Genomic DNA, 144,179 nt, shown 5'->3' with positions numbered 1-144,179 from the left:
GAGAATTAATGTTTTGGGGTGACATCCATTTGTGTCACTTCTTTGCAAAAAAGGGGCAGGATCAGAGCTTGGCCTAGAACTACGCCAAAAATGGAGGATTGCTGAAAGAATAAACAACCAAAAATCATCAAAAATGTATCGTCTATGCAATGTGTGCGATTTATGATATCCAATATCTGTGTGCTGATGAGTATACCTTTTGTTTTTTATTATTTCTTATAGGGGAAAGAAGACGCCAGCAATTGGAGGAGGCAGAGAGGGCCAGACACCCGGAAAATCAAACACCTCCACATGTTGAGCAGGAGGAGGCTGGGGAAGGAAGAGAGGAGGATGTGGAAGGAGAAGAGGATGTGGAAGGAGAAGAGGATGTGGAAGGAGAAGAGGATGTGGAAGGAGAAGAGGAAGGAAGAAAGGAGGAAGGAAGAGAGGAGGAAGAAGTTATTTTGGACTTAGAATTTATATCAGATGAAGGGCAAGTGGCGGAAGAACAATTTGGCGAATTGCAAGAAGGTGGATTGATGGATGAAGGAGGAGTCGAAGATGATGGGGAGGTGGTGGAAGAAGGAGGAGTGATAGAAGATGATGGGGAGGTGGTGGAAGAAGGAGGAGTGATAGAAGATGAAGAAATTGGGGATGTGGAAATTATCAGGCCATCAGGTCAGTGTCACCCCTATATTAATAGGGCCAAACATATGCAGATAGGCTGGAAATTATTTACATATTTTGAATGCCAATTTGTTTATTTTTAGGGGATCAAGATGGAGTAGCACATTTTTCACGTGCAAGTGCTTCTATCATTGTACAGCAACTAATGGAGTGCAGCACGGAAATGGACATTATGCAGGAAAGGATGCTAGTCATGGAGCAGAATGTGCGAAATGTCATTTCAGAGTGTAGCACGGAAATGGAGAACATGCGACAAAGGATGCTAGTCATCAACCAAAATTACAAAAATATCATGGACATGATGGGCCGTGTCAAAGACTGAACCACAGAAGCCCATCCCCCGCCCATCCCCCGCCCACAAAACCCTTTTTAAATTTTGTACTTTAGAATACGCCAAAATTTCTAAATGCACACACAGTGTGCCAATATGTGCTAGCTGCCATCACAGACTATCTATTGTCTGTGCTTTGTGGGTACAAACCCCTCCTCGATCCTCAAGTAGTTGAGAGGAAGGGTTTGCTCCCACAAAACACAGACATTGATCACCCATGATGTCAGATAGCACATGTGGCCATTTGTCTGTTTAACCAATGACATTTGGCGAGTTTGCACTGAATGTGTGCATTTAGAAATTTTGGCGTGTTCCAGTGTGAAAGCACACCATCCATATGACTGACTGCTGTTATTGTTTTTAATTTTTGTTTGGTGTTGATCTTTTTTGGTTTGTAAATGTTTCCAGTTTCAGATCACAAAACGAACAATAAATCTCACCTAAAGAAAGAAGTTAACTAATTTTGGTAAAAAATTCTAAAATTTGTGTGTTGTGTTAAAATCTTGTTGAAAAAATTAGACACAAACAAATGACAAGCCCAAAAATTCTTGCGTATAGTTTTAGTGAAATTATTCTTACATTGTGTTTCGATCATTATTATTGATAATCACTGTCAATAAAGACAAAAAAATAAATAATTAAAAGCCAATATTTTGTCTCAAGAATTTGCAGGAAATGTTTTCTGCCTAAAAATACACATTTCTTGTTAAAAAATGAATAAACTAAAAAAAAAAATATGAGACATCAAAAGCAGAAAAATGAGTGGCTTCTTATTTCTAGACTGAATACCCAGTTAGTAGATGAGTGAATAATGTGCAAATGTGGTTAGTTTATACATCTGAGTAAGTAAATCTGGCACTAGAAGTGCACTATTTTTGGAGATAACCTGGAAGACAGAAAAATAGAGAAAAAGCAGTAATGACAAACAACTGTATAAAGTCCAATGGTCTAATTATTTATTAGTTGTGAGAATATTCCTTTCTTTGGGGGCCGAATTAGAAAGAAATATGATCTGGCATAGCAATGGCCCCCCGACCCATGAAGTACTCAACATATTTGTCGCGTACCTCACGAGCAGATTGGGGGGCCAAGCCAGCGCGACCAGTGTCCAGGCCAGGAATGTTCTCTGAGGGTAGTCCTGCCTCAGAGCCCATGGAGGCTAGGTACGTCTGGGAGTGCCTGCGTAGAAAATTGTGCAAAATGCAGCAGGCAAATATAATGGTGTTCAATTTATATTCCGCCAAATGTATCGATGTCAGGAACAGGCGGAACCGGTTGCTGAGGATCCCAAAGGCATTCTCGACTACCCTCCGAGCCCTGGACAACCGAAAATTAAACACACTCCTCTCTAAGGTGAGGGTCCTCTGGGGAAAAGGCCGCATTAGGTGAGGTCCAAGGCCGAAAGCCTCGTCCGCTAGGAACACAAACGGAAGTCCTTCCACATTATCTTCATCTGGTGGCAATGCCAGACCACCAGTTTGGAGACGATCATAGAAATCAGTCCGTGAGAACACTCCCCCATCTGACATCCGGCCATTCTTCCCCACGTCCACATATAGAAACTCATACTGTGCCGACACCACCGCCATCAACACGATACTATGATAACCCTTGTAATTATAATAGTAGGACCCCGAGTGGGGTGGGGGCACTATGCGGACGTGTTTCCCATCTATTGCTCCACCGCAGTTAGGAAAATCCCACCGCTCGGCAAATTGGGAAGCCACAGACTGCCATTCCTGTGGTGTGGAGGGTAGCTGTGGGGACAAACAAAAAAAGAGATTTAGTACTTTGGCACATAAACATTGCAAACATAATCATACAAGCATCCTTGTGCAACTTTCCATTTTTAAAATAGCATTTGCAAATTATGAAGGGAGAATTTCGGGGCACAAATATATAGGCCCACTTAATTAATAAGAGACTCCACAGCCCTCTGATGGGGACAAAAACACTTTGAAGGGGGGGTGGGGGGTGTTAAAACTGTTTTTAGAAAAAAAAAAAAAAAAGTGGCATGGTGGGGGTTGGCCCGAAGATAGCATGCTGGACAGGTTAATATTGGGTAAGATCAAAATATGCAGGTAGGCCAAAATAAAAAGAACATGTAAAAGCTGATATCAACATGCATAGTGAGAAAAGGGAACGTTAGTTAAACACACAGCATATCTGGGAAATAAAATAAAAAGTTAGTTTGCCACATTATTAAAGACACATTGTGAGGTTAAAATGAGGAAACTTACCTTCATATACTCCTCGTGCATAACTTTAATGATGGCAGCACACGTGTCCGGTATGATGACCCCAAGCGCCTGCGGAGAGATGCCTGTCGAGAACTTGAGGTCCTGCAGGCTCCTCCCAGTCGCCAGGTACCGCAACGTGGCAATAAGCCTCTGCTCGGCCGTGATGGCTTGGCGCATCACAGTGTCCTGCCTCGTGATATAGGGGGACAGAAGTTCCAGCAGACTGTTGAATACGGGGTCCGTCATGCGGAGAAAATTCCTATAATCATTAGGATTATTCTCCTGGATTTCCCTAAGCAGAGGCATATGTGAGAACTGGTCACGCTGGCGCAACCAATTCTTGGTCCAGAAACGCCTCCGCCCCCTGTTTCTGGCCAAAGTACTGGAATAATGAACATATCCAGCAGCCATCCCATAAACAGCACCAACTCGCGAAAATTGACGCTGCTGCTCCATCATGGCTTCAAACCGGCCGGCTGGTCAGTCAAGAACACACTCCAACAGAAAGCACAATCAAATCCAGCGGTACCTGCAAAGAACGCACGACACACAGATACGAACGCACAGTACGAATCTGCTAAGCAGAACGAACTGCACGCCTGTACCCGAATGCCAACTACGTACCCACAAGCACACGCACTGAACGAGAAAATACTACCTGCTAAAGCCTGGAGACCGAGAAGCGCGAATCAGCTCTAACCAAACCTTCACTAACACGAGCAAAGCCGTAACTAGCAAAAGCGGAACAGAGGGCGTCGCCATTGACTTTGGCCTTTCCCTTTATAGTGACGTCAAACGTGGATTACGTGCACGCGTTCAGGTCCGCACGGAAATATCGTCCGCTGGTGTGTACAAGCCAGCGGGCCAAATGAAAAAACAGCCTTGTACGCCGGAAACAGCCCGTCGGACATTTCGAACGGACATGTTTGCTCGTGAGTACTCGGCCTTAGGGTTAGCATTGCTTCTGAGAATGTGTGTTTGTACTTTGGAGTTTTGTCCGATGGACTTGAGTACACACGATCAGATAATCCGACAACCCACATTTGTTGGCGGACAATTTTAAAGCATGCTATCCCACGTTTGTTGGCGGAAAATCTGACAATTGTCCGATGGAGCATCCAAACAGTCAGATTTTCTGACAACAGCCTGTCATCACACAATTCCCGTCAGATAATCCGGTCGTGTGTATGAGGCTTTAGTGTGGTCAGAATGATTCAGGAGAAAAATGTAGATTGAAGGATCACCACTTATTGTTGCTGAAAATGAATGTTATGCAAAAAATAAAGCATATGCAAAAGATTAGTTATTGACACAAGAATATTAGAGAGGGGGGGGGGGGGGGGGTATGAGTAATAAAGTTTACATACACTTTAGGTGAATGCACACAAAATACTATGTAGGTGTAAAACGTATAGGCATTTACTGTCTCCTACAGAGCTCACAGTATTTCCTTTGTTTGTCACGTGTTCTTATTCACACAGCATGCCTAAATATAATTTTTGTAAAAGTATTTAATACGTTTTAGGTCAGTGATGGCGAACCTATGGCACACGTGCCACAGCTGTCACGCAGAGCCCTCTCTGTGGGCACACAGAAGCTCTGGGCACACAAAGTCTCCTCGCTCTTCACTAGGAGGACAAAGCGACCAGTGTCCCCGCACTACCTACATCCTCCAGATCACACACAGCATTTTGACTCAGTGGACAACTGTTTGGAGAAAGAGTTGTGGGACCGACTCACAGACTGTCAGGAAGGGTGGCCAATCACCTCCCTTGGCCTGGGAATGAACAACGCGGCCATTTGACTGGCTTGGGAGAAGTGGGCATTTGTTTGCCTGGGGGTCGCCTGCGTGCAGCCGCTTCGTTTCATTGGTCCATCGGTCCGTTTTCATCAGATGAACCGATCGTGTGTACAGGGCATCAGTCTCTCTTCATTACCATACAATTCCGAAGCCCAGCTTCAAGATCTTTAACTCTTTGTCAGACATTAATCAAATCGAGTTTAATCACTTAAGGACCAAGCCTCTTCATGTCCAACATGTCGCGCTTCAAAATTGCGCCCACTCGTGGAATGGCAACAATCTTTTACCCTTAAAAATCTCCATAGGCGATGTTTAAAAAATTCTACAGGTTGCATGATTTGAGTTACAGAGGAGCTCTAGAGCTAGAATTATTGCTCTCGCTCTAACGATTGCGGTGATGTGCGCATTTGTGGTTTGAACACTGATTTTATATACAGGCACTACTCACGTATGCGTTTGCTTCTGCACGCGAGCTCGGCGGGACAGGGAGCATTCAATATTTTTTTTCTTATTTATTTTACTTTTTATTTTTACACTGTTCTTTTAAAAAAAAAAAACACCTTTGTTTACACTTTTGTAAACATCCCTTGTAATAAAAAAAAAGCATGAGAGGACCTCTTAAATATGAGATCTGGGGTCAAAATTTTGTGTCATATTTACACTAAATTGCAAAAAAAAGTATTGGAAAAAAAAATTCCCTTTTTAAGAGCTATGGGCGGAAGTGACGTTTTGACGTTGCTTCCGTCCTGCAATGATATGGAGCTGGGTGGGGGCCATCTCAGCTCCATACCACACACAGAAAAGGACCCAATTGCCTCCGCCGGCGGCTACAGTAAGCGGCGAAGGCCACCGATAGAAGTGATCTTGTGGCGAATTCCCTGCAGAGACCTCTTTTATCTGAAACCGGACTGCTCACTGAAGAAGAGGAAACCAGGGTTATGGTAGCTAGCTGCTCCCATAACAACGATATCCCTCTTCAAAGTGCTGACGTATATCGGCGTGAGATGGTCCAGAAGTGGTTAAAACTGATAAAGAGATCTGTCAGCACAGTACACACAAAGTTAATTATGTTAAACATTTAAGCTGGCCATAGATGGTTCGAATCTCGGTCGGTTTAGCAGGGACTGTCTGAAATTTGAACTATCTATGGGCAGGCTGAATGTACCCAAGTCGATCAATCCATTCTGGTGATGCTGTTCCCCTCTATTTGTGTTTTTGGACATGTTTTTATGGACTTGCTGAAATAAAGGTGATTTTATTTTTTGCTCACTTGAATCTGTGATGGACAGGGCCAGCATGTGGTCTGTGAGTTAGTGAAGGTGGAGATGGGACACACGCATCTCGATCCATCAATGCTTTGGTACAACCAGCATGTCATATATTTGTCTTTTTACATTGCAAGGATTATAACAACCTTTGTTCCTACCTTTTGTTATTCTAAAGAAATCCCTTTTGTGTTTGTCTGTGCCTCTGTACTGAGTGGGTCTAATAGGAGTGGTTTTATAATAAACTGTCAGGTGTGCAGCTGCAGGACATTAATTAGGAGTCTGCTGGGCCTGCATCCCTTTAGACATGCTCCTATTGAAGTTATCTCTCCAAAAATGACATTTGTGTTGCAGGGGATGCCTGAAATCTGACTTGTATCTTCGGCAGACTTGTGGGAAAATTGGTGAGCCAATTACACAAATAGAAAATTATGTTTCTGGGGAGTGGTCAGTACACACTCTGGGCCAGATTCAGAAAGGAGTTACGACTGCGTATCTCCAGATACGCCGTCGTAACTCTGAGTGTGGGGCATCGTATATTGGCGCCAGAATTTGTCTAAGATACGACTGGCGTAAGTCTCTTACGCTGGCCGCTAGGGGCGCTTCTGTAGATTTACGCGTCGAACATGCACATGACCTAGATACACCGATTCCGAAACGTACGTGCGCCCGGCGCATTTATTTACGTTGTTTACGTAAGGCTTTTTCCGGCGTAACGTTACCCCTGCTCTATGAGGCATGGCCAATGTTAAGTATGGACGCCGGGACAGCGTCGAATTTTGCGTCGTTTACGCCGTTTGCGTAAGTCGTACGCGAATAGGGCTATGCGTAAGTTACGTTCACGTCTAACGCATTGACTATTTGCGGCGTAATTTGGAGCATGCGCACTGGGATACTTTCAAGGATGGCGCATGCGCACTGGGATACTTTCAAGGATGGCGCATGCGTCAAATATGTGGGGTCACGAGTAATTAGCATTACTTAATTAGCATACAGCACGCCCCCTACCAGCCTATTTTGAATTAGGCGGGCTTACGCCGGCCCATATACGCTACGCCGCCGTAACTTCGGGCGCAAATTCTTTCTGAATACGGGACTTGCCTGTCAAAGTTACGGCGGCGTAGCGTATATGAGATACGCTACGCTCGCCTAAAGATAGGCATTTCTCTCTGAATCTAGCCCTCTGTGTACAGAACACCTCCAGGTAGCCATATTGCATTCTGAGAAAATTACAGTGGCTGCAAATTGGAAAGGTTCTTTTTAATAACATTCAGCTACAATATGATTAGTGTCGCAATTATATGTGCTATATTATTTTTTCTTTACTTGCTATTTTTTTCCCCCACAAAAGTGGAGTTGCCTTTTTTTCCTCTGCATAAAAAAAAAGGGTTGTAATTGTTTACTAACCAAGATATTGCTGCATCTGAATTTCGCAGAAAGAATCAGGATTGTGATCACATAACTCCAAAGATACGGAGTTCCTCCTTCCTTATAGATGAATGAGGAGGATTTTTCCCTCGGGTGCTATAGTAAACACAAATCAGTGAATAGACAAGACTCAAGGTTTACTTAGGCCTGGGAAACACTTGCAAAGTGCTTTTGGTGATGTAACTGTTTAAAGAGTTTTGTTTTAATTAATTTCTTTTTTAGTACACTTCTTATAAATTAGTAGGACATCCACCTTTTCTTCTTCCTTTGCTCTGCTTGACATTAAAATTGCTCAGCCCTGTGTATATCAAATATAGGGATTTTTTTTTTTTTTGTTCCCGAGTCTCATTTTATAGTACCCATGGAAGCAGTTTGCCATGGATACTCTATTTTGTTTACACAGGAATGCTAACTACATGAGAGCCAGGTCATGGACCTTATTCCTCCAATCAGGGTTAGGATTGCTTTAAACTGGCCTTATTATATACTTTGGGTCTGTTTACTTAGAGAACATCTTTGTGCTGAGAGCCAAATGAGATCCTTTCAGTGAGTAGTGTGATGATTATGTTAGCTGATGTAATGCAATGTAAATGCATTCCACAAAATGGCAAATTGCCTCTTACTTCAACTGAATGGAATAACAAGCCCCCTGAGCCAACAAGGTCATAGGTATGTCTCCCAGCATCTGCTTTTCCCAGATCAGGACTACTTTCAGCCATTAGCAACAGTGGAACTAGCATTAAAATGTCTCATATTGTAGATATACCAGTCATTTATGGGAATAGGACCCTGCCCAGTTTACAACACATAGCAAATAAACATGCAAGGCCAGAAAAAGCTGCCCCTGCCCCAGTGTAGGAACGATGTACAAACACAAGAGTAAGACCCCATACACACTATTTGATTTTCTGCAGATTTTTGTCTTCAGATTTTCCAAAACCATATAATATGAGGTCAAACCCTCCATACACCCAAGACAAGAAAATGGGAGGGGTAACAAGCCCTGGGACTTTAAAGGTGTCAAAACAAATCAAAATAGATATGTTAAAAGACAAGAATTTATTGTTTTGACATATACAAAATTGTTTAAAAAATACATGAGCATAATTTGGTCCAAAGGGACGCACAAGACTCAAACGAGAGCTACCATGAAACCTGTATGATGAATGCCCAACATGTTTCGCTCGGTTAGAGCTTCATCAGGAGCACATACAGGACATACTAGAAAGATAGAAAAACAATATCGTAAGGAATAAAGCATTTAAGCACTGATTATTCATTACATATTCATTGAGATAAATACATTAATTTCATGGAAAATATGATCACATAATTATTTTAAGGGGGAGGAAAAGGAAAATTGTTGATAACAGTATTGGATACAAATACAAGCATATATGTACATTTAAGCAATACGTATACAACCGATACAAACTCTCCAGCATGAAATTAATGTATGTATCTCAATGAATATGTAATGAATAATCAGTGCTTAAATGCTTTATTCCTTACGATATTGTTTTTCTATCTTTCTAGTATGTCCTGTATGTGCTCCTGATGAAGCTCTAACCGAGCGAAACATGTTGGGCATTCATCATACAGGTTTCATGGTAGCTCTCGTTTGAGTCTTGTGCGTCCCTTTGGACCAAATTATGCTCATGTATTTTTTAAACAATTTTGTATATATCAAAACAATAAATTCTTGTCTTTTAACCACTTCCATACAGGGCACGTATACACCTTCCCGCCGAAAGCCAATTTTCAGCTTTCAGCACTGTCGCTCTTTGAATGGCAATTGCGCGGTCATGCTACACTGTACCCAAACAAAATTGGCGTCCTTTTTTCCCCACAAATAGAGCTTTCTTTTGGTGGTATTTGATCACCTCTGCGATTTTTTTTTTTTGCGCAACAATGAAAAAAAGACTGAACATTTTTAAAAAAAGATACGTTTTTATTTTTTTCTGTTAAATTTTTTGTAAATAAGTAAGTTTTCTCTTTCAATTACGGGCACTGATATGGCGGCACTGATGGGCACCGATGAGATGGCACTGATGGACATCGATGAGGTAGTACTGACGGGCACAGATGAGGTGGCACTGATTGGCGGCACTTGTATGCGGCACTGATGGGCACACATAGGCGGCACTGATGGGCACACATAGGCGGTACTGATGGGCACACATAGGCGGCACTGATGGGCACACATAGGCGGCACTGATGGGCACACATAAGTGGCACTGGGCACTCATAGGCGGCACAGATGGGCACTCATGGGCAGCACTTATGGGTGGCACTGATGGCTACTTATGGGTGGCACAGATGGGCACTGATAGGTGGGCACTGGGCATGGATGGGCACTGTGGGGTGGCACTGATGGACACTGTAGGGTGGCACTGATGGACACTGGGGCGGCACTGATTAACCTATGTTGCCAGTCAGTGCCCATTTGTGGGCACTGAGTGGCATCTTTTTTTTTTTATGCTTTTTTTTTTTACAGCCTTTTTTATTTTATTTTTAGCCTTTTTTTTTTTTGATCTGCCCTTTTTTTTTTTTTTTTTTTTTTTTTTTTAAGCATTTTTTTTAGGGGATCTGCCCTTCCCTGGTGGTCCAGGGTGGGCTTCCCTGGTGGTCCATGTGGCGATCCGAGGGGGGGCTGCGCTGATAAACAATCAGCGCGAACCCCCCCTGTCAGGAGAGCAGCCGTTCGGCTCTCCTCTACTCGCGTCTGTCAGACACGAGTGAGGAAGAGCCGTCAACGGCTCTTCCTGTTTACATCGTGATCAGCCGTGATTCGACACGGCTGATCACGTGGTAAAGAGTCTCTGTGAGAGACTCTTTACCGAGATCGGTGTTGCGGGGTGTCAGACTGACCCCCCTGCAACAACGATCGCCGCGATGCGCGCCCCCGGGGGCGCGCAGCGGCTCAGAATCCTGAGGACGTCATATGACGTCCGGTCAGGATTCTACAACCACTTTGCCGCCGTCAATCTGTCATTGGCGGGCGGCAAGTGGTTAACATATCTATTTTGATTTGTTGTGACACCTTTAAAGTCCCGGGGCTTGTTATCCCTCCCATTTTCTTGTCCATATTTTTATGGGATGTGGTGTCTTGATTTGACCTTCTGTGCCTCACAAACGTTGTTCCTCCATACACCCAGTTAACTGAACAGCCTCAGATGATACACTGAGATTAAACAAATCTCCCTACATAAGTTTTACATCCATATCTGCTGTCTTCACATTTATATACTGTTTAGAAAGTTCAGATTGTGTTAGGAAATGTTCTCTTCCTGTTTAACACAGTTTGATGTCTGGGCATACAGCCAAGATAGCTAACATTGCTGATTGGAGGAAAGGCACACACCCTCTCTCATCATAGGCAGAGACTCTCAGAGGTGTTTTGTAACATGGCCAGCTGCCTGCTAATCTATTTATAGCAACCTCCCTGGACAGAAATTTGAGATTGCTTTTATGTGATGTGTCCGAGAATTTGTCAGGAGTTATCAGGCTAATAACAGAGGAATGGGAATGGGAATAGGACTTAGCTCTTTGAAGAGAGATAACAAAATACTGCAGATATATGTGCCCGGCTCAAATTTCATGAATTGGGTTTACATCCACTTTTAGGCCCCGTACACATGAGAGGATCGATCCGCTGAAATTGATCCACGGATCGGTTTCAGCGGATAGATCCGCTGGTGTGTACGATCCAGCGGATATTTATCCGCGGATATATTTCGGGCCGACCGATTTCCAGTGGATAAAAATTTCCTAACATGCTAAGAAATCTATCCGCTGGAATCGGCTCCAGCGGATCAATCCGGTGGTCTGTACAGACTCACCGGATCGATCCGTCCGAACCCATCCCTCGCATGCGTCGTAATGATTCGACGCATGCGTGGTGTCCTTATATCACTGCGTCGCGTACGTCGCCGCGTCATCATCGCGGCGACGGCGTGACGTGTTACCGCGGACGGAATTCCGCGGGGATTTTGATCCCCTGGTTAGTACAACCAGGAGATCAAAATCCGCCAGAGGATTTATCTGCGGAAACGGTCCGGAGGACCGTTTCCGCAGATAAATCCTCTCGTGTGTACCCTGCATAAGAGTTTCAATTTGTATGCAATCGGTCAGGCTCTTGTACTACATAGTTTTGGATAAATCTGAAGACAAAATTATGTGAGTTGAGATATAGCAAATCACAAAAGCATCAGAAGATTATAGAAACAACGGTATATTTTATACAGTGGAACCTCGGATTGCGAGTGTCCCAGAAGGAGGAGGAGGAGGGGCCGGACATTGCATAGATCGTCGCATAAGATTGCGGTGATCTTTCCCCAGAAGTGGCAGCAGATACCTGGATTTGGCAGGTATCGTCTCCCCCCTCCCCTCTGAAGGCAAATGTGGTACCGGAGGGGGGGAGGAACTCGATTCACAGAAGTTCCATTTCTGGGTGGTACTCAGCTTTAAGGGCCAAATACCTGACAGGCTGGTGGCGGTTTCTTGACCTTGCCAGAATAAAATGGCTGTAATGGGCCATGATGGAAATCAGAAGTAGGCGGCCTGTCCAGCACTTATGGTAAGGACAGGCCCCTCCCCCCTTTGGAATTGTGTGCTCACAGTACAACTGTGACTGGCACTGGTTAAAAAGTGTTTACATGTTATGTTTGGTTTCAATAAAGCTGTGGCCTTGCCCTTTACAACCTAATGGTTGTAAGTGTGTTTATTTAATAGGGTGAGGGGGCAAGGGGAAAGGTTTTCTTTACATCTATGTTACAGTTAATTGTACCTGGGCTCAGGGGCGTCTTATTGAGCGGGCACCCCTGGGCACGGCCCGGGGGCCCCATCGGGGCCAGGACCGATCTAGGTGGATGCAGTACTGGCAAGTTGCGCTAGCGTCCCTATGAGGGTGTGCAGCGGCCAAGGGGGTTGGATGACACCAGGAAGAAGCTGTAGTTGCCTAGTTGGTGCTGTTCAGTGCCCCCCAATCATTGGTAAAGCGGGTTGATTTTCCTGAGAACTTATTTTGGCAGCAGCGATGTGACACAGGGGAGAGGCGGGCTGCGGGTGTATCTTACCCCCTCCGGCTTGCCCCCTCCCCTTTCTCCTGTCAGTAGAGCCCGAGTGTAGAACAGAGAGCGGCACCTTCCTGCCCATTATCCCCATTGGCCACAGCAGAGGGCCAATCAGAAGGCACTGGGGAAGCATCATGGGAAACATAGTCCCGGAAGATAGGCCCCGGGTGCCACCAGCACCCCATGCTTTCAGTGGTGAGTGCTCCCGATACCCTCATCGTCGGATCGCCTCCCCCCCTTAATGTGCTGATCGATCAGCAAAGCAGCACGCTTCCTCTCCTCTCTGCCAGACCCCCCCTCCTCTGCCAGACCCCCCCTCTCTGCCAGACCCCCTGCTCTCTGTCAAACCCCCCCTCCTCTCTGCCAGACCCCCCTCCTCTCTGCCAGGCCCCCCTCCTCTCTGTCAGAGCTCCCTCCTCTCTGCCAGACCCCCCCCTTCTCTCTGCCAGACCCCCCTCCTCTCTGCCAGACCTCCCTCCTCTCTGCCAGACCCCCCTCCTCTCTGCCAGACCTCCTTCCTCTATGCCAGACCCCCCTCTTCTGTCAGCTCCCCATCTTCTCTGTCAGCTCCCCATCTTCTCTGCCAGACCCCCCTCCCTCTCTGCCAGACCCCCCTCCTCTCTGCCAGACCCCCCTCCTCTCTGCCAGACCTCATCCTCTCTGCCAGACCTCATCCTCTCTGCCAGACCCCCCCTCCTCTCTGTCTGACCCCCTTCTTCTCTCACCCCCCCCACCATCTCTGCCTGACCCCCTCCTCTCTGCCAAACCCCCCTTCTCTCTGTCAGACCTCCCTCCTCTCTGCCAGACCCCCCTCCTCTCTGCCAGACCCCCCTCCTCTCTGTCTGACCCCCCACTTCTCTGTCAGCTCCCCATCTTCTCTGCCAGACCCCCTCTTCTCTGCCAAACCCCCCCTCTTCTCTGTCAGCTCCCCATCTTCTCTGCCAGACCCCCCTCTTCTCTGCCAGACCCCCCTCTTCTCTGCCAGACCCCCCTCTTCTCTGCCAGACCCCCCCTCCTCTCTGTCAGACCCCCCCTCCTCTCTGTCAGACCCCCCCTCCTCTCTGTCAGACCCCCCCTCCTCTCTGTCAGACCCCCCTCCTCTCTGCCAAACCTCCCTCCTCTCTGCCAGACCCTCCCTCCTTTTTGTCAGACCCTCCCTTCTTTCTGCCAAACCTCCCTCCTCTCTCTGTCAGCTCCCCATTCTCTCTGCCAGACACCCCCTCCTCTCTGCCAGACCCCCTCCTCTCTGTCAGACCCCCATTTTTTTCTGTCAGCTCCCCATGTGGCAGGTGATGTGGCAAGTGACAATCCGCAATGTGTGGCAGGTGACGTGGCAAGTGACAATCTGCATCTGGTGACAGGCGACGTGGCAAGTGACACGCTGAATATGGTGACAAGGAACCAGTGGCAAGTGACACGCTAAATCTGGTGACGGGATAGGTGACAAGTGACACGCTGAATCTGGTGACAGGGGATGGGTGGCAAGTGACACACTGAATCTGGTTGCAGGTGACAGTGGCAAGTGACATGCTGAATCTGGTGGCAGAGGACAGTAGCAAGTGACACGCTGTAAAGTAAAAATATTGTACTTTCATTCCTGAGAGTAGGTGCGTAAATTGGGGCAGGCTTGTAAGGGCCCCATAGAATTACTTTGCCCAGGGGCCCATGGTGCTATTAAGATGGCCCTGCCTGAGCTCAGTGCGCCTCAGCAGTCATGTGGATTTAAGCAATACGTATACAACCGGTACAAACTCTCCAGCAGAGGAAAAGAACAGATCTCACATGTGTGGCATTTATCAGCTCCAAAGTCAGTGTGCACAGAGGGCATTTATTGACCGATGTTACATTCTTAGCATAGTTTCTTCTTTCTGATTTTCATTTTACTACAGTTATATTCATACTGTTTTTGATATTCATTGTATATATAGTAATTTTGCTAGCATAAAGTTTTTTTTACATTTTTTTCTTTTAACAAGAATTATTTTTTTCTATTTTAATTACTTTCTTGCATTCTGCACCCTCTTAAATGTAGCCATGTGTGGTAGAACCTGACTGGAAACCAATAAAGAGCATTTTAGATGACATACAGTCAGTACGTATCTTCTGTAAGACCCCTTTCTCACTGGGGCTGCCCGTGCGTTAGTGGTAAAGCACTGCTCGTTTTAGCGGCGCTTTACCGCTGTTTAAGCTGTGCTTTTCGGCCGCTAGCGGGACAGTTTTAACCCCCAGCCGAAGAAGGGGTTAAAAATGCTTGTGTTGCGGCGCTTCCACTTTTTAGGCACGTCGAAGGCACTGCCTGTTCATTGTGATGGGTAGGTGCATTTTGGGAGTCCTGTATACAGTGCTCCCAATCTGCCACAAAGCTGCTGCTTGCAGGACATTTTCTAACGTTCCGCAAGTACACTTCCCCAGTGTGAGAGCACTCGGGCTTTCACATTCGGGCGGCATGGGAGGCAGTTTTCAGACACTTTACAGGCACTATTTCTAGCGCTAAAATACTTAAAAAACTGCCTCATTGTGAAAGAGGTCTTAGGCAGTAATTGGAGCACCAAATTAGCTCAGTTAATCAATTGTAGTCAGGGGGCTTGGCTTAGAATGGAGAGTGAGGTAAACATTGGCTCCAGCTGCTCTCGGTAGCTGCTACCCTGCTTTGCTGAACTGATTGACAGCTGTATCAGCAAGATGAGGGGGCTGCTGAGCAGTAAGAGTTCAATAGACTGAGTCAGGCAGGCACTGTGGAAACTGTAGTCCAGAGGAGACTCTACTGTAAACAATAACTTTTTAACTGCATTTCCCAAAGGGAGATTGCCAAAAGGAGTGGAAATAGCTGCATTTTCTCTGTACAGGACACAGCTTCCTCTTGCCATGAGGGAGCCTTGAAAATGTGCATCGATGTCCAGTGTGCACCACCGATGCTGCCTGGGCAGGATCAAGAGTGCTGAGTTCAGGTGTGCTGACAGCCAGAGTCACCTGGGTATAGAGCAGAGAGTGGACTAATTACTGTGTGTGAGCGGATTGTGAGCTGCAATTTTGCTGCAACTGGTGAGCTTTTGCTGTGGCGATTTACTTTCTGCTGCTAGAGAGACTGAGCCTTTTAGGAACTGACTATACAGCTACCTAGTAGCCTAATTGCTGCTTGCAGGTTTTATTGAGACTGTTCTCATATGCACCAACAGTACAACTGGTCCCCAACACTAGTCGGCTGAAGAGTTAAGACTGTCCTTTTACAGCTGCTACAGAGACCTTCACCTTTATGCTAAGTGTACCTCTCATGGGACATGGCACCATATTCTAGCCATTCTCCTAGCGTGCACGCTAAACTAGTTATAGCATTATTATTTACATTGCAGTTAATGCGTTTAGGCACTGTTTATCATCGGCTTTGCTGAATTCTGAGTTAATACCAGTCTAGTGGTACAGAACTCTATTCTAAGTTACCTTGGCATAGTGATTATACTGTCTAGCAGACTGTGTCTCAACATACATTCTGTGTGTTCATTTATACGCAAAGCACCATTTATTCTAACCTGTAGCAATACACTGAGTTCATTACCACTAAAATGTCTTGTGTCTATTTCCTGGTACTATTTTCCAGCCAAGTTAAAGGCGTCTATGTTTGTTTTTCTATAAGTGCCTGCAGTAACCTTAATTTAACCAGGTATATCAGAGGGGCTGAGGTTGTTCTTGGAATTGAGGAGCAGAACACAAATTACAAAGCGGCTCCTGCGGGGGTAGCGTTACACAGTTATCCTACCAACAGTCAATATCAGATGAGATTTTTATCATTAATAGTGGCAAAGCAGGTCTTCAGTGGTCTGCCTATGTGGTGCTTTACATTGCAAGAGTGCCATAATGATGATAAGAAGACTCCAAACTACTGGGTAAAATCATACAGCAACATAAGTAAGGCAAAATAAGAATAAAGTAACATGTTTTTCCAGTCTACAGTTCCTGACACGCCACTGTTTGCCTCATTTAAATTCCTTCAGCTTTTCTTTCATCTTATCTCAGGACATATGGCATATATTTTACATCTGATTTTCATTGTTCCTTTCTATATCTTATCAGAGTTCATTCCTCTGTCATTCAGGTCCTAACCTCTGCCCAACTGGCTTGTCAACTAACATAACTAGGAAACCAGGTAAAAATGTATAGAATAGCAGCACTAAGGCATTTTGCAAAGCACAACCATAGATGTCTGGAGCTAAATGCTGTCAGGAGAATTCAATAAAGAAGGAAAGTCACTTTTCTGTTGTTATGGCCCCTTTAACTTGGTCTGCACCAACTCATCAAAGCCCTGCCCCAGTCTTGGTACAAGTACCGAGACATGTGCAAGATTCAGGTACTTCCTACTACAACAGGTTCTAAAAGAGTTACAACCAGTTTGCAGGTGAACAGACACACTAATAAGACCAACTCAAGACAGACTGGGATAAGTGGTGGGGGGGGGGGGGGGGAGGGGGTCATGTGCTTATTATTTTATATTATTTTTATTGTATATGGAGATATATATATATATATATATATATATATATATATATATATATATATATATATATATATATATATATATATATATACATACATATATATATATATATATATATATATATATAGAATGAAGTTGCGCTGTAAAACAATAACAAAACTAGACTAACACAGTGAAATTACAGGGACCATATGTGAGTAAAGTAGCCCTTGCCACAAAGGCTACTGAGAATTTTGTCCAAAATATGTGAAGCAAAATTCAAATGTGAAATAAGTTGTGAAACAAAGTTCGATTGTGAAGCAAAGTTCAAATGGCAACAACAAGCCAAAAACCACTTGAAGTTAATTAGGCAAAACCAAATCTTGCGTGGTAAATGATGAAAACAGTCCTGATGATAGGAGGTCCTATATGTATTATAGACTGAATACCACCACCAAAATTACACCTTAAAAAGATGGAGGCTTACCAGACGGCAAGCATGACTCGCTTTTATAAACACTGCTTTTATAAACACTTTAATTTATTGAATTTTTTCACACCTGCCTAAATCTTTTGCACAGTAGTCTATGTCTATCAGTCAGACTTTTTTAGGCATCTACAGCAGTGGTGGTCAAGTTGAAAACTATAGAGGGCCACAAGTACAGCCCCCAACACTTTCAGAGGGCCACACAATTGTAACAAATTGCACACCTCAACACCCCAAAATGTTTGGTCCTGCTGCATTTTTGCAGCGAATTGCAATGCACACTGAAGAGGTGGAATACAGTAATCCTCAGCATTGGTGTCAGTGAGTGCAATAAAAATCCAAAACATTGGTGCTAGTGGACACAATATTACCCTCAACATGGGTGTCAGTGAACGTAATAATAATCCCCAGACCTCCCCATAACCCATCCCCTGCATTGATAGTCAGCAGCAGTGAATGTTCACCTCCATATTGGTAATCATGGCAGTAAAAGTTAATCCCAACCTGACCGCCCATGGTGGTCATAGCAGCGAAAGTTAACCCCCCTTTCCTGCATTGGTGGTCTTGGCAGTAAAAACGCGCTCACGTGCCACTCTCTTTCTCCCCAGGCCAGGACTGTTCTTGAACTGTGGGCCGCAATAACTCTGCCTGCAGTACGATCTCTTGTCATTGCCAAGTGCTGAAACACAGCAGTGCCTGGCACCCATCTGCCACTCTACTATCTAAATGGTTCCACTAACCCACAGGTCACATGTTGGGCACCAGGGATAAACAATATCATGCAAGCAGTCCATAGTCTATGACCTCAAAAATGATGAAAACTGCATGGATAATGCAATGTTTCTCAATTATTGTCTTCAGTAACCTCTAGGATGTTACAAATTTATGTGAAAAAAAGTAAACATTGGGGGTTATTTATGAAAGGCAAATCCACGTTGCACTTCAAGTGCAAACTACAAGTGCAAAGTGTACTTAAAATTGCACTTGGAAGTGCAGTCGCTGTAAATCTGAGGGGTAGAGCTGAAATGAGGGGAAGCTCTGCTGATCTAATCATCCAATCAGGTGCAAGCTAAAATGCAGTTTTTTTTCTTCCTTGCATGTCCCCCTCGGATCTACAGCGACTGCACTTCCAGTGCAATTTCAAGTGCACTTTGCACTTGTAGTTTTCACTTGTAGTGCAAAGTGGATTTGCCATTCGTAAATAACCCCCATTGTGTTTCTTCAGTCTTTGTTAGATATAGTCACTGTGATTATATCAGTGATGATTTTTCTAAAGGCAACTGGAAAACCTGCATAGTTGGCAGTTTATTAGCAGGGTTTTAAGATGGAGATGTACAGTAGGAGCTGCCATAACTTGCTTTTAAAGGTACAAGCTGTCGGTCTGTCATCCTTAACCCTCCCTGGTGATTCACTAATCTGGAACAAATATGTGCATGTCTGGTGCCACCTTCAAAAACAAGTCAGAAATGTCAGCTTATCTTCACAGGCTACCTCTAAGATAAATGGCACCAAATGAACATACGAACTGAGATGGATCTTACTGTCTCCCTACCACGCCATTTGATTAGGAGGAGAGCGAATCTTTTACACAACTTTTATAAAAAAAAAATAATGGTCTCTAGCTTGCATTTATTATTAAACTAATGCTTCCATTGGTGGAATTGTGTTACTTTATTTAATTTGTGAATGGATGCATGTCTTAATGCTCTTTTAGGCTGGATTCACAATTATGCAGGTTGAAATTTGCATATTCCAGGTGCATTTCGCGTTTTTCAATACATGCTTTTCATTCATTGAGGCTGGATTCACACCTATGCATTTGTAGTGCTTTTTGCATTTTGCAGATTTGCACTACAGAACGTGGTCCATAGGAAACAATGTTAAATGGACTGTAGTGCAAATCTGCAAAACGCAGAAAAGCACTAAAAATGCATAGGTGTGAATCCAGCCTAAAAGGAAAATGCCAGCATGAATTATGTGGGAGCTACCATTGCTGACCCTGGGGGTGACATTGATATCTTTCCTTCGCTATTTAGTGAGTCCATGACCTGGAAGAAGCATATTCATATCAGTTGGTATTTTTCTATCTAAGTAGCAAATTTTGTTAATTTCTTCATGCGTCCTGAGGAAGCGATAATGTGAAACACGTTGACCCATGAAGACAAGCTTGTACTAAGTTAACTGAGCTTCATTTTATAGCTTTATCAATTCATTGCAAATATGATGTAACTACCATTGATTGGTTTTAATGACCTATGGTCAATCATGGTTTTATGTAGCATTGTTGTAATAAAAGTTTATTATTTATTTAATCATTGTTTCCGAGTATTGGAGTGCAGCTGTCCAGACCTTCCCTCTTCTAATTGTGTCTGACTTTGACGCAAAAGTCTGATATAGAATTTTCTGCATATGTTTTTTGCCTGCATGCAAAACTCGGGTTCCTGCATGCAAGGGTGGCTCCATAGGAGTCACACAACTATGGTGGATTAGGAAATCAACAAGAAATGGTGAAAGTTGCAAAAGCAATTTATTACAGGAAGTTTTGTTTATTGTATCGAACTCCACCCATAGTTGTTCAGTTGTTAGGTGGAACGTCTCTTGTAGATGTATAAGGAAAGAACACAGCAATTAGCTAAGTGCAAAGGGTAAACTTAGAAATAGGACATGAGTGTGTGTCATTAAAAGTGTTTGGCATTTCTGCACAACAGTTCTTGTATCTTGACAAGATAAGCTGCTATGATGAAAGCATTATTAGGCATCCGTGTTTTGCATATTTTTTTTTTACGTTTGCGTTACCATTCGTTAACATCTGCATGGAAATACACAAAAAACACACAGCACGCTGGCATTTCTTTTCTTTTGCATCTGCATGTTCCTGAATGCGTGGCAACCCTTAAGAAAATGCACACCATGCCATGCTTTTCAAAAACGCACGGCAACCCTCATTGTGCTTGCGTTACCATTCGTTTTCATCTGCCTGTTTCCTAATGCACAGCTAGCCGCAAGAAAACGCTTGCTTTGCCATGTGTTTTGGAAACGTGTAGCAATGCGTGTCATGCTTGTGAGTTTGTCTTACAGATTGACCTAGAATCTTCGTGAGGATATATCCCCGCATTCCCAGCTTCTTCTGTGGACTCTGCTTCCTGCTTACTGTCTTTTCTGACTATTAAACTAACACGCCATAAGCTCCTGAAGAAGTATCCTTTGAATCGGCGCAACATGTAGAGCTGAGCTGCACTATGACAACACTGCCTCTTTCATTTATATGCTACCTCATCAACTTTTGGAGAGTAACCTATTGGTTCCCTCATTTTAAGTATATTACCATCTATGATACGTAGGTGGTGTGTTGTTTTTGCTTCAAGGCATATTTGTTAATAGCCAATGAATTTTAATGCAATTGTCTTGTATGTTTTTGTAATAAATACATTTTTATATTTCAATTATGTTTATTGAAAAGATTTATAGAACAATACAAAAGCATCCCAACACATTAGCAAGCGTTAGCAAACGCAATCAGGGCCGATACATCAATCACGTAATGCAATGCAGTGTTTAACAGAAATATTGAAAGAAGAAAATTGGAAAGACTCTAGGGTACAACACTAAGTGTAACCTTATATGAACAATAAAAACAATCAGTGCTTACCCTAGGAACCCCAAGTCCCACAGGCCCAGGGTCTCCGAGCATAATATCCTAAGCCCATTTTACTGCTAGTACTACAACCTAGACATGAGGACCCGTGTTTGAGAACTCTTGAGAGAAAGATAGAGGTGAGAAAGAAGGAAATAAAGAGGGAAAAGGGGGAGAAACAAAACCCATCAGATAGGACCATAACTACCCCCCCCCCCCCAGCGTCCTTAAATAAAAAAAAAAAAAAAGGCGATTTCCAAAATACTTGGAAAAAACACTGCACTAAACTAAGTAAAAGAGAACGAAAATGCTGCCAGTACCGAAAATTGTGGATACAAATTTAAAGAACGGGTTAAAATATAAAGTACAGCGCATAAACAATATATAAGTGAAAAATTGATAATGACACCAAAAAAGTTTTATATAATGAAAAAATAGGAAATAAGTGAGTTAATATCCAGAAGAACCCCAATAAGAGGTTGTATAAACTATGGAAATGCAGAAATAGTATGTGAGTACCAAAACCATAAACATGTAGAATGGAAAAGATTACTAATGAATACGTGATTCCTGTAATCCAATAATATGTGAGCTAATAAGTGAATCAAATAATACAATGGGATATATGTGGGTGAAAAAAACTCCAAAAACATCCCAAGTAAGGATGTATGAATCCCGGGTTTTCTTCTCAAAGATATAGTGACATCAAAGAACACTTCCTTCCACCAGATAAGGCACCCAAGTGATTTAAAGATGTAGGGCCAGATTCAGAAAGAAGTTACGCTGGTGTATCTATTGATACGCCGCGTAACTTCTAGGATGCTCCGGCGTATCTTTTTTCTGTATTCAGAAAACAAGATATGCCGGAATTGTGCTAAGATCCGACTGGCGTAAGTCTCTTACGCCGTCGTATCTTCGTTGCATATTTACGCTGGCCGCTAGGTGGCGCTTCCGTCGATTTACGCAAGGAATATGCAAATTAGGTAGATACGCCGATTCAGAAACATACGTCCGCCCGGCGCATTTTTTTACGTTGTTTACGTTAGGCTTTTTCCGGCGTAAAGTTACCCCTGCTATATGAGGCGTATCCTATGTTAAGTATGGACGTCGGGCCAGCATCAAATTTTCCTTCGATTACGTCGTTAGCGGAAGTCGTTCGCGAATAGGACTGTATGTAAGTTACGTTCACGTCTAAAGCATTGACGATTTGCGGCGTAATTTCGAGCATGCACACTGGGATTCTTTCACAGACGGCGCATGCGCCGTTCGTGAAAAACGTCAAATACGTGGGGTCACGATTAGTTGGCACAGAACACGCCCCCCCCCCCCCAACCAGCCTTTTTTGAATTAGGCGGGCTTACGCCGCCCGATATACGCTACGCCGCCGTAACTAAAGACGCAACTTCTTTGTGAATACAGTACTCGCCTTTCTAAGTTACGGCAGCGTAGCGTTTCTGAGATACGCTACGCCCGCCTAAAGATAGGCGCCTGTACGTGAATCTGGCCCGTAGTCTCCTTACCCGCTATTCTGACCACAAGCACGACGGTCAAACAGAGCCCAGGGTGTTTAAAGTCTCCCAGAAAGACTCGTGGCTGGAGCTGGTATTATACACTGAATCAGGTGCTGACTGATATCTCAAAGACAAAAAGAAAGAAATTCCATAGTGTAGACTGCGATGGAAAAGCTTTAATAACGGTGGTAATGAACTTACAGTGAGTAGATCAATTTGCACAGTGTACAAAATCACTCAAGCAATGTGCAGTGAATCTCGGAGTCTCCTCCTATTCCCTCTGCTACCCCGCCAGCGTCCTTAGATCGTTCGTTAGATCTACAAGCCATGGGTCCCAGACTTTATGAAACAACTTTATTTTGTCCTGGACCAGTGCAGTCAATCTTTCGTTCAACATCAACCAGGACAATTTCCTTTTAAGCTGATCGAATGGCAAGGCGGTGGATCGCCAATTTCTGGCTATTGTAATCTTTCCTGATATAAAAATAAAAGTAAGCAGCCGCTTTGGGCCTTAGAGGCTTAGAGGCTTCCGCCACCCTGTCACCCAAAAGAGCCTGTTTCGCCGATTTAACCATATTCAACTGAGTCAGTGAATAAATAAAATTATAATATACTTGTGTTATGCCTATAAAGTCCATCATCCTCAAACCCATTTCTTAAAATCTAATCTTTCAGGACGTGGCATTATACTGTATAACCAATTCTCATGTACACAGTACCACTCTGTGGTGATACGGTCCCTAATCATCTTTGTGTTACCATATAGGCTGTATTCGCATTTTCAAATGAGCGGCAACCTGCACAGAAAATGTGTGCTTTGCTGTGCATTTCGAAAACACGTGGCAACACACACCGTGCTTGGGTTACCTGGGTTTTCTGTGTGATAGTGGTGCTGGAAGTCACGTGACTTTCATGTGATGCTGTGTGCATACATCCCAACTTTCTGAGATGGGAATGAGGGACACCTATCAGCAAAAGTATGTAGGTATAGAACACACCCCTTGCCACGCTCCCTTAAAGGAGAATTGTACAAAAAAATTGATTGGTTAAACCCACAAGTGCTTTTTTACCGCTACTATTTCTTTATATTGGCTTTTGGAATTTACAAATGCAGCAATTTAGAAATCAGATGAAAGGTTTAGCACTGGGAAACAAATACTTTTTGATAGTAAAAAGTGCATTTATATACAACTTTATAGATCAGACCAAAATGAGGGACAAATGAGGAAAATGAAGGACAGAGGGACATTGCTCCAAATCAGGGACAGTCCCTCGAAATCAAGGACAGTTGGGAGGTATGGCTGTGTGTACCAGGGCTATCTATTCATACCTTCTAGCATCAAGCACAGCTAGTGTATCAATCTGAAGTTTAGGCAGGGTTGCTCCTCACAAATTTACTTGCCAGTAGTTGGTGGCTCGAAATCTATTGATCTATTGATTTCTCCCTAGGTCAAGTTATGGGTATATACTAGGGCAGGGATCTTCAGACTACGGCCCTCCAGCTGTTGTGGAACTACAAGTCCCATGAGGCATTGTAAAACTGACATTCACAGACATGACTAGGCATGATGAAAATTGTAGTTCCTGAACAACTGGAGGGCCATAGTTTGAGGACGCCTGTACTAGGGTATCTCAGCCAATGAGCAGGGATTTTCTTGAATCCCTTGGCCTGTTGGGAGAGCCTATATATTCGGGTGAGGTCAGGTGATCTATGTTCTGTGCCACCTGGTTGGCTGTTTGGGTGGACGTGTGTCTTATTGCCCAGGCTGCTAGGCCGGAGATTGGGCCTATCCTGGGCACATCTGGCTGCTAGGTTGTCTGAGGGCCTATCCAGAAGCAAGAGAGCAGTGCAGGGTTAGGATTGCAGCTTGCAGTCCAACAAAAAGTAACAGTTCTGTAAGATAAATAAAACCTCTTTTGCATCCAAGAAGTGTCTGGCGCCCAATAACTTTAACCATCTTGCACCTATAGCGCTACCCCCCTCAGGAGCCGCTGGTTAGATTTGGGATCTACTCTCACTAAGTTGTCCACCCCCTTTAAGTGGCTCGAACCCTCTCTTGGCACACCTGACAGATGTCACGGTATTGTGTCCCCTACTTGGCTGGGGCCACAATAACACACATGGATCATGCAATAACAAAACAGTGATGCCGTTACCTTCGTCAGATTTGCAGCTTCCTGGAGGAAACACACTTCAAACAAGTAATTTAGTAAAGCAAAAAGGTAACTTTATTTAATATGCAGCATAAAAGGGAAAAAAACAGGTTAAACAGCAGGTTATACACACATATATGAATAAGAATGACTCTGCAAGGGCCCTTTGCAGGAGTCGATAGAGAAAGAAAGTGAACCCAACTAACGGGGCAATGTTATTAAATGAATAGATTGCTATAGAAAGTCTAAGCTTGCGAGCTACCCCTGGTGGGTAATTCCGTCAAACGCAAGTGCAAGTGCCTGGCCAGGCCTATCTCAATTAGCTTCAAAGTGTTGCTCAAAGACAAAGTCTATGGTGAAACGTTGGTGCACTTAGGTTTATTTGTAATCCAAATAGGTAAAAGGTAAAACTCAGTCAAACGGGGGTATGAAGAAATACAAGTACTAAAGGACTGATTGTCCCGCCCGTATCTGCCAACTTTTCTAACGTAACGTGTCAGGCTTCAGGCCTTCCAGATAAGTCAGTAAACAACACGTGGCTCTGGCCTAGGGAGTCCTATACTTTATAGGCTGGGCAACAATTAAGTTTGGGCAGGTGCCCTCTTACCCGAGCGAGGCTCAGTCCCCCTGAGGCCTTCGCTAAAGACGTAACGGTAGATCGCTGCTCCGCGATACACAAGCTCCGGCATCCGGCCCTCCGCAATCGCGACCGTCCGCTGGTGAGTTCTCTCTGGTTCCTTGGAAGCAAGAACCGGAGTCACTTTGTCCTTCTCTTTCTGGGTAACCAGTACTTCAATGGGTCTAAGCCCAGGCTTTAGGCCCAATTCTTCAGCTGAAGTGCTTTCCGCAGCTCCGCAGAGGGAGAGATGCAGGTCCCAAGAGAGCGAAATCAGCTCCTCCCTGTCTTTAAGTAACCTCCTCCATAAGTCTGTGCGGAGGTGTCATGTGCTCCAATAATGCTGGGCATTGTGGGAAGTGTAATCTGTTCCTACTAAGTGTCAATGGAGTCCATATCTCCCGGTACTTCTGATCCCACAATGCATAACTTTTAAAGACATAGCAATTTTTATACACAGACGTGGCTGGAGTTCCCATGGGGATTCAGGCGATCAATAGTCCCTGATAGGATGACCCCGCTACACACCCAACTATGCCTCACAATTCACCACATACAGAAGGATGTCAGCTATCCCTGGCCCTAGAGGTTCTCATTAGACCAAAGGAAGCCTGGGACCTTGCTACACTAGCTTTCCCAGAAGGCTGTGTATATTATATGGAGGGCTTTCCTTTTTTATAATAATGCTGGGATCTGTGAAGAGGGACTTGGGAAGTTTGGACTCTTCTTGTAGGTGTGAGTGGGCAGGACTGAATGCTAATTAGGATGTATTCCATCCCACCCACCATCAGAGCTGTGAAGCAGGTAACATCATTTGCACAGTCTCAAAGACTACAGAGGGGTGTGTTTTAGGCTATAAATGGAGCAGGAGCAAATCTAACAAGCCGCCGCAGCGCCTCAAGGACTTCTGCCTAGGTGACACGGTCACTGATCGTGTTCCCTGTCATCGGGAACAGCGATCAGTGACATGTCACGGCAAGCCACACCCCCTAACAGTTACAAGCACTCCCTAGGAAACACCTAACCCCTTCAGCGCCCCTACAGGTTAACCCCTTCACTGGCAGTGTCATTTTTACAGTAATCAGTGCATTTTTATAGCACTGATCGCTGGTCCCAAAATGGTGTCAAAAGTGTCCGCCATAATGTCGCAGTCACGATAAAAATCGCTGATCACCGCCATTACTAGTAAAAAAAAATATTATTAAAAGTGCCATAAAACTATCCCCTATTTTGTAGATGCTATAACTTTTGCGCAAACCAATCAATGAACGCTTATTGTGATTTTTTTAACTAAAAATATGTAGAAGAATACGTATCGGCCTAAACTGAGGAAAACATTTTTTTTGAGGGATATTTATTATAGCAAATAGCAAAAAATATTGTGTTATTTTCAAAATGATTGCTCTATTTTTGTTTACGGAACAAATTCCCTCTGCTGCAATGCGGATAATCTATCCATTATACATAGAGGGGGGGTGGCTGGAGAGAGGGGGAAGCACCCATGCACCCTTAATGCACGGGCCACCACTTTAAGTTTTTTCTGTATTCAGCCAGCGGTTGAAAATAGACTGTGTATTTTGCAAAGTGCAGTTGCCATCTGCAACTGCAGTTGGTCCAGAGCTTAGTAAATGAGGTAAAGCTTCCCTTTGCAAAGAGTACCCAATCACATGCAAGAAAAATAAATTGCATGTTTGCTTGCACATGATTCGATGATAGAAGTCAACAGAGCTTCTGCTCATTTACTAAGCTCTGGAGAAAATGTACTTGCAGAGCGCACAATCTTTTTCCCTTTAGTAAATCAACCCCATAGTATTCTGAAAGCAATGCCCTCCACTGTCATAATACACTGATCATTGGCTGCAACCACTGAATCATGGACATTTTTCAACCATGTCCCTTCGATAAAAGTCGATCAAATAATCTATTTCTGTGGAGCGGGAAGCCCACACACTGATCGAATAAATATGGAAACATTTTTTGGATAACGTTATTAACCAAAAGATGACCATTGTAACCATCCCTGTTGGTGTTAAATGGTTTGTCTTAGTCATCAAATTGCCTCTTTTCCTGATAAAGGAAGTTGAAAAATAACAGACTTACTGGCATGTAGGCAGGTGCCTACCTTGGCATACACACTTCACGGGGTTCTACCTCTTGTTGTGTTTTTATACTGTTACTAAATAAAATGTATTTTAGTGATTTCTAGTCGGTTAGGCTGCCCGGAAACTAGGAAGGTGTAAAGACTGCCAACTCCCAGGTGTTTATGGCTCTGCCCCCTTGTGGTGGGCTATAAATACATGAGGAGGTAACCTAGCTGGGTCCTGGGTTCTTGGATGGGAAAGTACAAGGAGGACTACTACAGCCACATGTAACGGGACTCTATTCTTAGAGCTTTCCTTGGTGCGTTGGGTTCCCAGTCAGTGGACCGAAAACTGCTCATTGATCTTATTGAAGGGACTTTACATTATTCATGAGGTATGAACTGGGCAGTCTGGAATTAGGTTTCTGTATGGAAGAACTGTGAAGGACTGTTTTATACTAATGTGTATCTGTAAGAACTCTTCAATAAATGTTCTAAAAGTTCTAAAAGGGAAGTTCTGTAGAAAAGGGCTGCATGCAATGCATATAAAAGAACAGGGCTTATGATGGGGATGAAGAGGAAGTGGTGAAGAGACATTACAGAGGTTTAACAAGCAGTGGAGCCAGAGAAGGAGAGGCCATATCAGTGTTGGAGGAGGAGACGCTTTGACGTGCTGCGTCTAGGTCCCGAAGGACGGGCGTTCGTAGTAGCCGGCCGGCTCAAAACTTTTATGCTGATATTGATCGACTTTTATGTAAGTGCATTTTTTGCTTTATTAAATATTTTATCTACGGTACATCACTATGTGGATCTTCATTTTCTTTTGGTGATATACTCCGCTGTGGCTGCTTGTGAGAGTACCCTTTCTTTAGCTAGTGAATTGGAGACAATCTTTTAAAGGCCCTGGCTGGGTTTGGCCACAAGCGCTCTGTTTTCATATATCTGGTAAGAGTCCCCCCTTACTTGGTGATACCTATTGGTGGTGGCTTTCCCTTGGTGTGCCTTTATTGGATTCATTTGCGGTACATCACCATATGAGACATATTTTCTTTCATGTATCCTGGACCTTGATCCTATCTATCTATTGGAGGAATACCATCCAGATCATTGGTAGCAGCTCCGGATAAAGACCCTAGCTGGGGGTTCCAGCTGCAAGCCCTGTTTGCTTGCCCTTCTGGTAAGCGCATAATCATATTCATCTATCACACTGGTGGAGGATTTGTGTTTGCCAGTCACTCATCATTTTATTCACCTGAGTTGAACTTTCATCACGTTTTTTTTGTATGAATTTTTTGTCCGTTGGATCTTGGACAAGATTTATATCAATTATATTTATTTATTATTATTCACTTAATAACTTATTATCACATATTGTTAGCGCAACTTAATTTTTCTTTCTGTCTATTTATTGTGTGTATATCACAATTTTCGTTGCAGCTTTTTTTATTATTATTTTTTAATGTTTATCTAGTTAGGTAGCGCAGTTTCGCATTTTTTTCATATCAGTGTTGCTATTGGTAACCAAAGTTATTTTGGGTGGGAAAGCAGCCAGTCGGCATGAAGTGTGGTGACTTGGCAATGATGACATAAGGCCCTGGTTGTCAGGGGGTTGTTTGCAAGCTTCACCCTCTCCATAGCGATCAGTGCCCCACATACACAAGACTGACATCACAGCACAGGGTATCCGATGTATCAAGCCTGTAGGTCACAGGAGAGAAGAGTGCAGAAGCTCGGGTAAATGTAGAGGTTCATTGCTAATTGTTAGCGAGAAGTCTCGGCTTGTAACTGGCAGTGAGGTGACATGATGGCTGTGCTGGTTTAATACTGAATTCATATGATCATGGTCTCCATGTGCCCATGCAAGCAATGTTCACAGGGTCCACGATCCGGTGTGAAAAGCCCTGCCCATAGGCAGGATCAACAGACAATAAAACCGCATTCATAAAAACAAAGACTGTCCATGCTACAGACTGTATCATATATGTAATTTTGTATTTTGCCCATCATTTTACTTAAAAGACATGCTGGCCCCAGGTCAATGACTCCAAGTTTGGAGGGCCAGAGGAATGAAATTTTAGGGGTGATCAGCAATTCTAGAAGCCCCAAATTCTGCTCATGATGGGTTAATTTTAAGGAACAGTAGCTGTAATAAATAAGTGTGATTCATACCTTATTTGCAAAAGGATCTGCAATTTTTAAGGAAACATTACGATTGTTTTCTTTAGAGGGTGTAAAAGATAGGATTACTCATGTGTACATCATATCAAGATAGACCATTGGGCATGACAGATCTAAGTGACATAATGCCTGGCACATACCCATAGGACTTGTGTATACAAGCCCTCTGCCATTGCAGTTTTACATACACTGAGCTATGATCACACTCGGGACCTGATCAGTTAGTAACACAAAACACCACTTACACTAAACCCTGCAAAACAAGGACTGACTTAGTCAAAAGACTATGGTCAGATGTGTTGGCACATACAGTGGGGATCGAAAGTTTGGACACCCCAGGTAAAAATTTGTATTAATGTGCATAACGAAGCCAAGGAAAGATGGAAAAATCTCCAAAAAGCAATAAATTACAGATTAGGCATTCTTATAATATGTCAAAAAAAGTCAAATTTTATTTCCATCATTTGCACTTTCAAAATTACAGAAAAGAAAAAAAATGGCGTCTGCAAAAATTTGAGCACCCTGCAGAGTTAATATCTTGTACTATCCATAGATTTTCAATTATGTTGAGGTCAGGAGATTGTGAAGGCCATGGAAAAACCTTTAGTTTACGCCTCTTGATGTAATCCCCCATGGATTTTGAGGTGTGTTTAGGGTAAAAATGTCAAATCATGAAAGCCTCTTGAGGGGGGAGGGGGCGAGCAGGAGTGTCAGGACGCCCACTGACACACAACTCATTTCTCTATCTGCAAAGTAGAGAGCGTCCTGACCCTCCTGCTCGCCCCCTCAAGAGGCTTTCTCCACACCAGGGAGAAAGCCTCACATTACTGCGTGTAGTTACAGACAGAAGAACAGCAAGTGTGGATTTCTCAGAAGAAATAAGGACATTTAAAAGCAAAATCGAAGGATGAGGTAAGTGAAGGAGGACTGCACTAAGGTAAAGGAAGCTATTTAAGGGAAAAAAATATTTACCTTTACAACCCTTTTAACTAAAAAAACAAATATGTAAACTATGGCAGCTTTTAAATACTTTATTGTGATGGCTGCACTTCCTGTCTTAAGGCATCTCCACGCTGGATGGAGGAGCAGTATTAGACGCACTAGAAGGTTTAGGTTGATTTTACCAACAACTTAAAATGGACCTTCACTAGACATGTGCCCAGCAAAAATTTTCGTTTATTTCCGTTTCGTTTCTGTTCGTTTATCGTGATTCGTAACGAGTCGTAATTTCGTAAGACGTTAGTTATCGTATTCGTACTCTTTAGTATTTTCGTAACACTCTTTTTTCCGTTTCCGTTTTTTTCTGTTAGTTTATTTTTCGTTGAATCGAGATTCGTATTTTCGTTATATTTTGTATTCTGCCGCGTTCGTATTTTTAAAATGATTTTATTCGTTCCTTCGTTTTTACGTTAGTTTAATTTTCGTTGTTTTGTTATTCGTATTTACATTATATATTTTCCATCATGCCGCATTCGTATTTTCGTAAAGAAATATATTTTCGTTGCTTTATGATCATTCGTATTTTCATGTCTAATTTCCTTTGATTGTAAAAACGTACTTTTGTAGATTTTATTGCATTCGTAATTCTGTTAGAATACATTTTACGTTTATTCGACACACTACTCGTCGTAATTTTGTAATTCGGATTTTACTGTGATTGACTTGACTGTCTTAGTTAGCACACACACCCTGTCTAGAATGAAGTCTGACGTAGAAGAAAACTAAAATATGTCAGATATTACAAATACAAATCTAGAAATTAGATGCACTGCAGTCTAACACAGAAAAAGACACAATGAGCCAGGAGGTAAATAGAAAGAAGCTCATTGGGGGAAGGAACAAACCTCTTCAGAGGAAAGGGACAGCGCTCAGTGGCTATTGGTCAATGTCCAGAAATATTTCAGTACTAACGAAAGCTAATTTACATTATTTTGTATTTTCGTTGTTTTCATTTCAGTTTTCCGAAGATCCGTAATTAATTTTTCGTTAGTTTTGATTTTCGTTTTTTAGTCTTTGTTCGGCATTTCGTTTTTTTTTCGGTCTTCGAATATTAGTAAGTTTGCATTTTCGTTCATTTTGTTTTTCGTAATTTTTTTTTTTTTTTGGGTTCGGTATTTTCGTTGTTTCTATGTTTTCGTTTCTTTCTTCTTTCGTATCTTCGTTGTTTTCCATATTCGTTATTTTGAAAATATCGTTATTCGTTATTAATTGCGCTAAACCATTCGTTCATTCGTATGTTAACGAATCAACTAAAATAACGAAAAATGACGGAAAACGTATTCGTAACTTAAAAAATTGCACATGCCTAACCTTCACTAAGTTTTAAAGTGCTGTTTATTCAACTCCCTACCCCCATCCCTAACTATTCTTTTTTTTTACAGCTACTTTTTCTCACTTACCTAATTCTCACCTAGGCATGCTCTTAGCCATACCCCTGCCTGGAGCTTCCTGGGACATATAACAGATTCCTCTGTTCAGCACTGATAAACAAATCCCCCTGCAAGGCTACCGTTTTCTGTCAGTGCCTGCAGCTGATTGGATGCAGCCACAGTTTGGTGGAAAATTGTCCAGCAGGCTCCTTCAACAAGTTGATTTGACCTTTGGTGTACTCAGTGGGGCTTGCAGGGCTAGGCCACCCAATTTGTGAACTTCAGGTGTTTTTTATGCCCAACTTTAGTTGGGGGTACAGATACAGTGGTCGACTTTACCCCTCATGTTTTTCTGCTCAGATGATGGGCCCCAGAACAGGCAGATATTTCCCTATACAGTTTACTTGCAGGGATATCTGTCTAGAACTACCATAAAACACAAAGGCAATAAGCAGAGGAGGGGCATCGGTATGTAGAGGGTGACATCCCCATGCATTTTCTGACATTTTGTCTCCATCTATGCCCCTTTATCTCTTTGACAGCTCCATTCTTCTATATAGATTAATGTATTCTGTCACTGGTGAAGCCCAGCATATCCAGCTCTAACAAGTGAAGAGCAGTAAGCTCTGTTTGCAAGATGCAGCAGACTGGTAGTGCAAATGAGTGGTGTACATATACGGTGCATAACATTTACATCATGGCAATGTTTGCTAATGCATAACGCCATTTTATATTCTTGGATAGTGTGTCGAAGGTTTTGAACCAGGATGTTCTAGCTGTTGGTGCCCCTATTCGAGAAAGTTCTCCTCACTTCTTAGTTGGGTGAGCAGGAACATCCTCTATGGGGGCACAATAACATTTACAATCTCTCAGAAGGAGCCCAACAGGGACAAAGACCACATTTCCAGCCTCAAGAAGTTATAATCTTTCCCTGCTAACGAAAACTAAATAAAGAAAATGTTTTGCCCTTAGTTCGGCCTTTCTCAACCAGGTTTCCATGGAATCCCAGAGTTTCTCCAGAGGTTGCCAACGGTTCTTTGATCAGTGAGAAATTTGTACCTCTCAGATACGTCATCACTGACCCCAATGATCTTTTTTGCCATCTATAAGCCGTTCAATCTTGCCACTGAACATAAATAAAAGAAGCTCTCTTCCCACTGCCTGCTAGACTAATGTGCTGCGAGTTTTAGATATAGTAATGATTGGCAAGGGTGCCCCAAGACCCACAAAGTTATTTCAAGGGTTCAACGAGGTTTAAAAAAAGTTCAGAAAGGCTGCTGTAGTTTTTTTGGTGTCCCTTGTGCAGAGTACATGAACATACTAGCTCCCTTGGCACCTCCACTCATGCTTGCCTCTTGGGCTTCTCCCAAGCCTGTCCTATCCTATGGAATTCCCTACCTCAATCTGTCTGACTATCTCCTACTCTGTCTTCTGTTAGGTGAGCCTTGAAAAACCTTTGCTTCAAAGAAGCCTATCCTGCCTATAATAACTGTACTTTTACCATCTCCACCAGTTCATACCTTTTGTATCACTTGACCCGCTCTTCTAGATTGTAAGCTCTAAAGAGCAGGACCCTCTGATTTCACCTGTTTTGAATTGTATTGTAAAACTGTACTGTCAGCCCTCATGTTGTAAAGCGCTGCACAAACTGTTGGCGCTATCTAAATCCTGTATGATAATAATTACGATAATGAACTTCTTTGTTGTCAGTTCAGATCATTATATCAATGTTAGGTCTGCACTCACAGTGAGTAAAATATCAGTAGCTTAAAAAATGTATATCTAATGCAACAGCCCAGAACATCTAAAAACTAGGTACCATTCTACTTATCCCCACCCTTTCCATGTTAAACTGAAAAATATATATTATTTTATTTGACACAGAGCACGTATATATTATAGAGAAGTTTGTCACTGGATATACAGGGGGAACATTTTTTTTTGTTGATCCCCTGCAGATTTTGTAAGTTTGCCCACTTACAAAGAAATGAAGGGTCTATCATAGGTGCATTTTAAATAATAGGCAGAATATCAACCAAAAATACAGAAAAAACACATTATAAATGGTATATTTGCAGTTCATTGTGTAAAATAAGTATTTAATCCCCAAGCAAAACAGTAGTTGGTGGAGAAACCCTTGTTGGCAAGCACAGAGGTATGATGGTTCTTGTAGTTGGTTACCAGTTGTGCACACATCTTAGGAGGGATTTTGGACCACACTTCTTTACAGATCTTCTCTAAATCCTTAGTCACTTGGCAACTCAATGTTTCTTCTCCATCCATAAGTTTTCTATAGGATAAAAGGTCTTTGGTTTTCATCCAAGATTTTACAATACATGGCCCCATCACTGCGGCAAAGTCAGCCTGTACCTTTAGCAGAGAAACAGCCACAAAGCATATTGGTTACACCTCTGTGCTTGACTGTAGGGATGGTGTTCTTAGGGTCATAGTCAGCATTATTCTTCCTCCAAACACAGCAAGTCGAGTTAATGCCAAAAAAATTAAATAATTTGGTCTCATTTGACCACAGCACTTTCTCCTAATACTTCTCTAAATCATTTAGATGTTTATTAGCAACCTTCATTTGGGCCTGCCTTGAGATCATTCACAAGCTCCTCCTGTGTAGTTCTGGGCTGATCCCACTTTTCTCATGATCATCCTTACCCCATGAGGTGAAATCCTGCATGGCGCTCCAGACCGAGGGTGATTGATGGTTATTTTGTATTTTTTTTAATTGCGAATAATTGTTCCAACAGTTGTCTTCTTCTCACCAAGCTTCTTGCTGATGGTCCTTTAGCCTATTCTAGCCTTGTGCAGGTCTACAACCTTGTCCCGGACATCCTTTGACAGCTCTTTGATCTTGCCCACGATGGAGAGGTTTGAATGGAAGAAAGATTCTGTGGACAGGTGTCTTTTATACACATAACGAGTTGTCATTAGGTGCAACTTCCTAAATTGAAAGGACTAATTTGTGTACCATATGAGCACATACAGGAGCCAGAACTATTGTTGGTTTGTAGGGGATCAAATACTTACTCACCGAACTGCAACTCAATTTATAACATTTGTATCATGTGTTTTTTTTTTTCTGGATTTTTGGTGGATATTCTGTCTCTATCATTTAAAATGGGGTTTCTCAACCTGGGGTACATGCACCAAGGGCAGGATGGCAATCACTGCTCGGATGCCGGGTAAAATGTCTGCATTAATGTAGAGGCAGCTTGCTGTTTGCAGCCGCTGCTACACAGTTTTATAATTGCATGCAGAGCTGCCAGCAACAGAGAGGTATGAGTGTGCAGAGTGCACTCCTGCACACGGCCAGTGTTACCCACACAGAGACTTCCCTTTCAGGCGGAGTGCGCTTCCTAGGCCCCATCCGGCATATCATAATTCAGAGGCAGAGAGCGCGGGATGGAAGAGGAGGAGTGCTGTCGCTGTGAGCTGCTCGGAGCATCCACTGTCATGGACAAGTGAGTGTGAGCAGAGGCGGATAATATTGCTCACTGAACTGCTGGGTCTTACCGGTGTGCTCCTACTGATTGAGGTCCCATCGCCAGCAGCCCAATATGCATTAGTAATGGCCCAGGAAGCCAATGCCCCCCTGCGCGCCAACCAGATCCTCCTGTGGCATCTAGAACGTTTCTTCCAAAAGCTTTCACAAACAAAACTCAGTTTAATTTGACATTAACAGTGCTTAAAGGAATCTGTGGTTCCAAAAAATTATATGTACTCATCCTCTGAAGACGTGAGCCAATCACGATCTCTTTCAACACAACACTAGAACGAGCATCTACCCGAGACTCACTGGATCAGATTATCCGTTCATAAGGAACTTATGACTGAGTGAGCAGAGTGAGACTGCAAAACTCTAAAGCCTCATACACACGATAGGTTAACCAGAGGACAACGGTCTGAAGGACTGTTGTCCTAGGTTAACCTATGAAGCTGACTGATGGTCCGTCGTGCGTGCACTTAATCAGTTAAAAAAACGATCGTGTCAGAACGCGGTGACGTAAAACACAACGACGTGCTGAAAAAATCGAAGTTCAATGCTTCCAAGAATGCGTCAACTTGATTCTGAGCATGAGCAGGTTTTTAACCGATGGTTTTGCAGACTAACGGTTTTGACCTATCGGGTAGCAATCCATCGGTTACATTTTAACCCCTTAACGCCCGCTGCACGACTATTTACGTCCGCACAATGGCACGGACAGGCAGAAGGACGTATATATATATATACGTCCTTGCCTTTCCGCGGGTCGGGGGTCCGATCGGGATCCCCCCCTGCTGCGGGCGGATTCCCTCGGGGAGCGATCCGGGACGACGGTGCGGCTATTCGTTTATAGCCGCTCCGTCGCGTTCGCTCCCCGGAGCTGAAGAACGGGGAGAGCCGTACGTAAACTCGGCTTCCCCGTGCTTCGCTATGGCGGCGCATCGATCGTGTCATCCCCTTTATAGGGGAGACACAATCGATGACGTTAGACCTACAGCCACACCCCCCTACTGTTGTAAACACACACAAGGTGAAGCCTAACACGTTCAGCGCCCCGTGGTTAACTCCCAAACTGCAACTGTCATTTTCACAATAAAGAATGCAATTTAAATGCATTTTTTGCTGTGAAAATGACAATGGTCCCAAAAATGTGTCAAAATTGTCCGAAGTGTCCGCCATAATGTCGCAGTCACGAAAAAAATCGCTGATCGCCGCCATTAGTAGTAAAAAAAAAAATTATTAATAAAAATGCAATAAAACTATCCCCCATTTTGTACACGCTATAAATTTTGCGCAAACCAATCGATAAACGCTTATCGCGATTTTTTTTATCAAAAATGGGTAGAAGAATACGTATCGGCCTAAACTTTTTTTTTTATATATGTTTTTGGGGGATATTTATTACAGCAAAAAGTAAAAAATATTGCATTTTTTTCAAAATTGTCGCTCTATTTTTGTTTATAGCGCAAAAAATAAAAACCGCAGAGGTGATCAAATACCACCAAAGGAAAGCTCTATTTGTGGGGGAAAAAGGACATCAATTTTGTTTGGGAGCCACGTCGCACGAGCGCGCAATTGTCTGTTAAAGCGACGCAGTGCCGAATTGTAAAAACGCCTTTGGGCATTTCGCAGCATATTGGTACGGGGCTTAAGTGGTTAAAGCAAGTTGCCATTTTTTTAACCTAAGGTTAAATAACCTATGGGGCCTACACACGATCGGTTTGGACTGATGAAAACGGTCCTTCAGACCGTTGTCCTCTGGTTAACCTGTCGTGTGTACAAGGCCTAAGTGATATGCTGTTGAAATTTTATCTGAAGTAAGCATTACTTGTATGCAGGGGTTTTTATACCATTAAAAAGGGTTTTACACTATGTGCAACCTTTCCTTGTATGCTTACATGTTCGCACTGCTGCACTCCATCCATTGAAACTGAGCCACAACATATAGGGACTGCCAGAATTACCCAGAGAGGAGTGATCAGGCAAGACTTATTTCGGTGTTCGGTAAGTACATTACCAAGGGGAGCATATGAGGAGCAGCAGTGACGGAGTTGTTTCATATCATCAGCTGTGAACAGTTTAGATTCAGCTGGAACAGCACATGAACTGATGTGAATTATATTTAAGGAGGAAGTGAACTTTCTTTTTCACCTAAGGGGACACAACAGTTTCCGAATCAGCCCTAATTGAAGTTTTGGTACTTGGTCTTGTCATTTTACCTCTATGAATTACCTTGGAGGGGACTAATCAGGTGTCACTTTCTGTGGCTGTCGTTTTGCAGGATATGAGTACATATTTTTTGGAACCACAGATTCCTTTAAGCGCTGTTAATGTTTTTTTTTTTTAAATGAAGCATATGTGTTTTATAATTTTACTTGATCTTTTATAATAGCCGCTATTTCTGCAAGTCTAAAATTAGTGTATACCATTGTGCGTTAGGATCAGAGATTCCTTTGGGATTTTTTTCTGATATCTTGTGATACTTCAGTTTAATTTGACAAATAATTACACAAAATTTCTTAAATTGTGTCGTTTAGTAAACTAATATTGTTGTAAATAAAAAACACAATAGACCCTGTAATTGTCAGTTGAAAGATTTATTAGCAAACTATTCTGAAATATGTAAAGGTCCTTTAAATATATATATTGCCTATGTACATTGTACCTTCTAGTATACAAATTTACAATATTAAACACATTTAAATAAACTTATAGTCGGAATCGGTAGTTAAACGTACATACAAATGAGAGCACTGAAAAACTGTAAGATACCAAATAATGCTGTGCATCCTGCCCCTGAGTATCTGTTTTCATATACAGTTCATGAATGAGACCAGGACAGGAAGAAAAAACTCTGACCTGTATGTTTTACTTTAACTGGATTAAAACAAAAAAAACAACACAATAATAAGCATAGTGTATTCACCATCCTTCTCATTTAACAAACTACACAGAGGATATTTTTCTCATCACCACACTTGCAAAGCATTACACATTGCATGCTTAAGTCATTGCTTTGGCAACATATATAAAGCACTGATGATCTCAATCAAGCAACGAGAATGATCTATATTTTATGGAAAAATCTGCAGCTCTGAGCCCAATGGTTCCAGATCACATCAGTGAAGTGGAGGAGGTTATAGATACTTTGTAGCAGGGTTATACATTTTCACTATGCAAGAACCAATAAGGCTCTATGCCAACAAACATGAATCCTTGTATCACACATGCTTGAATGACCCAAATTATGTCTATTTAGTCCTATCGGGTAGGAAGAAATCTCCAAAATTGCTAATTTTGAGGTAAAGCAATAGCAATTAGCCAGGAAAATCCAACCTAGCCAATAGATTTTTCCCTTCAAGATGCATTGGCCATTGGGCTCTATAGAAGTCACAGAATATCCGGGCAAAGATAATTTTTCAATCCTACCATAACCAGTAGATTTGTGACAATGATATGAGTGCCCGAGGTCTGAAAAAAATATGACTATGTTTATCAGAACTGCATAGAAACAACTTCCTTTAACGCTTTAGACTAGCTCATCTATGCTTCAGCTGCACTTCATGTGAATGTCTAAATTTGAGTGATCGCTGTTTTTTTAGGGGACCTCCTGGCTTCATGGAGAGCAGCTGAATTCAAGTCATTTGTCATTACTCATGATTCCTTGTTACAGGTTAAAAATCTGCCTCACACCCATTTTTCTGCGCACTATAACAGTCTGTGTGAGAGTGAATGCTGGAAGTGCTTATTAACACTCTGGAGAAAGAAGATCCTTTATCTGTAATACAAAGAAAGGGGAGATCTCCTGTTACCACACAAGTCTGCCAGATGCCGATTTCATGAATTAACAGGCAAATGTTCCTGCAGTTGCGATAACACAGGTATCGCTTTCAGACCATTATATTCTATGATAGATCTGCTCGTCTGTGGGTCTAAGGGATGAATATGTCCTTTCACAATTCCAGGTAGATGCACGGGTCTAGAATTTATAATAATAATAAAAAAAAACACAACTTTATTTCACTTATAATGTTGGATCCCTGAATCAAGACCCTGTGGGCTGCATTAGAAATGCTCAACACAACGTCAAGGTAATGATTGTGTTTTCCAGTAAGTCTTTGACCTGTTTTTGTATATAAAAAAATGGCTATTTTATTACCAAAATCTATAGTCCGTAAGCAGCAATCAGACATAAGGCAACAAGAAAGTCTGAAGAGAAGAACGTCCTAATTTAGACAGTCACCCTTCTCTTCAAATAAAGCGGTGTTAAATATTTGCATTTTCTAAGAAGAAAAAAAATCTACAACCCCCAACGGAGTAACTTAATACACACTAGTGGTGTCCGTCCAGTTTTAGGAGGATGCTATAAGGCTTTACAGCCATATCAATGGCAATTTTTTTCTACTTGGACACTTCTGTTTACTAGTATCCAAGGATAAGACTCCAAATGCTTAAGTGTACCATAAGTACTTGTCAAATAAGGCAAAGCATATACAGAAGTCTGAATCAGCACCCTTACAAAAGCACCATCCTATAATCCCATAGTGGTTATAATAAGAAGATTTATGACTGGCCAAAATCTATTTCAAACATCTTCTCAACCTAGGTAAGGATTTGGTCCTTTGGACAATTCACACATTGTGCTACATAATTAACATGCCATAAAAAATATTTTAAAAAGCAATATGCAAAATTGTATGTAACCCTTTGTAACCAATTTGGAACAGTCTGAGCCATCTGTTGTGACTTCTATAATATTTAAGTACAAACTCCAGCCAAAATGGTCTTTTGTGTTTAATTTCTATTAACTATTTGAATGGGGTAGGGAAGGGTTAGAACCAGGTTTCTATTGCTGTCTGACACCACTGGAGAGATTTACTTTGGCTTTATATTCCTGTGTCAACAGGGCAAAAAAAATGCAACAGGGGTCATGGGGTCAGGTACAGATAATAAGTTAAACCTCACAGAGGTTCTGTCCTTTCACTACTACTATAAAATGGATGTGGTGTTTTTTCCTTCTGCAGAGATTTCCCCTCACTTCCTGTCCCTCTGACTCCCCGTCACTCGAACAGGAAGTAATGGAATCTCTTCCCAGCAGACATACAAACAAAGCAATACAAATTCAAGTTCCAACCCTTGAACGTGATAGAAAAAAAAATACTGTCTGAAGATAGGCTTTAAACCTGACAGGTTGCTGAGATTTGTTGGACATTCATTTGACCAACTTTGTAATTTTTTAGGTGTACTCTTTCATGGTAAACAAAGCAAACTCTGTACAGTTCTAAAAAGTAGCACTTGCTACAAAGACCTTTCATCTACAAAAGAGGAGTTATGACGTATTTGTGTAAACATTTCTAGGCTGGCTTACACTGAGTGCAGTTGCAGAATTCTAGGAGAAAATAATTATTATGCATTACACGTGATCTCCACTGTGTTTGGCCAACAGTATAAGCAATACGAAGAACAGAGAGTTCTTTTTTTTCTCCCCATATCAAAACTTACAGGACAGAAGCCTAGCAGCAGGATTCACATGTTAATAAAACAAAGAACAATCACAATGGAAACATTGAATAGTTGAAGTGCTCTCAAATAAGACTTAGCATTTAAATATAGTACAGTAACACCTTTCAAATGCAAAATAAATACATGGCACTTTTGTACACTTGTAACTAGATATCATTGTACGTGAACGCAACATTGTCGTCAATGATTCATCCTTTTGTGTGCTTCCTTGAGAGGTTGTGAAACACACCCGTGCCAGTCATTTTATCATCCAGTAAAGCAAAAGACTCCACCCAGCAGAGTCTTTGGAATATCCATGCCAGTGGCAGTATGATCAAGTATACCATTAGCTTTAAGCAGCCAACCATACAAAGTCAGTGAATAATTTGTACCTTTGGAGGTCAAACACTAACCAGAGTTCTGTTTTACAGCCGAGCAATCACCTTTGAAAGTAGAGCTTTCCAATTACTGCAACCTGTAAAAAGTATCCATCAAGTGGCGCTCCACGAATATCAGATTACATTCAGCACAAATTCCTTCATGAGGCTGTCAAATTCGTTTGCCACACAGAGTACCTGGATATACCAACAATCATGTTCTTCTTAATGTTAAAATTGCTACGACTAATGTGCGCAGCTCGTCAAAATGGGGAAGTGAAAAATGTCTTTACCAACTCTCCCAGATGGGGTTGTCATGTTAGTAATGGGAACTTTAAATTAATCATCTACTTTAGCAGAGGTTTAAGTATTTTACCAAAGGTAGCTTTGCCTGTATCTTTTAGTTTTACAGATGACTTTTCAACAATGCCCTTCTCTTTCTGAACTGTCTCAGGTGTGCCGTTTCCAACAGCAACCATCCCTTTCCCAAGTGTCCTCATACTACCAGTCCTATTAAATGTATTCACTCTTCCATTTTCCCTTGTGTTTGTATCCCTAGTTAACGGTTCAGACTTTCCTTTAGACTGACGTATTGATGACGATCTAGTTATTGTTGATGTCTTTGCTGTGGTTGGAGAGGACTGTTCTGGGTTTGCACGCCTTGAGGATGATGCAACAGTGTTTCTAGCAAAGCTTGGTGTAGAGGGCAGGGTTTTGGGGCTGGGTAAAGGTGTGGTTGGTTGTGGTTTGCTGGTTTCAGTAGAATTTGATTCTTTTGGAGATGTCCTACATATCTTGGTTTCATCGGGCTTTGGTTTAGCAATATTCCGAACTGGTTTTGCGGCTGGTTTTTTTACAGAACTTTTGCGCTGGATCTGGTCCCTTTGAAAACGTGAAGTGTTAGCTATAAAACTCGAACCTCTTTGTAACTTAGGTTCTTCAGCAGTTGTACTGGTTATTGGGGAACTCCTTGGGACATTATCATTTTTGGCTCTAAGGGAGTGCCGAAAAGTCTGTTTTAGTTCATCAGATTTCCCTTCATCTCGCACTGAGCTTCTGAGCTCTGTACGTTTTATACTTCCCGACTTGGTAGCCTTAGAAATGGGGACAACCTTCCGCATGGTCTCATGCTCAGACTCATTCAACATGCGCACAGGTTTTGTTGTAGCAGTAACTGAACGAGCTGTATTTGATTTTGAGAAGCTTGAAGTTCTTTCTTTCACAGAGTTAGGTCTTTTGTGATCTTTACTTTTTATTGTATTTTCCTTAGTACTGCCAGCATCTCCAGTGCTACAGTCCACATTTTTGTGCCGATCAGGAGATATGTTCACTTTTTCACTTTTAGTTTCCATTGCAACTGATGTGTCCCTCATTTTACAGTTTACACTTTGTGCTTCAGAATGATCCAAAGATAAGGAGTCTTCAGTAGTATCTTCAACATAGAAAATTGTTCCATGCTCTTTTTCAGAAGTACATGTATTTTTCGACACAGGAGTGCTTGTACTGTTTGAATATTCCTCAGTCATACTCATGTCCTCATCATATATACTCGATGGTGAGTCTTTGGTATTTTTGGATGGTAGAAGAATTTTGTTTGCAAGGCTAAGGGAATGAATACTTAATTCTTCAAACGTCTCCAAATCTGTTAAGCAAACATCTTCTGTATTTTCATGCACAGATCCTTGAAGATCAAATTTTTGTAACTTTCTAACCAGTTCACGTTCCTGAATACTGATTGCTAATGGGCTTAAAGGGGTCTTTTTGACTGAAGCATCTCCATAGTCTTGGCAGTTTTGTGGCTGGTTGTTGTTGCGGTCTATATTGGTCTGATTGTTCTGTTTATTTGCTATGGCAGTGTGGTCATTTCCAAAACTACTAATATGAACTGTAGGCAAAGGTGAGGAACATTGAAAGGCTTCATTTTTATTTAAGTGCATATTGTCCTCTTCATTTTTGTCTTTCATCCATGCAATTGTTGGTCTTGACTGGCGAGTGTGAGTTCTGGGAAGACTATTACATTTGTTTAACTGATCGTCCGGAGGGGCTTCCAAGTACATCAGAAGTTCTCTGTCTGCTGTTACACCTAATGAGTGACGAGAACGCCTTGTGCTAGAGTTCCTACTCAGTGGACTTTGGGGCCTCTGAAGTAAAAACTCCTCCAGTCCCTTCTTTGTCAGCAGCTCCACATCATTTTCACTGCTACTCCTTCCAAAACCTCTAGCCTCTACGCAGACCCAAGACTGACGTTTTAGCTCCAGTTCCTTCAGTCTCTGCTTCTGGCGAACGTCTTGTAATTCTCTCTCCCTATTCTCCTAAGTGAAATAAAACACAAACAAAACAGATTAGAATACATATGCAACTATGCAGGGTTTATAAAGATCACATTTAGTGGAACATTGGCAATACTCTAGACAATAAAACCCATAAGCACATATAATGGCCATAGCAGCTGAAGCACTTAGCATCAAAACCCTGTGATCTGTCTGCTCTCTATCAATAATATCGAAGCCCTGAGACCTTCACACGTCATCCAACAGCTAATTAATGTTGACCAATTCTATTAAAAGGCACAACTGATAAACGTCAATAGAATCTCCAGCTAAAATACTTATAAGGACTTAGGTAGCCAAATCCTGCCACAAAAGACAAAGCATATAACAAGGTACATAATTCAACATTACATAATCTGGAAATTATTTTTTTTCCAAATACTTGTAAAGATGAAAAATACTTGGTTTGACCTATGACAAAAGGTTTGTATAAAGTTTTATGCAAAAGGCCACAAACTTTTGAAAGATGACCCGATTAAACACAGAAATGCCTACTTCATGCACAGATGAAGGTTACTAACCTAAAATACTGCAACACATCTTTATACCTAGTCTAAAATAAAATATTCCTAAAATACAATTAATAAATTCCAAATATGTTTGAAAGACTTCTAGGAGAATATATATATATATATATATATATATATATATATATATATATATATATATATATATATATATATATATGTATATGTATATATATATATATATATATATATATATATATATATATATATATATATATATATATATATATATACAGGGAGTGCAGAATTATTAGGCAAGTTGTATTTTTGAGGATTAATTTTATTATTGAACAACAACCATGTTCTCAATGAACCCAAAAAACTTGTTAATATCAAAGCTGAATATTTTTGGAAGTAGTTTTTAGTTTGTTTTTAGTTTTAGCTATTTTAGGGGGATATCTGTGTGTGCAGGTGACTATTACTGTGCATAATTATTAGGCAACTTAACAAAAAAAAAATATATACCCATTTCAATTATTTATTTTTACCAGTGAAACCAATATAACATCTCAACATTCACAAATATACATTTCTGACATTCAAAAACAAAACAAAAACAAATCAGTGACCAATATAGCCACCTTTCTTTGCAAGGACACTCAAAAGCCTGACATCCATGGATTCTGTCAGTGTTTTGATCTGTTCACCATCAACATTGCGTGCAGCAGCAACCGCAGCCTCCCAGACACTGTTCAGAGAGGTGTACTGTTTTCCCTCCTTGTAAATCTCACATTTGATGATGGACCACAGGTTCTCAATGGGGTTCAGATCAGGTGAACAAGGAGGCCATGCCATTAGTTTTTCTTCTTTTAAACCCTTTCTTGCCAGCCACGCTGTGGAGTACTTGGACGCGTGTGATGGAGCATTGTCCTGCATGAAAATCATGTTTTTCTTGAAGGATGCAGACTTCTTCCAGTACCACTGCTTGAAGAAGGTGTCTTCCAGAAACTGGCAGTAGGACTGGGAGTTGAGCTTGACTCCATCCTCAACCCGAAAAGGCCCCACAAGCTCATCTTTGATGATACCAGCCCAAACCAGTACTACACCTCCACCTTGCTGGCGTCTGAGTAGGACTGGAGCTCTCTGCCCTTTACCAATCCAGCCACGGGCCCATCCATCTGGCCCATCAAGACTCACTCTCATTTCATCAGTCCATAAAACCTTAGAAAAATCAGTCTTGAGATATTTCTTGGCCCAGTCTTGACGTTTCAGCTTGTGTGTCTTGTTCAGTGGTGGTTGTCTTTCAGCCTTTCTTACCTTGGCCATGTCTCTGAGTATTGCACACCTTGTGCTTTTGGGCACTCCAGTGATGTTGCAGCTCTGAAATATGGCCAAACTGGTGGCAAGTGGCATCTTGGCAGCTGCACGCTTGACTTTTCTCAGTTCATGGGCAGTTATTTTGCGCCTTGGTTTTTCCACACGCTTCTTGCGACCCTGTTGACTATTTTGAATGAAACGCTTGATTGTTCGATGATCACGCTTCAGAAGCTTTGCAATTTTAAGAGTGCTGCATCCCTCTGCAAGATATCTCACTATTTTTGACTTTTCTGAGCCTGTCAAGTCCTCCTTTTGACCCATTTTGCCAAAGGAAAGGAAGTTGACTAATAATTATGCACACCTGATATAGGGTGTTGATGTCATTAGACCACACACCTTCTCATTACAGAGATGCACATCACCTAATATGCTTAATTGGTAGTAGGCTTTCGAGCCTATACAGCTTGGAGTAAGACAACATGCATAAAGAGGATGATGTGGTCAAAATACTCATTTGCCTAATAATTCTGCACTCCCTGTATATATATATATATATATATATATATATATATATATATATATATATATATATATATATATATATATATACACATACATACATACATACATACATACATATACACAAGATTACGGCCCCAAACAAAGACGACCACTGCCTTGCTAAAGAAGCTGAGGGTAAAGGTGATGGACTGGCCATGGCCAAGCATGTCTCCAGTTGTAAACTGTAGGGCATCCTCAAATGGAACGTGGAGAAGCGCAAGGTCTCTAACATCCACCAGCTCTGTGATGTCATCATGGAGGAGTGGAAGAGGACTCCAGTGGCAACCTGTGAAGCTCTGGTAAACTCCATGCCCAAGAGGGTTAAGGCAGCGCTGGAAAATAATGGTGGCCACACAAAATATTGACCCTTTGTGCCCAATTTGGACATGTGTTAAGTTATTTTTAGGGGGACAGCAAATTTACACTGCGATACAAGCTCACCAAAATATTTACAAAAATGTGGAGGGGTGCACTTTTGTGAGATACTGTACATCTGTGTCAGCTTCCACCCTACTTAAGCTCTACTCTGGAGTATAAAAGATGGTACCCTCTGTCAATTTAAATGTTGATAATGTAGTTACGGTAGTTGTCTTACTTTTACTGCTTTGTTGAACTTGTCACAGAAATCCCGGAATATCTGGAAACATTCATCAAGTTTCATGGTTTCCTTGTCTTCACAGAAGAAATCAATAAGGGTGTGACTCTCTTTCTGTAACTCCACTCTCTGTGTATCCAGTTCTTTCAGCTCCTTCACTGCAACCTGCAAGATAATGATATATTTATACCACCCAAGCACACTACTAGTCATGTGTAAAGCCTACTTTTAATGCCACCAAGGTTGTTGCTTTAAAAAGCTTGTTCTCTTAATACAAACTGCTGCAAGTGATGCTCACTTGTAAAAACAGCATTTCAATAGCCTGTATGGTTTTGCTTATAGTGGAAATGATAACATTTAGTGTTGTCATGAAAGCTAGAGATCGAAAATATGACAATGTGGAAAAATGTTCTGGTGACAACTGTGGATGGGGAACTCCCCCCTCACTTTGAAGAGATTACCTCTCACTTCTAGTTGCGTCTCCAAGAGTGCAAGTGAAAGAAAATCCCTCCTGCAGGACAAATACAGAGAAGGATGACCTTATGGAAGTTTTAACACTTCTCTTCTCTATGCAAAGCTTAAAATATTTTTTGGGGTGGCTATACATAACACTTTAAATAGCAGGGTTTCTCAAAGAGGGTTCCATGGAACTCAAAGGTTCCTCCAGAGGTTGCTAGGGGTTTCTTGAGCAATGAGACCATTGATCTATTTAGCTATAGGTAAGGGGGTAATTCTTCCCAATGACGACAAGTGTAGGAAGCATCCTTCCCACTGACCATCAAACTAATGGATCATGAGTTGTAGATATAGTCCTTTTTATCAGGGGTTCTCAGAGACCGGAAAGTTATTTCAAGGCATCCTCGGTGTTGAAAAGGTTGAGAAAGTCAGCTTTAAAGTGGATATAAACCCAATTTTTTTTATTTATTTTTTGATGTCACGATGTACAGTATAAGATTTCTTATCATCTGTGCCCAGTCTTGCCATGCAGAGTTAATCCAGCGCTGAGCAATCCTCTTTTATTGTTCAGTGAAATAAAACGGACTTACAGACAAAAACCTTAGTCCGTTCCGCCCCCTTGCTGTGAGTGACAGGTTATTTACATATCTCATGCACTAGCCTGGACACAGGCATTATTTTTTAATTCCCACCCCCACTCATTTTCTGAAGTCAGGTGGTTACTTTTCTGGATTTTAAATGGAGGTTAGTGGTCATAACAGAATTTAGTGTAAGGAATACACAGGAAAAAAAATGCATGTTGACAAGGGGAGTGTAGAGGAGGGCGGGGAGTCTACTGACATCACGACTCCACCCACCAAGCTCCGGACAATAGATCCACCCACAGAATCTGCAGTTTTTCAGTTCTTATAACAGACAGAGGGGAGACATTTGACAGGTAAGGATACATGCAGGAGGCATCTATATCCTTATAGATCAGCAATATGGCAGTAGTTTAGAAAGGATGAGAGTGGGTTTACATCCACTTTAAGGTGTTTAAAGTGGATGACCACCCAACATTGCAAAAATTAAAAGCCAGCAGCTACACATACTGCATCTGCTGGTTTTAAATAATAGGACACTTACCTGTCCTGCAGTCCAGCAATATCGGCACTGCAGCCGTTTCCATCAGCTGTTGGGTGCTGCCGCCGCCATTGCGTATAAGGGAACCCGGCAATACAGCCTTTTGGCTTTACGCCGGGAACCCTACTATGCATGTGCGAGGCTACACTCCTCTCTCCTACTGGCCCGGCAGCATAGGGAATGAGGAGGGAGGAGGAGGAAGCCCAGCGGTGACATCAACAGCCGTGGCTCCCAGAAGTGGGGACAGGATACCGGTCAACGACAGGTATCCGCTCCCCCCCCCAAAAGGTGCCAAATGTGGCACCAGAGGGGAGAGGAGACAAATGAGCGGAAGCTCCATTTTTGGGTGGTACTCTGCGTTAATGATTTATCATTGTAGCTATAAACGCTGGGGCATGTTTCTTACACTCATTTGAATGGAGCAAGCCAATTGTTATGAAACCAAAAACCACAATTTTAATATATTGCAGTCTGCCAACCATTAGATGTGTTGGCTGCATTAGTTTCCTTTTTTATGGGCTTTTTTCCATTTTGTTTGCATTGTTAGTCTGAGGGGGAGGGGGGCTGATAGTAAATTTAAATCTCGTAGTTTATCTAAAAAAATTTAAGCCAAACTGCAGCTAACACTTTATAAGCAGGTAAAGCAGACAGTAATTTATTTTATTTTGGGATAAATGTTTTACATAAATAAATCTGACCATTGTAAGCACCCATGCCAGTGTTAAAATGATTTGCCTCATCCTTTTAACTGCAAAACAGACTTACTGGCTGGATCACCAGATGAAAATAGAAGAAGCAAGCCTAAAAAAAGAAAAACGATTGCAACCAGCACATCCAAGAATTGATCAGATGCAAAATAATAAATGTTTGCTTTTGGGTTTAATTAAGCTTTAAACATTACAGTTTCAATTCCAATCAAATGCGACATCGCCCAGGCGTTAAGTGTGTGCAACCGATTACCTGCAGAAATTCTTCCATTTGTTGCACTAGTTCAGGGTCCTTTTTGATTTGGTCTTTAATGGTTTTTGTTTTTGTAGAGAGTGAATGAAATTCTGTTTCCGCATTTTCTGTAGATAACCTTAAAAAAAAAATATTTATATAAAACTTGAATTATACAGTATATGCAAAAATGATATAACAATTAAAAAGCATAGCATCCGAGACTAAATCTGTAATATTTAATTACATCACCAAACACCTGAATCTCAAAAGCAAAAGGTAAGAGGAGTTGGGTGGAAGCAAGAAACCTCGCAGAGCTTTTCCCCAACAATGCAAAACGTTCACATGACAAACCTTACAAACAGCAGAGATTAATTGGCACAAAAGCCTTACGTCATCAGATACCCAATCACCCCTGTGGCTGTACACACTGAAGAGCAATGATGTTATCTCTTTTTAACAAAAACTTTCCAAATCATTTATAGCATTATCTGTCTCCTGACCCGTCACCCGTTTCTGGAGTCAAGCGTAATGGACTGATTCAGTAAAGACACTAATTGCTTGACATATTTCCGTAACTAATAACTAGTGAAATAATGGAACAGGTCTGCTTCCTGTTAGAACTATGTTGTGTTATTGCAGACAAGAGACATCAGACGCCACTCGGCACATCTGGCTCTAGCAAATAGTAATAGATATAAATGGTGTTCTTTATGAAATATATTCTGAACATCTAACCATGATAAAGAAAGAGGGGGGAAATATCTCCAATGGCCAAGGCCTAGACAATGTGGATGCTTGTATACATACAGAACAGATGTGTGGGAGAAATGGGATTGATGCTTCTCACCATGCCATCGTACACTCCCTCGCTATTCGAAGGACTCTGGTTTGCTCACTGCCAGCGTACAAGCTGGGCTTTTGTGCATGAATCAGCCTTTTGACCTCGCTTTCTCTGTCATAGTAACAAGTAAAAGCAGCCCCCAGCAAGCAATGTGGGAAAGCCAAGTGCCTGACACCAGGAGGTTAAATTCTGCTCTTCAGTCTACAGGAAAAAACTTTACGCGGAGAAATCAAAATTGGACAACGACTCTCCGTTTCATTGCAACGCTAATAACTTCATTTCAATAAAACACAAAAAAATAAAAAAAAGCACAATATAACCACGAGGCTAGGTAGCAAAAAAAATGTAAAGAATACATTCAAATTAAACACAGATAACCTAACTTCAAGGACAATAATAAGAACAGAAAACAAATCAGCAGTATCTTTGATTTAAGTACTACTAATAATAATGCAAGTCTACTTAAGATGCATACAATGGAATTTTTTCTATTGTCCCAGCCTGATCTGGGCCAAGCACTGGATTCAGTCAGGTAGGTAGGTATTCCCATCTGATGAACACAGAGAACAATGGCAGTATTCATCTCTAGTTCAGCATATGCACACAAGACTACCATTATTCTCAGGCACATGTGCAACATTTCCGATCAGGCTGCTGCAGGGAAATTATTAATGTACAGCAGAAAGGCTGGGGAAGAAAAAAAAAAAAACTAGGAGTAATTATGTATTTGGCCCTGTAGAGTATGGAATGGAATGGCCAGAGAGGGATCACACTGACACAGTTGGCCAGCTTGAAGATGTACTGCAAATTAGGCAAGCAAGAATCCCTGTTTTTACTACATATAGTTTACTACATATATGCAAGGGTTAATATAAAATCCTCAGATGGACACTGTCCAAGATCTGTTCTCAGCATGGGTTCACACTGAGTATTAAAGCGGGAGTTCACCCGAAAATTTTTTTTTAACATTAGATTGAGGCTCATTTTGTCAAGGGGAATCGGGTGTTTTTTTTTAAAATCGAAGCAGTGCTTACCGTTTTAGAGAGCGATCTTCTCCGCTGCTTCCGGGTATGGTCTTCGGGACTGGGCATTCCTATTTGATTGACAGGCTTCCGACAGGCTTCCGACGGTCGCATACATTGCGTCACGAGTAGCCGAAAGAAGCCGAACGTCGGTGCGGCTCTATACGGCGCCTGCGCACCGACGTTCGGCTACTTTCGGAAAATCGTGACGCAATGTTTGCAACCGTCGGAAGCCTGTCAATCAAATAGGAACGCCCAGTCCCGAAGACCATACAAAATATTTCACCTCCTCACCAGTTAGACTAAGAGACTGCCAGAGAAATCTCAAAAGCTAGTTATTTAAAAGCAAGACAACTACAGACATAATTTTCTAAGTCCATGTCCTCAACATGTAATAAAATACATGCCTAGCATATGGACACAAAGTAAAATGTAATATTGTACACCAGAGCCATCCAATGCCTACAAGCACTTAAAAAAAAAAAGTTTTCTGTATATGGTAGCCATGGAATGCTCAAGGCCCAATTCCAAGACTAATCGAAAATCTGTTCTCTAGGGGTGGTAACAAGTGTTCTTGAATGTGGCAAGTGCTAAAAAATATGCATGTTACTTGCTAGGCTTATAGGTCACTTCTTTGCCGCGTACAGACGATCGGACATTCCGACAACAAAATCGTGGATACTTTTCCGACGGATGTTGGCTCAAACGTGTCTTGCATACACACGGTCACACAAATGTTGTCGGAAATTCTAAACGTCAAGAACGCAGTGACGTACAACGGCACTAGAAAAGGGAAGTTCAATACCAGTCGTGTTAGTAGAAGCTTGGTGAGAGACGATTTGCGTTTTTTCAGCCCATGCTTTTCAGTCAATTACGCGACGAATGTGCCATCTCCTTTACGAACGCTAGTTTTACCAGACCGAGCACTTACGTCTGGTACTTGATTCAGAGCATGCGTGGAATTGTGTGCGTCGGAATTGTCCACACACGATCGGAATTTACGAGAACGGATTTTGTGGTCGGAAAATTTGAGACCCAGCTCTCAAATTTTTGTTGTCGGAAATTCCGAACCAAAAGCTCCCATCGAACATTTGTTGTCAGAAATTCCGAGTGTGTGCACATGGCATTTGAATTTAGAAAAGGGAATAAAAATATAGAATCACGTGAGCAATGATTGTTATTTAAATTGTATATAGCCACCCGATATATAAAAACATAAAATGGTGCTTAGTATTCTCCAGGTTACATTTCCTAAAATACAGAAGGGTCTAAACTGCACAAACATAACCCCCACAATGGGCTTTTGTGTTGGGGTTTAATGCATGTATACACATCTGCTCATACGACCTTAAATGAATGGGAGAAGCTATGACGGCTCAGAGTTTAGTCTTAGGCAAGGTCGTGTGTACAGTATAAACAAGACATTGCCACGAAACAAACCTAGGTCTTCTTAGATGTCCAAGTCACGGGCACAATCAGCCAGTCCCCATGTGCCTGGAAAGAACTTTCTCTTGCGCACGTTTTAGCACACAAGGACTACACACTGATATTATTCCAGCTGACGCCTGTCACCACACATGGTAAAACAGGAGACTGGTATTTTGCTTTGCCATATGTACAAACAATAGAAATCTAATTTCCTCCAGGGCTATGTTGCCATGTACAGCTCCACAGGATGTATTCAGTGCATACAAAGATCACACACAGAATTTCCCTGGGACTGACATTTGGCCTGTCCTCCTTTATATGGCACAAATAGACACACCAGATATCCCAGTACAGAGTTCTCTACATCAATACAGGTTCCCAAGTTGGACCTCTAATAATACTGGGCCCTGCAAGGTCTTTCTGACTTAATACACTTTATTAATGTCATTTCAGTGTTCAGTGTACAGTGTATTACCTGGCTGCTTCATTAATATGCGGCAGCTTCTCTGAGAATGTCAACAGAGCGGCGTCTTTTTTCTGGGCTTCCTTGAATACAAAGAAAACATATTAGGAGGGCATTGTGGAATGCTCAACAGCCAAAGATGAAGTAGTTTATTAATTACCAGAAACATTAAATACATCAATATCCTATGAATGCTCACAGGTAACTCAGTGGTAACAATGGCTGCCTTGAGGAATTGGGGCTCTGGGTAGGATTCCGGACATGGTACATGTAGCAAAGCACTAGGTGCAGTTTGCATCAGCAACCAATCAGAAACCATCTTAAAGTTTATGCCCAGCCAAAACTTTTTTTTTTTTTACAATATGCATAGAGCCGGTAAATTTAAAAACCTGTCAGAGTTTTACTGATGTGTTTAGTGGTCTGTTAAAAAGCTTTGCATCTATTCATGCTGTGAAAATTAGTGCATCTCCAACAGCAACACGGACAGAAATGAAAATACAATTTTTTTGTGTTTGTATTGCCGTCTGTGTTCATTTCAAATTCTCTTAACTGCTTGCCCACCAGCGCACGACGGTATACGTCGACAGCATGGCACGGACAGGCAGAAGGACGTATATATACGTCCCCTGCCACGAGCTCCGTGAGCCCGACCGCAGGTACCAAGGACTCGATGCCCGCGATCGTCTTAGAAGCACGCCCCAGGCCACACTTAACCCCTTCAGTGCCCCTACAGGTTAACCCCGTCACTGCCAGTGTAATTTTTACAGTAATCAGTGCATTTTTATAGCACTGATCACTGTAAAAACGACAATGGTCCCAAAATGGTGTCACAACTGTACGCAATAATGTCGCAGTCACGATAAAAATCTTTAATCGCCGCCATCACTAGTAAAAAAAAAAAAATATTAATAAAAATGCCATAAAACTATCCCCTATTTTGTAGATGCTATACATTTTGCACAAACCAAATCAACACTTAATGCGATTTTGCCTAAACCTAGGGGAAAAAAAACTTTTTTTTTAGATTTTGGGGATATTCATTATAGCAAAAAGTAAAAAATATTGCATTTTCAATATTGTTGCTCCATTTTTGTTTTTAGCACAAAAAAATTAAACCGCAGAAGTGATCAATAACCACCAAAAGAAAGCTCTATTTGTGGGAAAAAAAGGACGCCAATCTTGTTTGGGAGCCACGTCGCACAAATCGCGAAAAGTGGCCTGGTCTTTAACGAGCCAAAGTGGAGAAATATATATTTGGTTAAACCCACAAGTGCTTTTTTTTTTAACCACTACTATTCCTTTATACTGGCTTTTGAAATTTACAAATGCAGCAATTTAAATAAAAGGTTTAGCACTGGGAAACACTTTTTGAAGAACAAAAAGTGCATATTCTATACAACTATATGGATCAGACCAAAATGAGGAGGAAAGATGGACTTTGTTCCAAATGAGACAGTCCCTGGAATCAGGGACAGCTAGGAGCTATGCATGAGTGCACAACAGGTTGGTAGTAGCAGCCTCCCAGCAAACCATATACAAGAGTTTAAGAAAGAAACATAAAGATGCTGTATACATACCAAAGCCACAAAATGTAACAGATTCATTCCAGGTTTATTTGCCTTTGTGTCTGCAAGCCTGAGCAACGATGACAGTTTAAAGCCAACAGCATTTCCAGCATAACCCCCCTGCAAAACAAAGAAAATGTCAAAATTCATTAAACTACATATGTAAATAGAAGAGATGTAGGGAGATGCAAGGTGCAGCAGGAGACTTCACCCTTACCGCATTCATAATGTTCCCAGCCTGCAGCACCAAGTACAAAATGGAATGCAGCTGCTCACATGACATCAGCTCTGAAAAAGAAAAAAAAAAACACAATTTACTATGGAATGTTCAGAAAAAGGTGTAAATGCAAAAATCAAATATTCCACATGTATCAAATTCTCATTTCTCTAAACACGTAAAGCACTAAAATACACCATTAAAGAACAGCACAAACACTGTAGTATTAGAAGCAGCCAACACTTCTGTACAAGCTTGTGTAATAGAATACCTCTCACTACCGTGGTAACTGTAATATATCCTCTGCTTATTATTCATGAATGAAAGAGCAATACAATGCTTTTTTTTATTTTTTAAAGGATGCTCTAAAACTCTGTTTAACAAGGTTATAGCTGCGGATGGCATTATTTTACATGTAATCGTCTCCTATCACATTTCTAATGACAGCTCTCACTCGTAAAAAACAACAAAAGAGAATAATTTCACTATTCTTTCACAAACTATAAACTTTAAGTTCATACATGCCCTTTAAGATGGACAAGTATGGATGACAATTCTTTGGCCTGCTTTGCATTGAATTTCTGTGAAGGTGGCAAATCCTATTGAGATGGGTTGGCATGCAAAAGGCAGAGTTGTGCAGCATTTTATACTTAAGGGCATGCTTAAGCAGCTCTGCACTGAAATGCGAAAGGCAGCATTCAGTAACACCCTCGTACATAAGCAAGTTTTACATGCCAACCTAAACCAGCAAGGGTCAGCATGAATGATCCCAAGCCAGGTCCTGGGCAACCCGCAGTGCCCTAAACCTCTAGTGCTACTACCGTGTTTCCCCGAAAATAAGCCCGGGTCTTATATTAATTATGCCAACAAAAGACACAGTAGGGCTTATTTTCGTGGGTAGGTCTTACCATGTAATGTGCTTTCTTCTCTCCCCCTCTCCCTCCCTGCCTGTCAGGAATCCCCAGTGTGAACTGAGTTAAAATGCTTGTAAAATCCTATAATCTACTCTATTACAGTAGTATATAATTTACAATGTGTGAGTTTCTGTAATATAATTGTGCCAAATACATTTCTGCACTTCTGTTACCCGCCGGAGCTCTCTTCCCCGCAATTATATTACAGAAACACACACATTGTACATTATATAATACTGTAATAGAGTGGATTATAGGATTTTACAAGCATTTTTAACTAGGGCTTATTTTCGGGGTAGGGCTTATATTGCAGCCCTCCTGGAAAATAACGCTAGGTCTTATTTTCAGGGTAGGTCTTATTTTTGGGGAAACATGGTATATACTTACATCCTAGGAAGATAGGGAATATCAGACCACATGTGGGCAGAAGCTTTGCCCTATCCCTTTTCATTTTTAAAGCCTCATTATTGTGCCATTACCAAGTCGGGCAGCTGCACTCGTTCATAGTGAAGATTAGGCGATGGCTAGTGGTGGGCGCCATGCTCCAAACTTATCAACCCAAGAAGCAAGTGTATATCAGAACACCCAGGAATACCTGGAACTATGAGTGCTTACATTGAGTAAGGTGCAAACAGTGCCAGATGTGTGCTGACAGAGCAGGATTAGACGAGTAGGTTACACTTCATGTTCACAAAAAAATGATTGAGTTCTTTCAACAGCAGCTGTAACTGATGAGTCCATCCCACCATTCATTTTTCTCCAGTCATCAAAATTCTTCGTGTCTTAAGCCTTTAATTTGGCTATAAAAATTCTACAACTTCACTTCTCATAATACTTATGTATGTCAGGTCAAGTTATTACTCATCAGACCAGGCGTGTAATTAATGTTTAAACCCAAAGGGAGTCCACATAGCATTTTTGGCCATAACAATTCCTAAAAGCAGAACTGTACAACTTTAACGCTCCTTGAAAATACATTTTAAAGAGAACACCAAGGCAATAATATTGTGCGACAATGTATTTAAAAAATAAATACGTTTCTTTTTTGCATTTGTCCATGTACATTGGAATCAGGATTTTCTATCCCAATAATAATAATAATAATAATAATAATAAAAAAAAAAAAATAAAAAAAAAAGAAGTATAAAAACCAGTACCCATAGATAATTTTTTCATTTTTATTCTCTTCATCCCAACTAAAAGCAGAATGTCGGGAGACATTTGTCGGTTCAAGAAAAAAAAACAACACAGCAGATATTCTGCCTGTGTGTATGACGGTCTGGCCCGATTCTGTTGGACGTGCATGCTGAAGAAACAGCATTTGACCAACTCCCAATCAGCGCTCTGGGCCAATGGCCGAGAGCACTGATTGGAGTGTTCTGGCAGGGGAGTCATCCCCCTGTCAGAACACAACAGCTCAGCGGGGAGGATCGCTGTACTAACCTTGCATGGTTAGTACGGGGTCTCCGACCTGAGCTGACAGTTTCTTTTTGTTAAAACCATGGGGTTGAATGAAAAAAGAAAAAAAAAATGGCTGCTTTTCAAAAGGTGTACATGCTCTTTGTTTGGTTCTTGAATAAAAAAAAGTTGTTTACAGAAAATCTAAATTTTTTACACACATATGTATGAGTGATCAAAATAGTGATTCATCCCTTATTGGAGGGTTTCAGTCCAAGGTTTTAATCCAATGAAAGGGTGCCTCAAAGAGGAAAGTAAGCATCTGTTCCGTGTTTTGTAACCAACTCATAGCGCTCGGGAATTATTTGTCACCTAATAAATTAAACCTTTCTACTCTACAGGTGTGCAAAGTTTGTTGTCTGGGGGACCTACGGCTGGGGAGCACAGTGAGGCATGGGCACATGGACACAGTGAGGCATGGGCACATGGACACAGTGAGGCATGGGCACATGGACACAGTGAGGCATGGGCACATGGACACAGTGAGGCATGGACACAGTGAGGCATGGGCACATGGACACAGTGAGGCATGGGCACATGGACACAGTGAGGCATGGGCACATGGACACAGTGAGGCATGGGCACATGGACACCCTAGGCTTATACTCGAGTCAATATTTTTTCCCAGTTTTTTTGTGGTAAAATGAGTTGCCTCGGCTTATATTCGGGTCAGCTTATACGCGAGTATGTACGGCAACTTACTAATGAAAGGCTACTTTACAAATGTAAATGACAAGCATGGTATACTTACCTGCTCTGTGCAATGGTTTTGCACAGAGAAGCCCTGATCCTCCTCTTTTCGTGCCGCCTGACGGAACTATTGTCTTCCCCCTGCGGAGTGCCCCTATAGCAAGCCGTTTACTATGGGGCACTCATGCATGCTTGCTCCTGAGCCCCACACTGTGTGTCCATAAGAAACAGAGCAGGGCTTTCATAACACCCCCCGCTCCCTTGTTAATAGCTGCGATTGACAGCAGCAGGAGCAAATGGCTCCCCTGCTGCTGTATCTGAGCCAATGAGAGGGCTTTGCTCTCATACGCATCACTTGGTCGAGATCAGGATAGGGCAAGTATTTAGAGGGGAGCTGCCTGCAGATAGTTTTATTTATCTTACTGAATAGAACGCAGTAAGGTAAAAAACCCTCTACCTTTAAAACCACTTTAAGTTTCTCTAGAATATTTACACACTGTATTATCAGGTTTAGAGAAAAAAAATATATGCCACTTATTTATAGCATGTAACCTATATAACAAGACGAATGATTCAGTTTTTGTCTATCCTCCCAAATTACACACCCTAGCAAAATGTGGGTCAGGCCCCTTCAATGATCCTAAATTATCCCTTCCAAAGATGATGTTGCAGCACCAGAGCTGCAATTAATGGACACCTCGTACAAAGGGTGTGCTTTAACATTTACAAATAAGAACTAGATCCTTCTGACTAGCCAGGCATTTAGAAGATGCTGTACAAAGTAAAAAAGTTAAAAATATATACTCAGGTAACAGGCACCCAAACATTAAAGCAATAATTCAGATATATAATGCTTTAAGGGACTGTGGTTATTGAAAAGGTGACAAAAAAGGGTGCAACCTCTCAAGGCTAAACTGGTGGGCTGAATCACTAGCTTCCTGGATCTCAAATTCTGGATCTCGCGACTAAAGATATAGGTTGCAGTGACATCCTGCCCTGCAGTGCTAGATTCACTATACACTAGAACCTTGGATTACGAGCATAATCCGTTCCAGGAGAATGCTCATAATCCAAAGCACTCGCATATGCCCATAGAAGTCAATGGAAACAAAAATAAATGTGTTCCGCATTGACTTCTATGGCATGCAATACCGCATGGGGCCAGAGGTGTGGGGCGCCGGAGTACCTTGGAAATACTCAGAAAGGCTAGAGAAGCTTGGCTGAACTCAGAAAACCACGGAAAGGCTTGGGAACTGAGTATTTCCGAATGGCTCCGGCGCCCCCACACCTCCGGCCAAATGCGGTACTGCACATCCCATTAGCTTGAATTCTGCTCATGGTGCGAGACAACACTCGCAATCCGAGTCATAATTTTTTCTTTTTTTTTTTAAGTTGCTTGTTATTCAAAATGCTCGTTAACCGCGTTACTCGTAAACCAAGGTTCCCCTGTATTGTAACATTGGTTAAAAAAACCCACCAATGAGTGCGATACCCAGGTATCCCAGCAGTATTATTCAGAAACTACCGTATGTATAAGAAAATGGTGATCATGTACAAGCTGGACTCCTGGCCCAAACTTGGCAGCTCAATTTTCTAACATGAGAAGGCCAGATGTGCTTGATCATTTGGCATCAAAGCCAAAGTTCAGGACTGCGAGGGGGGAATCACAAGTGGTCATATGGAAAACCACTCACATATGCAGACTAGTAGCTAGATTCAGAGACAGTTACGCCGGCGTATCAGTAGATACGCCGTTGTTACTCTGAATCTACGCCGTCGCAAATGTAAGTGTATTCTGGAAACCAGATACGCTTAAATTAGGCCAAGATACGAGCGGCGTAAGTCTCCTACGTCGTCGTATCTTAGGGTGCATATTTACGCTGGCCGCTAGGTGGCGCTTTCGTTGATTTCGGCGTAGAATATGCAAATGAGATAGATACGCCGATTCAGAAACGTACGTGCGCCCGGCGCATTTTTTTACGTCGTTTACGTAAAGGCTTTTTCCGGCGTAAAGTTAGTCGAACAAATACCTGGCCTAGCCAATGTTAAGTATGGCCGTCGTTCCCGCGTCGAAATGTGAAAATTTTACGTTGTTTGCGTAAGTCGTCCGTGAATGGGGCTGGACGTAATTTACGTTCACGTCAAAACCAATACGTCCTTGCGGCGTACTTTGGAGCAATGCACACTGGGATATGTCCATGGATGGCGCATGCGCCGTTCGTTAAAAACTTCAATCACGTCAGATCACAAATCATTTACATAAAACACACCCCCCTGTTCGACATTTGAATTAGGTGCGCTTAGGCCGGCCCATTTACGCTACGCCGCCATAACCTAGGAGGCAAGTGCTTTGTGAATACAGCACTTACCTCTCTGACTTACGGCGGCGTAGCGTATATGCAATACGCTACGCCGCCTCAAAATTAAGCCAGGCTATCTGAATCTAGCTATAGATCTTCATGTTACCAAATCAAACAATGTATTGGAAAATAGGACCTAAAAACGCCAGCATAGTCCAGTGTATGGTCATTTCCTTGCAGATTATGATCCAATGAGTTCATATACAAGAAGTAAAAGAAGTCTCTGCCAGGTTACTCATTCACTCACCTTTTGTAGCCAGCCGGATAACCATCATGTTTTTACTCAAAGAGGAATAGGAAGGTGAAAATTCTTTTTTAAGCACCATTGCTTCTATTCGCAGAGAATAACTAGGGGACAACAAAAAGAACAATAAATCACAATATGCATGACGATCAAATAGTGGTTACAAAACAAGAGCTGAAAAGCTAATTAGAAAGGAGGTGCACTAAACACAGCAGTGATATGTTCAAAAAATATGAAGTTTAAGTCGTTTTTCTACATGAGCAAATTCCTGTCGTCCTGTGTGAGGTTAGTAATAATCAATAGGAGCCCATCCTTCTGTAATTGCACTGAGTTATTTAGTTGTATGCATCTATGAGCATTATTGAAATACTCTCTCTCTCTCTTTTATGAGGATGTAGATACCTCTGCTCTGATGGAAAGCTATGGTTTCTCATACAGCACATGCTCAGAAATCTATTCAGGGTAGTAGAACATTTGTATGTCTCTTCTGCCATACAACTCCTTACCCTTTCTTCTATTTATGTTTTTTCTGTGTACACATTCATGGCAGCGTACCCAATTTAGTCAGAAGCTATGAACTTACCAGCAAGTCTTTAAAATGTGAAAAACATACAGAACATAAAGTCCATGCAGAAAGTGTCCTGGTCGGAATTTAAACAGAGGACCCCAGTGCTGCAGGGCAGAAGTGTTGTCACTAAGCCACTGTGCTGCCCTTGTAATACCAGAGGGAAGTAACATAGTTACATAGTAGGTGAGGTTGGAAAAAGTCCAACCTATGTGTGTGATTATATGTCAGTATTACATTGTATATCACTGTATGATGTGGTCGTTCAGGTGCTTATCTAATAGGTTTTTTAAACCATCGATGCCCCCCTCTGAGACCACCGCCTGTGGAAGGGAATTCCACATTCTGGCCGCTCTTACAGTGAAAAAACGCTAAGTAGTTTAAGGTTAAACCTCTTTTCCTACAATTTTAGTGAGTGGCCACGTCTCTTGTTAAATGCCCTTCTGCAAAAAAGTTTTATCCCTATTGTGGGGTCACCAGTACGGTAATCGTATCCCCTCTCAAACGTCTCTTCTCCAGAGAAAATAAGTTCTGTGCTCGCAACCTTTCCTCATAGCGAACATCCTCCAGACCTTTTATTAGCTTTGTTGCCCTTCTTTGTGCTCTCTCCATTTCATCCTTCCTGAGGACTGGTGATCAGAACTGGACAGCATACACTAGGTACGGCCGGACCAGAGTCTTGTAGAGCGGGAAAATTATCGCTTTATCGCTGCAGTCGATTCCCTTTTTAATGCATGACAATATTCTGTTTGCTTTGTTAGCAGCAGCTTGGCATTGCATGCCACAGCGGTCACTATGTCTCCCCCCCCCCCCATACTGTAGTTTTTTGCAACCCCCATCAAAGTGTTATGATGACAGAAGTCCTAATGTGCCAACACACTTTACCGTGAAACTGTAAAAGATCAGAAACACCAGCAGCCTTTAGTCCCATGGCTGGTGATGTCATGCCAAGCAGTTCCTGACAACAGTAATCACTATTTGTTTGCGGCTTTCCCAGCCAGTGCTAGCCTACTGAATTAATGAGAAGATATCTGAATGTACATTTTCTTATCTGCCCACTCTGATGTCATGGAATATAGAGCTACTGGGTATCTGAGAGACTTCAGAATGTGATCTGATTAAAAGGACTTAGGCAGACGCTGAACATCAAATATATTTGTGCTGACGCATCCATACTGCTAGTGAATTAGGATTTTAAAAGGGATTTAGTTAAATGCTCATTGTGGTAATTATCTGAAAGTAAACATATTTTATTGCTTGCTGCACCACAAACTCAGATTTGTATTTTTTTTCCTGTGCCCATAGTACGTGGAACAGAATCTATTAAAACAAAATAAAAACAGTTGCTTAATGCAGAGATAAGTACCTTTTCACCACCCATATGCAGCATGTGACCGTATGCAAAAGAGGGGGGGGGGGGGGGTTGTGACAAGGGGCAGATCTCTCAGCACCTGTGCAAGCACCATGCAATGCATGCGGGATTCAAGGGGTTGAAGAACGCAGTGAGGTAGTGATACAACTCCTCCTTGCTGTCTGTCAAATGTTCTCTGAAGAGCGATCTGCATTCAGATTGCCAACCAAAACGGTGGGAACAAACCCCAAAAAGAGGTTTCCCTTTGGATCCTGTCCGATATACGTCGTCAGAGCGGCACGGCTGGGCATAAGCACGTACATATACGTTGCCTTTAAGAGCCCGGCCGTGGGTCGCTCACGCGCCGGTCCTGAGCTCCGTGACCACAGGACCCGATCGCCCCTGGTGTCCCGCGATCGGGTCACAGAGCTGAAGAACGGGGAAAGGTAAGTGTAAACAAACCTTTCCCCATTCCTTCCTAGTGACAGTGGCAGTGATCGTCTGTTCCCCGTCAAAGTGAACGACGATCAGTGACGTGTCACGCCAGGCCATGCCCCCCTACAGTAAGAATCACACACTAGGGCACACTTAACCTCTTCCTAGTGGCAGTGATCGTCTGTTCCCCGTCATACGGAACGACGATCAGTGACGTGTCACGCCAGGCCATGCCCCCCTACAGTAAGAATCACACACTAGGGCACACTTAACCTCTTCCTACAGCGCCACCTAGTGGTTAACCCCTTCACTGCCAGTGTCATGTTCACAGTAATCAGTGCATTTGTATAGCACTGATCGTTGTAAAAATGACAATGGTCCCAAAAATGTGTCCGATGTGTCCGCCATAATGTCGCAGTCACGATAAAAATCACCTCCATTACTAGTAAAACAAAAATATTAATAAAAATGCCATAAAACTATCCCCTATTTTGTAGCCACTATAACTTTTGCGAAAAATCTGTCAAAGGTTACGTATCGGTCTAAACCGATGAAAAAAATATGTTTTTTTTACATATTTTTGGGGGATATTTATTATAGCAAAAAGTAAAAAATATTGCAAAAAAAAAAAAAAAGAAGACATACGTTTTGTAAGGCAAATTTTATACTTTGCAAACTTACTTTGGCACTTGAATCAACATGTACATAAAGGAATCTGCCAGAGACAGCTTTGTTATTTCTCCAGTAAATGTTTTTAACTTCTTTACCTGGAAATAGATGATAAAAAAATATATTATTTCACCAGAAAATACACTACCTGTGTATTTATTGACAAGTACATATTTTCCGGCATACACATGAATGAGGCGATGCAGTATTATCTGACAATACAGACATAAGTGTGAATGATGTCCAGACATTAAAGCCATCAGGCCAATGATATACCAGACGGTTTATTTTATAAAAACTGAAAGAGGATACTAGCATTGTTCATACTATGAAAGAACACTCCCAAACTGTACACTAATCCGATAATAGCTTTTCAAAATTCCCCCAAACTTTGAAAAGATTTTATTTATACTTTTTAAACAACAGCCTTGTAAGGTTATTTGTAATCTCTATTGTAGCCATCGCTGCATGTTAAAACAAGATAAATTATACAAGCTGCAACTATATATAATTGTACATAATCCCTCCCATAGTATGGAGATCACAATGGATCTCAATAATGGGATTTCTTTCACAATCTATTATTATAGAATTATCCATATAGATACATGTCATATTTGTCATGCAAACTATCTGACAAATGTATGAACAAATTTGATCTACTGCACGCAATATGCCAAAGAAAAACAGAATTAAAAAAAAGAAAGGAACGGAAATTCAAACACAAACATGCTTTCATGTAACAAAAAATACTAATAAAAAAAAAAAAAAAAAAAAAAATCACACACACTTTAGTATGAAAGGTCAAGTCAGGGACCTAGATACCATGCATTGCGTGCAGTATGAAATATGAGCTCCTTATCTACTATCTCTAATGTTTGCTTAGGAGGTTATTTACAACACTTTGATTTCTTTTTTTCCTTTTAAACCAGTCCTGCATCGATTTTACAGGCGCACTGTTCCAAAAAAGGAATTAAATGACTTGTAGAAAAAGATTTAGCTCGCTTTATCATAAAAAAGAAGTACAAAACAGGGGATAATACAATATAAATTAGTCAAATTAATCATGAATTAAAAGCAACCACTGGACCCCAAGTACTGGTAAGTACCTGATTTTTAAAAGTCAGCAGCTACAGTATTTAGTTTAGAAGCAAAATTATTAAATATTTATATGCTATGCTTTGTAATAAGAACATGTGAGAAATATAAAGTTGTTATCCCAATATGGCTGCAAAAGTGGACTTTAAAGCGGCCGTAACATCTTCATTTTTTTATTAAAATACTAAACATAAACTTACCTGCTGCATAGAGCAGCCCCAAACCGCTACTTCTGGGGTCCCCCGCTAGCACTCTGGGCTTCTCCTATTCTGTGTCTGCCCCCATAGCAAGCTGCTTGCTATGGGGGCAGGTATGTGGGCTCGCTCCTAAGCCAAATCTATAGACACACATAGCGTGGCACCACCCCACTTCCAGCTTCATCCTCACTGGTCCTGACTTACAGCAGTAGGAGCCAATAGCTCCTGCTGCTATTAGCAAAGCCTGCAGGACAAGAAAGAGAAGACTTGCAGCAGGGCACAGCACTGGATCAATACAGACCCAGGTAAGTGTTAGCGAGGAGGGGTGAAACACACAGCGCAATGTTTTTTTACCTTATTGCAGAGAATGCATTAGGGTGAAAAACCTAAAGTGTTTAGAATCAGTTTAATGCTGTTGCATTGAGCCATGTGCAGTCATCCTTCCTGTGCAGTGGTCCCACTGAATCACAACATAAAATGGTTAATGTGTCGGAACAATTGGCTGCAATAAAGTGATTGTAAAGTCCTACTTACCTGCTCTGTGAAATAGTTTTGCACAGGACAGCCAAGATCCTCCTCTTCTTGGGTCCCTGGATGGAGCTCCTGGCCCCTCCCTCCCATTGAGTGCTCCCACAGCAAGCAGATTGCTATGGGGGCACCCGAGCCGCAGCTCTGTATATCCATTCAGACATGGAGCTGCCGCTCGGCCCCATCCCCTCTCTCCTTATTGGTTAACAGAGTTTGATTGACAGCAGCGGTAGACAATGGTGCCACTGATCTCTGTCTCAGCCAGTCAGGAGGGAGAGTCCTGGGCAACTGAGGCATTTGTGGACATCGCTGGATAGAGAGGGGGCCTGCTGCACACAGAAGGCTTTTTATACTAATACATAGAATGCATTAAGATAAAAAAAAAAACTTTCTGACTTTACAACCACTTTGTTAAGTGCATCTAAACCTAAAAACAAGCATTTAAAAGCAGAGTTTCAGCCTGGGTGATAAAAAGTTAAAAGTCAGCAGCTACAAATACTGTAGCTGCTGACTTTTAATATTAGGACACTTACCTGTCCAGGAAGCCTGTGATGTCGGTAACCAAAGCCGACCTGTCCATCAGCTTCGGGTGCAGGCGCCGGGATCTTTACTAAGGGAAACAAGCAGTGAAGTCTTGTGCAGGCGTCAGCCTCCTGACTAAGGGAAACAAGCAGTGAAACCTTGTGCAGGTGCCGGAATCCTTACTAAGGGAAAAAGGCAGTGAAGCCTTGTGCAGGTGCCGGAAACCTTACTAAGGGAAACAGGCAGTGAAGCCTTGTGCAGGTGCCGGAATCCTTACTAAGGGAAACAGGCAGTGAAGCCTTGTGCAGGCGCCGGCATCCTTACTAAGGGAAACAGGCAGTAAAACCTTGTGCAGGCGTCGGCCTTCTTACTAAGGAAAACAAGCAGTAAAACCTTGTGCAGGCGTCGGCCTCCTTACTAAGGGAAACAAGCAGTAAAACCTTGTGCAGGCGTCGGCCTCCTTACTAAGGGGAAAAGGCAGTGAAGCCTTGTGCAGGCGCCGGCATCCTTACTAAGGGAAACAAGCAGTAAAACCTTGTGCAGGCGTCGGCCTCCTTACTAAGGGGAAAAGGCAGTGAAGCCTTGTGCAGGCGCCGGCATCCTTACTAAGGGAAACAGGCAGTGAAGTCTTGGGCAGGCGCCGGCATCCTTACTAAGGGAAACAGGCAGTGAAGTCTTGGGCAGGCGTCGGCCTCCTTACTAAGGGGAAAAGGCAGTGAAGCCTTGTGCAGGCGCCGGCATCCTTACTAAGGGAAACAAGCAGTAAAACCTTGTGCAGGCGTCGGCCTCCTTACTAAGGGGAAAAGGCAGTGAAGCCTTGTGCAGGCGCCGGCATCCTTACTAAGGGAAACAGGCAGTGAAGTCTTGGGCAGGCGCCGGCATCCTTACTAAGGGAAACAGGCAGTGAAGTCTTGGGCAGGCGCCGGCATCCTTACTAAGGGAAACAGGCAGTGAAGCCTTGTGCAGGCGCCGGCATCCTTACTAAGGGAAACAGGCAGTGAAGCCATGTGCAGGCGCCGGCATCCTTACTAAGGGAAACAGGCAGTGAAGCCTTGTGGTTTCACTGCCTGTTTCCTACTGCGCATGTGCGAGTCACGCAGCACTTTCTGAATGGTCCTGTTGTCTTCTGGGGGACACACACAGGTCCCAGAAGGTGACGGGGGAAGGAGGAGCGCACAAGAAAACACACTGAGAACTAGAAGTTCGTATGCTGCAGTGGATGGGGGGGGATTTGTACTTTATTCACAGATCTGTGAAAAAAATGATGCTCCGGTTTCAAAAGTGACAGGGGGTTTTTGAAAGGGCAAATATATAAACGGAGGAACCCACTCTTAAAAGCAGTATTAAATCTAAACAAAAATGTAATATATTGCAACCAACCAGTCCTTAGATGTCATGGCTGCATTAGTTTTACTTTTTCAAGCCAACAACGTTTTTAGCAAGCGCAGAAAACAACTGTTAATCTTGCAAAAAATACAGTGTCTTTGTTACTTATTTGTGAAGGTAACTGAAATCACATGTAATATAGATTGAGAGAAAAACATCCAAATCTGGAGAGCAGCCTACTGACACCTAGGGCTCTTCCATAGATACAGTGGACCAAGTGTGGGTTGTCACCCTAGGGAAGGAAGCAAGTTATTCCCAAGATTACCAGGTGAAAATAAAATGAAAAAAGCCAGTCTAAGGAACGGTAAGCTGCAATGATATATATTTTGGCCTTTGGGTTTAGATGCAGATTAATGTGTAGAATGCGTATTCTACATTATACAGTTCTTCTAGTTAGCTTGTTATTTTAGCACATTGCTTTCAGCTTAGAGAATAGAAGAGGAGATGGGATCAAAACACATAAGTGCCGTAGACAAAACATTTTCCTACAACTATTAAACTTACGCAAAGGACCAGACAGCCCAACAACTCCTAATGCAAGTCCTAAGATATTTATAACTTGTTCTAAGTAAAGCTATAGAAGCGAAGGATGGGATGGTCTCATAAATTACAAAGGTTCTCATTAAGCACTTGCTCAATTGCCCTACTTTACATATGCTGGCTAATTAAGGCTGGGGAGGATGAACACAGTCTGATGAAACCTGAAAATGATAGCAGACAAACCTTTAGGAAAATGCTGCAGCCCGAGTGTGTAGCAATATATATAAAAAGTGGAATTAATAGGCCTATAGAACACCATATAGCAGGCTGCATCATAGCCTTCATTCCATTCAGTGTGACTGTACATCTTTTACTTACCTAGAAGAACCGGGCAACTTGGAAATGTATTCCATTATGAAATATACAATCGCCACAAGAGATTTTTTATCTATTAAAATGGCTACATCTAGGTGGACACAATTCGTTCTCCCGAGTCTTCTATAGTAGCTATAGCCAGGGCTTGTTTTCTCAAGTAGGCGCAGGTCCTCCCACCCCTTGTCTCTGCCCCCTACCCACCTCTGAGCACCATTCCTGGGTTCCCCCTCTACCTACCTCCCAGTACCGTCCCTTTTAGAGAACACAAAATCAAGTTACCTTTTTTGGTGCCAAGCAATTTGTATGGAATTTGCCAATGATGAAAAAAAAGTAAAAATAGATCCCCTGTTGTCAGCAGCAATAGCACTCCCAGCAACTATATGTCTACAGATAGCTATAGCTGCAACAGACCTCCCACAACAAAATACCCCCCAGCAACAAGAATCCCCACCAAGAGCAATAGATCTTCCAGCAGTCAGCATCAATACCATCCTCAAACTACGGCCCTCCAGCTGTTGCGGAACTACACATCCCATGAGGCATTGTAAAACTCTGACATTCACAGACATGACTAGGCATGATGGGAATTGTAGTTCCTGAACAACTGGAGGGCCATAGTTTGAAGACCCATGCAATAGACCCTTCAGCAGATGATAACAATAGACCCCTCTCTCAACCGTAGATTCTTCCCAGTAACAATAGACCCTCCCTCAACACGAGATCCCTCCCCAGTGACAATAGATCTTCTAGCAGGCAGTAAGGATGAGCTCTGGCGTGTTTGCATAGAACACGTGAAGAGCCCGCCAGGAAGTGTGCACGGCGCTGTGCTAATCACAGCCAGGGAGACATTGACCCGATGCTCGGCTGCAGGGATCGTGAAATGTCTCCCTGGCTGTTATTAGCGCAGCGCCGGGCTCTTCACGTGTTCTATGCGAACACGCCAGAGCTCATCCTTAGCAGGCACCATCAAAAGACTCCCCAGCACCCCTTGCCATTACATTCATTGCTGGAGGTGACGGAACCGCTTTCTCCCTGCTGAAAAAAGCGCTGGTTATAGCATTAGACACTTCATTTTCTTTTTTGTCTATCCAAAAACCAAAAGGACCATTTTGAGAAGGTTGGTCCAGTTTCCTTTTAAAGGCAAATTCCTAGCAATTATAGTTGGTATCTTATTCTAAAATTCATAATGCAGTAATTCCGCATTGGACATCACACAACTATGAGATGTGAATTGATGTATTTCTAGTAATTGCCTTTATGTTTAATAGACTTAGATCTTGTTCACACAGGTTTACTACAGAGTACACCTGTGTGAGGATACAGAGTACACCTGTGTGAGGACAGTGTTTTCTGTCTGCGTCCGGGGCCACGCACCCGCACTAACACAGCTGTCAAACTGGGAGCAGTGGCTGTGATATGAATGGGACTGCCTGCATGGGCATGTACGGATAATTCACTGTAGTATGACCATGTAAAGGAGGCCTTAGCCTCAATCATCCTCCTGGGAAAGCCAACTACATTTGAGGAATAAGGATCCCTAGTCTACTATAACAATTGTTATAGACAATGTAAAGATGACCATTGGATATAGCAAGGTGACTTGGAGTCATATTAGGGTGATATCTCAATTGTCAACGAATGTTGGCTAGGGATTTGTGATGAAGGCATAATGACTGCATTTAGAAGTGTGATCGCAAAGGGGTTGTAAAGGTAATTTTTTCCCCCTAAATAGCTTCCTTTACCTTAGTGCAGTCCTCCTTCACTTACCTCATCCTTCTATTTTACTTTTAAATGTCCTTCTTTCTTCTGAGAAATCCTCACTTCCTTTTCTTCTGTCTAACTCCACACAGTAATGCAAGGCTTTCTCCCTGGTGTGGAGTGTCGTGCTCGCCCCCTCCCTTGGACTGCAGGAGAGTCAGGACGCTCTCTACGTTGCAGATAGAGAAAAGAGCTGTGTGTTAGTGGGTGTCCTGACTCTCCTGTAGTCCAAGGGAGGGAGCGAGCGCGACACTCCACACCAGGGAGAAAGCCTCGCATTACTGTGTGGAGTTACAGACAGAAGAACAGGAAGTGGGGATTTCTCAGAAGAAATAAGGACATTTAAAAGCAACCCTTTAAATCTCTATATATATAAAACTCAACGTGTGTGTGTGTGTGTGTGTGTGTGTGTGTGTGTGTGTGTGTGTGTGTGTGTGTGTGTGTGTGTGTGTGTATGTATGTATGTATGTATGTATGTATGTATGTATGTATGTATGTATGTTCCAGCATCACGTCCAAACGGCTAAAGATATTAACATGAAACTTGGCACACATGTTACTTATATGTCAGCAACAAACATAGGATAGGTGGTTTAACCCTTACCCACCCCCATTTGCCATGGTCGGGGTTTTCCTTTAAAGTCCCATTCAACTCTATGGGAAATACATGTTACTTCATAACTGTAGATATTTCGATAACACTTGGTCACATGTTACTTATATGTCCACTTAAACTATAGGATAGTTAATTTATCCCTTAACTACCCCCATTTGTGAGGGTCGGGGTTTTTGTTTAAAGTCCCATGCAAATCAATGGGAAATGTATGTTCCCACATAACTTCTGTACGCCTGGAGATATTTCAATAATACCTGGTACACATTACTTATATGCCAAATAAAAATATATGACAGTTAAATTAACCCTTACCTACACCCTTATATAAAAGATGGGTATATTTATATTACTATGATTTTCCTCCCCAAAAGGTTAAGATAGGAAGACCGGGCAACGCCGGGTATTCAGCTAGTGTTATTGATAAAAGTTAGTATTTTATAACCATGTAGGAAGTAATCTCTTAAAACCAGTCTATTCTCTTTTTGAGATCTATAGAGTCATATGGGATGTTGTATGCATTTTAGATCTGCAAGAGCTACAATATTATACACTATATCCCCCGCTTTCAAAAGATCTGGTACATTTGTTCATTAAATATGTCACTTCACACTGCTTGCTGTATCTGAAGCTCACTGGAGAAGAGGTAAAACCCAAGTCCCAAGATAAACACCGAGCGACAATAGTACAAAATATCACCGGCATTCTTATGGCTTTCTACTAGTAAAAATAGCATTGTGCCTCGTTAACAGACACTGGATTATTTTTATGAATTTTATTGCTTTGCTGTGACTGTCATCTGAATTATCTAGTTGGAGACAGGAAGGGTGTTGAGCAGTAAGTGGAAACACTAACATTGGAATTTAGTGACCTAACAGGATTTGCCTTTTCCAGCTTAAAATTTTGATTACAGGTTATTTGATGCTCGGACTAAGTAAATGAGCACATAACAAAAAGGGACATACAGATAACCTTGGGGGGGAAAAAAACGTGAAAAAAGTTACACGATTTGGCTCCAAAATGTTTTGGCAATTAAAAAATTTCGGCAAGGTGTCAGTGTTTGAAAATGCACCTGTGCTGGGTTAGGGTCTGAATAATACAGGTCTTCTACCAAAGAGCTCTGTAACACTACATACAAGTCACAAGTACATTGAATGAAAGGCAAAGCCACAGCACAGGGCTCACCTATCAAAGAAACAGGATTACGTCAGTAATGAGATCAGAGGCTTTATCACTAACACCTTCACTGCCAAGAACAGCAACCTTTAGGCAAAGTCATTGCACAGCTAAAGCACTAATGTAGAATGTCACCACCTCAAGGGACAGAGAGGAAAAAAACAGCAATGCACTATTATCCATTAACTCAAGGGTCTCCAAACTTGTTAGTACAAGAGCCATATTGTACGTTTTACCAATATTCACAGGCCGTGAAAAATCTGTTTTTATAAACGAATAAGTCCCTCCTTACCTCATAGTCTCCTGTAGAGTGCACCCCTTACATTAGGGTCCCCAACAAAGCCTCCCCCCTTACATTAGGCTCCCCAACAAAGCCCCCCTTACATCAGGGTCTTGAACACAGTGCTCCTTACCACTGTAGGGCTCTAGGAGCATGATGGGAGTTGTAAGGTAGAGTAGGTCTGGATGAAGGATCTTCCTAGTGGTACTAGCAACCAGTAATGGGGATGATAACACACCAAGAGAGAACCTCTACTGGAGACTGGGGGTGGTGGCCATAGGCAGCCTCTGCTGAACTGAATTCTCAATCTGTGCACATTGAGGATAAGCCACTGCCCCTAGCTGAGGGCCCATTAACAATTCTATTGGGCCATATGTGGCCCTTGGACCATAGTTTAAAGACACCTGCAATAACTGAAACAAAAAAATCTATTAGCCAATTGTCTGTCGATAGCTTCATTACGTTTCTACTTGGATTTTTCTTTTTGTACACTTTTTGCAGCATATACTACACTCTGTAAGATGTCCAGAACAGGAGTCGGGATTATGCAACGCCAGCTCACACATACAAGAGTTCCATCATCAGTGGTCACCCAATGGTCAAAGCCAGTATCAGTGGTGGAAGGAGAGCATGGAGCAATCAGAGCTGGAGGATGGCAAACTAAGAGGTACGTCTTCCATAATGTGCAGGTATGCATACAAGAATACTACTATGTTGAATAATGCATAATGTACAGTATAGAGAATGGTATTACCTCTTCTGGCTCTGGAGACAGCTTAAGAAGTTCTTGTAGTGCCTCACTGTCATATAAATCACACTGTCCCCTCCGAATATCAGCAATGATATGATCAGCGGACCTGTCAGCAGAAGCATTGAGAACACAATTCAGAACAAAATACTTTATTTCAATTGTAAAGACTTTTTTTGTGGATAGAGTGGCAAGAGGTCAGAACCCCAGCTAGTTTGATGTGACAGACTGCATCCCCAGGAAAAAAGGAGAAATCAATCGAGACATTTGTTCCGGTGACAACTTCTTGTAGTGATTTTCCTTACATTGGGCGATTGCCTCTCACTTCCTGTCTACAGGACAGGAAAAGAAGAGCAATCTCCACAATAGGACAGAGTGTCATAAAAATGACAATGTAAGTATGCATATCTCATGCTTGGGACCACTGTGGAAAGTGACAATCACTTTAGTAGTCGATGCGACTAACCGTGATCTCCACACTCTTTTGGGACCTGTGCGGAGCATCTTCACTTCTGCATAGCGACCACAGGAACCCACTTGCCCTAAACTGATGCCATTTACAGAAAGTCTTGTATTTTTCACACAAGGCATCCTTTGATTGGACGAGGTGGAGAGGAAAGGCAGGGAAGTCCCAATCTGCAGCTCGCCCAATCAGAGAATGCATTGTATTAACACAAGGCATCCTTTGATTGGATGAGATGGAGAGGAAGGGCAGTGAAGTCCCAATCTCTAGCTCGCCCAATCAGAGAATGCATTGTATTAAACACAAGGCATCCTTTGATTGGATGAGATGGAGAGTAAGGGCAGTGAAGTCCCAATCTCTAGCTCGCCCAGAGAATGTACTGTATAAATTCACAAAATGGCCTGTGTCTTTGGAGGGAGATTTCATCCTGTTCATTTGTCCCTTTTACGGTTATCACTGGAGTGAAAGAAAACCGCATAACAGGAATAACTTTCAATGGGGACACTATCTTACTCTATCCAAAAATGAAAAAAATAAATAAAAAAAACACACACAGTTTTGCCTTTAGTTGCACTTTAATGCTGCATGACAAAATATGAAAACTTCCAAAAGCTTAAAAAAAACGTTACAGAAACCATGGGGGTCAATTTACTAAAAGTGGAGAGTGCAAAATCTGGTGAAGCTCTGCATAGAAACCAATCCACTTCTAGTTTTTTTTTTTGTCAAAGCTTAAAGCGGAGTTCCACCCAAAAGTGGAACTTCCGCTTAATCCACTCCTCGCCCCCTTACATGCCACATTTGACATGCAATTTTTTTTGGGGGGAGTGGGACTTCCTGTCCCACTTCCTCCTTCCGCCGAGGGGCTGCTAAGGCAAATAGTCATATCGCCTTTTGCCAGCCCCTCCCTGTAGGCGATCGCCTGGGACACGTGAAAGGTCCCAGGCGATCGCCTGTCCACTCAGATTGCGCAGCGCCGCATGCGCAGTGGGTGCCCGATCGTGAAGCCGAAAGCTGTCACGGCCAGGTGCCCACACTTAGAATGAAAACGCAGGCCCGAGAGGGGGGCGAGAGGAGCGGAGCCCCCCGGCCGGCGCATCGCTGGAACGTGGAGCAGGTGAGTGTATGTTTATTAAAAGCCAGCAGCTACACTTTTTGTAGCTGCTGACTTTTAATAAACATCAAAAATGACTGGAACACCCCTTTAATTGAACAAGCTGAAGTTAGAAGCCGATTGGCTACCATGCACAGCTGCACCAGTTTTGGTAAATCAACCCCTATAAAGTAAAATCTTGGTTTACAAGCATAATTCGTTCCAGAAACATGCTTGTAATCCAAATCACTTGTATATAAAAAGCTTTTTTTTTTTTTTTTTACAAATTATAAAAGAGAAAGAGGCACCTCTAAGTGTAGCAATAAGTTGCTAAATGTTGCACCTTCATTAAATGTAACCATATTACTACACTTAGAGGCTCCTCTCTTCTCTTTTATACCCAGTTGTGACATGACGCTACTCTTACATCAAGACATCGCTTGCATATCAAGGCAAAATTTATTCAAACATTTTGCTCATCTTGCAAAACGCTCTCAAACCAAGTTACTCTCAAACCAAGGTTTTACTGTATATAAATTTATAACTTACTTTTTAAACTGCTTTAGAAATATTCCAATATTCATGCTTCTTTTTGCATCCAAAAGAGAAACCTGTAAAATGAAATAAAAGAACATTTAAAAAAAGTACAGCAAGTGAAAAACCACCACATCCATAAGAGAGAAAGAAAACTTGTAGTATAACAGAAATCTGATATTATGAATGTGAAGTAGGATCTATGACAGGTACAATAATGACATTTGTCATCCTGTAAGCGGATACCGATACTAAACCAGAATTCTTCTAAAAGCGAAGCATCACTACAAAGAAAAGTCTTAATCACAGGTCAGGTGCTTATCCAGGATAATAGAAGCGCAAAAGCTAGGTCTAGGCCTGTAGGTAGTGCCCATAGAGGATTCTATCTATATCCCCAATATGGATACAGACAGTCGTCACAGCAGGCAGAGCTCCGAGAAAGTGACGATGTACAGAATTAGAATGGGGGTTGTTTTCAAAGTGATCAAATCACAGCACATCAAAAAAGCAGCCATCGGTCATTTCAGCCGTCACGTCATTGTAAATTGCACCCCTCCCATATTATCTACTTCCTGCAGTGTCATCACTTTCCAGTGTGTAGACTAAGAAGAGTCCACTGAAAACATGACCTTATCTAATGTAGTGGACAGCAAGTCTGTAGCTGTAATATGTACAGTGCACAGGAAGCACCAATATATATGTACAGTGCACAGGAAGCACCGCATAATAAAAGGTCATTAGCAAGCGTAAATGCAAAAAAAGGTTTCTGAAATATATTCAGTACTAGTACTACACATCTGAAATCAGCATGGATATGTGGAGTGGGATGGTATCTGACCAAAAGTTCTTAAAGTTTATATTTTTAATTAACCAATATACAGTTTATTGTCAAAAGTATTGGGACACCCGCCTTTACATGAACTTTAATGGCATCCCAGTCTACCTCCATATAGTTCAATATTGAGTTGGCCCACCCTATGCAGCTATAACAACTTCAACTCTTCTGAGAAGGCTGTTCACAAGGTTTAGGAGTGTGTCTATGGGAACGTTTGACCATTTGTCTAAAAGCGCATTTGCAAGGCAAGTAGGGCCGAAACAACTAATCGATTATGAAATTAATCGATTACAATTTTAACCAGTTCCCGACCCCCGCATGTACATATACGTCCACAATATGGCACGTACAGGCACATGGGCGTACACGTACGTCCTCGCCTATTAGCGGGTGGGGGGTCCGATCGGGACCCCCCCCCGCTACATGCGGGGGTCGGGTCCGCTCGGGGAGCGATCCGGGACCACGGCGCGGCTATTCGTTAATAGCCGCCCCGTCGCGATCGCTCCCCGGAGCTGAAGAACGGGGAGAGCCGTGTGTAAACACGGCTTCCCCGTCCTTCACTATGGCGGCGCATCGATCGCGTCATTCCCTTTATAGGGAAGACACGATCGATGACGTCATTCCTACAGCCACACCCCCAAACAGTTGTAAACACATACTAGGTGCACCCTAACTCCTACAGCGCCACCTGTGGTTAACTCCCAAACTGCAACTGTCATTTTCACAATAAAGAATGCAATTTAAATGCATTTTTTGCTGTGAAAATGACAATGGTCCCAAAAATGTGTCAAAATTGTCCGAAGTGTCCGCCATAATGTCGCAGTCACGAAAAAAATTGCTGATCGCCGCCATTAGTAGTAAAAAAAAAATAAAAAATAAAAATGCAATAAAACTATCCCCTATTTTGTAAACACTATAAATTTTGCGCAAACCAATCGATAAACGCTTATTGCGATTTTTTTTACTAAAAATAGGTAGAAGAATACGTATCGGCCTAAACTGAGGGAAAAAAATGTTTTTATATATGTTTTTGGGGGATATTTATTACAGCAAAAAGTAAAAAATATTGCTTTTTTTTCAAAATTGTCGCTCTATTTTTGTTTATAGCGCAAAAACTAAAAACCGCAGATGTGATCAAATACCACCAAAAGAAAGCTCCATTTGTGGGGAAAAAAGGACGCCAATTTTGTTTGGGAGCCACGTCGCACGACCGCGCAATTGTCTGTTAAAGCGACGCAGTCCCGAACTGTAAAAACACCTTGGGTCTTTAGGCTGCATATTGGTCCGGGGCTTAAGTGGTTAATAATCGATTAAATCGGCCAGTAACAACTAAAATTAGCCCTTTATAGTACAAAAAAGCAAATCGCTACTGTAAACATTACTTTCACTGTCCAACAGTAAAAAAATTAACCCCTTACAGTAGCGATTTGATTTTTGTACTTTTTTTTTTATTTTTAACCCCATTATGTTACTAAACATCTCAGGCCGGGGTCACACCTCTGTTTTTTGGTGCTTTTTTGCAGAAACAAACTACAGTTCATTTACATGTTTTCCTATGGGACACGTTCATATCCATGATTTTTTTTCAGCTGCTGCGTATTTGGAAAGGGCGAGGACTTTTTAACGCAAAACGGTGCCATTTTGTTTTTTGGTTCAATATACTTCAATGGAGAAACTGCAGAAAAGCATGCAATGTGTTTTTGCGGCAATTTGTGTTTTTTAATCTGCCCAACAACAAATTGGCCCCAAAAAAATGTAAAAATTAAATTTTTTTTAAAGCTATTCGATTAATCGAAACAATAATCGGCCAACTAATCGATTATGAAAATAATTGTTAGTTGCATAAAAATTATGTGGATAAAAAGGCCTGGCTCACAGTCTTCGCTCCAATAAATCTCAAAGGTGTTCTATCGGATTGAGGTAAGGACTCTGTGTAGGCCAGTCAAGTACCTCCACCCCAAACTCGCTCATCCCTCCATCCATGCCTTTATGGACCTTGCTTTGTGCACTGGCGTGCAGTCATGTTGGAACAGGAAGGGGCCATCCCCAAACTGTTCCCACAAAGTTAGGAGCAAGAAATTGTCCAAAATGTCTTGGTATGCCGACGCCTTAAGAGTTCCCTTCACTAGAACTAAGGGGCCAAGCCCAACCCCTAAAAAACAACCCCACACGATAATTCCCTCTCAACTAAATGATTTGGTATGGTATAAGTATGTATTTTCTACCATTCCCAGCTCCATCTAGTGCCCACAATGCAGTATTTTCTCAATTCACTCTTTATAAATGAATAATGTTTAACCTGGATAGAAAATAGCCGTTAACAATGGATTTTGCTCCCACTGGCACAGAACGAACATATATGAAGTTTTCCAGGAAAAAAGAAACAGGTCTTGCAAGCAAGTACACCCTCCTCCAAGAAGCACAGAAGTAGCTATTATGATACCACAAGTCCTCTTCTTCAGTGGTTCTCAGCCCTGTCCTCAAGTACCCCTAACAGGCCATGTTTTGGGAATTTCTCTTTAGCTGTCCAACTCACCAAGCCAATGACTGGTTTTAAGCACTTGTGCAAGATAAAGAAAAACCTGCAAACATGGCCTGTTGGGGTTACTTGAGGAGAGGGTTGAGAACCACTGGTCTACTTGATGCCACATTGTCAGAGATGCATGTTTTTCTAAAATGCCATGTATACAATGTGCATGGCAATAACACTTACCACGAGTCTATAAACATTATAAAGATCATTAGCGCAAACAGCTAGATATCAACTTACATCTTAGGATTGTCAAGATCATTTCTTATTGGTTGCTATGGGTCACCATTGATTGTCATGCACTGATCTTTTCACATTAAGCAAAATGTCAAACAGAATCAAGCCAAAAATCCAAAGCCTATTGAATAAGGAGGAGCACCTTCCATGTTTTAAATCATTAAGCTCTAAAGCCAACAATTTAAAAAAATAAACACAAAATGTATTGAAAGTAAATAATAATTCTGAATAACTTTCACTTATGTTTCAGAGATAGCTCTGGGCAAACTAACACTCCATCATCAAGTCACATGGCATTGAGGGATGCCAATGATAACACCATAAACAATAAATAAACATATAAGGGAGGACAGCCATGTCCTGAAACCAGGCTCTAAAATTCCAACGCCTACCTAGGGAGAGGAACACCATGTACAGCAAGTCCCCAGCCTCCCGTATACACATTATTAAAAAGTGAACGTCATTGCCCAGAATCTTTGTTGGGCAATCAAATTCAGCTCTTAGCACAGCAATAGAAGGATAAGATGAAGACAAAGAAAGAATTACATTGTGTATCAAATTGTGTTTGTATGTTGAGATAATCCGGTGAACGCGGTGACTTTTCCCAGAGACCGTACTCAATAAGTCTTTATGTAATAGAAGATGATCTGCGTAAAGATGGCTTTTATTGTTCAATGCAAACAAGCGGCTCTCTAAAGTCATTTACAATAGTTCTGTAACCATTACCTACTATATACTCATTTCAGAGGGATTGTCAGGGTTTAAAATGTATAGCCTGGGTTTTCCTGGAATGTTCTAAAAAGTTAAACCTGCTTAAAGTAGAATTCTCAAACCACTTTAAACTTTTGTTATAGTCTCTTAGGGAACCAATTGCACGTCTATCTTTTGCCAAGAAGCATGATCTGACAATTTGTCACAATCAGCGTTCAAGTCAGGAACCCAGCGGGTGAGCGTGGGTGACGCTTGAAGAGGATTCAGTGGGTTAGCCCAGAGCGAAGCCAGGGGCCCAGCGGGTGAGCGTGGGTGACACTTGAAGATGATTCAGTGGGTTAGCCAAGAGCGAAGCCAGGGACCCAGCGGGTGAGCGTGGGTGTTGCTTGAAGATGTCTCAGCGGGTTAGCCAAGAGCGAAGCCAGGGACCCAGCGGGTGAGCGTGGGTGACGCTTGAAGATGATTCAGCGGGTTAGCCAAGAGCGAAGCCAGGGACCCAGCGGGTGAGCGTGGGTGATGCTTGAAGATGTCTCAGCAGGTTAGCTGAGAGCCAAGTCAGGGACCCAGCGGGTTAGCGTGTATGACGCTTGGAGTGTACAGTAAATTAGCGGTGGAAGAGCTCAGGGGTTCCAGCGGGCGGTCTGAAGGTCCGGTGAGAAGACTGGGAGCTCAGAGAGAAAAGCTATAGCGGGAGGCAGCGAGATTGAGGCCAGGTCCTCCATAACGGGGATAACAAGTCTGCTATGTGTACAGATCTGTGTTGAAGTCAGCCTACAAGTTCAGTTGCCATAGGAGACAGCAGTTCTACAAATACAGTGCTGCAACCAGCTTAAAGGTCCTCAACCTGTATAGCGGTCTGCCTATTCTGTCTCAGAGTCTGCCAATTGCTATTGCATCTGCCCAAGGGTGTTCAGGCCCTAACCCTCTCCCCCCCAGTTCTTGTTAAGGGACAATAAATCTCTTGTTTGCATATAAAAAGTGACTGGCACCCAGTCAGTTTATCTTGCATTACACCCAGTGACTAGTAACCCACTGTACAAAGAAGGATGTCAGCTCTCCCTAGAGGTCACCATTAGGCCTCAAGGGTCAAGGCCCTTACTACAAGAAGATGATGATTATGCTAAAGCCCAACTTCACATTTAAAGTCTCTTTAAGAGCCCTTTCACACGGAGCTGGTTTTCAGGCATTTTAGCGTTAGAAATAGGCTCTAAAAAAACACATGAAAATCGCCTCCTATTAAATTTCAGTGTGACTTTTCACACTTTGGGGTGGTTTGGGAGCGCCGTATACATCGTTCCCAAAACGCCCTGCCCATTGAAATGAATGGGCAGCACTTTCAAAGCGCCCGAAAAGCGCTTCGGAAGCACCGTAAGACAGGCATTTTAAAACCCCTTCTTTGGGGTTAAATTCGCCCCACTAGCAGCAGAAAAATTACGCTTAAACAGAGCTAAAGCGTCACTAAAACAAGTGTCGCTTTAGCGCCAACGTGTTTCAGTGTGAAAGGGAGCCAAAGATGACCCAAACAAACTATTTATTGCAGGTGTGCTTGCTGAGTGCGCTGTATGAACTCCATGTAGCCTCATGTATATACAGTGTACTGACAGGACAAGAACTTTCCGTCCCACTCCAGAAACAAATTAGAGTCTATACATAAATAGAAAGCTTCCTCTGTCTGAGGCAGAGAGGCGGGCAGATGACATTCACAATCTCCACCTCAGCCAATCGGAGGAGGCTTTGTATTCATTCATAGAATACAAAGCTTCCAGTGAATGGCTGAGCAACACAATCAAGGACAGTTGAAGACACTAGCTATGGAGCAAAATGTTGTTGGCCGACATCACAGAGCTGGTCCAGGTTCTGCAGGGATAACAACAATAATGTTGGGACCTGCCCACATGCCTGACTGGCAGCTGGCTCAGCCTCTCGGCACATTGCTGAAAGCCTAAGCCAGCCACTCCCACACCCTGCATAACATGGCACTCCATTGAGCACTTTGCTTTACCAAGTCCCCTAGACCTAAATGAGCAGTTAATCATTGCAGTGCAGAAGAAGAAGATTATTAGGTTTCCTGGAGTTCACAAGTGAATGTTCCATCCATAAAAAGAGGAAGCATCATGACTAGGAAGCACTGGAGAAAGTGACCACACACACACACACACTGCTGCAGTTTGTGACGTGTCAAAGATGAAAGGATTTTGCACAGAGTGGCTCCAATCCTCCTCTTCTGGGATCTCGCAGCGGTGCTCCTCCCTGCATCAAGTGCCCCCATGGAGGGCCGCATCCCAAGGGGACACCTGTGTGGGCACACTTCAGAGTCCTGCTGCTGCGTTCATTAACACAGACAGCAGGACTGTCACTGGATTTGATTGACAGCAGCGGGAGCCAATGGCTGCACTGCTATCAATTTGTTCAGTGAGGTCCCGAGACAGTGGCTGGAGCTGCTGTGCCCCGTCGATGGAACAATCAAGTTCAGGCAAGTAAAACGGGGGATCTGAGGGGCAGCTGCACTACAGAAGGCTTTTCACCTTAATGCATTAATGTGAAAATCCTTGAGGCTTTACAACCCCTTTAAACAAAAAAAAAACATTAAAGCGGGAGTTCACCCATTAATCTATTTTTTCAAACAATCCCCTTAGATTAATGCTCGTTTTGTCTAGGGGAATCGGCTAGTTGTTTTAAAATATGAGCTGTACTTACCCGTTTTCGAGATGCATCTTCTCCGTCGCTTCCGGGTCTTCCGAGAGGCTTCCGACGGTCGCATCCATCGCGTCACTAGTAGCCAAAAGAAGCCGAACGTCGGTGCGGCTCTATACTGCGCACCGACGTTCGGCTTCTTTCGGAAAATCGTGACGCGATGGATGCGACCATCGGAAGCCTCTCGGAAGACGGTCAATCAAAATAGGAACGCCCAGTCCCGCAGCCCATACCCGGAAGCGACGGAGAGGATGCATCTCGTAAACGGTAAGTACAGCTCATATTTTAAAACAACTAGCCGATTCCCCTAGACAAAACGAGCATCCATCTAAGGGGGAAAAAGTATATTGTACGGGTGAACCTCCGCTTTGAGGTAGCAGTACCTTGGGGGGAAAAAAATTCTCGAAGGAGACACAGCATTGCTTTTCTATCCATAGCTCCTGTTTAAAAGCTCATCATGTCTGTAACCAAGAAATATGATTTCTCTCTAGCCAGACATTATGGTTTATGGGGTCTTAATGAATCCAACAGTCATACATGAAGAACGGGGGTCAGGAACCTGTAGATCAGGGGTCAGCGACCTGTAGATTGTGATCTGAACAGGTGACCAGTGGAGCGTGGTCCCTGCTATTCCAGAACATCAGAGTGCAATGCAGAGGGACTGCTTGTAAAGTTGGTGCTGTAGTAGAGAGCAAGAGCAACATAATCCGATCCCTCCTCTGTAGTTCTGGCTCCTGTTCCATGTGGAGCGATACCAACTGCACCCCCACCTCTTATCCCTACTAGTGGTCTCCATAGTGGTGCCAGCAGCAGGAAAGAATAGATCTTCAGGTCCGTCCGAAGCAATACAATAAAAATAGAGCAGCTTTCACACCGATGAGCTGCAGTTTACTCACACCGCGGGTGCAGGTCAGTGTACCTGTGGCTTTGCTGAGCTTACTTTTATTATATGCTGCAGATTTGGTGCACTTTATGAATGCAGGGGTTTTGGTGCGCTTTAAGAAAGTTTACCACACTTGCAGGATATATTAGAAGTCTATGGCTAAATGCAGCAAACCCGCAGGACTAGCTGCAGGCACACTGCCCTGCACCGGTGATGTGGGTAAACCGCAGCACATCAGTGTGAAAGCAGCCTTCTAGGGGGCTGCGGACAGTAAGCGTTCATTTACAATTACAGTTTGGGGGGTGGTAAAACCCCATAGTTAAGAAGGGTTTTTATCCGCCAACCGCAACCCCTTTAGCTGCAGTGGCCAGGGGTGTACACATGTCATGGTTGGTGGGTGTAGCACCTACAAAGCATGAGGACACTCTGCAAGTTCCCTGTAACGTAACCTTGTGCAGTACAGCAAACAAGGGGTTAAAATAGGCAGTATTGTGTTGCTTTTTCACCACCTGCTTTAAACCCCTGAACCCCGCAGAATAATAATTCAGTTGTGGGGCATTTGCAGAGTTGCCCCATTTACTTGGGTTGCCATAACACCCACCACATACAAAAGGGGGTTTAATCCCTGCTGCGGCATGTGTACACCATTGGCTGCTGCCTCAGCAGCTAAAGGGGGTAGGGATTGGGGGAGGTAAAACCGAAACTCAAACACAGGGATATATCACCCCCCCCCCCCCCCAACTTTACGTGTGAACGAGCCCTGAGGGTGCCACTGCCAAATGCAACCAATGGCTCATTCACAAGTGCCGTAGGTACTCCTCTGAAGAGAGATCCCATAGTGTTTGGCACACGTTGCCTCCTCACCACCTGACTCTAACCTACGATTGTCATGCAATACACATGATATACGACACAATAGTACCGCAATTAGATGTTTGAGTAAGGTGCGAGGAGACAACACTGTGCCCAGTGATCTTGGACTTCTCCCATGTTGTTCAGGTAGATCTCCACCTCTTTAGGGTTGCCTACCCCTGATGTAGAAGATTTCACCTAATCCCTTCCACAAATCTTAGCAGAGCGGGTCTGAGTCAGGAAAACAAGAAATCCCATGACACCAATCAAGCAGAGACTGTGCTCCAGTCAGTAATGAGGATGCAATGATGGAAGGAGGTCACAAACATCACACCAACGACCTTAAAGCAGGAACAGACCCACCAAATCATTCTGGATTATAATTTAAAACTATTTCCATATCTGGGATTATATTGGAAGAGTCTTCCATTACAGGTGATTGTGCAAAGCACCTTGCATCTTGTAAAATGACAGAGAATTTATTTAGGTGTAAAAAGAAGAGCTGGTGTGACATTTTAATGAGGACACCTACATAGCCATGTAATAGGAACGCCGAGTCCTCCTCCTTAGCACTCATTATATTCTATACTAGACAGAGCCAACTGCACCTTCATCCATGTTTTCAATTGGCTGCTGCTTACTCCCAATATTAAAGCCTTGTTTATTTATAAAAAAAAACAAAAGAAAAAAACAAACAAACACATGTTATACCAGTGCCGCGTACACGCGATCGGAAATTCCGACAAGAAACCCGTTGATTTTTTCCCGACTGAATTCTGGCTCAAACTGTTGCATACACACGGTCACACAAAATTCCGACCTAAAGAACACAGTGACGTACAACACTACAACGAGCCGAGAAAAATTACTTTTTTTTTTACCTTTGACCTCTGGGAACCCGCCTTCTGACCTCTGACCTCTGGGGGAGGTCCCTGTTCCAATTCCTGAGTCCTAGCCATATTCTTCAATGGCAAACCCCAACCTTCACCCCAAGTTTTTTTTATGCATCGGCATTGCATACAGACGATCGTAATTTCCGACAAGAACTTTTCCCGTCTGAAAATTTGAGAACCAGCTCTCAAATTTTTGCAGTAAAAAATTCCAACAGAAAAAGTCAGATGGGGCCTACACACATTCGGAATTTCCAACCAAAAGATCACATCAAACTTTTCTTGTTGGAATTTTGGATTGTATGTACGCGGCATTACAGTACCGGCTCTGAAGTGGTTTTTCACAAAGAAACCCAGAACCTCCTCGTCTCGAGTGCCTCGTGGACGCTCCTGGCTCCTCCTGGGTGCCCCCACAGAAAGCAGCTTGCCATCGGGGCAACCAAGTAGGCCCGCTCCCAACCTGCAGCTGTGCGTGTCCATTCACACACACAGCTGTGCTGCGGTACGGCATCGCCCCCTTCATCTCCCGATTGGCTTACTGGCTGTGATTGACAGCTACGGGAGCTGAAGGCTCCCACTGTTGCCAAAAGCCAATCAGGAGTGCGAGCCCCCGTGGACATCGCTGGATCGAGAGGGAGGGTTCAGGTAAGTAATAGGGGGGATGCTGCACATGGAAAGTTTTTTACCTTCATGCATAGAATTGGCTTTTAAAAAAAAGTGTATTTCCTCTGTGCAGCCAAATTAGGAGAACACCTATTTTGTTGCATGCGATTCGGCACTGCGTCGCTTTAACTGCCAACGACATGGCTCCCAAACAAAATTTACGTCCTTTCTTCCCCACAAATAGAGCTTTCTTTTGGTGGTATTTGATCACCTCTGTTTTTTGTTTTTATTTTTTGCGCTATAAACAAAAATAGAGCGACAATTTTGAAAAAAAAATGCAATATAGCGTTATAGCGTAAGTTATAGCATCTACAAAATAGGGGATAGTTTTATGCCATTTTTTTAAATATATATTCTTTTTTACTAGTAATGGTGGCGATCACCGATTTTTATCGTGACTGCGACATTATGGTGGACACATCGGAAACCTTTGACATATTTTTGGGACCATTGTCATTTTTACAGCTCTTAGTGCTATAAAAATGCACCGATTACTGTGAAAATTACGCTGGCAGTGAAGGTGTTAACCACTAGGTGGCGCTGTAGGGGTTAAGTGTGCCCTAATGAGTGATTCTTACTGTAGGGGGGAAATGGGCTACACGTGACAAGACAGTGATCACCGCTTCCGAGGTGATCACTGTCAATGTCACTAGGCAGAGCAGGGAGATGCTTGTTTACATCAGCATCTCCCCGTTCTTCCTTACCTTGAGACGATCGCGGGTATCCCCGTGGCGATAGAGTCTGCGGGACCCACAGTCGGGCTCACGGAGCTTGCGGCAGGCGGGCGCGTGTCCACAATGCCGCGCTCTTAAAGGGAACGTATATATACACGTCCTTCTGCCTGTCCGTGCCATGCTGTCGACTTATATAGTCGTGCGCTGGTCAGCAAGCAGTTAAATTGAATTATGTGCCATGTATTTGCTATGCCCTATAAATAGGCACTGCTGTGTCACACATTTCACAGAGCCTGCCTTCTACATTACAGAGGTGATGGAGGGGTTTCAGAAGGAAGTGTCAGTACAGGTACCATGGGATATTTAGTCTTTAGAAATTGAGAGAAAACAGCAGAGGAGAAGCTGCAAAGCATACAGGGAATCCAGGAAGGTGTGGAAAGATGCGGACAGGCAGAACTCATAAGTAAGCTTATATTGGATTTTCAATACCCATTGTTTGTATTGCTTTTACAGTGCTGATAATGAAAGTGTATGCCGAGACCATAGAACTTCTTTAACCTGTAGTCTTTACTGTGTGGTCATGCATTGATGTACCCGAACAACATTTTCATATTTTTTTGGAGACAGAGCTTTCTTTTGTGGAATTTAATTAAATGCTTTTTTTATTTCTTGCTAAACAAATGAAAAAGACCAAAAATTTGGAAACAAAACTAAAAAAGTGTTTCTTAATCTTTAAAATTGTGTAAATAAGTAATTTTTCTTCTTCACTGATGAGGCTGCACTGAAAGGCAGCACTGGTGGGCACAGAAGGGCACTGACAGACATCGCTGATGGGACTGCACTGACCATCATCGCAGAAAACCCCCGTCGGGAAAGGCTCTCCTCTACTCACGCGCTGTAGAGGAATGCCTATAACTGGCACTTCCTGTTTACACAGTGATCAGCTGTGATTGGACACCGCTGATCACATGGTAAAGAGCCTACATCATAGATTACTTACTGTGATCAGAGATGCAGTGTGTTCGAGCGACACACAGATTGCCGCACTGCGTGCCCATGGGGGAACGCACAAGCAGCTTGTTCTGAAGGACGTCCTTCGTCTTGCTATAGGCCAGGGCGGGAAGGTGTTAAAGGAATAAAGTTGCAAAGCTACAAGAGTGGCACCCAGCCATCCATACTACAAGTAGAGGCCTCAACAGAAGAAAATGTTGACCAACAAAGAATTATCCTCTTAACAGTAGCTCACCACGACTGCCAATTTTTTTGTTGCCACCCAATGACTTTTGCATTGTGCAAGCCCTGACTCACTATACAGTCACTCAGCACTCCCAACACATCCCAGAAAATCAGGAGATGTGTAATAAATGAGCTATTTTAGTGCAAGTGACTGCACATACTAGAAAATGGATATCTGACAACAGGCAAAGCAGAACAAAGTGTGGAATTTGAGAAGCAGCACTGTGCCGAAACTGACAAATGATCACTTGCTGCATAAACCCACACACATTCACTGTGTTCCTGGACATGATTTACTAGGATGTGAGGGAGAATCCATTCAGGGCTTATACGTCAGCAGACATCTTTAATGAGGGCATGGTGACATTCCATTAATTTATACTATCCCCTAAAGAAAAGCTAAACTTCTTAGCGTAAATGAAACAAAAGGGATGCTACAAACAACCACAGGACTCCCAAGAAGATCCACATCCACTGCCATTTTACCCTATTTTATTGCTCTTTTATGGCACAGCAATGAACAGGGAAGTCTCATGGGGGAGGGGAGTAAACAACCAAGCCGACAGTGCATGTGTGAGGTTCCCTCATTCAATCACCTTAGTAACACTTCACAATGTAAACAGGCTCCTCAAGACAATACTATTGTAATTAACATCTCAGTAGTGTGTACAGAATTCTGTGTATCAGACCAAGATTCAATATATATTACATTGGCATTGCAATAAAAGTAGTAGAGTATTGTACCACGCTAAACATTGATGATGCAGAAAGTTTGGAGCTAAAGTGATACTCTTCATTACCTAATTTAAGTTATTGAAGATGCAAGATTTGGGGATTCCTTAGACCCATTCATACATAAAATTAATATCTATGGTTGGAGGACTCCTTACGCCCCTTTGTCAGGCTTTATATATAAATATCTATGGTTGGAGGACTCCTTACGCCCCTTTGTCGGGCTTTATTTATAAATGTCTATGGTTTGAGGATTCCTTCCGTCCCTTTGTCAGGCTTTATATAAAAATATCTATGGTTGGAGGACTCCTTACGCCCCTTTGTCAGGCTTTATATATAAATATCTATGGTTGGAGGACTCCTTACGCCCCTTTGTCGGGCTTTATTTATAAATGTCTATGGTTTGAGGATTCCTTCCGTCCCTTTGTCAGGCTTTATATAAAAATATCTATGGTTGGAGGACTCCTTACGCCCCTTTGTCAGGCTTTATATATAAATATCTATGGTTGGAGGACTCCTTACGCCCCTTTGTCAGGCTTTATTTGTAAATATCTATGGTTTGAGGACTCCTTACGCCCCTTTGTCAGGCTTTATATATAAATATCTATGGTTGGAGGACTCCTTACGCCCCTTTGTCAGGCTTTATTTATAAATGTCTATGGTTTGAGGATTCCTTCCGTCCCTTTGTCAGGCTTTATATAAAAATATCTATGGTTGGAGGACTCCTTACGCCCCTTTGTCAGGCTTTATATATAAATATCTATGGTTGGAGGACTCCTTAGGCCCCTTTGTCAGGCTTTATTTATAAATATCTATGGTTTGAGGACTCCTTACGCCCCTTTGTCAGGCTTTATATATAAATATCTATGGTTGGAGGACTCCTTATGCCCCTTTGTCAGGCTTTATATATAAATATCCATGGTTTGAGGATTCCTTCTGTCCCTTTATCAGGCTTTGTATATAAATATCTATAGTTTTGAGTCACTTTAGATCCCTTTGGAAGGCTTTGTAGATACATATTTATGGCTTGGGGATTCCTTGGATCCCTGCATCAAGCTTTATACGCAAATGTACATTAATTTGGTTTCCAGACATTGTAGATTCCTTCATACATAAATGACCTATAGTTTTAGGACTCCTTAGATCCCTTCATCAATAAATATTGTTTTGGGATTTTTTAGATTCCTTTGTAAGGCTATATACATATATGCACACATACAGTGAAACCTCGGATTGTGAGCAACGCGGTTTACAAAAGTTTTGCAATACGAGCAGGATTCAAGCAGCTGGGGTGTGCAGTTTCCCGCATTTGGCCAGAGGTGCGGGGCTGCCAGTGACACTCCGTCTCCAGCGCCCCCACACCCTGGCCACATATGGTACTGCATACTTCGCCAGTCACTGTGGAATAAATTATCCGAGTTTCTATTGATTCCTATGGGGAAACTTTCTTTGATATACGAGTGCTTTGGATTCCAAGCATGCTTCTGGAATGGATTATGCTTGTAATCCAAGGTACGTGCGTATATATATATAAATAATGTGTGTGTGTGATATATATATATATATATATATATAGTGTGTGTGCGCGCGCGAGCATCCATTCTTCACCCCTATTCTTCTGGGGGCCGCAAACTCCGGCTCTGTGACTGGCCGGAGTCGTGTGACGTCACTCTCGCACATGCACGTGGGAGCCGCCTTTAAAAGCATGACTCCCGCTTTAAACGGCACAGCGTGCCCTTTCAAGGCCGCGCATGCGCCGTTGAAGGCATCGCTCGGGGAAATTGCAAATATCTCTGAGACCGTTGCACCTACAGGAAAGCCTTAATCTAGGCTTACCTGTAGGTGCAAGTTGTCCCTGAGGGTTTACAACCACTTTAACCTCTTCCATACCGGGCAGTTATACACACTTCCATACCAGGCCTATTCTGGCACTTCTCTCCTACATGTACAAATCATATTTTTTTTGCTAGAAAATTACGCAGAACCCCCAAACATTATATATGTTTTTTTAGCAGACACCCTAGGGAATAAAACGACGGTCATTGAAACCTTTTATCTTGCACGGTATTTGCGCAATAATTTTTCAAACGCCTTTTTTTGGGAAAAAAATTGTTTCATGAATTAAAAAAATTTAAAAACAGTAAAGTTAGCCCAATTTTTCTGTAAAATATGAAATATGATGTTACACCGAGTAAATAGATACCTAACATGTCACGCTTTAAAATTGCGCACACTCATGGAATGGCGCCAAACTTCGGTACTTAAAAATCTCCATAGGCAACGATTTGAAATTTTTTACAGGTTACCAGTTTAGATTTACAGAGGAGATCTAGTGCTAGAATTGTTGCTGGCACTCTAACGCACGCGGCGATACCTCACATATGTGGTTTATACAGCGTTTACATATGTCGGCGGGACTTGCGTGTGCGTTCGCTTCTGCGCGCAAGCTACCGGGGACAGGGGCGTTAAAAAAATAAATTTTTATTTCTTTTTTTTTTTTATATATTTATTTCTTTTTTTACACTTTTTTTTAAAAATTTTTTTTTTTTTTATCACTTTTATTCCTATTACAAGGAATGTAAACATCCCTTGTAATAGGAATGTGTGTGACAGGTACTCTTTATGGAGAGATGCGGGGTCAATAAGACCCCACATCTCTCCTCCAGGCTGGAAAGCATGAAATCGGTGAAAAAAAATTCACCGATCTCATGCTTGTGGTTGCTTAGCAGCCGCAATCGCGGCTTTGTTTACTTACGGGGACCCGGGCGTGACGTCATCACATCGCGCCCGGGTCCTCCGACGGTCATAGAGATGACTGGTGACCATCTGGTCACCAGTCATCTCTATGCTTCCTGCGAGCGCCGGACGATTCGTTCTCCGGGCCCCCGATGGCACGGGAGAGCCCGGAGAAGCACCGGATGGCGGCGGGAGGGGGGGGATGTCCCCTCCCGCCGCCTGTAAGAACGATCTAGCGGCGGAACCGCCGCTATGATCGTTCTTACGTTGTGCAGAATCGCCGGCAGTTTAGAAGGATATCTGAATGATGCCTCTTAGCTGCAGGCATCATTCAGATATCCACCCGGAAAGCCCAGGACGTCATATGACGTCCACTCTGAACGGCAGAAGTTCTTTGTGGACGTCATTTTACTATGGGCCGGTAGGGAAGTGGTTAAAGTGCAAGCAGCTACGGCACTTTCCTGATGATTTTAATTATTTCTTTTGGGGGGGGGGGGGGGGGAGACAGAAGCTCCTCTTTAAGGTGACCAATAAAGGATAGTACTTCAACTCCAAACTTTTCACATAAAAAAATAAAATAAATCAAGCCTATACAGTACGTTATTATCATGCGCTAATATTGCTTTAGGGAACAAGATGGCTACATTATCGTGTGTGGAAAAAATGATACATAAAAGACTACCAACACATGAAAAAAACAAAATGTTACCATAGATGAACAATAGAACAGAACATGTTCTTAGTCGGTAAAATGCAACATATTACCAAACTCAAAAAGTACCTAAAATACAAAACACTTTCCAACTACAGTAGGGAATGATATAACGATTCAGATGACAGCATTACATAATGATATTATCAGTAGCAGCAACAATTTCTTCTCGTTTCCCGAATAGGCGTGAAATACAGAACAGATACTGTGTATATATATATATATATATATATATATATATATATATATACACACATACACATACACGTGTGTGTGTGTGTGTGTGTATGTATGTATGGATATAGATTAAACTCCATTGGGTGGGGGTAAAAAAAAATTATATATATATGTGCATCCTTAATGAAATATAGTTAAGATGTTCTTGCGTTTTGTTTAAACTAAATTTGCCAATTGTTCTCTATCTGCATATGTGAGCCAAAACATTTTCACACTGCTCCCTTAATTGAAATGAGAGATCTCTACCTATTGAGCGCAAACTGATTACTATTTATTGCACTTCCATGCAGTAAATGTCTTTTTCTTTTGTCTCATAGCAAAACATTTAAAAAACACTTTTGGACAACAATAAAGAATAAAATAAAAATACGGTTCAGGTAAGGAAATTTCAGGACACCGATATTATTGATGGATAATGATGGTAGAACTTCAGTCCTGATGCCTGGATACAGAAAACTGTACAATATATGGATGACAAACACTGTGACTGTGTATACAGAATTGTATTTATCAATGTCAGATCTGCATAGTTTTCCATGGACTTTACACACTCCTGTTACAGCAGAAATGATTACTTGAACATGACAGGCGTACAAACAACATGAAACAAGTAGTTCTATCCCCTGGTGGCTTTGAACCTTCTGTTGATGTAACATGCTTCCCTGGGAAATGCAAGCCAAACACGTGAGTCACCTTGTAGTGCCACATGCAAGAAGCCAGAATAAACTGTTCTTACACCCTGTGCAACGCCTGGTAACGTCCCCACCTTCTTAAGGTGAAGAAATAGCCAAACTTTTTTTTCCCTTCCTTTTTGATACAGCAGGGATGAATAACATTCTTTGTAAGGATTTTATTGCCGTCTGTGCCCCTGCTGTTGAGATTCACCCCAATTGTCCTGGTGACCATTGTCACCCAGACAGAAAGTGATGGGAAATGCAACATTTAAGTTATCACTAGAACAAGATGTGGGGGGGTGAAATCTTCGAAAGGATACGACTGCTCTGGTGACAACTGTTAAATCGGTAGTAAACTGCCAGAAGAATAAAAAACAATGGGCCCTCTGCAGGTTTAAGTCATAATGTACTACTATGCACCACATACTAGCACATTATGACAGACTTGACTGTACACAGAGCCCTCCAGTGCTGCCATCTTCACCCACAGTCTTCCTTTCCGGGTTCGTAGGATCCAGCTTCATGAATGGTTGGGGGCCACTTTGACATCACCCTTGGTTTTGGCACAGAACTCTGAAGGTCCAGCATAGTATGCCATCCCTTCAGAGCGCATGCCCTGGTGATGTCAGCGGCTGCATGTTGTGCAAATAGCCGTATTGTAGGCACAAGTACAAAAGAGGAGTTTAATTCCGCTTTAAGCCTACCATGTACGGCTTACATTTTTGTTGAGTCCTGCTGAAGTGCTCAAAATTTGAGCTCTGGCTCTATTGGCAAGACCAGGCGTGACAAACTTTCACAAAAACATAAAAAAATAAAAACGAGCTGGGGGGGAAACGTGTCAACTGAACAGTGACTGCATACCACTTTTAGAAAAATATTCCAACCTGCTCCTTTGCAATTTCCTGTCACTGCAGTTGTCAACAAAACAAATAGAAAAATCAAAAAAAGGTTCTTTGAATGAAACATTTCAATGTAATTTTAAAAGGGGTTGTAAACCCTCATGTGTTTTCACCTTAATGCATTGTATGCATTAAGGTAAAAAAAACTTCTCGTTTTACTTACCCAAACCCTGTATTTCCCTTGGCAGAGACGCGCTCTCCCTCTCTGCATGGGTTCCCGGCAGCCATTGGCTCCCGCTGCTGTAAATCAAATCCAATGACGCAGGTGCTGGGGGCGGGGCAGAGTCTGACATTCGTGTCTATGGACGCAAACACTGGACTCAGGAGCGCGCCCGCAAGGTAACCCCCTCCGGGAGAACGCTTCTCCAAGGGGGTCATCTGATGCGGGGAGCCGCCGAAAGAGCCGCCGAAGGACCCCAGAAGAGGACGATCGGGCCACCCTGTGCAAAATGGGCTGCACAGTGGAGGAAAGTATGAAATGTTTGTTATTTTAAAAAAATAACAAAAAAAGGTAAGCAAATCACTTTAAGAAAGTAGAAGAGGAGAGGTCTGTGTTCTTTGTAATCCATCAAAAATGAAGCAGGCAGGGCTGACACCACATGTTTAGGAATTCAGAACTGTATTGTCATGTCAAAAAGGAAGGTAGGAGAAAAACGTATTTTCTGACAGAGTTAAAGCGGATGTGCCATGGGGAAAAAATATTAAAAGCCAGCAGCTACAAATACTGCAGCTGCTGACTTTTAATATTAGGACACTTACCTGTCCTGGAGTCCAGCGCTGATCGCAGCAGAGGACGAGCGATCGCTCGTCTCTCTGCTGCTCCCCCCGGCATCCACGCTGAGGGAACCAGGAAGTGAAGCGCTGCGGCTTCACTGCCCGGTTCCCTACGGCGCATGCGCGAGTCGCGCTGCGCCCGCCGATTGGCTCACACGCTGTGTGCTGGGAGCCGAGTGTTCCCAGCACACAACGGGCGACAGACGGGAAGTCAGAAAAACCCGTCTTTTGCCCGTAGCGTGTGGCCGGAAGTGGGTGCAAATACCTGTCTTTAGACAGGTATCTGCACCCCCCTCCCCCTGAAAGGTGTCAAATGTGACACCGGAGGGGGGGAGGGTTCCGATCAGTGGGACTCCACTTTAGGGTGGAGAACCGCTTTAATCTTCTGGACTTTTATGCACGTATTCTAGAGATGTACCAAAAAGAAGTAGAAGTATGGGATTTGCTGTTTTTTTTCAGAATCATACTTGCCTAGGTGGATCGGTCTGATGCTGTCCCTCACCGGCTCCAACGCTGAGAAACACCGTCAATTGCATCTTGCAGCTCCGTGAGCAGAGAAATGATGATGGTCAGTCACCGGCTCTCTGCTCTGCCCCTCTGCACTCACTGGAGCGCTTGGATGTGGAAGGGGCGGGAGCAGTTGGCTCATGCTCTCAGCGGCTTGCCAAGAGCCCGAGCCAGGTGCCGATCCAGGCATGTGGGCAGATCCCGACTATGCGGTCATGATCCTTTCCGAGCCTGGACCGGCTCTGTGATGTCAGTCAGCTGTCTGCTGAAAACAGGTCACAGGAGCACTCCAGTGATCCACAGGAGGAGAAGTACAGCCAAATGAGCTTTGGCTGTACTTCTCCTTTAAATACGACAAATACACAAAATGTAGTAACTTGTGGATGCTCCACACTAAAAAAAAAATAAGATCTGATTGGTTGCTTTGGGTAGTTCACTGCTACTTGTATTTTCTTATCAGCTAAGCGTTTTACAGTGAACACCACCAGTCATAATCACGTTATTCCTTTCGGGCTATAAAACTGGATAATAAAACGTGACTTGAGTAAAGTGACCTCATCTTTGTGCTTGCAGATATTCTCACGTGGGTTCAAGGACAGGAAACCATTGTTTACACACAAAACTGAACTGCCTCCTAATATTAATAACACAAAACATGTCACAGAGAAAGGGACATTCATTAAAGTTATGCAATAGATCCTCTTTTTACAAAGTACTACAAATGAAGATCATCATTAGTCTTTTGAAGGTAGATGAAGTTGCTAAAGAAGGTGGGGGCTGCAATTGCTGACCCGATATTTCTCTCATGACATGTGTGTTTTAATGCAAAAAAAATGTTGATCCCATTTCAAAAAATTGCCAAAATATTGTAAAGTAAAATTGGTTCAAAAGGACGGTGAGCCATTAAAAAAAAAACCTGTCAGGAGAAAAATATTGGAGGTGCCATTGCAAGGTGCAAACACTTGGAAACTACATGCGATTCCCAGCCATTGACTTCCTGTGTACAAAAAGCAAGGATAAGGGTGGTGGTCTTGGAGCCAACACCTACAGAAACAAGTCAGCAACCTTAGTTCCTATATTCCTATCATAACAGGATTTCTTTAAACCTTTACCCAACAGAACACACCCATAACCTCACCACTAAGATATACCTTTTCCAAGGTTCATTGTGAGCTGCAACTCATTCTGTCATCCATGCAAATATGACTGGACTAAATATACACGTCTGATTTGTTTAGAAGCTAGAAAGTCCATCGGAAACATCACCCATCACACCAAACAATGCAGCATGCTATGACAACTGATTAAATATGCTATTGCCTGAACTTTTTGCCAAGGCAGCACGTGCCCACTGGAGGATCTTCCAGTCCTTCGGCAGGTCAGACTGAGCCTGGCATTACAGTCCAAATATGGCAACTCTGTGTAAAAATGTAATGAAACCACCAAGATGGATACAAAACAGCGGTCTTAAAATATTTTTACATTCTCTTGTATGCTTCACCTTGCACAAACCACATACAGGTCCACAACAGCCACTCTTAAGGGCAACAATTTCTAATGCCAAAAAAACAGCTCGGAAACAGTTACTACTACTAAGCACTAATTTTCCCAAAGAAGAACTGTCCATCCAAATTTTAATTCTAAATCTCACATTTCCCAGAGCAGCTTTGCATCAGACTGGTTGGTGTGCAGAAGTACCAACAATTCTTCTTTCAGACCCTTTAATAAGGCCTGATCTTGGGGGGCGTGTCCGACCGTGAATGGAGTAGGACGTGTGTTGGTGGAGCTCCGTTTACCAGCCCTGTATCCACTGTAATCCCGGACCATCGATCGGATCTGCGGCCACCAAGAGATTCACCCTAGTCCCTGGGTACCTCTGCAGCAGATCCCGGTGTGTATCGTGGAGGCTGGGATCCGTTTGAGCCATTTTTTTTGACCGGGAATCGCCTCCTTCCTCGTGTGGGCCGCCGCCATCTTGCGGCCTGCTAGGCCTAGCATTCTCCACGCTCGAGTGCCGCGCTCCCCGCGATTTGCGGGTTGAGCCACGGCACTTCTCGGACATACCAGGGGCGGCCCGATCAGACCGGAGCAACGCTGCACACACCACCCGTAGCCTTCTGGAGTGACCGGACGAGTGTCAGCATTGCGGGGACGCAGGTGAGAGCCACCATCTTACTACTCCCTGTGCCCCAGACCAGCCTTCTTGTCCTCTCCCTGCACCGATCCCAAACACCACCGCACCACGGTAGTGCCCCGCTTAAGTGTGGGCTGCCCAGGGGGGGGCTATAGACAATTTCTCTGTCGTGGACACTCTGGTTGCGGAGAGGCCTTGTCCTCACTCCCATATACGGCAGCCATCTTGCTTCACCCAAGACACAGCAGCTGGAGATACACAGTTCTCTGCACACCATCTTACCTGTTGCGTGGCGGCTGGTGCTGCCTGTGATACTTGACTGTCCCCTGGGGTTCCCTTTGCTGCCTAGGTGGGGGTGCAACTCACCACATTATTGCCTGGAACCGCACCTCTTCTATACTCCCTCATGTCCCACACTCTCATATAATCTAGCTGCCCCATCTTGCAGCATGTAGCCCCACAATGGTTCTGTAATGAGTTTTTGAACTGTTTCACTCAAAACAAGATGTACTGAAAGTCATATTCTCTACCAAGGGGGGACGCATGCGAGGTGCGATGTGGATCACCATCTTTTAATCAAGTGCTTGATCTAGCGAGGGTTTAACCTATACTGTGAGGTCTATTCACTCTATACAGTTTTAATTTGCATATATCTCCTTACAGATTACACTAGTGCATGCCGTCCGGAAAGAAGGCGTATTTGCGCCGTGCTCAACAGCACTCTTTGGTCACATATCCATTGCGCAACAAAGAGTTGAAGATGTTGGCTCAAAAGGGCTCTAGTCCATCCCCCACAAAATCCCCTACAATCCCCACTGGCCCTCTACACGTGCCGCCCTCCGTACAAAATGGAGAGACCCCTCCCCAGATTACAAAAGAGGACCTGGACCTCAGCTTAACCAAGATGTATGAGAAACTGGTTAACAAAATACAGTGTGAACTCCAAAAAACAACAACCACACTCACACATGAAATAGCATCCCTAGGGGGTCGTACAGATGTTCTAGAAACCAAACACGATGAGCTATCTCTTGCTCATAACGATCTCAGAAAAGACTTTGAACTTTTAGCTGAAAACTACTCGTATCTACAATCACAAGTAGAAGATTTGGACAACCGGAATCGCAGGAACAACCTAAGGATTCGCGGTATTCCTGAGACGGTTTCCGATCTGATGCCGGCGGTCTCTAAACTGTTTCATAACCTCCTTCCTGAATTGCCTCCATCCGCATTCGCATGCGACAGAATTCATAGAGCCTTGCGTCCAAAACCACCTCCAGACAAACCCTCACGCGACATCATCCTATGCATGAAAGATTTCACCACAAAAGAAAGCATTCTGAGAGCCTCTAGAAATTTGCATAGTATTGAACTGGAAGGCACAAAAATTCAAATTTTCCCGGACATCTCTCAAGCTACCCTGGAGAGGAGGCGAAAATTGAAGGAGATTACTTCTGTATTACAATCAGCTCATATTCGATACCGGTGGGGCTTCCCGTTTAAATTAACAGTACCGCACAATGGCACCACATATACAGTCTTCAATGTTTCTGAAGGTAAAGATCTCCTTGTAAAACTGGGCCTATTGGATCCAAGTGTAGTCGCAAGGCCTCCTTCCACACCTCACCCTTCACCTATCTGGGCCACCCCTGCTACTCGTAGAGATCAAAGAAGGTGGCGTCAACCATTCAGAAATTTGGACGCTTGAAGTTTAAGACTACCCCTCCTTTTTTTTTTTTTTTTTTTTTTATTATTATTATTTACTGTTTTTTTGTCTTTAAATTTAACATTATCATTTTTGGTATCTATGCTAATTTTTTTTTCTCAATGTGTTACGGCATGCACTCAATTTCTTGTCTATAGAACCCTCGCTGAGGCTGCTCTGCTCCGCCTCTGCTAGTTTGCTCCCCCTACTCACAATGGACTCCAAACGCATGGTACAGTCTGTGGATAATTTTCTGCTGCTGTTCCTGCTATCTATTGTCTTAATAGAGGATGCTCCATCTGTGAGTAATGGACAGATATGTCCATATCGATGTTATCTTTGGTCAGGTTATGCTTCTCATCCTGACCCCCAAAATATCTTTAAGTTTTCTCATAGTCATATTAAAACTTTAGATTTCTACAATATTTGGAAAAGGTCAAACAAAGATCCTCTTCATCACTTGATATGTGCTGTTATTGCAGCCCTACTGAGGAAAACATTGTTAGGTTTTAAAAGGTTAGCATTTCTAATGTTCTCTTGTTCAGATATAATTATATTCTTAGTTCACGAGTTTGGAAACGATATTCACATAGAGTATATGCTTGAGTTTATGACATCCCTTATGCTAGTATTCATTGCATTCTATCTTATGAGTCCAATGTTCTTTTTATATAAAAATAATGGGGATCAAGGTAATTTCTCATAATGTCCAAGGCTTTAATTCGCCTAATAAACGCAAAAAGGCATTCCGTCACTATAAACGGTTGGGAGCCGATATTATTTTATTGCAAGAAACCCACTTTGCCACTAATAAACTCCCACAATATTTTGATAGGTCTTATAATCAACATTATTGTACAGACTTTAGTTCCAAGGCTCGTGGTACTGCCATCTTTATAAGGCGTTCACTGGTCATGGAAATTCTAAACATATACAAAGACCCTGATAGCAGATTCCTGATCCTGAAAGGCATCATCAATGGTCGTCAAATAACTATTGCTTCAGTTTATGCCCCTAGCGAGACACAATCTGCTTTTTTTACAACATTTTTTGATATCCTAGACAGATATCACTCCCCCCACCTCATTGTGGGAGGTGACTTTAATGCAGCTGCAAACTCGGTCCTGGATAGGAGCAGAGTGGTCCCCACATCAAAGGCTTTTCCAAAATCTCTCACCCGCTCTTTACACAATCATCAATTAATTGATACATGGAGGGCCCATAACGTTGGTATAAAGGCCTATACTTTTTATTCACACCCACATGACAGCTATGCAAGATTAGATTACATTTTTGTTACCCCGATTCTTTTAGCTAATTCACATAATGCAGACATCCACATATGCCCCTGGTCTGATCACCACATTGTCGCGTTCACTACGTCTCACATAGGTCTGTCTCCTACCCCATATAAATGGAGAATAAATGATTCCCTGTTAACAGACCCCAGTATAACCCTAAAACTGTCTTCACAATTAGAAGATTATTTCACTCATAATGAATCTCCCGACACTTCTCTTTCCACTCTGTGGACAGCACATAAGGCAGTCATGAGAGGTCACCTTATTAATACTGCATCAGCTAAAAATAAATCGAAATTAATAGATATCAATAATCTAACTAGGGAATTGGACGGATTATATTATAAACATTTCCAATCCCCATCAACGGATATATATAATCTAATCCAAAGTAAAAGGCGTTCTCTTGATACGCTTTTGGCATCAGACACTGAGAGGACCTTGAGATGGTCCAAAGCAAAATTCCTATTATATAGCAACACTGCATCCACAATGTTTGCTAGAAAGCTTAAACAGTCTACTAACCCTCCACATATATATAAACTACGTAATGCTAATGGTAACCTGGTCTCTCACCCTAAAGAGGTTATAGAGATTTTCTCCGACTTCTATAAAAACCTTTTATCCGCCCCGATTTCGCCACCGAAACAGTCTTCCCGGGATTGGCTAGATGGTTTAATGCTCCCCACCCTATCTACCCAACAAGTAGATAAGCTGAACGCTCCTTGCACCGCAGTGGAAATCTCTGATATCATTAAATCCCTAAAGACTTCAACGGCCCCAGGTCCGGACGGGTATTCTACCCTCTATTACAAAAAATTCTCCCATATCCTAGCCCCACACTTATCCAAACTATTCAATCATATTCTACAAGGTAATACATTTCCAGATGAAATGCTTCTAGCCAATATGTGTTTAATACCCAAGCCCCACAAAGATCATACCTCCCCTCAAAACTACCGCCCAATTTCAGTCATGAACAATGACCTCAAAATTTTCGGCCGTCTGCTTGCGGGTAGAATTGCGACAGTCATTACGTCGTTAATTCATCCTGACCAAACTGGGTTTATTCCGGGCAGGCAGATCACTGATAATGTAAGACTGGTCACTAATTTAATACAAGATGCAAACCTACATACTAACCCATTAGTTATACTTAGCCTTGACATCCACAAGGCCTTCGATAGTGTCAGTTGGTCATACCTCGAACATTTACTCCCCAGATATGGTCTTTGTGATGAATTCATGCACGGCTTTAGAGCGTTATATCATAACCCCCAAACCAGAATTAGAATCCCAGGAGAAAATTCCGATTTTTTCGCTTTGGGTAGAGGGACTAGACAAGGATGCCCCCTTTCCCCTCTCCTTTTTGCCCTTGCGATAGAACCCCTTGCATGTGCCATACGTAGTAATGTTAATATTAGGGGATACCCGGGGGGCCCAGGTGACGTCAAGTTGAGTCTATATGCTGATGACGCGATGCTTTTCCTTTCGGACCCCTTGATTTCCCTCCCTAACCTCATCAAAACACTAAACACATTTCATAACCTCTCCGGACTTGGGGTAAATTTATCTAAATGTACTGCTATGCCAATTAATATCCCGTCTTTACTGTTGTCCTCTTTACAGCATAGTTTCTCCTTCACCTGGACTTCACATTCGTTTAAGTATCTGGGCATCCTCCTTACACCATTGTATAACACTCTGTATCAAACTAATTACCCATCATTGTTCTCAAACATCAAAGTACTTCTGAAGGCATGGTCAGCATATCATATATCCTTCTTGGGTAGATTAACGGCTGTCAAAATGGCAATTTTGCCTAAATTACTCTTTTATTTTAGATCCCTTCCAGTACAGGTCCCTAAATACACACTAGACTCCCTACAGAGGGATATCAATAAATTTATATGGGCCAACAAAAAACCGAGGTTCGGATACTCCCTTATGCATAGATCCCATTTAAATGGAGGTCTGGGCCTTCCCAATCTATGGTATTATTACCTCGCGGCAAGGTTTACGCAACTTGCTCAATGGTTTGCTCCTTCGGGTCAAGTTGCCTGGATACAATTTGAGGAACATTCAATTAAACCTTTCCATCTTCAGGGGTTGTTGTGGTCCAGATCGATCTCCCCTAGAGTGATTTTTCGCTTAAATAAGGTGGTAGCCTACTCATTTCAGTTATGGCATCGCTATAAAGATAAATTTGACTTAATTTCGGCCACTCCCCCACTGGCTTCCTTCTTGGGCGACCCCCGATTCCCACCAGCCTTTAAAAATGATAGTCTATTCAGTAAATGGAGGGCATGTAATCTCACTACGTTGAAATCCCTTTCCAGGAATGGCAAGTTTCGCCCATTTTCAGAACTACGTGAAGAATTTCAACTCCCAATCTCAGAATTAGCAAATTTCACTCAAATTGAGAGATTCTACAAGGAATTTTTCTCACTTACATTACATACTCCCTACTCTAATTTTGAACGTATCTGTATATCAACACCTAGAGATAGGGGCTTGATCTCCCGCATTTACCGTTCTCTGAGTGAGTTTTCTCGCCCAGAGAAGTCTAATCCAATGCTACATTGGGAGGTCGACCTGGGCTGCACATTCTCTCCACAGGAGTGGACTACTATGTTACATAACCTATTAAAATGTACTCGTTCTACCTCAGCAAGAGAATCTGCTCTAAAAATTCATACCAGATGGTATCTGACCCCTTCCAAAATAAACTCATTTTATCCCACAGTAGCCCCAACTTGCTTTAGGGGTTGCCCTGAACAGGGCACTATTTTACATACCTTCTGGAACTGCAAATTTCTAGACCCCATATGGTCACTTGCAACAGCCAAGATTGAACATATCACTGGTAGAAAAGTAACCCTTAATCCCATGGTGTGTTTATTATTCGCATCTATACCTAATATACCTATTAAACATGTTAGACTGATTCACACACTTTTTAATTCAATTCACTGGATGATTGCTTTTAATTGGCACTCTTCAAATGTCCCATGGTCCCAAGTTTTAAATAGAATGGAACAAATCAAACTCTCAGAGCTAATCCACCATACTCTCTTCGACACAATGCATGTTTTCAAAAAGAAATGGTCCCCCTGGGATATAGCAGTTCCATGAAAATGTTCTACTTATCAGTTGTCCATAATGTAGCTGGTCTGTAATGTTTTACCATTTTCATCTTTACATGTTTCATGTTTTATATATCACATGTCTAGTACAAGCATGTTCAGTTTGATTGTACCTTTTGCTTCTGTAATGACTCTGTATTAATCTTTGACCTTTTGATATAATAAAATCGTTTGTAAACAAAATAAGGCCTGATCTTCTTGTTTGTTCACAACTCTACAAATGACCACCAATACATCTCAAAGTCAAGCCAGCCATAGAATAAAAAAAATAATATTATAGAAAATTATACCTCATCCTTTGGCTCTCGGAAAGAAGACCTGGTGCTCCCAGTCCTCCGAAAAACACCAGGCTTTGCATCCTCCTGCTGACCAAATAGTTCCTCAATTGTCTTTGTATCAATCTGGTATTGATGCTGCCTAGAAGCCATAGTCCAGATATTGGTTTTCCCCCTAACCTGCTCCTCAGGGATGGTTTTCCAGAAGAAGCTCCGCATGCGTTTTTTCTTGTTGTGTCCATGACTACCATGATTCAGAAATGGAGGAGCCCCAGGAGGGGGAGGAGGAGGTGGTGGCACAGACTGAGGCAAAGGTGGCGGAGGAGGAGGTGGTGGTGGAGGCGGAGGTGGCAATGGGTTATCTAGCATTAAGTCTGTGATGACCACACTGCAGTCACCATTTTCTTTATCATTTACCAAAGAGACACAGTTCATAACATGCATCTTGGTGCAGGCCTTTCTTCATATGACGCATCACTGAGAGTGGAAGAGTAGCTAGCAAAACAGCATCCTAGTCCAAAGATTGTCCCAGTATTTTCTGCATGTTCTAAACCTAGACAAATTAAAAAAAAAAAAAAATTAAAAAAAAAAAATATATGTAAGTTGAAGCAAATAAGGGCAGACACGCACACAAAAATACACATGCATACACTTTCTTTTTTGGTAGTAATTAAGAAGTTATTGGGGAGAAACATTACAAGACATCATGGTGAGAAGGTGAAGAAAATGTATCTGAATCAGTTAAATTGTTGAAATAAATTCATAATAATAATAATATATATATATATATATATATATATATATATATAGCACTAATAGGAAAACAGGTATGAATAGGAAAAGAGATTACCAAAACTTTAGCATTGAAAACATCAATTATAACAAACATTTTCGGTTATTTGTATCCCAAAACTTGAGCCCCAACGACCAGAAGTGTGAAAGAAAAACATTTCAAGGGCAGGTACAAAGTTCACCCCTAGAAGATACTGTGCCTATATTAGAAGATACCAGGTTCCTTAAGAGGCGATATTGAAAGGAAAAAATAGAGGATAGAGGCTTGTCCTTGAATCACTGGGACAGGAAGTGAGGGGAATTTGGCCCAAAAGGGTCACTGCACTGCAATAAACCTGAGAGAAGTAATTTGCACCCTTATCCACTTTGTCTACAATTAACAACATCTTAGGTTCTAAGAACTAATAACTTTTAGAATGTTAAAGTGTTACTAAACCCACAATAGTAAAATCTGTCTGTATATGCAGCATAGTGTGCTTGTTATACTCACTGTGGAACTTAAGGGGTTAATTCTCTGCATTGTATAAAAAGGCAGTTTTATCCTGTATGCACAGATCCTCCCCCTGCACTGGAGAAGGCCAGCTAATACAGGTAGAGTAGGCGACCTGCACATGCTCAGTTGCGTTTTTTATGCTGAAGAGAACAGTTACTTGTTCTCAGAGATAGCCAGGTTACATGATATTGACATCACACATTGGGTGTGTATACAGGCTGCAGTGAAAATCTCCTCCTTCCTGAACTCTCAGCGCTGGCGAAAATGTGCAGTTTATCATGTAACCGTGGTATACAGATCATCCAAAAAGGTATATAGTGGCAGTATTTTAATGTAAAAAAGATGATTTATAAGCTGTGGGCTATTTTCATATTACTGGGCTTAGTAACACTTTAAGTAAGAAGAAATGCGTTTCCTAGGACAGGAAGCACTGTAAAGGGCTTGTGCCAATGGCCTTTGCTTTCCCATGAAAGCCTATGAGAAAGCAAAATCCGCTTGAAGCAGGTCAAATCTTTCAAAATCCAATACTAGTGCATTTGCTCTTCCAAATGAAACACAAGAAGAGATTTATGAATAACCATGAGACTCAGCATATGAATGGGGGGAATTGGAATGAAATATTTTAACCCTTTTTCTAACAGTCATGAAGGAGTGGGAGGTACATTTTAAAGGGGTTGTAAAGGTGGGTTTTTTTATTTTCTAAATAGGTTCGTTTAAGCTAGTGCATTGTTGGTTCACTTACCTTTTCCTTCGATCTCCCTTTTAAATGTTTTTTTTTTCCTTTGTCCGAATTTCTCACTTCCTGTTCCTCCTCAGTAAGCTTGCCCCCATCATCCAAGCTGTTCTGGCTGGGCGTTAGTCAGCGTGCTCACCCCCTCCCTTGGGACTACATCCCTACGGGGAGACGCTGTGTTCTCCCCACAGGGAGCTAAGCTTACTGAGGAGGAACAGGAAGTGAGAAATTCAGACAAACAAAAAAAAACATTTAAAAGGGAAATCGAAGGAAATCGAAGGAAAAGGTAAGTGAACCAACAATGCACTAGCTTAAAAGGAACCCATTTAGAAAATAAAAAATGAACCTTTAGGCCCCTTTCACACGTGGCGGATCAGTAATGATCCGCCCGTAAACCTCCGCTTGCTCAGCGGGGATCGCTCCGTTGATCCCCTCTGAGCCGGCGGATAACAGGGCGGTCCCCGCACACTGTGCAGGGACCGCCCTGTCTTTTCTCCGCTCTCCCCTATGGGGGGGGATCGGATGAACACGGACCGTCTGTCCGTGTTCACCCGATCCGCCAGCGGGCATGTCACCGCTGACATCCGCGGCTCCATAGAGGAGCATGGAGCGCCCGTTCAGGTCCGCTAAAAAAAACTGTCAGGCAGACCTGAACGGGCCGCCCATGTGAAAGAGCCCTAACACCCCCTTTAATATCTCCAACACAGTAGGTTGGTTCACTTATCTCAAGCAATGACCCAACCATTTGATAAAATGTATACAAAGATTCTGCTTGTCATGCAAGTCACAGAGTTTTCTGAATGTATGTTTTCCACTACTAGGAAAGCCTACAAAGCAAATAGTTACCCGATATAACCCTTCAGCTGCCTAAAAAAGTATTTGTTGTTTTGTTGGTTCTCTAACAGCATAAAGGATAAAAGGTGACAGGGACACACAAACATTTGTATGAAAGTGGTTTCTTTTCCATGATGTCAGGTTCTACATTGTTGGAAACAAGAGCCGCCACTCCTAGGTAGCACTTACACATCCTGGAAACCTATCTGCTACAGTGTTTCCCTGTCACTTGCTACAAGGCCATTAAATACGCAAATTGTGCCAAAGCAACACACAGCTATGGGAATATATTGCAGGGACTACAACGTTCTGTTTTCTGTAAATAATCGTACCCATTGTCAACGACCTTCCCCTGAGGATTCCGATTATGCAAGCTTTCTTGGTTGAACTTGGACATGTGGCTTTTTTCAACTCGTAACGCCGAACTACCAAATCTCTCCAACCCCCTTTCCTCCTCAATTGTACGTATTTCACGTGATGCCCAGACTCCAGTTTTCATTTCACTACATTTCTCATCCAAAATCTACATTATTAAACTCATTTACGACCTATACTATGATATAAATGAAGTAGTGGGTTTAACTCATTTTGGACATCCAATCATAATCCATGGTGGGGATGCCCGTTTGTCTATATGGTCTTTGTGCCAAAAGTCTTTGAAAGATGGAAAATAAGCTGTGCAATATCAGCACTGAACCCCTCTCTTCTTCCTCCATGAGGTTAAACATTATTATAAGACTCTTAATTTCTGTCATTTTATTAAAAAAATATATAGGTAATTGAAGCGGAGTAAGGTTCGATTTACACTAATGCATGTTGCTTTTGAGCGTTTTTGCGTTTTTAATTTTTTTTTGCCATCAATTTTAATTTTTTTACATTTCCTTTAACAACCAGCTTATAAACAGGAAAAAAAAAAAAAAAAAAAAAAAATCGGATCGATAGAATTATATTACTTGCAAAACGCTGCTTTTTGCGGGAAAAAAGTCCCCGGCCCTTTCCAAAAACGTAGAGGCACAAAAAAGCATTGATGTGAACATGTTCCAAAGAAACCCATGTTAAAAAATTTCCCTGCTTTTCTGCAAAATGCACCAAAAAACACATTAGTGTGAATCGAGCCTTAGATACCTTGTGCAGCCAACAGCTGAGGAGCTCATGTGTTAGACTGGGTATCAAAATATAGCAAACATTTATATAGAAAAGTCTATGTAAATACACATATGAATAGCCATCTGTGCCTGGATTTTACAAGAGAGAGTCAGCCTCTAATTATGTAAACCTGCAGATCACAATGTTTACTTCATCGATGTAGAATTTAAATTTTACAGTCTTGGAGATATCAATGGATAGCACATATATGCAAAGCAATGTATGTACCAAAAGTATTCTTGCTCTAGAATCACTAGTCACCAATATTACAAAAAAAATAAAAAAGTTATATTAAAAATTTGACTTTTAATGTTAAAAAATAAATAAAAATAAAGTGCTTAAAGTGTTACTAAACCCAGGACCCTGCATGCACTATATCTGGTCTCCCACAGTACACAGAACATGGAAATTCAATTATTTTAGTAAATATAAACTGCTAAATACCCTTTCTCATCGGCAGTATATAGCAGTCTTGAGAATTCTATCAGTGTCTAGTTAAAGCTTGTAGAAGGAGTTTTTTATACTGCAATAAGCTGTCCTATGAGGATGCAGTACTCCTGAACCTCGGTCTGGACAGTGCCAATTTGCCCTGTGCTGATCACATGCACTCTCCCAAGAAAAGAAAAAAATGGTCTAGCAATACACACCAAACTGAGCATGTGCAGCCTGACTCCAGTAACTGTCTTATCCAGATCTGTTTTGGAGTCAGTGGAAGAAGAAGAGGATCTGTGCATACAAGATCAGACAGCCTGTTTACACAATGCAGAGGATTAACCCCTTAGGTTCCACAGTGAGTATAACAAGCATGCTTTACCTCATATACAGACTGATTTTGCTGTTGTGAGATTAATAACTCTATCCCAACACATGCATAGTTTGGAAGCAAAACATTTTTTTGCCATATTATAAATGTAATCTTGCTGATTAAAACAAGAACACTGTAGTCGATAGATGCAGTGAAAGTGCTCAAACTCTACAAAATGTATAAAACTGGAACTAGTAAAAATGTATTTTGGCCATAACAGATCATTTTGGTAATTTACCAAAATTTGGACAAAATAGCAGCCATAAAAATTTGCTATGAACCACACACATTTTCTTCTTCTGTCACTGCTCAATTATTTAGGAGTAGAGGCTATACACCCAACAACGTGTATGTGAATAAATAAGGTAAATAAGGGTAATGAATAACCAATCACAAGAGAAAAAAAAAAAACACCCGAAAAAACCGTTAGGAGTTTGGCTTGCGTATGACTGGGTATTCAAAGTTTCACCTTATACGCCAACATTCACCTTGCAAAGTGAACAACATCTATACTTTATTTTTTTTAAATCCTAATTTAAGCATATGGGAAAAACATAAACAGTGCATCAATAGGTACAGAGGACCCAGAAAGACTGTTGGCATCCATACACAGGGCAATGATAAAAGGACCGATTGTCTCCTCTATACCTTTTATCAGACGTTCTGGCACTCCTTTTTGACCCATAATTACATGGACCAAAAAACACCAATGTTTCCCTTTGTGGGGCAGGATGAAAGTGGTCAAACACTAAGTTTGCGTCCAGGTATACTTTTACTCACCTGACCAGATGTGAATGGATACAGGCAGACGCACGTCCACTTACATCCAGTCACCCATATGGATTACATTATACAACATTTTTCCTCCATCACACGACGGTGGCCAAAAAAATAAATAAAAAAAAAAAACAGAATGGACATGGAGGCCACATATTGAACATTAATTTCCATTCCGATTTGACACAGCAGGGATAAACCCAGGATCCCTTGCTGCAGACAAAAACGTAAGGTGCCCATGTGACGGGGCCTCGAGAAATCAACCCCCTTGTATGGTATTAACACCATTTTCATTACACATCTTTGAGAAGAAAAAAAAAAAAAGGGGGAGCTTTACAGCTTTGAAAACAGACACCAAGAATGGGTCAGTGACTGTATCCTCCTGATAAAAATGCATCTGCTCAGGCACGCACTTATGATTCAGTTTCAGCTATTTTAGCACTTTTCAGTTCTGCCTTGATCTGTGTCTACTCGATGATGTATGGTTATGGACTGTCCTGGTATCACAGGTGGGAATTGCCTGTTTCAGTGAGCAGTATAAACACATTCATCTAAACATCTGGCCATACACGCTTTCATCCCGCAAGTCAACTGTATATCATAAGATGTCAATCTTCATCATACTTTCTTTGCAAGAGCTCTTTTTTCCCTCCATGTGTGGTCACACATTAGGACTGGTTTACTTCAGGGACTGACAAATGGAAGTACTATAGGAAATGTAAAAGCAAGAGTCTACACCCCTGGTGTTGAACCGGCGGCCCATTGCCACTTATTGTTTGGCCTTTCGAAGCCCCCGGCAGACAGCTGTCTGTTTTGTTGCTTACTCAAGCCAGTAAGGACAATGCTGTTAAATAGTTTGGTTTATCTTTATCACAATATCTTTATTTTCTGTGCTCTACACCCCTTTTCTTTTTCTTTCTTCCCCTTCAATCTTTTAAAATGGATCTTGCTGAGAAGAATATACATTTTTAAAAGGGGGCTGTATGAAGCACAAATGTGGGAGCATTGAGTTTTAATAGGGCTGCAATAGCAGTGATCTCTATCAGTCTTATGTAATGCGTCTACAGTCTTTGATCATCTCTGACCATTTACTGTTGCATGTCCCCAGTCTCTGACCATCTCTTTTAGCCTAACTGTAGGCGCTGACCATCTACAGATACAGGTCTGCAGCCTCTTATTTTTACAGCATTACATTCACTGGATTATTAGGTGTTCTCATTGAGCACAGCAGTCGCCAAACCAAAGCTAACCGTACGCCGTTCATTTTTTAATTATACATTTTTTTATATACCCACTTCCTTACTGTGCACATATACCCCTTCCTGACCTGGTGAAATTTCAGCTTCCGGCACTGCGTCGCTTTAACTGACAATTGCGCGGTCATGCGACGTGGCTCCCAAACAAAATGGACGTCCTTTTTTCCCCACAAATAGAGCTTTCTTTTGGTGGTATTTGATCACCTCTGCGGTTTTTATTTTTTGCGCTATAAACAAAAATAGAGCGACAATTTTGAAAAAAAAAACAATATTTTTTACTTGTTACTATAATAAATTGCCCAAATTTTTTAAAAACTTTTTTTTTCTCAGTCTAGGCGATACGTATTATTCTACATTTTTTTTTTTTTTTTTTTTAACAAAAATATCGCAAGAAGCGTCTGGTTTGCGCAAAAGTTATTGCGCTTACAAAATAGGGGACAGAATTATTATATTTTTTTTACTACTAATGGCGGCGATCAGCATTTTTTTTCGTGACTGCGACATTATGGCGGAGACATCGGACACTTTTGACACATTTTTGGCGCCATTCACATTTATACAGCGATCAGTGCAATAAATATGCACTAATTACTGTATAAATGTGACTGGCATTGAAGGGGTTAACACTAGGGGGTGAGGAAGGGGTTAATGTGTACCCTGAATTGTGTTACTAACTGTGGGGGGAGGGGGGTGACTGGGGGAGGTGACCGATGCTGTGTCCCTATGTACAAGGGACACAGATCGGTCTCCTCTCTCCCCTGACAGGACGTGGAGCTCTGTGTTTACACACAGAGCTCCACGTCTTGTCCCTGTAGCCGCCGATCGCGAGTGCCTGGCTGACATCGCGGCCGCCAGGCACTCGCATCGGCATCTCAGCGACCGTAAAAAAAACACGGCCAGTCAGAGATGTAGAGCCACCCTGCGGCCGTACAAAGTCGTACGGCCGTCGGGAAGTGGATACATACACATACATACATATATTTATTTATTTATTAATTACATACACACACACATCAGGTAAAACAAGTATTGAACACGTCACCATTTTTTTAGGTAAATATATTTCTAATAGTCGGTTCACACATAGGCGGCACGACTTTGGGGGCGACTCTGCAAGTTGTCCTGAGGACGACTTCAGAGACGATTCGCAAAACGACTTCTGTATAGAAGTCAATTCAGATCGCCCCGAGCCGCCCCCGAAATACTACAGGAACCTTTTTTCTAAGTCGGAGTGACTTGCGTCGCTCCTATTAGAACGGTTCTATTGCAGTGAATGGGACGCGACACGTCAGGTGGCTGAGCCGCCTGTCGTGTCGCCCCAGTGTGAACCGGGTCTAAAGGTGCTATTGACATGACTTTTTCACCACATGTTGGTAACAACCCATGCAATTGAAAGTAACCAATAACAAATAAGTTTAGAAATTAAGTTACGTGTAATAAAATGGAACGACACAGGGAAAAAAGTATTGAACACATAAAGAAAGGGAGTCGCAAAAAGGCAAAGAAAGCCAAAACACCAGCTGAAATCAGTAATTGCAAAGCAATCTTGCAAATTAATATCAGCTGGTTCAGTCTCGACTGATGGCCTATAAAAAGCGTTTCTCTTTACCAAGGTGTCACACAAGACACATCTCATGATGAGTAAAAGGCAAAGAGCTCTCCCAAGATCTTCGCAACCTTATTGTTGCAAAACATACCCTTTGGTTACAGAAGGATTTCGAAACTTCAGAATGTGCCACTGTTGGGGCCATAATCCGAAAGTGGAAAGATCATTTAACAATAAACCGGCCACGACCAGGTGCTCCTCACAAGATTTCTGACAGGAGTGAAGAGAATTATCAGAAGAGTTGTCCAAGAGCCAAGGACTACTTGTGGAGAGCTTCAGAAAGACCTGGAATTAGCAATTGTTTCAAAGAAAACAATAAGTAACGCAATCAACCGCCATGGCCTGTATGCACGCTCACCACGCAAGACTCCATTGCTGAAGAAAAAGCATGTTGAAACTCGATTAAAACGTTTGCGGCACAACATTTAGACAAGCCTGAAATACTGGGAGAATATAGTCTGGTCAGATGAGACCAAAATTTAACTCTTTGGATGACATAATACACATCATATTTGGAGGTCAAATGGCACTGCACATCACCTCAAAAACATCAAAAACATCCCTATACCAACAGTGAAGTTTGGAGGTGGGAACATCATGGTGTGGGGCTGTTTTTCAACATACGGTCCTGGCAAACTTCTTATTGCAGGAGTGATGAATAGAAAAATGTACCAAGATATATTCTCGATAAAAATCTGCTGCCATCTACCAGGATGATGAGGATGAAAACAAGTGTGGACGTTTCAGCAAAGACAATGATCCCAAACACAAAGCCAAGAAAGCGCTCAATTGGTTTCAAAGAAAGAAAAAAAGGCTTCTAGAGTGGCCCAGACAATTACTTTACTTACCGAATTTATCGGCGTATACCGCGCACTTTTTTGCCCTGAAAATCAGGGCAAAATCGGGGGTGCGCGATATACGCCGATACCCGTTTTCCCGCGCCGAGTTTGAACACGGCGCTCGGCATTTACCGAGCGCAGTACACTTGTGTATAGTGGGGCAGGCTCGGCTCCTCTCGCGCTCACCTCCTGGACGTACAGGACGTGAGCGCGAGAGTAGCCGAGCCTGCCCGACTATACACGAGTGTACTGTGCTCGGTATATGCCGGCGCAGTATTCAAACTCGGCGCGGGGATCGGGTGGGGAGGACGCCGCACCCGACGAAGAGGACACCCGAAGCTGCAGACGGACGCCGGACCCGACGGGGCTGCCGCGCAAGACACCAAAACTAAGTACTAAAATGTTTTTTTACAGGAATGTCGGGTCCACTTTAGGGGTGCGTGCTATACGCCGGAGCGCGCAATACCCCGGTAAATCCAATAGAAAATCTATGGAAAGAACCAAAGATCAGAGTTCATAGAAGAGGCCTACAGAACCATCAAGATTTGAAGACTGTCTGTGTGGAAGAATGGGCAAAAAAATCACACCTGAGCACTGCTTGCGACTAGTTCCTCCATACAGGAGACATCTTGAAGCTGTCATTAACAAAGGATTTTGTACAAAGTATTAAATACATTTCAGTTAGCGTGTTCAATACTTTTTCCCTGTATCATTCCATTTTATTACACATAAACCTAATTTCTGAACGTATTTCTTTTGTTTTGGTATCTTTGTATGGATTGAATGGGTTACCGACATATGGTGAAAATTTTACCTATTGGATTTTGACAGCTAGCCACACTGGTTGTTAAAATACTCAACAGTGGCTGCATCTGAAGGGATGTCTGGCCAGCAATCTTCTGCCCATCTCCCATTTTTTGATTGAAGGATGTAAGGTGGGAGATGGCCGACAGGGCCACCCACTGAGTAAATTCGAAGGCTAGCTTGAACAAGGGCTTGAACAACCGCGATTTCAGCAGGGACACCCAGATAACAAAGTAATAAGCCAGCAACTGGCTATAAACAAACAACCCATCAAGGTTTATGGCTTCTTTAAACAGATATTATCACCCTCCTAGTAACAGCCTTGATTACTTGTATCCTGTTAAAACCCATGGTCTGTCCTTTGTCATTTAAACACCTTAATTGCTGATGGGTATCTATTTGCCTAATGATGGAATAATCACCACCAGAGAAAACAAACAATTCACCTGTTTTCTGTACAAAGCTACATACACTTCGGATTACAGGATGGGCGACGTTTCCTCCTACTATAAAGTGCAAACCCTTCTTTAGAAAAAGACCTTCCTACTTATCAAAACAGACATACAGATAAAATGATCCATAGTTAGCATTGCCTATGGGTCACCAGAATACAATAAAAGGAGAATTCAAAGAGTCTGGCTGAGAGTTGAAATGGGTGGATGTGGGGCCATAAAAGCTTTCTTTTGTCCGCTGTGGGATCCTAGGCTTGTCTATTGAATACTGCATGATCAATAACCTCCATGGCTAGATTCCCAGATATGCAGTCAAATGGCATCATGAACTCCCCCCCCCCCCCAACAAGAAAAGAAGACTCTCGTCAGGATTAATCTTGCGAGATCACACAAACCAGGTTGTGCTTCGCTATAGACGTACATGCAATGAAATTTACTATATTTTTTCCTAGATTTTTTTGTTGGCTTGATCTACACTGTGTGCATTAGTAAGCTTTGTGTTGATGTTGTTGGCTTCAACTACATTGTGTGCAACAGCGAGTTTGTACTTACAAAAAGCAAGTAGAATGTTAAAGACAGATTTCATTATCAGCAATAGGGCCCAGTTTTTATAATAAAACTACTTTTATAAAAAAAAATGAAATAAACCTAAAATGTATTCATTTTGTTAGGCATGTTAAAACTCTAGTTAGTGCCGTCAGTTTCTCCCTTAGCCAATGAACATGCCTCAGCAGCCAGTAAAGATGATCTCAGTGGGCATGAGATGGCAGGTGTTGGGGCTTAGATGTAAAGACAAAAAATTTAAAGCGGAGGTTCACCCAAAAAACATCTATATAGGATCATATTCTTTATACTTCCAACATGTACAGTAGGCCCTTTTTTTTTGGCTGTACATACATTATATTATTTTCAATCCAGCTTCTGGGTAGTCATTCGGAGTAGGCGTTTCTATGCTGCCGCGCAATGTCATCTGGGACTTCGCCAAGATGATTGACGTCCTTGAGAAAAAGTTCCCCCCAGCCGGATAAGGCCCCCCCGTATTGCGTAGGCGCGTCACAGAGCTCCCGAAAGAACCCGAACATGCAGAGCTGCAAAACAGCTCTACACGGCGCCTGCGCACCGACTGAGCCGTGTAGAGCTGACTGTACAGGCGCCGTATAGAGCATGTTTAGGTTCTTTCGGAAACTCCGTGACACTGGTGATGCGCCTATGCAATAGGGGGGAGGGGCCTTATCCGGCCGGAGCGAACTTTTTCTCAAGGACGTCAATCATCTGGGTGAAGTCCTAGATGACATTGCGCCGCAGCATAGAAACGCCTACTCCCACGGCAGCGACTACCCGGAACCTGGAATAAAAAGAGACATAAAAAAGGTATGTACAGCAAAAAAAAAAAAAGGCCTACTGTACATGTTGGAAGTATAAAGAATATATGATCTTATATAGATGTTTTTTGGGTGAACCTCCGCTTTAAGGACAGCTGGGTTGCCCAAAAATGAAGCTTTGGGTGGCTCCGGCGGCACCATAAGACTAGGCAAAACCTGAAATTTGAAGGACTAGGGTAGATAAGGTTCGATTGGACAGTCACTGCATCCAATCAGATGCAGTCACTGTTTGGGTATTCAAGCTGCCATGGATTGTTTAGCTTGGATGGAAGAATCTGTTAACTTTCTCTTGGCGAGCTTACAGGTTTAATGAGAGAAATCTAGGCATGCATGACGAGCTTTAGACAAGTAAAAGCAGATCAGAGGAATACTAAAGAGAGACTTATTATAGACTTCTTCATATGAAAAATACTGCTTTTGATGCGGTCGTATGATAATCTGATCGTTCGTACAGAGCTTTCAAGAGCCGATCATGACAGTTCATCTGATATAATCAGATGGGACAAGCATGAAAAATTCTCTCGTTTTGTTTAACCAGTGCTGTTGTCGTTCGAAAAAAACAATTCAAATACACTTCAACACATTACATCACTTCCCAATTTATATTCTGTCATACGAGAATTTTCGTAACTTTAGTAAACCCTCTGTTATAAGATTAGCATGCAAAAAAAAAATAAAGACAGACGATCATTCGTCTGATAGTTTTATTGTGTGTAGCAGGCATTAGCAAACTAAGGTAATAGCACTTTGTGTTGTTTGCGCTCTTATGTGGTACTTAAATGGTCAAGAAGTTCACTTTGTGCTAATTACCAGAGACAGACAAATCCTAAAAGCCAGGTAACTATCTACCAACTTAGGTAAGGCAATATTACATACTTTAGTTATGTTGTTGTTTAAGGAATAAATACAAATTCCAAAGTATCCGAGCAGTTGTAACAAGACAATTGTGCTTCCATGGGGGGTTTCTGCCATTTGTTCTGCTTCAAGTAATCTGTCACTGGGCACATAAGCATGCTGATACTTAGCATATTCGCTAATATACTTCTCATAAAGTCATTACTGAATCCCAATGCTTACCAACCCAAGCATCCTTGCTCAAGATAGCAATTTTGTGTGATCCAGAGGCTAAATGTTCACTTCTAGGTTTCCCATTTCTCCCCGCAACTCTTGACATCTCGAAATGCTAAGCGTATCAGTAGAACTGAATGTCCCAAACGATTATTGTAAAATTTAGGCTGCCTGTAAGGATTCAAGCTCGAATGGGTGCCAAAACCTCAGGCTGCCAAAAACGTGTTCTTACAGGTGAATGACATAATCAGATGGATCTGGCAAGGACTCCCAAAGCTGGCTGGGGGCAATTGAAGCACTGTGCAATGACCACATACGTTGGCAGAAGCAGCCATTACATGAATGGGTATTCAGGCTGACAAATTTGTTATTCAAGCTCATTGCAACCAGTCAGGATATTACTAATAAAAGGTTTTCACCAACATGGGGAAAATGCTACATCATAATTTGACAGTGTTCACACCAGTTTATTGGTAAAATGGCATTATCTGAATTGATACATCTAAGGAGATAAGCATCACAAAATGAATTAAGTTAATGTATACATTTAATTGAAATTCTACTAGATTCCTCATAATCCTAGTTAATTACCAAATTTATTGGCGTATACCGCGCACTTTTCCCCCCCTTAAAATCAGGGGGAAATCGTGGGTGCGCGATATACGCTGATCCCCGCTGTCTCTGACCGGCTAGCCTAGAGCCGAGCCGAGTGTACTGCGCACACGGCTAGGCTCGGTCACGCTCGGCTCCACCCGCAGCCACGCGAGAGGAGCCAAATCCAAAAACGAACACGCTGGACGGAGACGGGCACCTGGATGGAGGCCGCAGACAGACACCTCCAAAGCCGCAGACGGACACGCTGGACTGAGACCTGGATGGAGGCCCGCGCAAGGAAGCCGCAGACGGACACCCACAAGGCTGGACGGACCCCGCGCAAGGCCACAGACGGACAAAGCCGCCGATGGACGCGGGGCAAAAATGTAAGTTCTCGTTTTTTACCTTTCTAAGCTTGAGGTGCGCGTTATACGCCTGCGCGCGGTATACCCGATAAATACGGTATTACATATTTCACCAGCACAATCAGATGACTCTTTCGTTCTCATTTGAAGGGTTTTATAGCAGAAAACTGCATTGTATAAAATGAAAAAGTGCAGAAAAGCTTTAGACTTCATGCAAACAATGCCAGTCCCCTTGGCAAAAAAAAAAAAAAACCCCTCATATAGAGTAATTTTGTACACATGTTTAGTCGCATTTAGCAATTTTCTGCCAGAAAACTCCAATCAAAAACGCAAACCAGAAGGATTTTTTTTTCCCCTGCCTCAAAACGCGGAGCTTAAAGTGTTAGTAAACCCACAACAGTACAATTAGTCTGTATATGTAGTAAAGCATGCTTGTTATACTCACTGTGGAAACAAAGGGGTTAATCCTCTGCTAGAGGTCTGTTTGATCCTATCTTCTCTGATCCTTTGGTGTCACTCTGCACATGCTCAGTTTGGCGTGTATTACTAGATTGTTTTGTTTTTTCTTGGGAGGGTGCATGTGATCAGCACATGCTCATTCAGAACTGTCCAGACAGAGGGTCAGTGGTCCTAAAGCCTTATAGGACAGTCAGAGTAGAATAAAAATTCCTCCTACAAGCTTTAACCAGACACTGATAGAAGTCACAAGACTGCTATATACTGCTGATGAGAAAAGGTATTTAGCAGTTGACCTTTACTAAAAATAATTGCATTTCCATGTACTGTGGTGAACCAGATATAGTGAATGCAGGGTCCTATGTAACACTTTAAGGCCGGCCACACACTGTGCAAATGTCTTGGTTGCAGGAAAGAAATTTGCACGATTCCCCCATCAACACAGACTGTGCCAACAGCAGAATCCCTCCTAGCGAGACAATGTCTGCTCCCAGCAGGGGCAGGTGGGGGGGAAGTCGTCTCTGCCGGGAGAAGACAATGATTATCAATAGCAGCCGCTAGTGACCATCACAAGTGAATCCGGCAGGCTGGTTGTACCCAAGTTAATCGATCAACTTGGTACATTCCTATTAACCGGCCAAGATTCGAACCGTGTATGGCCGACCTAAAATATGCCTCTAAACATCCTAATGTGCATGGAAGAGAACAATGAGATGCTTCTACAGAAAAAACAAAAAACTTCTGCAGAAGCAGCATTTTTAAAGGCAGTATTGCATGGACCCTTAGGCTCCATTCACACCTAGGCATTTAAACGCCTGAAGCGCGACGCTAGAATACGCTGGAGGGGAAAAATAACATTGTTCTCTATGGAGATGGCTCACATTTCCACGCCAAACACCTGAAGCTGAAACAAGTCCCGGACCCTTTTTTGTCGCGCGTATCGGGCGGCTTCGGCGTTTCCCATAGCCGACAATGACCACTACAAAAGCATGGTTAAAAACGCAGCGTTTTATCGCCGCAAATCGCGATACAAAACGCCGCAATTTGTGGCGGCAAATCGCGGTACAAAATGCCGCAAATCGACTACGCATGAATGCAGCCTTAGGGATTTGAAAATAAAACTCACATACAAGCTCAAAGAAAGGCTTTGAACAAAACGGCTTTTACTCTGAATAAAGCAAACTATCATTTTTGATTTCCTGCAATATACTAATATTTGAGTCTACTTTTGTTGCAGATATTTACAGAATGTTCATGTAATACGTTTCAGCATTGCATTTTCAGTTATTACTAGCACGCCTGCATAATAAGTACATGAACATTTTGGCAAGAGGCAAATTCTGAAACCACCTTACCCACATATTTAGAACTAGCTTCTACCAGTGTTTAAGAACTTATTTTTTAAATAAATTCGATTTCTATCCTACAGAACAGAATCGATGGAGAACATAGGGTCTTCCAGGGTGGCTAGCCAAGAACAGCTCTGGGCTGCAGACCTCCACAGTGGTGGTCACAATGGTTTGGATGATGTCTTAGTCACATTACTTCATGGGGAAGCCTCTCTGACTGGTATTCCACATTAAAGAGCACAGAATTTCTTGATAACTGGTCTAAATCAAGACTAGTAGTGTAATAATGGCTTAGAAATTTCATTTTTTTTTTTAAGTGTGAAACCACTTAAAAGTTGAACTCCAGGTGGGGTTTTAATTGCAGTTACATTGGTCCAGCACAAGTATACATTCCATACCTGAGGGACCACTGTGGAAGCGTCAGTCTTCCACATCCTGTGCCAAGTTGCTGCCCTTTTACACAGCGTGTTCTGAGGATGGTGGCCATACCAAGTAAGCGACTCCCTGTGTTCACTGTGCAGAAGGGCAGCCGCTCAGCACGGGACCAAAACTTGACAGCAATAACTACTAAATCGAATCTTCGCTTCAACATCAGTCCCACAGGTATGGCATATGTATATTTAAACTGGTACAGTCTGAACCAGTTCCACTTCGAATAAAAACAGTACCTGAAATTCAAAGGCTTACGCACACAGTATCAATTAGATAACGCAAAAAGTACCTGCATGTATGTGGGCGTCTAGGTGTATTCAGGAAGAATATTTTAAGTGATTCATTTGATGAGCAGTTGGCATAGATTTAACAGGAGGCAAGTTGGTGGAAGTATTGGAAGCACAATCCATTTTTCCCCTGAAATCTATTACTTAGTAAAAAGATAAGGCTGGCCATGCAATTATCAATTTTATTTAATTTATTTTTTCAACCCAAAAGGCTGAAAAGGAAAAAAAAAAAAAAAACAAAAAAAAAAAAACAATGTGGATGAGGGAATCCCTCCCATTGTGCAGGGAGACTTCCCAGCCACCAGAAAACAATAATTAGGCTCCATGCACACAGGACATTTAAAAAAGTATTTCTGGGCGTCGGATTGCTGACAGAAAAACATGCATTTAAAAGCATTTTTAAACGGGTTTTTTAGCGTCAGCATTTTTGGGCATTTTTTTTAAATTACACCCAGCTTACATTCAGCTTTCCAATGTAAAAAAAAGCGTGTTTATGAGCGTTTTTCAGCATTTGGCGCTTTTTGTGGCCAAAAGAATTGCTCTTGAACGCGGTTTTAGGGCGTTCAGACAGCAGCCCATAAACTCCCCTGTTGATAAACTTCAATAAATAGGATAGCATAGAGGCGAGTTTAAGGGCTGTCTAAAAAAAAAAAAAAAACTCCCACAAACTCCCAAAAACATCAGTCTATCAGCTTCAGTGTGCATGAGGCCTTAGTGCTGATGGCTATAGCCAGGGTCACTAACCACTCAGGAAAAAACAGACAGGCTGGCTGTATACAAGTTGATTAGCCAAAATCTCGATTCATGCATGTCCACCTTAAAAAGGGGTTGTAAACCCTTGTGTGTTTTTTTTCACCTTAATGCATCCTATGCACTAAGGCATGGGTGCTCAACCTGTGGCCCTCCAGCTGTTCCAAAACTACAAGTCCCATGAGGCATTGCAAGGCTGAACAGTTACAAGCATGACTCCCAAAGGCAAAGGCACGATGGGACCCGTAGTTCTGCAACAGCTGGAGGGCCACAGGTTGAGCACCCATGCACTAAGGTGAAAAAAAACACTTTGCAGTGTCCGCCCCCAGCCCTCATCTTACTTACCTGAGCCCATTTCCATGGGCGCCTGTTGTTGTCAATCAAATCCAATGACGCGGCCGCTGGGGGGACGGGCCGAGTCATACACTCAGCAGCTATGGATGCTGAGTGTATGACATGGGAGCGTGCCCGCAAGGTAACCCCCCCCCCTCGGGTCCCAAAGGGGGTTATTTATTGCAGGGAGGAGCCACGAGAGCCGCCGTGGCCCACAGAACAAGAGGATCGGGGCCACACTGTGCAAACGAACTGTACAGTGGAGGCAAGTATGACATGTTTGTTATTAAAAAAAAAAAACTGAACCTTTACAACCAATAATGTGAAATCATAGCATGCACTCCAATTTCACACTATTAGTATAATAAATTAGAAACGTGAAAGATAATTGGTTGTTATAGGCAAGGCGTTTTGTACACTTTTCTTTTCAAATAAACCAGAACTAGAGTGGCCTATGCCAGTTGGTTAGCTTTGTTCAAACTGTACACCATAGGGACGAGTCTTGAGTAAATCCCTGATTTAGCCACTGGTACAATGTGTCACACGGTTGGTTAAGGTTTGTTCCCTTTTTCCATAAAATGGAAAGGATTACTACTTAGTCATGCAGAGAGTTTTCCATTTACTGGACAATTCATGCAAATGCTAGTTCCTGCTACTAATACTCATTTGTCGCTTCTATATTAACTTTGCAAAGCCAAATCATCATACGCAATGCTCAAATTTCCTCGATCTTTAAACAGGCTTTGTATGGCCACCCCAAAATTCCACCAAAATAATAACTGAGCAAAAACGAAAATAGAAAAACAGATGCAAATCCACTCAGGTCTACTCAAATCCTTATTAAGAGTCGGGGGTATAGCCTTTAGGAATGGCAGGTACATGCTGCAAACAATCAATTGTTCAGGTAAAAAAGAACAGTAAAAGCGCTCATTCAGGTCTTAAAAGCCAATTATAACATCCTTCCTCCTGATAAGATACAAGTGCAGAGTCAGGGAGTGGACTGGAGAACAAACAATGGAAAAACCATCAAGATGACACTTCACCATGAATTGAAAACAAAGCTAAATCTTTAAAGCCTTGAGATTACACATGGAATCCTGAGGAGAGAACAATGGCACAATCCCCTTCATAAGAGGAAATGAAAGAAATACACTGGGAAAGCGAGTAGACGCTAATAAAAAAATAAAGCCACGTATATTAAAGTTTTGGCCTGGGGGCTTCTGATATTTCAGCGCATTTTATTATCTCCCTTCCCTTTTATACCCAACACCAAAGTGTTAAATAAGCGTGGGTTGCATAAGAGTGTTTGTCCTTAGAACAGTACAAGCAGCATTACCTGTAAAGTAAGCAAGGGTGGCATGTCATAGCTAGAAACCCTCCTGGGCACCTTAATCGGATCCTACGTTCATCACCAAGAAACTTTGTGAAAACTTTAAGCAGTTATGCACGTAATGAAAATATTGATATTTTTACAAAAACATGGCGTCCTGCAGGCCAAGGCCTCTTTTTTGGGGGTTTCTATTATTTTGTAAGGTGGATGTAAACTTTGATAAAAATTGCATCGTGCATAATAAACTTGATGTCTAGTAAGAAAGGTAACTTATGTAACGAAACTCAAGCAGAGACAGGTCTGCTCATGTCAATTAATAAAAATTTTTTTTCCCTAAATAGCTTCCTTTACCTTAGTGCAGTTCTCCTTCACTTACCTCATCCTTCCATTTTGCTTTTAAAATGTCCTTATTTCTTCTGAGAAATCCTCACTTCCTGTTCTGTCTGTAACTCCACACAGTAATGCGAGGCTTTCTCCATGGTGTGGAGTGTCGCGCTCGCCCCCTCCCTTGGACTACAGGAGAGTCAGGACATCCACTAACACACAGCTCCTTTCTCTATCTGCAACGTAGAGAGCGTCCTGACTCTCCTGTAGTCCAAGGGAGGGGGAGCATGACACTCCACACCAGGGAGAAAGCCTTGCATTACTGTGCATCTTTTACCTCATCGAAGGATGAGGTAAGTGAAGGAGGACTGCACTAAGGTAAAGGAAGCTATTTAGAATAAATAGTAACTTTACAACCCCAAATGTTATCTCACAGAAGGGGAATAAAAGATTCAGAAGTAACATTGGCACATCCAATGAATGTGAGCAAAGGGATTGGGATTGGCTGACATCATCACCCAAGTCTGACAAGGGCCATACTTGGTCAATGATGGGAATCTTCCAGCCGGCAGCTGAATGGGGCCTTCTCTCTCCCCATCAGGACAGCCTTCCTTTTGATTGAAGGTAGTCGGCAGGGGGGCAGATATAACTGCCACTATCGTGCTAGTCTCGCAGATTTGGAATCCGTCCACTGTCAATCATAAAAATGGCAAACCTTATTAGGAACAAGCCTCTTGGCATCTTCGTCAGGCTCAGCCCACCCACACAACAGCTTCTCACTACTGTGCCTGTATGTGCGATAGGCACAGAGTCCAGGTCAACCTTACTGAGCGGCACAGAGGACGGAGTGTCTACTATGGACATCTTAGCTCCCACGCCTCCTGTGACAGATTCTTGTACCCGCTACCATGATTTGGTCACAAGTATTAACATTCGCCATATGTGGGCACAACAATTCTAAAGAGTGTCTACTCTATATGAATTCCAGGGTTTGTGTTGCCACCCCACAACAATAAAAAAATGTAAGAGCAGAGCACATGTCTGCAGAATAATGGGTACTTTTCTGTACTTGCAGGGACTTTGAAGCCTTGGTTCACATTGTTGCTACTTTGAAATTGCGCTACTTCACTTGAAGTAGCGCAATTTCATAGTAGAACGGTCAGCGCGATTGCAGGTGCTACTTGATAGACATCTGTGTGGCTTCACGCACAGATGTCTATTGAAGTCGCACCTGAAATCAACAAAAGTAGTGCAGAAACTACCCTTACAAATCGGTGCGGCAAAATCGGTGTCGCACCCATTGGAACAGTGCCATTGCCTCCAATGGGCTGCGACTGGTCATGCGATTTGATCTCTCATGACAAAATCTCTCTAATGTGAACCCGGGCGAAAGGATACGAAATGGAGAAATGCACACCTTTTTTTTGTATTGTGCACTGCCACTTATATATAAAAGGGGGGGAACCTCTAATACAGACACTAGTACTTCTAAGTCTACCCTAAATGCTACAGCAATTAAAGCCTTTTACTATACTTGGTGGCTCAGTGGTCAGCTCCTTCTACAATGCTTTCAAGGAAGATAATGAGAGCTGGATGAGGTTTATCAAACTGTCAACTAGTCATCCTTGTGTTTGCTATAGGAAGAGAACGGATTTATAAGTTGATCTGAAGTGGACAAGCCCTTTAATCAAGTACAGGTGAACTTATTCAAGTGTCAAGGTTAATAATTATCCAGCGTTATCACATAGGAATACTTAGGATATGACTTGTTTGAGGCGGCCCACTGAGCCACTATGGAAACTATGGCACAGTTCATCATTACTCATTTTCAAAGTTGGGAAAACTAACAGTTACAGAAGGGATGCGCTTCCTGGCCGCAGCCAATCATCCAGTAGGTATGCAGTTGTAGCAGTGCTGCTGTGCGCAGATGCAGCGTTTTTCCACGTCTGAACACAGCGGCCTATTGGCCCCTCATCTGCCTGTCTGAAAGCAAAGCATATTGAAAGCCTGGTGGCAGCACAGCACTTCCAATACGATCTATGCTCAACATCCTCATACAGGAACTATTGTCAATAAAGCTTCTTGAAGGCTTTAAACAATTTCTTTGTAAACGTGTGCTGTACGCATTGCAATTTCACATTCTGGAAGTTCATGTGTGTTGCAGCCCTTGTACCTGTGAAAAGCAATCTGTGCTTTTCAGAGGCGTCTGACAGGTGCTGAGGAGGTGAAATACTGCCTCTTCACTGCCTATTTTAACTCTGAAAAATTGCGAGCGGTTGTGGCATGGACCCATTCATTTTAATGGGTCACAGTCAGTACCGACCTCCTAATTTAATTGTTGCTGCAACCACAAAGCAGAGAACTGCAGCGTATGTAAAGCTCTGAGAGGCTGCATGTCCTTGTTTTGTTTACTTGAGCCAGCTGGTCTCCAAACTGCAGCCCGGGGGCCAGATGTGGCACTTTGCTTAATTTTATCTGGCACTTGGCGCACGATTCCGTCCACTGACACCAACAATTGGGCATATGTCGTTCCAATGACTCCAGTCAAGGGGCACAATTCCTCCCAATGACACCAACAATGAGCAACAATTTTTACAACAACGATGGTGCACTATTTCTTCCACTAACGCCATCAGTTGGGCACATGTCCTCCCACTGACACTAATTAAGGGGCACGATTCCTTCTAATGACACCAACAAGGGGGCACAATTATTCCCACTAACGATGGGGCACTATTCCTACCACTGACACCAGCAATGAGCCATTGTTTACTCCCACTGACACTAGGTCATTTTCTACTCCCGCTGGCCTCAGTCTCACCCTTATAAAGTGTGAAGGACAGTATACTGGCACTTTGGAAACCTCTGACCTGGGTGGTCAATCTGTGGCTCAACTGCCTGCTTTTACCTCCCTCTTACCACTCCTGTGTAAACAATCCCTTAATGTAATCCTCCAATTAGAAAAATACATTGACTACAATTACTCATTTACTTTAAAATTATCCTAGCTACCTAACTGACACTAAAAATGTGAGTTGCTGACCTGGAACAAGAATGCAGATCAGAAACGTTAGAGAAAATTAAGACGTCCTGATCTGCATGCTTTTATATTAACAATATTGTCAAAAGAATTGGCACGCACATGACCTTTAATGGCATCCTAGCCCTAGTTTGTAGGGTTCAATATTGAGTTGGCCCACCCTTTGCAGCTATAACAACTTCAACTCCTCTGGGAAGGCTGTTAACAAGGTTTAGGAGTGTGTCTTTGGGAATGTTTGACCATTCTTCTAGAAGTGCATTTGTGAGGTCAGGCATTGATGTTGGATGAGAAGGCCTTGCAGTCTACGCTCTAATTCCAGTTCTATCGGGTTGAGGTCAGGGCTCTGTGCAGGCCAGGCAAGTTCCTGCACCCAAACACGCTCATCCATGTGTTTATGGGCCTTTGTTTGTGCACTGGTCCAAATCATTTGGTGGAGAGAGGGGGGGGGGATTGTGTGGGGTTGTTTTTAAAGCGGATCTCCACCCTAAAGTGAAGTCGCGCTGATCGGCCCCCTCCGGTGTCACATTTGACACCTTTCAGGGGGAGGGGGGTGCAGATACCTGTCTAAAGACAGGTATTTGCACCCACTTTCGGCCACACGTCACGGGCAAAAGACGGGTTTTTCTCTGACATCCTATCCTGTCCGTCCCCCGTTGTGTGCTGGGAACACTCGGCTCCCAGCACACAGCGGGAGCCAATCGGCGGGCGCAGCACGACTCGCGCATGCGACATAGGGAACTGGGCAGTGAACCCTGAGCGCTTTACTTCCTGGTTCCCTCACTGTGGATGGAAGGGGGAGCAGCAGGGTGACAAGCGATCGCTCGTCCTCTGCTGCGGACGTCGCTGGACTCCAGGACAGGTAAGTGTCCTAATATTAAAAGTCAGCAGCTACAGTATTTGTAGCTGCTGGCTTTTAATAATTTTTTTGGAGCGCACATCCGCTTTAAGGGGTTGGGATTGGCCCCTTAGTTCCAGTGAAGGTAACTCTTAAAGGGGTTGTAAAGGTTTGTTTTTTATTTTCTAAATAGGTTACTCTAAGCTAGTGCATTGTTGGTTCACTTACCTTTTCCTTCCATTTCCCTTCTAAATTTTTTTTTTCCTTTCTTTGTCTAAATTTTTCACTTCCTGTTCCTCCTTAGTAAGGTGTTCAGTAAGCTGTTCTAAATGACTTTCCACCGCTAGAATGATGGTGGAAAGCTTACTGAGGAGAACCAGGAAGTGAGAAATTCAAACAAATTAAAAAAACATTTAGAAGGGAAATCGAAAGAAAGGGTAAGTGAACCAACAATGCACTAGCTTAAAGTAACCAATTTAGAAAATAAAAGATGAACCTTTACAACCCCTTTAAGGCAGGGGAAAGCAACCTCAGCCCTCCAGTTGTTTTCAAACTACAAGTCCCATGAGACATTGCAAGACCCTGACAAACTCAGGCGTAACTCCTGGAGGCAGAGGCATGATGGGATTTGTAGTGTCACCACACCTGGAGGCCCGAGGTTGCCTACGCCTGTCTTAAGGTGTCAGCATACCAAGACATTTTGGACAAATTCTTGCTCCCAACTTTGTGGGAACAGTTTGGGGAAGGCCTCTTCCTGTTCCAACATGACTGCACACCAGTGCACAAAGCAAAGCCCATAAAGACATGGATGAGCGAGTTTGTGGTGGAGGAACTTGACTGTCTTTACCTCAACCTGATAGAACACCTTTGGGATAAATTAGAGAGGAGACTGAGAGCCAGGCCGTCTCAGCCAACATCAGTGCCTGACCTCACAAAATGTGCATCTGGAAGAATGGTCAAACAGTCCCATAGGCACACTCCTAAACCTTGTGTACAGCCTTCGCAGAAGAGTTGAAGCTGTTACAGCTGCAAAGGGTGGGCCAACTCTACGGACTAAGGTCGGATGCCATTAAAATGTGTGTGTGTGTGCAGCTTTAATTATTCACACACTTGTGTGCATATAATCACGTACACAATTTTATTGATCTGCATACTTGCTCAGGGTCAGAACAATAAAGCAAGAGAGTGTTAGAATAACAGCCAGGCAACATGCATTTTCAGGAAAGGTAAGAAATGGCAGCCTCAATGGTTAATAACAGGGTTTCTTTAAATGCTTTTTTGCATGGCACTGCAGCAGGAAAAGGTGCCAAACAGGTGAGGTGCCAAGCCCCATGTAAAACAGCTGGGCTAACAGCTTTGTGTGCGAAGGCGAATGTGCGTGTCAGAGGCTTTCCCTGAGAACAAACAATGACAACGCGGATGAAAATAACACATACCTTACAGGAAAGCCCACTCACTGAGTGTACACACATACCCCCATGTGCCTGCGTTATATCTATACCCAAGTATAAACAATAGGCAGGGAATAAAAAAACACTGCATTCCTGACGCAAGAATTTCGCTTTAAAGACCTAGATGGACAGATAGTTGCCAGCGGCCTTACTTTTATTTATTTTTCTCATACGGTTTTGAGGCAACATACACACGATGCCAGGATCTGCCACCGGCTGCAATCAAATAATCCCTGTGTAAAGGCTAAACGTAGGCGGTTTTATTACCACAGCCAGGACGCGCGTTTCATTTGTGATTAGTAATGTTAACCCCGAAGAGGTAACTTCATCTGTCTGAGCGATGTGATACTGGAAGGAAGAGCAGTGAAGTCACGCCGTATGTAACCAATACTTATTTCCGTAGTGTACTCTTTATAGGTGATGGTCATACGGAATCCATTGCGCCGCCTCATTTAATAAGACGGTGCGAAGTGCAATCCATACCAAGCAGACACCACACATTCATTACAACTGACAACTAGAAATGAAAGCGCTTTTCATGTTGCGATTGCCCTTCACACACATATATATATATATATATATATATATATATATAATTTTGCATGCTAATCTTATCAAAAATTAAGAGGTTTGTAAAGTTATGAAAATTCTCGTATTACAGAATAAAAAAATAAAAAAAATTGGAAGCGATATCATATTTTGTATTGTATTTTCGGACAGCTGTACTGATTAAACGAAAAACGTAGATCTGGTATCGTACAAGGAAAATTTTCATGCATGCACCATTGGATAATATCGGATGAACTGTCGTGATCGGCTATCCTAAGCTGTGTACAAACGCTATTTTCGGATACTGTCTCTGATACTATTATTAAACAGGATTTATATAGCGCCAACAGTTTGCGCAGCGCTTTACATCAGGGAAGACAGTACAGTCACAATACAAATCAATACAGGAGGGATCAGAGTGCCCTGCTCGTCAGAGCTTACAATCTAAAAACACTAGAGAAAACCCCAGTGGCAGGATCTCCATAGAGATCACCTGTCCATTGTCCATCCCTGTGGAATCGCTCCTCTGTATACAGATGCTGGAGGGAGCTCTACTCAACCTCGATCGCTAGCGATGGGAGCGAAATTTCACTGCCTAGCTAAAGAGGGAGCCTTTCTATAGGGGCAACCCAGAAGCTTATCAGCAATCCTGCCTCTTGCCACTGGAGATTTAGGCTAGGTTTCCACTATTGCAACCCCAAAGGCATGCGATTTTGCCGCGACTTGAAGCAATGCCTGTGTATTCATTCTTGAGGTCTATGAACCACAAATCGCATCAAAGTGGAACCAAGGTAGTGCGGGGGCTACTTTGAAGTCGCACAGATATGAACGGTACTCATTGGAAATCATGGTGTATGACTTGTCATGCGACTTTGCAGCCCCTAGTGGAAACCGAGTCTAAGACAAATCACTAGTGGCAGAGTCACCCACCTGACATCAGCCTAGAGATGCTCAAATTCTGATCATCTCATAGACAGGTATGGATAACTATGGGCAACGTGGTAAAGCTGGACATACACTGAACAGATGATTATGCAGTGTGGGCTATTGTATTCTGACAGCTGGCTCCCATGACTCCCATTTCCAGGGTCGGAACACCCACACAGTGGCTGCATCTGACTGGCAAATTTCTGCAGGCTGCTTCAAAGGACGTTGGGCAGGAGGATTTCAACAGGGCCACCCATGGTTTGCATTTTTGCCAGTTCATCAAGAACTAGACAAAATCTGCTCAGGTGTGTGGCCAGCTTTAGTGCTGCTTTGCAGCACTGGGGTTGTCGGGTCAATTCCTGGTCAGGACACTATCTGCATGGAGTTTGCATGTTCTGCCTGTGGGTTTTCTCCAGGTATCTGGTTTCCTCCCACACTCCAGACATGTTGGTATGTAAACTGTCTCTCCTATCTAATTTGGCCCTAGTATGTGCATGCTTCTTCTGATCTCCCCGTGGCCGCCTTCACCTTTTCTTTTTCTCCATCTCTGGACATTTCCTACATTTTACTGTCTTGGTGCCCCAAGTCCCCCCCCCCCCCCCCCGCAGTAGATTCCTACCTGAAATAGGACATGCGACTGTCTTTAGTAGTAGTAGAACTAAAGGCATTTGGATAGAGTAAAGCCGGCCATACATGCATTGAATGTCAGCCAGTTCACCAAGCACTGGTCGAACTTTGATCCATGTGTGGGCAACCTGGTTGTACAGAAGTCCATCTATCGATCGAGTTCTGTACAAGCGCCCTGTTGAGCTTTTCCTGATTGATCGGTGCCTCTGGCTATAGCATTGATCAGTGTATTCTGATGGTGGAGAAATCTCCCCGTTGTCAGAACACAATAGCACAGCTGCTGGATTGAATGTGTGGATGGGGGGGAATAGGATCTTTTTTATTTTTTCCCAACCCGCCAGTGGGTGCCGTGCCCCATAGCCAATATAGGAAGATCCTTGGTTGTCACCAGAACAAGTTTCCCTCTATTCCTACTCTGGTGACAACCCAAATGTGGAATTTTCATTAGCTGTCAGTGATAATGGTAAACAGAACAAATAGAGAGGGGGGGTCTCCCCAACAGGGGCACAGACAGCAATACAAATCTGACAGATGTTCTAATCCATGTCGCCTCTATCCAAAACTTACAAAAAGGTAAGGTTTTCCTTTAGTTCTATTTTAGGCGATTGGTTTATTATTGCCAGTCCCCCCTGCAGTCCTGGTGAAGGTGATAAGGTCCCTGGGCAGAGTGATGGATGTGGGGTGAGGTCACCCCCTCTCCAGTAATCCTCATTAGAAGTCTCTTGCCATCTTCTCACTGATGATCGCCCGGCCTCCCTCCCCCTACAAGGAGGGCACAGGATGGGGGGGGGGGGGGGTGAATAGGTCACTTAGCATCTCCGATCAATCGCTGACAGCTCACACACCTGCCGATCTTCAATACACACAGCCCAGTCCGATCAGGCATCTCCCAGCCATCCGTCCAATCACTAATACAATGTAATCACACCCCCATGACTGATACATTGTAATCAGATCTCTATGACCGATACATTGTAATCACATCGCCATTAAATTGTAATCAGATGATGATCCCCATTACATTGTAATCAGATCCCCATGACATCATCCTCTCCTACAAACAATACATCCCATGGCAGGATCAGAGTCATGTATAGTAATGGGGGGTGGATCAGAGTCATGTATAGTGATATGAGGGGGGATCAGAGTCATGTATAGGGATGAGGGGGATCAGAGTCATGTATAGGGATTTGGGGGGGGGTCAGAGTCATGTATAGGGATTTGGGGGGGGTCAGAGTCATGTATAGTGATGAGGGGGGGGATCAGAGTCATGTATAGGGATGAGGGTGGATCAGAGTCATGTATAGGGATGAGGGTGGATCAGAGTTATGTATAGGGATGAGGGTGGATCAGAGTCATGTATAGAGATTGGAGGGGGGGATCAGAGTCATGTATAGTGATGAGGGGGGGATCAGAGTCATGTATAGGGATGAGGGTGGATCAGAGTCATGTATAGAGATTGGAGGGGGGGATCAGAGTCATGTATAGTGATGAGGGGGGGATCAGAGTCATGTATAGGGATGAGGGTGGATCAGAGTCATGTATAGAGATTGGAGGGGGGATCAGAGTCATGTATAGTGATGAGGGGGGGGATCAGAGTCATGTATAGGGATGAGGGTGGATCAGAGTCATGTATAGGGATAAGGGTGGATCAGAGTCATGTATAGAGATTGGAGGGGGAATCAGAGTCATGTATAGAGATTGGAGGGGGAATCAGAGTCATGTATAGAGATTGGAGGGGGAATCAGAGTCATGTATAGAGATTGGAGGGGGAATCAGAGTCATGTATAGGCATTGGAGGGGGAATCAGAGTCATGTATAGGCATTGGAGGGGGATCAGAGTTGTGTATAGAGATGGGGGGGGGGGGGGTCAGAGTCATGTATAGGCATTGGAGGGGGGGATCAGAGTCATGTATAGGCATTGGAGGGGGGATCAGAGTCATGTATAGGCATTGGAGGGGGGATCAGAGTCATGTATAGAGATTGGGGGGGGGGGCAGAGTCATGTATAGAGATTGGGGGGGGGCAGAGTCATGTATAGAGATTGGGGGGGGGGCAGAGTCATGTATAGAGATTGGGGGGGGGGATCAGAGTCGTGTATAGAGATTGGGGGGGGGGGATCAGAGTCGTGTATAGAGATTGGGGGGGGGATCAGAGTCATGTATAGGCATTGGGGGGGGGGGAGAGTCATGTATAGGCATTGGAGGGGGATCAGTCATGTATAGGCATTGGAGGGGGATCAGAGTAGCTCTCCATCACTCCTCTCCCCCCGGGTTGCACAGTGCCCCGCTCATCACTAATGACAGTCCGCTTACTTGCTATTCTCGTGCACAGCACCCACGTCCCCCGGATGAGTGCATTCAATCCCCGAACACAGCAACCCAAGCCTCCGTCCGTCTCCAGGGAGCCGCTCCTCTACCAATGCTTGCACACTGCCAGTGTATAGTATGTGAACACCAACAGCGAACGGGAGCCGCACATGCGCAGACATCAGAGAGGGCGGGACTGGCCAGGTACACAGCACACTGATGAGAGGAAGGCGTATTCTATTCGGTCAGGTAAAGAGAGATGAGAAGAGGAGGCGTGTCCAGCCCGGTACCCAGCGCTGCGGTAGGCGTGTCCAGCCAGGTGTTCTTCCCTGCAGGTTGGAGATGGCTCCTCTCTCAGTACTTGTGCAGCAGCCTGTGAGAATCCTCTCTGTGTGACTTCTTTCCCTCCCAGTTGTTTCCTTGGAGCAGGTTGCACATGGGACTCTATGGTTGGCTTGTATTGTTCAGAAGAGTTTGCAATGTTCAATTAGCACAAAATGATAATAAAGCAATCCTTTTTCTGAAGCTACCTGTACTTCTGATCAAAAGTAGGAAAACATGTATGGTGTCAGTAGAGCGGCAGACATGTATGGTGTCAGTAGAGTGGCGGAAGGTGTCAGTAGAGTGGCGGAAGGTGTCAGTAGAGTGGCGGAAGGTGTCAGTAGAGCGGCGGACATTTATGGTGTCAGTAGAGCGGCGGACATGTATGGTGTCAGTAGAGCGGCGGACTTTTATGGTGTCAGTAGAGCGGCGGACATTTATGGTGTCAGTAGAGCGGCAGACATGTATGGTGTCAGTAGAGCGGCAGACATGTATGGTGTCAGTAGAGCGGCGGACATGTATGGTGTCAGTAGAGCGGCAGACATGTATGGTGTCAGTAGAGCGGCGGACATGTATGGTGTCAGTAGAGCGGCAGACATGTATGGTGTCAGTAGAGCGGCGGACATGTATGGTGTCAGTAGAGCGGCGGACATGTAGGGTGTCAGTAGAGCGGCGGACATGTATGGTGTCAGTAGAGCGGCGGACATGTATGGTGTCAGTAGAGCGGCGGACATGTATGGTGTCAGTAGAGCGGCGGACATGTATGGTGTCAGTAGAGTGGCGGACATGTATGGTGTCAGTAGAGCGGCGGACATGTATGGTGTCAGTAGAGCGGCGGACATGTAGGGTGTCAGTAGAGCGGCGGACATGTATGGTGTCAGTAGAGCGGCGGACATGTATGGTGTCAGTAGAGCGGCGGACATGTATGGTGTCAGTAGAGCGGCGGACATGTATGGTGTCAGTAGAGCGGCGGACATGTATGGTGTCAGTAGAGTGGCGGACATGTATGGTGTCAGTAGAGCGGCGGACATGTATGGTGTCAGTAGAGCGGCGGACATGTATGGTGTCAGTAGAGCGGCGGACATGTAGGGTGTCAGTAGAGCGGCAGACATGTATGGTGTCAGTAGAGCGGCGGACATGTATGGTGTCAGTAGAGCGGCGGACATGTATGGTGTCAGTAGAGCGGCAGACATGTATGGTGTCAGTAGAGCGGCAGACATGTATGGTGTCAGTAGAGCGGCGGACATGTAGGGTGTCAGTAGAGCGGCGGACATGTATGGTGTCAGTAGAGCGGCGGACATGTATGGTGTCAGTAGAGCGGCGGACATGTATGGTGTCAGTAGAGCGGCGGACATGTATGGTGTCAGTAGAGCGGCGGACATGTATGGTGTCAGTAGAGCGGCGGACATGTATGGTGTCAGTAGAGCGGCGGACATGTATGGTGTCAGTAGAGCGGCGGACATGTATGGTGTCAGTAGAGTGGCGGACATGTATGGTGTCAGTAGAGCGGCGGACATGTATGGTGTCAGTAGAGCGGCGGACATGTAGGGTGTCAGTAGAGCGGCGGACATGTATGGTGTCAGTAGAGTGGCGGACATGTATGGTGTCAGTAGAGCGGCGGACATGTATGGTGTCAGTAGAGCGGCGGACATGTAGGGTGTCAGTAGAGCGGCGGACATGTATGGTGTCAGTAGAGCGGCGGACATGTATGGTGTCAGTAGAGCGGCGGACATGTATGGTGTCAGTAGAGCGGCGGACATGTATGGTGTCAGTAGAGCGGCGGACATGTAGGGTGTCAGTAGAGCGGCGGACATGTATGGTGTCAGTAGAGCGGCGGACATGTATGGTGTCAGTAGAGCGGCGGACATGTATGGTGTCAGTAGAGCGGCGGACATGTATGGTGTCAGTAGAGCGGCGGACATGTAGGGTGTCAGTAGAGCGGCGGACATGTATGGTGTCAGTAGAGCGGCGGACATGTATGGTGTCAGTAGAGCGGCGGACATGTATGGTGTCAGTAGAGTGGCGGACATGTATGGTGTCAGTAGAGCGGCGGACATGTATGGTGTCAGTAGAGCGGCGGACATGTAGGGTGTCAGTAGAGCGGCGGACATGTATGGTGTCAGTAGAGCGGCGGAAGGGGTCAGTAGGCCTTTTTAAAAAAAAAATAAAGAAATTAACTAACAAGGCCTTAGAAGATATAATAAAACAAATGTCACTGTAAAAATATTCATTTAGCCTGCCATAAAAGAGGACGGTGGCAGGAGAGGCAGAAGGGGATGCATTTACTGGAACCGCTCCCCTGGATTTCCTCCCTGCAGCAGCTGAATGCCGGCAGATGGGAGAGGAGAAAATGTCTTTCAGCTGCTGCAGGGGAAAATGCAGAGAATCGTTGGAAGACAGGTATTTTAAAAATCTGAATCCCTAGCAAAAAAGCTTGCTGAAAACTCTGCAAAGTACCATTCAGCTCCAGTTTGTAAATGTGGAACACAGTTTAGAACAGGACAGCCGATTGCCACTTTAGGCAAGCTGCTTGCAGGCTTCAACAGGCTTTGAAGAAGTGCTGAAGCCTACTAGCAGTTTGTTTAAAGTGTCAATCGGCATTTCTGTTAGGATCTGTGTTCAACATTTACAAACTGAAGCTTCAACAAAGCTTGTGGAAAGCTCTGTAAATGCGTTATCAAAGTTTGCTGGTCACACCGCTCGTAAACAAGCTGAAGCCTGTGTGAAAAAGACCTACCGTAAATGACATCAGAGGACCTTAGACTGCTGACTTGTACACACGACCGAACATGTCCGCTGAAACTGGTCCGTCGGACCAGTTTCCGCGGACATGTCCGACCGTGTGTAGGGCTTACCGGACAGTTTTCCGGCCTAGCGGACAGGTTTCCAGCGGACAAAAGTTTCTTAGCATGCTAAGAAACTTGTCCGCTGGAAGCCTGTCCGTCGCACATGTCCGATGGTCAGTACGACTTATCGGACATGTCCGCTGGCCCGAAATCCCACGCATGCGTCAAAGTGATTCGACGCATGCGTGGAAGCATTGAACTTCCTGGTGCGCGCACGTCACCGCGCCATCGTCGCTGCCACATGACCGCGTATTCTGTCCGCGGGGAATTTGGTCTGATGGTGTATACACACATCAGACCACATGATCCCAGCAGACATGTCCGATGAAAACAGTCCGCCCACCGTTTTCATCGGACATGTCTGGTCGTGTGTACGAGGCCGTAGAGGAGAAGAGGCTGCAGGGCCTGGACATCTGTATAGAGAAGCCGGCATGGGCAGAGGATAAGGTAAGTAAAACTGCTGTACTTAGTCCCTCAAGACATAAACAAGTAGTTAACCCTTGCAGTGCAGGCACAGCTTCACTACAAGAGTGAGTTTTTAGGTTTCCTGGATTTTAACTTCAGCATTACATAGTGGTGGGGGTGGCCCATCCAATAGGGGAGCACAGGCGCCAGCCCCCCGATACATGTGTCCAGCCCCATGATCTACATACAGATCACCAGATGTATAGATTCCAATGGGGGAGAGAAGGTGTTTTTTTTAAAGCAAGTGATTAGAGCCAGAGGCTCTAATAGGCATCAAAAAAGGGTGGACTTAGGGCAAAGCTCTGCGCTCCGAAGCCTACCCAGTTATGTGACAATAGCGAACCAATTGCTATTTTCACACTGATTCTTTTCCCGGACAATCAGGAAGCTGGTCTGAGACCCGTTTCCTGGTTAGGCAAAGGGAGAAGTGTTACAATTGACTGCTGGGGAGGAGGGAGGAGACGGAGGCCGCCGTGATGCTTGCGAAGGAGAGAAGGGGAAAGGGGAAGCTGCCTGTGATGCCCACAAAGGAGAGCAGGGGAAGGGAAGCTGCTGTAATGCCCGTGGAGGAGAGCAGGGGAAGGGAAGTTGCTGTGATGCCCACAAAGGAGAGCAGGGGAAGGGAAGCTGCTGTAATGCCCGTGGAGGAGAGCAGGGGAAGGGAAGTTGCTGTGATGCCCGCAGAGGAGAGCAGGGGAGGGGGAAGCCACCAGTGATGCCCGCTGAGGAGAGCAGGGGAAGGGGAAGCCACCAGTGATGCCCGCTGAGGAGAGCAGGGGAAGGGGAATACCAGTGATGCAGAGGAGGAGAGCAGGGGAAGGGGAAGCCACCAGTGATGCCTGCTGAGGAGAGCAGGGGAAGGGGAGGCCGCCGTGATGCTTGTGGAGGAGACAGGGGAAAGGGGAAGTCACCTGTGATGCCCGTGGAGGAGAGCAGGGGAAGGGAAGCCACCCGTGATGCCCACGGAAGAGAGCAGGGGAAGGAAAGCCACCCGTGATGCCCATGGAGGAGAGCAGGGGAAGGGAAGCTGCTGTGATGCCCGTGGAGGAGAGCAGGGGAAGGGAAGCCACCCGTGATGCCCACGGAGGAGAGCAGGAGAAGGGAAGCTGCTGTGATGCCCGTGGAGGAGAGCAGGGGAAGGGAAGCCACCCGTGATGCCCACGGAGGAGAGCAGGGGAAGGGAAGCTGCTGTGATGCCCGTGGAGGAGAGCAGGGGAAGGGAAGCCACCCGTGATGCCCACGGAGGAGAGCAGGAGAAGGGAAGCTGCTGTGATGCCCGTGGAGGAGAGCAGGGGAAGGGAAGCCACCCGTGATGCCCACGGAGGAGAGCAGGGGAAGGGAAGCTGCTGTGATGCCTGTTTAGGAGAGGGGTGTGGACTGTTTGCCGCCATTTTTTTTACCACCAGCCACCACTGACATTACATAGAAGGGGAAACCCAGATAAGATGTTTCAGCAAGTAAAAGGCTAATCAATTTGTAAACTTTATTTCATCTTTATGCTTAATGAATGAGAACATATAACAAATATAAGGTAAGTGTTATCCCGGTTTGACTACAAAAGTTGAATACGCGTTATAGTTTACATTTGTGGGACTGATTAATTTTAAGCCAACGATGGGATTATTCTATGATATCCTATCAATTAGAGAGAAACAAGTCATCTTTACCTGCTCCTGATTTAAATCCTTCTCTAATGATTGTTTACAGGCATTGTCCAGGACAGGTACCCGTAGGTGCAGAAGCATTAATTAATGGCAGATTTACACACCTTCACATGCAGTAATGATGAGCTTACTTACTTATGCTGATAACCTGAAACTTCTCTGAATGAAAAGTGATCTGATTGGGGGGGCGGACCTTTTAATCATCATCTGCCTGTTCTCCATTCATAGATCACGTTTCATTCATGGGGGCTGTAGTACGGTGGAGCTGGGCAGAATTAACCCCCACTGCACCGGAAGATTACCCCATCCTGAGGGGGGAGGGTTAATGGAGGAATATTTCAAGGAAACCAGAAATCAGCCACACAGAGGACACAGCACATTCATTAAATTAAATTCAGTAAATTAAGTCCATTGTGCTGATTTCTTTTTTTTTTTTTTAATTCCTGAGTACACAGATGGACTTTTTTCATTGGAAATTCCGATCATGTGTGGGCCCTACCTGACTTTTTTCCGTTGGTGTTTAGAAATTCCTATCGTCTGTGTGCAACTCCGACAGAGAAAAAATCCTACGCATGCTCACAATCAAGTCGACGCATGCTCTGAAGCATTGAACTTAATTTTTCTCGGCTCGTCATAGTGTTTTACGTCACCGCGTTTTGGACGGTCGGAATTTGGTCTGACAGTGTGTATGCAAGACAGTTTGAACGAAATTCCGATGAAAAATTCCATTGTATTTTAGGCCATCGGAAATTCCGATCGTGTGTACGCGGCATTAGGCTTTAAATACAGAGGGCCAGATTCTCAGTAGAGTTACGACGGAGTATCTTAGGAAACTCCGTCGTATCTCAGGAAACTCCGTCGTATCTCAGGAAACTCCGTCGTATCTCTGTTTTTTGACCCGCGTATCTATGCAAGTGATTCCTAGAATCATTTTCGCATAGATACGCTGAAGATCCAACATGTGTAAGTCACTTACACTGTCGGATCTTAAATGTAATTCGCCACCGGCCACTAGGTGGCGTTTACGTTCAGGTCTCATTTGTTTATGCAAATGAGCCTGATACGCCGATTCCCGAACGAAATCGCGTCGCGTAACCGTCGCTTACGTCGTTTGCGTAAGCATAAGGTTACCCCTGCTATATGAGGGGTAACCTTACGCCAGTCCCACGTATGCCATGTTAAGTATGGCGTCGGGTCCGCGTCGTCTTTTCCCGTCGGGTACGTCGTTTTCGTAAGTCGTTCTTGAATACGACTTTACGTCAATGACGCACACGTCGGCATCATTGACGTTTTCCGCCGAGAACTGGAGCATGCGCACTGGGCTATTTTTTGCCCCGGCGCATGCGCAGTTCGATCGGAACGGGGGCGCGCTTAATTTAAATATAAGCCGCCCCCTTTGAAATACTCGGGGATACGCCGGGCCTTTTACACTACGCCTCCGCAAACTACGGAGCAAGTGCTTGAGGAATACGGCACTTGCTCCAGTAAGTTGCGGCGGCGTAGTGTAAATAGCTTACGCAAGGCCGCCGCAGATTTTTGGAGAATCTGGCCCAGAGACAGGAGGAAAGCAATGACAACAGACATTTGCCCTTAGTGCACATTTCCTTTAAACCCATTCACACCAATATATGTATGTTGCCGCTCAATATAATGCCCATTGGACTTTGCACCCATACATTGTGCATGCATTTTGAGGGTGCACCCATTCGTGTTCAGTGGGCCCCCTATGTGAACAACGCACATAATCCTTAGAACCAAACAACACATACTGCTTGAGACCTAGCAGCCATCATATTGTTATTTTCTTTATCGTGCCCTAAATCTTCATTTTTTCAATTGCTATGAATTTATATTTTTCTGTAACCCAGGGTCACAACACAGAGATCTAAATCTTTGGAACTAAATGTTCCCTGATTCCTTGTGCACTGCGTCAGCCAAACACAGCGCCAGAGCCCAGTACAAGCAACAGAATGTGCGGCACCAGCAGAACACAGCACTGCAGCTCTGCCTGTACTGTGCATACATCCCCTATGCACAGCACCAAGCGGTGGGTGTAGGTTCAGTCCTGGCTGGGAGCACCCACATAAGGGGGACCTCAGAGAGATCCCACTCTCTAGGCAGAAATCCCCCACACCAAACTATCACGGTCTATTTATGTTGTACAGACAGCACAATAAAGGGGACAAGAAACTATGGCGATGTAAGGTATGCAGCTACATTTATTTCTTCTTTTTTAATGGAGGGTTTAATAGGTTACATGGAGGGTGTAATTAGTTACAGTGTAACTAATGCATGCAAGTCTTTCTATCTGTCAGGGCTGTACCTCATCTATTGCAGCCGCTTCACAAAATGACTCGGAAAAACTCAAATATCAGGTTATTCTTCTAACTTTTAAAGAGCACGACAATGAAGACCAGTGTTGCCAACCTCCTGCCAGCACTTTTTACTGTCGATAACATGGAAAAGTTACTGACGGAGCAAATTTTTTAGTGACTGTCTTGAACAATGACAAAGACAATCAATATTTAACCACTTCAATACTGGGCACTTTCACCCCCTTCCTCCCCGGGCCAATTTTCAGCTTTCAGCGCTGTCACACTTTGAATGACAATTGTGTCATGCAACACTGTACCCAAACAAAATTGTTAGAATTTTTTTCCCCACAAATAGAGCTTTCTTTTGGTGGTATTTGATTTCCGCTGGGGTTATTTTTTTTTTTTTTTGTGCTACAAATATCGAAATAAATAAATAAATACGTTTTTCTTCATTTCTGTTACAAAAAGTTGTAAATAAGTATGTTTTCTCCTTCGCTTATGAGCATGGATGAGGCAGCACTGATTGGCACTGATGATGAGGCACTTATAAGCAGCACTGATGGGCACTGATAGGTGGCACTGATGGGCACTCATAGGTGGAACTGGTGGGCACTTATAGACGGCACTGGGGCAGCACTGATCAGGAGGCACTGGCAGGCATCACTGATGGGCACAAAGTGCAATCCTTAATGGGCACTGATTGGAATCCCCGGTGGGCTCTAATGGGAATACCTGGTGGTCTGCAGTGGGCATTCTTGGTAGTCTCCAGTGGGCATACTCGATGGGTCTGCACTCATAATCAATGCGCTGATTATCAGTGCAGACCCCCCCCCCCCCTTGTCAGAAGAACAGCCGAACGGCTCTTCTCTACTCGTGGCTGTGGGCACGAATGGAGGAAAAGACGGTAAACGGCACTTCCTGGTTACCAGGTGATCAGCTGTGATTGGACGCTGATCTCATGGTAAAGAGTCTATGTCATAGACTGACACACCACGCCACTGATCGCCGCGCTGTGCGCCCCCGCAGGCGCACACCAGTGGCTTATCCTGCTGGACGTCATTTGATGTCCATATAGGACAATACAACCACTTTCCAGCCGTTATTTTGCTATATGGTGGGCAGGAAGTGGTATAAATACCATAGGTGTTCGCACAGGGTGTGCCTGGGCACACCCTAATCACCCTGTGCTGGACAGATTCCCCCTGCTTGGCTGCAGAGACAGGGACTGGGGAATCTCTTTGGACCCCTGATATTTCACCAAAGCCCCCCAGTGGGGCTCCTAAAAAATATTTGTATAAAACAATAATAAAAAAATGATAGTAAAAAAAATATTGTAAAAAAAATACTAAAATTGTAAAAAAGTAATAATAAAAAAAATGAACTACTGCCCTATGTCCACTGCTCTACCAACACTGTCCATTTCCCTACTATATATATATATATATATATATATATAAATATATATATATATATATATATATATATATATATATATATATATACAGTATATACACATACACAAGCACGTGCATGTGTGTTTGAGCTTTGGTGTGCACACCCTAATGCAATAGGCTGCGCACACCTATGATAAATACAATATGGAAAAACTGACAATACCCATAACAAGTAATTTGCCTGGTTTATACTGGAAGAGTCAACACAGCATGACAAATTATCAGCCCCTGATATTTAGGGCCCTTTCACACTGGTGCGTTTTTGCCGCATTTTCGCGGTAAAAATATCGCTATTAAAACGCTCCCCATGCCCCTCTCCATTGAAATGAATTAAAAACGCGGTAAAATCATCGCAGCGTTTTGCCGCGATTTTAACGCTCCGTTTCTGCTGCATTTTTACAGCGGTTTTTAATTCATTTCAATGGAGGGGGCATGGGGAGCGTTTTATTAGCGCTATTTTTACCGCAAAAACGCGGGAAAAACGCATCTGTGTGAAAGGGCCCTACAGTAGGGTGACCAGACATCCCCAGTTTCAGGGGACAGTCCCCTGATTGAGAACACTGTCCCCGGACCAAGTCTGTCCCTGGTTTTGTCGCCAGATTGGATTTAATAGGGGGCAGGGGCAATTTCAAAGACAATCATTGCAGAATTAAAATAAAAAAAATTAGAATTACACCCCCCGCTCTGCCGTGCCTACTAGCATAGGGGGGTTGTATTTTTCCCATTATCTGTGCCCCTTTCTGATGATCATGTGCTGGTTGGAGCGGAGGGAATATTTCTTCAGTTTCGGGCGCATGCCCATTCAGCTTCGCACGCATGTTCTTCTGCCTTGGCTCAAATCCTGGCCAGCCACCTGCCTAACTCCTTGCCTTCCCTGGCGGAGTGATCTTCCTCCGCTCCCCATCCAGTTGTAGCCGGGGCCCGAAGAGTAAGACTTGAGAGGCTGTGAGGCGGGCAGCGACGGGCAGAGAGTCGCTGATTGTTGCCATTACTAGTAAAGAAAAAATATGTCCCCGGATTTCATTTTAAAAATCTGGTCACCTTACCCTACAGACAGTTGTAGAAATCACTGATTTTATACAGACTGTCCATAAATGTATTGACAGTTGGCAACCCCTGATGAAGACTGTTGGCGTCTTGTTGACCCAGCAGTATTAACAGCTTTTCCAACTGACAGGAGATGGGAAGGTTATTTTCCTACTCTAAGGATGAACTTACACTTGCAGGTGGGGGGCAGTAAAAACAGAAAATAGAGCTGTGTTTTTACTGTCAGTGGGGGGCAACATATTATCACCTCCGCTGTGGATCAGGCTTCAGCCACTAATGCTAATGTAATTGAGTTCTTAACATGTATGCAGGTTACCCTTTTTGGTGCCAGCCCTTAGGACCTGCTATGACAGATCAGGTGGGTCTTTGTGAATGAAGCAAAGTTTTCTCATGTGCCAAGTTTGCAATATTTCTGAAATGTTCCCAGATGACTCAGATGTGCTGAACTATAGCAGTGAAGAGGCACTGACTCGTACGTTGTGTCTGCATATTGGCAGGCATACTCTGTATTGAAGGTTGGAGTCATAAACCTTGGAACTTTCACATGTCAGCACCATAGTAGTCTTACATACTTGCGCAATGGGAGGTACTTTTTTGTGACTTAGCTTTTGCTTTCATTCAAAGAGTATCTGTAGGAATTCAAATGTTTTCTTCTGACTTTTCCACATATTTTAAGATTAATAATGGTGGTCATCTCATATCTATGAGTTTAAAAAAGGAAATGCCCCAGCAATGACATACTACTATATTTGTATTTACAGTATGTAAGTGCAAGTCAGCAGGGGGGTGTCGAAGGAGGACAATCATGTTTGGGCACGGCCCAAAGTAACCATGCCCAGTGTGAGTTGTTTCTTTACTTAGCAATTATAGGAACAGCAATGAGTACTTTAACCCAGACTACAATCTTCTCCTGCAGTGACAGCGATCTGAGGTCATCTACTGCCTTTACTGGCATTCTTTACATATTAACGCTTTTGGCATTCCAATTGTTGCCTGAATCTAACATCGCAGGTGAGTAGGATTTTTTAGTACAGGATAGGTAAATTGTCAGGCTTGGATGGCAGCCAAGCCTGTGTATTTTTCTTCTGGGTCATGGTTGAGTGACTCAGGCAGAGCTGGTGACTCACAGGCAGCATCATCAAGACCTCCCACTTCTTTCCAGAATATTCTAGAATTTTCTGGAAAGAAAAGAGGAGAGGAAAGGTGGAGCTGCCTGGGGTATTCTGAGGAGCCCTGACCAATCCCCAACTTGGATGGCAGGGGGCAGGCCTCCTTAAACACTCAGGGTCAGCCCAGCTGGGGAGGGTTTGTTCGGGTGTAAGCTGCAGATGGAGTGCTAGGCTGTTAGGGCCCTGAGGGAGCTCCCCAGTCTGGGGGGGGGGGGGTGGTGGTGACCTTGGGCCTGGGGCTCGGGTGCGGACAGGACCCTTCTAATGTCACACGGAGGTGTCCTGGACAGATGGCACGGGAGCAAGGAGAGGACAGCAAGAGAGCACTGCCAGGCAAAGTCTCCAGGGAGGAATAACAGGTCGCAGCCTAGAGGACTGGTGAGTGACACACAGTCGGGAAGGACTGTAAGGCATGCATGAGAGGACTGGAAGATTGCAGTCTGGGATGGGTGCAGAGCCAGTGGAGTGGTCTGTGGTGGCACGGGCAGTGGAGAGAGGCAGCTGCAGCCAGGAGGGCTGGCAGGGCCTGCAGATGTGGTACTGGGAGCGGTAGTCACATGGACAGCTAGCATTGGGACTACCTAAATTTTGCTAAACCAAAGTAGGTCCGCGGTCCCTGCCTGCAAAGGGCATTCACTTTTTTCCTAACTGTCAGGCCTGCACATCAGTTCTAATTGGTCCTGGAGAGTGAGTTCAAGAGCTAAGTAAAGTGCTGAAGAGTGAGCTCAGGAGACAAGTCAAGTGCTAGAGAGTGAGATCAAGAGTCAAGTTGTGCTGGAGGAAGTTGTGTATATACAGGAGGTGGATATAGTTCCTCAGTCCCTAACAATTTCTTCAATAAACTGGGCATCTCATAACTGCCCTATCCCCATCCAAATTTAATCCACCTCAATTAAAATACAAAACAAAGTGCATGGACTGTTTTCTGTCTGAGAGTGGCTGAGAATCATGTGGCTGACTGGGCAGGGTGGCAGACAAACTG

General features: G+C 43.2%; 1 protein-coding gene across 1 annotated transcript; it reads right to left on the bottom strand.

Moving 5' to 3' along the window:
* Nucleotides 1-38,377: 38,377 nt before the first annotated feature.
* FHDC1 (FH2 domain containing 1) lies at nt 38,378-132,100 on the bottom strand. Its single transcript, XM_040331917.1, has 12 exons — nt 131,923-132,100; nt 102,988-103,525; nt 74,951-75,012; nt 72,855-72,957; nt 63,700-63,785; nt 60,671-60,771; nt 55,002-55,072; nt 54,797-54,904; nt 53,232-53,302; nt 49,484-49,601; nt 46,946-47,110; nt 38,378-43,987 (listed from the first exon to the last, which is right to left on the bottom strand). Exons 2-12 carry the CDS (start codon nt 103,414-103,416, stop codon nt 42,023-42,025), a joined length of 3,279 nt encoding a protein of 1,092 aa, XP_040187851.1. The 5' UTR covers nt 103,417-103,525; nt 131,923-132,100; the 3' UTR covers nt 38,378-42,022.
* Nucleotides 132,101-144,179: the final 12,079 nt, after the last annotated feature.

Source organism: Rana temporaria, chromosome 1 (genome assembly GCF_905171775.1).
Source record: "Rana temporaria chromosome 1, aRanTem1.1, whole genome shotgun sequence".
In the NCBI taxonomy this organism is placed as follows: Eukaryota; Metazoa; Chordata; class Amphibia; order Anura; family Ranidae; genus Rana; species Rana temporaria.
Note: the sequence above shows the minus strand (reverse complement) of the source record. Positions and strands in the feature narration are given on the sequence as shown.

Bases quoted from the DNA above. Each gene is read 5' to 3' on its own strand.
- FHDC1 (XM_040331917.1), bottom strand. From the start codon at position 103,416: ATGCATGTTATGAACTGTGTCTCTTTGGTAAATGATAAAGAAAATGGT. The intron at 55,073-60,670 runs GTGAGTGAATGA...TTTCTTTTTCAG, and splicing joins TATCCGGCTGGCTACAAAAG to AGCTGATGTCATGTGAGCAG. The intron at 49,602-53,231 runs GTAATACACTGT...TTTTTTTTTAAG, and splicing joins CATATTAATGAAGCAGCCAG to GTTATCTACAGAAAATGCGG.